The sequence below is a fragment of the Lissotriton helveticus genome, chromosome 5_1 (assembly GCF_964261635.1).
Source record: "Lissotriton helveticus chromosome 5_1, aLisHel1.1, whole genome shotgun sequence".
In the NCBI taxonomy this organism is placed as follows: domain Eukaryota; kingdom Metazoa; phylum Chordata; class Amphibia; order Caudata; family Salamandridae; genus Lissotriton; species Lissotriton helveticus.
Genome location: NC_136065.1, coordinates 1320613063 through 1320757241, shown reverse-complemented (window position 1 = coordinate 1320757241; position 144179 = coordinate 1320613063). Strand labels below are relative to the sequence as shown.

Here is a 144179-nt window from a genome sequence, read left to right as displayed (position 1 = left end):
CGCGCCACTTCCTTTGACGCAGATGAACATTGCAATGTTTTACAGAATCTACAAAAGACCAGAGACAGTCTTGCAAAGGAACATTTGCCCTCCACGTCGGATGATGCGTTGCAGATCCCGGTGACTGGCTGGCTACCCCAAGTTGGCGAACTGGTTCGAGAGAAGATCGATAACAAGAAAGAATTTGGTCCTCCCTATCGAGCTCCGGTTCCCGTCGTTGGAGTAAAGGGCACAAGAACAGTCATTTTACCACCACTTCCTGGTCGTAAGGAAAACAGGTTTATTTCAATTGACAATGTCAAGATACACAGAGTGGCCGATTCTTCTTAGCATGACACCGGCTGTTTCCTGTCCTTCCATTGTGAGAAATTCAGTTATGCCCACTGCTTCTAATATTGAACCTGAAGTGGCCATCGAATTACCTGCTGTTTCCAGTCCGTTATTAAATACTTTACCCGGAACTAACATTGATGAGTTGGACTATACCTACCCCACTGATTTGTCCATGCCTGACCTGCAAGCTCGTTTAGCCACGGAATCCAGATTTTCATTTGACTCTGCTTCCCTTGCCTCGAAGAAACCCTCTCGAATTGCAGTTTATGCTAGCCTGTTTAAAAAACATTTTTTGATACCCCCTTGGACATACATTTGGCTGGTCCTTTTTTCAGTTTACCTTTTTATGTCAATTGGTTTTGTGTTTTATTTTTTTCGAATTATGAATGGACACTATGTCGAGGAGAGAACTTGCATTACTCATTTAAATGGAACTTTGGCCCCACTTTCCTCTTCACATTCTACACACAGATTAAAAAGAGACTTGACTTTGGTTAACATCACAGCATGGCCTGTCCTTGATGGAATCGTGTGGGATGCAGTTCGGTTTCAGATTCATGGCCCAACGGAAGTCGTTAATGTCCCTAATGTACTTAGAGTAAATATGGGGGATGTGGTGAAACAAAACATTCGTTCTGATGACTGGGATGTCAATGCTGTAGAAAGTTTATTTTCTGATTTGCAATACTATGCTGCATTTGATGCTGAGGATTTATATTTAGATTCTGCTAATTATGGTGAATTATTCTGTTACCAACATTATGGCAATCACTTCTTACACAAATCATCATCCAGGAGGGATACTGTTAACTTTACTCAGTGGGAACATTGCCCAGCGCCTCATCAGGGGAGTTCTGAAACATTTCTGAGAAAGTATTCTTACTTCACTGACTTTAATCAGTCCAATCCCGAGTCCTTTTATTTTAGGTTTCGAAAAATGCCAATGTCCAAGGTTAGACTTACCGATACTAAATTGTTGTATTCCAAGTCCTTCCTTGATCAATTAGTTTCTGGAGGCTATGAGTTATGGAAGGATACGATAGACCTTAAATCAGTTTGGGGTTCGAAGGCCTGGCAGGTACAAGGCACTGAGGCTTTGCACCGTGCATGTCTCATCCCGAATCATATGCTGTTTCTGAATGAAACAATTTCCCAGACCACATGCTTTGGATTGGCTACTTCTAAAAAATTAAACGCTCCTTCTTTCCCGGAGTTGGAGGAATATGATGGTTGGAGTAATTTTACTTGGTTGTCCATTAGAGACTTACAGACTCTACTACTTAATTCCTCCTTTAACATTTCCAGTGTGAATCCTAAGGGTTGGCTGCTTTGGCACCGTAGTGCTGATTCTTGCCAGCATAGATTTTTGAATTTAACTGACGGTTTTAAAACTGTTAGATCTGATCCCCGTTTTGACTTAGGTCATACTGTCACCTCGTATTCTGTAGGCAAGTTGTGTCAAAACTGGCTGAAACATTCAACTTTACCTGCGGTTAAGAATCACCTTTCTAAACTAAATGCAGAAGTGGACTTGAATGATTTCATTAAAGGCCCGGCTAGTGGCAGGTCGAAAAGGTGGTTATATGGGGTTTACAATGAAATTTGGAAGCTATCACAGATTGAGGCTGCTACACGCCTTAGGGCTATTGATCAAGCAAATCTTGAGAAAGTGCTTGCAGTTGTTGACAATAGCATTAATGTGCTTTCCTCTAGAATTTATACTTTGGATAATATTGTGTCGTCAGTCTTCGATATTGTACATGATGAAGTGTCAGTATTATACCATGGTCAAAATCAATTACGATCAATCATGCAGTTTGCATGGACCCTTCAAACACTAAAAATGGGTAAAGTTCCCTGGGGGTACATGAACGTTTCTTCTTTATTTGCACCGTTTAATTTGACTGACAAACAACGCTTACTTTCAATGCGTGATGCTTCCTTTTCTATGTTACATATTGAAAGGTTAGAATCTTTACCTTTTTCCGTGGCTGAAGCCACTGCTGCAACGTGGCTTATCCACGGTTTAATAACGCTGCCTTTTGCTTTATATAAGTTTTCAAATTGCATGAAATATGTACCAATAGGTCGTTATGAACCTTTAGGTAGCGGTTTCCTTCATGAAGTCTGGTCACTCCCATACACATACAGATGTTTTAAGGATGACCAGGAAGTTTATCTAACAGGGGAGGAGTGCACTGAGACGCCAGATCATTCTTTAATGTGTAGACACATACAGTTACACGGTTCATGCAACAAGGACCGACCCAATATGGCTTGCGTTTTACAAGGCACGCCAGTTCCTTCTATCATCCCCACGTTTAAATTATTAGAGAATGGTAGTTATTTGATGCTCAATAATGAAAACTGTTGTGGGTTAATTAAAGGTATAGCTTTCATAGTTACAGTAAGTGAGCGGGTTATTTGCTGCAGAAATGTGCTTTATCCTCCCACACGTGAACATAGGGAGTCTTCCATCTGGCCACAGATACCAACCTTGGGAGCAGAATTCAGCGGCATGGCAAGAATAAGGGCTCTTTTGTCCCAGAAAGAGGTGGCCTTGAGCTCGGCCCGTGAAACTTTCGTGCTTCACATTGCAAACACCCGTACAGAGGTTCAGGCTCTTTTGAATACTGATTTGCCTCTGCATTTCGGAGCTATGGTTCGAACTATCTTTAACGCATCCTCCACAAAAGGCCTTGCACATTTTTTTAAAGTTGTTAGCAGTGGTCTCGTGACTTCATTTGAAAAGATTTTTGGAGTCGTCCCTGCTTTCTTCCATTCTATTTTTTCATCCTTGTTTGGAGGGTTCCCGTTTTTACTTGCATTAGCGGCTGGCGCACTAGTGGTTTTTTGTCTTTTTAAATATGGATGTCCTTCCTGTGCAAGACCCCGCGCAACAGCTACTGACGCGGTTTCGCAACCGCATGCTTGAATATTATGGCACACTGCCGCTGGCGACTTTGAGCACGGCATATGGATTATCTTTTCGATTCTCCTACTTCACCTGTGTCCAGCCTGTATTTCACTGCCTGACCTGTGATTTCCATTGGGCCATTGATTTGTGTCTCTGCGGACCGGTTTCTCCTGACGTCGATTTTAATCAGCTGATGAGTCCTATCATTGCTCACGAGTTGGTTTGTTCTGACGAGAGGATTATGGCCTTAGCAGTGGCGCATGGACTAATGGGTCCCTGGGATATATTGTCGGCAGCACAGACTTTCTTGGAACAAAGTTTTCTTGAAAACCCACCGAGCTGTCCTCTGATGGTTATAGAGGATCCGGTGCTAGGAGAACATGTATGTTCCTTTCATCTTTTAAATTGGATGGCTGAACTATTTTCGGATGAGGACAGTGATTTCCTATTAGAGGCTGTTGCTGCTTACTTTTCATATACAGTTTTATCATAGACACTGCCTCGGATTGACGTGCTGATCAATAGCATTTCATTGATTTTATTGACTTATTTGTCAAGAACTTTTTATTTTCTTTGCCTATTGGCTTGAGCCACGTTATATTTTTGGGCTATTTTTTAGCATTACTTTTTAAAGTTTAGTTTTGATTCATTCTCGCTTACTGTTGAGTTCTGCTCTCATGTGATGGCACTTCTGTTATCATATTTAGTCCGTTCTCGGATCATGGGGGGGTGTCATATAGCTCCTGTATATCCTTATATCGTGTTAAGTTAGCATAGGTACATTTGAGGTTTAAACGCCATTTTTCTTTCTTGCAACTTCTGCACACCACACTTAATTGTTGACTTAGCTTTCAACCTAGTAGTTTGCCGTGGTTTATGTGAGAATAATATGTTATTGCTCTGGTATCAGCTTTGCTTAATAAACTATGTCTGCACGAAGAGTGCTGAAGTTTCAGGAACAACACGATATGGAATTGTTATGAGGTCTGATCTCTACGCCTTCATAGTCATAACACAAGTGCAGCCTTTGCCAACTCTGGTTTCAGGCGGGATTGATATTGCTTTGCACGAGGCACATAGAACACACTTGATGCGGTGCACATGCAGAGAGAGCTGGTGTATGCTGATGTGATTCCTTCATGCTAGGACACTAAGGTATGGGCCCGCCCTAAAACAACCCAAAGAGACCTTCTTAGCTAATAATATAATATATGTGTTAGGGAGGGTGAGATATAAGTATTGTTAACTCTTATTCATTACAGCATGTTAACATGCTGTCACCATTCGCTTTTTATGTCTTAGTAACTATGCTGGTAATTTTGCTGCTGATAATAAGTATACTTGTATTATCTAAGATACTGCGCCTGAGAAGACGGTATTAGTAAATAAACATTTCAAATGCACATGTGTCTTCTTTACTCCATGTTCTGGTTTGTAATGATAATATAACGAAAGAGTGTTCATGAGTTCCACGTACCCTGAGGTACAGTAAGTTCATGTTCTGGTTTGTCTAAACATTGGGAGTTTGATATGTCCAATGAGACACTGTAGCTAGCTCGGTAAGGGGTGAGTTGGATACTAAGGTGAGTTTTGGGACACCCTAATTCGCCGAGGTTCCACTCCTCTGTGCACAGTTCTGTGTGAGAACAGAAACCCTGCGACAGCGCATTAAGCAACAGGCCGTTGCAGTAGTCCAAATGGGAAATTACTAGTCATGTCACCACTGTCTTCCTGTGCTCCTCTGGGAGAAAGGGCAAGACTTTGCGTACTGTTTTCAAGACGTAATGGATTGCTGAGGATAGCACATTTGCTTGGGGCCCGAAGGACAGTGTGTCGTCCATCAGTATCCCCAGGTTTTTGACCTTAGCAACTGGGGAGGGAGGGGTGCCCATTTCCTCCGGCCACCATCTTGGGGACCAGAAGTTATCTTTGGCCCCAAACAGGAGAACCTCGGTCCTAGATGAGTTCAGCCTAAGACAATTCCCTGCCATCCAGTTGCTGACTGCACGCATGCAGTCTTTATACCTGTCTGCCGTGCCTTCAGCTCCCCCGGTAACAGTGACACCACAATCTGCGTGTCGTCTGCATATGATGTTAAGTTGAAGCCGAAGGATCCGATAACTGGGGCTAGTGGGGAGACATATACATTAAAAAGAGTCGGACTCAGGGATGAACCCTGAGGGACTCCACAGGGGAGCACAAACGGGTCAGACTCAAAATCTCCTAGGGCCACCACCTGCTTCCTGTTGGAAAGGAAAGCTTGCAAGATCTTAAGCGATTTCCCCTGAACCCCACAGGCCTCCAAGCGGTCCACCAATAACCTGTGGTGGACCGTATCAAAGGCAGCGGACAAATCCAGCAGTATCAAGGGGGCTCTGCCTCCTGCATCCATCACAGATCTTATATCTTCTGCCGATTTAATCAGGGCCGATTCTGTGCTGTGTCCCGCCCGGAATCCATGCTGTGATGGATCCAGATGTTGTCCCGCCACCAGAAAAGCACTCAGCTGAGTGTTCATTATTCCCTCTATGATCTTAGCCGGCAGAGGAAGCCTGGCAATGGGCCGATAGTTGTTCAAATCGGCCAAATCTAAATTGTTTTTTTTTAAGAGGGGCAGGATGGATGCCTGTTTCCAACGGAGAGGGAGCTCCCCACTTTCCAGCATGTTATTAAATAGTGGGGTGAGCCCAGACGCTATCGTGGACGAGGCCGCTTTTGCTATAATAGCTGGGCAAGGGTGACAAGGGGAGCCTGATTTTAGCCTATGTAGCCGTTTCCTAACCTCCTCCTCGTTAATCGGGGAGACCTTTATTAGCCTATTTACTTGCTCGTTGGTTTCTAAATTGCCTGGGTTGTTCTCTGGGGAGTTCATCTTTACCTGGTCATCCAGGGAGTTGAAGATCATCTCCACCTTGTTTTTGAAAAATGTGGCCAAATTCTCACATAATTCCCGACTGGGGGGCACCTCCACTGGTTTGGGGGCTGCCAGCGATGACACAGTTCGGAAAAGTTCTTTTGGGGAATTGCTTGCCTCATTAATGCGCTTCGTGAAAAAAGCACGTTTAGCCTTTACAATCATTTCTTTGTAAACTGCCAGCTCTAGTTTGAGTATCTTTTTATCAGCCTCACAGTAATTAGTTCGCCAGTTTCTTTCCAGTTTTTTGCAGATCACTTTATGATCTCTAATCTTTTCTGAAAACCATGGAGCCGAAGGGCTTGAACAAGTGGAATGGTAGGTTTTAGGTGGTACTAAACGCAGACATGCATTGTCCACCCAGTTGGTATAGGCTGTTGCCGCTACCTCCACATTAACTGGGAGGGGCGACATCGAGGATCTAAGTCGGTCATCGAGGGCCTCACCTTCTATGCTTTTCCACTTCCTAACTGTCCTAGCTGGATTCCTCACCTTACTTGGCCTAGAGGGAGGCACCAAGGTAATATTAAAATACACTGTAGCGTGATCAGACCAGGAGACCAGGCTTATTGCCGTAACAGCCAAGTTAGGATGGTTAGAAAAAACACCATCTAGGGTGTGCCCTGCCTTGTGGGTTGGGCCCATCACCCTTTGCCTTAGCTCGACCCCTTCCAGCAATTCCATGAGTTCCCGGGTATCCGTATCTGATGTGCACTCCAAATAAAAGTTAAAATCGCCTAGAACAGTAAATGTCTTGGCACATACTGCTTCTTCTAACAGATTGCCTAGTGCCGCTAGAAATGGGGCCTTGGCCCCAGGGGGCCTGTAGAGTAGACAGCCTCTGAGGGTTTGGTGATCTGACAAGAAAAAAATTAAAAGCCAATGCTTCTCCCAGATCAGTAGCAGCCGGCTGGAAGCTCCCTCTGACTGAGTTGTGATAGATGATGGCCAATCCACCACCTCTCTTCTGAACAAAGCACCCGTAGTCAGGGGGGGTAGCTTTAACAATGTCTGGGCCTGATGCTGCATCAGTCCATGATTCAGTTATAAACGCTATCTTTACTTTTTGTCCTGTATCAAGTCCGCTAATTCAATGCTATGTTTCACTAAAGATCTAGCGTTTAGCAGCAGACATTTCACCACAGCATGTTCCCCCTTCTCCATCTCTCTGTCTATATTGATGTTCTGCCAAAGAACCTTAGGGAGGACCTTATTGCAAGTCGGGCATTGATGCGGTGTAGTCTGCATGTCCTTACACATTTCCAAGCCTACACAGCCCAATGATCTGTCTTCTCCCCCTAAAGCCCACAGGATCCCTCGGTTATAGGTGTGGCGACTTACTGTGTTCGGAGTGACTCGACCAGGGGTTATGGCACGTGGCGCAGGCCGGCGCGGATGGGCGCAGACGGGCTTGCCTTTGGCGCGCCGCCGCCGGTGCGGTCGCGCCATCCCGACTTTTGTAGACCCGGGAGGAGAAAGACTAGAGCGCTCAGCCTTGGCCCGCTTCAATATGGCGGCCGTCCAGGCAAGCCTCGCGTCGCAGTTCCCACGTCCCAGTCGCCGACCTGTAGAGACCTGGGGGTGCCGAATCTCTAATCAGCCTGCCTTCCCACCAGTGAGTAGCTTTCACAGTTCAAATGTATAACTAAACTGCACAAATATAACGTGACTTCAATTTTAAAAAGTAGCGGTGCTCAGGACTAAGTAAAAACAACTTTGTGACATGTAAAAAATAGCAGTGTGCACTAGCAAGCTCCCGGCTCAAGCCTCAGGAGCAGTCAGGGTGTGTGAGGGGGGTGAGGGTGAGGGTGCGTGAGAGGGTGAGGGTGCGTGAGGGTGTGAGGGTGAGGGGGTGTGAGGGTAAGTGAGGGTGTGTGAGGGGGTGTGAGGGGGTTTGTGAGGGTGAGGGGGTGTGAGGGTGAGGGTGTGAAGGTGAGTGAGGGTGTGTGAGGGGGTTTGAGGGGGTGTGTGAGGGTGAGGGTGTTCGGGGGTGTGAGGGTGAAGGTGTGGGGGATGGTGAGTAATGGAGGTTTGTGAAAGCATGTCAAAAAAGATTGGATGGAATGGGTGTGAAAGTGATGTGACAGTGGGTTGATGAAAGCTCTAAAAGGAGATTTATTGTGGTGAGATAAAAACTTTTAATGTTATTTAATTGTGTCCATGGAATTCATACATGTGATGATGTTTATGAATAAATTCTGATTAACTTATATGAAAACAGAGGTTTCGTGTCTACATTGTTTCATTTCAATATGCTGCCGTTGATGGGGAATTGTATATTAGTATTGGCATTATGTTGTTTATTGTGCAATTGTATCGAGCATGACAGATTTGATCGTACTTCGTTCTTTTCTTCTCTTGAGGTGTTTTGTTTTGGACTAAACTTTATGACTAATAACACATAATCGAACAGTTAATTATAAAGTGTGATTATCACCTGAGACAAGCTCATGTATTGAAAGTTATATTACATATTAATCATGTATGTTATATGTACGCAAACATTATTTTTTACTATCGTCGTTTAAAGTACATTCAATGACTATAGTTCAAATGTGTTAATCTTAAATGTGACGAGTAGAGAGGTGTTGATAACATGAGACGGGTGAACTATTGTGACTTGGCCACATCTGAAAGTGTGAAATTCTCCTCCAGAAGGTAGCACTTACTCAGTGCACTATGGGGCTGTTCTGAGTACTTGCGCCCTGCAGGTCCCAGTGACCACTGCGCACATCCACTGACTGCCATGTGTCACTGTAGCCGCCCAAGCCCCACGTACAGCTCCGTGCAGCCCTCGGCCCACTGACAAGAAACACAGCATGCATGCACCAGAGCCCCCCCCCCCACCCATACCCCCGGCGCACACTATAGGAGGGGAGGGGGCACTTACAGTATCTCGAGGTTCGTTCTGGATCCCTTTGCCTTCCCTTGGGGATTTCTAGGTGCTCGGCACCCCCAAGGTGGCACAAGTGAGGCGCGGGTTCCAGGTTTGCTTCTCCTACGGGCAGTGACGGCTCTAATCACGGGGCCTTCGACGCTCAAGCAACACAGAGGCAGGCACAGGAAATACGTAATGGCAAAAAGAAAAGGGAGGGGGACGGTAGCAAATCTGACAGCCAGGCAGTTGACAAAAGCACAAAAAAACGAGCTTGAGTTATGAGATCGTGGCTCAGCGCACACCAAGTTGTTTCGCTGTGAAATGGATCCAAAAAAATACAAGCAGCACTGAAAGCGATCGCTTTCGCTACCGCGATAGTAAAAAAATAACTATAAAGGCGCATGAGATTTGCGAAGAGGAGTTGCCATTGAGAAGACACGGACAACAGGGAGGGGGACGGGGCAGAGAAGGTGAAAACAACAGGGTGCGCCTTGCTATGAATTTTCACCATGTCTGGGCACAAGCAGGAGAAAACACCAGGGAAGACAGCACAAGAAAGGAGCTACAGTGATTTATGACTGCAGCAAGACCGGCAGCAACAAGAGAGACTCCAGTTACAGACGCAGGCTACAGATGGCACATTGCACTTCAATTAAAGGAAGTGCAAGCAGAGCGGATGGAAACTGTACTTAGGCGCCGCTGCTTCGGGACTACAAGGAAGTAACTCTACCATCAACAGAAAGCACAGAAACAACAGCAGTGGCCCAAGTAAACCAATCACAAGCAGAAGACCAAATTAGAGGAAGTTTCAGCCAACATTCAGGTTACTACAGGTCTCGCTGAGACAGCTCATGCGCTGCATGCGCTGCACAGGCTCGACCTAAAAATGAGCTTTGTACACCTGCGCAGAATGACATTTCACTTGCAAGTTTCCTAATTATGCGGTACAACACTGTTTACATTTAACTTTAATGGTAGGAGGTCACAGTATGATTATTAAGCTTTATAAAGATTAAAAAACGAATTTAATGCACCACATTTTTAATAAAAAAATTCATATAATTTCTTTTTTTAATAAAACCAATTACTTTGATAATTCCACATATGAAAAGCAAGCTTCATTCCTTGCCTATCATATTTAGACACATTCATTCATAAGCCTAAGCACCGAAGCCTAACTTGAAATCTGAAAATTCTGCGCCACTTTTTAAAGGACAGTCATTATTTAACATCAAAACCACGGATGTGCTTATGTAAAAAGGCATTAAGAAAGGAAAAATCACTACTGTCAATCTGTTCTCTGTTATCCAAAATAATGAAACAGATTTTTTTCTAACTTTTTAAAAGCATGCAAGCCTCTATACCAGTTTGACACTGACTTAAAATCCTAGCTGAGTCAGCATCCCTTTCTCTCTGTGGCCTACAGTCAAAAAGACATCTGCTTCTTAGTGACACTTAAAACACAGCTGTTGGAAAGCTTCTTTTTAAGTGTTAAAATGTAAGCATGGTGACAGTCTATTTAAAACTGAGGCATTTCAATGTATCGGTCTATAATGTGTGTTTAGTTCAGCAACAACCAATTTACTTAGATGTTGTGAAATGCCTTTTAATATCTAATACAATGTATCTAAGGAAAATGCTGTAACATTTTATATGTTAAACATAATCATTACAAAATATACAATTTTGTTTTTGAGGCCTATTTTATTACTATTGAATGTGAATTCTAATTTTAACTTTACAATGTGCACACATGAATAGTGCCTTACTCCGTCAATTTAATAGTAACATGTAGATATTTAACATAAGATATATCATTTAATTCTGGATTTTTATTTAATATTTATTAAATGACATTTTGCATACCAGAATGATGACAGCAAAAAAACCACACACAAACACTTTGAGCTCATTCCAGACATAAACAGAAGGGGGTCATACACTCAGAACACATAATACAGCACGCTTAAGGCTAGCCATTCTTACACAAAGAGCGCAATTGCTATTTACTCACACAAGTACCCCCAATGTAAAACCACAAACCACATAGACATTTAAACACACATTTAACCCACAGATCAACACTTAGGACAAAAACAAAGGACAGCCCACAGACTGTACTTAAACCAAACCATTTGTAAATACTAGTTGTAAGTCATATTTACAAGAGCTTCTCAATAGTAGCCCAAAAAGACTGCACAAAAAACAGCCTGTTCCATTTTGAAGAAGCTAAAGTACACCAAATTCACTAGTTTTGGCTGGCAGAATACCAAAAAAAATCGCTCAGCCTATCTCCATTTACAAAAGTGCGCAAAATAGGATCCTTTTACATATTTTATTTCCATGGGGTACTTTGTCACCAAGGAAGAAATACGTTTTTTATACCTAAACTTATTTAGGTATCCCCTCTAGGGGAGCCAGCTAATTCAATTCAAATCACATTATGGTACCTTCAAAAAGCAACACATTCTTTGATGTGTGCTTGAAACAGGCATGCCAAAAATATTGTAAAATATACAATACTATACGCAAAGTAGCACTTACGTAATGTGCCGTTCAAATTTTATAAAAAGTAGAGAAAGGTCTCCTCATTACCTGCCTACACAAATTGCAATTTATATATTTCCATATTCAAAATATTGGCCAATTTCCAAAACAAATCACATGTTGACGACCTTTCCAAAGCACAAATCTCCAAAGCGCAAATCTCTTAAAGCACAAATCTCTAACCTCTCACTGAAATCTCCAAAAAACAAATCTCCAACCTCTCACTGCCAAGTTCTGAATGACCTAACGGTTGTTTTTAGAATACTCATGCCAAAAAGGTTCTCAGTCAGGAGTGGTAAACATGTGGAGGATCAAAATCAGGAAGACCAGAAATATACAGGGCTGCAGAGACAGAGAATCCCCAGAATCTCCGTGCACTAAGTACCTCCTTAGTAGAGTCCTGTCCTGTCCTGTCGTCCTCAGTAGATTCCTGTCTCCTGTCAAGATCACTCCCTTGGATAGCCCCTTCTCTGATGAGGTCCACATTGGAGCGTCATTTGTAGAACATAGTACCCTTCTCAGGGGTCTCACTGATACACCTGCTCCTTCTAAACCAACAAAGAAGAGATTGGCACAGAAGCTGTAATATAAAATACATGTTTTAATAACCTCAGATGAGGGAGATTACGTCGCACAGTACCCTCAGGAACTGTAGGAGGCATTCTAAGGAATACAGAGAACAGAGACCTTATATATGCTTAGGTTACATTTGTCGCCAAGGAAGAAATACGTTTTTTATACCTAAACTTATTTAGGTATCCCCTCTAGGGGAGCCAGCTAATTCAATTCAAATTATATTATGGTACCTTCAAAAAGCAACACATTCTTTGATGTGTGCTTGAAACAGGCATGCCAAAAATATTGCAAAATATACAATACTATACGCAAAGTAGCACTGCTGTTCAAATTTTATAAAAAGTAGAGAAAAGTCTCCTCATTACCTGCCTACACAAATTGCAATTTATATATTTCCATATTCAAAATATTGGCCAATTTCCAAAACAAATCACATGTTGACGACATTTCCAAAGCACAAATTTCCAAAGCGCAAATCTCTTAAAGCACAAATCTCTAACCTCTCACTGAAATCTCCAAAACACAAATCTCCAACCTCTCACTGACAAGTTCTGAATGAACTAACGGTCGTTTTTAGAACACTCATGCCAAAAAGGTTCTCAGTCAGGAGTGGTAAACATGTGGAGGATCAAAATCAGGAAGACCAGAAATATACTGGGCTGCAGAGACAGAGAATCCCCAGAATCTCCGTGCACAGAGTACCTCCTTAGTAGAGTCCTGTCCTGTCCTCCTCAGTAGATTCCTGTCTCCTGTCAAAATCACTCCCTTGGATATCCCCTTCTCTTATGAGGTCCACGTTGGAGCGTCATTTGAAGAACATAGAAACCTTCTCAGGGGTCTCACTAATACACCTGCTCCTTTTAAACCAACAAAGAAGAGATTGGCTCAGAAGCTGTAATATAAAATACATATTTTAATAACCTCAGATGAGGGAGATTACGTCGCACAGTACCCTCAGGAACTGTAGGAGGCATTCTAAGGAATACAGAAAACAGAGACCTTATATATGCTTAGGTTACATTAGTCAGCATACAACCAAAAGGAGGTCCTGGCACATGTAAGCATGCAAAATGACTAATATGGGTATACAAGATTTGCTTGCTCAACAAAGTGGGAGGAGAGTTACTTCTCCTTACATCAGCAAGAATAGCCTGACAGTCCTATACTAGGAGCAGGTGCATTCTACTAGCTAGGCCTCTCTGAGCATGTGCAAGGCTCTGGAAGAGGGAAACAGCACATGGCGAGCACATGGCTACCTAAAATGGCTGCAAAGTACAAAATGGCTTTCATCTCATGCTAACAAATCCCTGCAATCTTCAACATAGGTAGGTGTCTTGCTTCATCATTGGGTCTGCTCCTCGTCGGGTCGGCGCTGCAAAACCCGATCGGGGCCCATGATGGGGCATTTTAGTGTGAAGTTAAACAGGAAGTAGAGTTCCACTCAGAACAATTTCATGAATGTGGCCCCTCTCCTGATTAAAACAAAAGTTGTGCGCACCCCTGCTATAAGGTTACAGGGTACTGCACTGTGAAGTCAGACCAACATGTTTCTTGCCATTAAGTCATATAGACTGCAATTCTTCAGGACCGATGTAAGATCTATCTACACTTTTTGGTGGTGGTCCAAAGTAGAGACAAGTGAGTGACCACCCATACAGCACACTAAAAAGTGGTACCTGCTGATCTAGAACATCAACCTGTAAAAAGAAAGGATCATAAAGTTTAGTGTGTTATTGTAAAACAGCATCTCTTATACTAAAATCATTGATAATACAATACTTCAAAAGTGACATGCATCACACAACATGTCTGCGACCATGCATGTGGCTATTGAATACAATAACAGCAACCGAGAGATCATTGTGTACTGCACACATGTGTGAACTCACCCCATTTGGGTCAAACTATGCGGTAACGTGTTCCGGCAGGTGTGTGACACTGAATAGTGCAGTGTCCTAGAAAATGTAAATGTGTAAATGTTTGTACACTGGAAATCAACACATATAAAGTTTCCAGTAGCTAGGGATCGGGCGGTACAGACCCTTTAAAATCAACAACAACAACAAGCGGCAAAATGGAGTATAGATATGCGTGATGGCTGTGCGCTCTCGCCTAGTTGGTCCATGTAGGTTTCATGCAGTCCGTAAGGACAAGCTGATCTGTCGGTTATTAGGTGGCCCCTCTATAAGACTGTGAGAATGTCCACTTATCCATCGAAATCTCCCCCACTCTTACTTTCTCAGGCATCCTCATATACCGGCCCCCTGGAGCCCTGAATACGTTCTCTCAGTCATTAATAGAATCAGTTATCACCATCGCTAGCAGTGCAGCTAACTTCACCATCCTCAGAGACCTTAATCTCCATTTTGACGACCCGCTGGATCGACACGCAACTGACCTAGCCTTAGATCTTGTGTCCTACCAGCTATCCCAGTAGGTCCCACTAACTACACAGACTAAAGGACATCTTCTCAACCCAAATTTTTCAAATCTTGTGCAACTAAAAGGGACCGATCCTCTCCCCCTTCCATGGTCTGATCACTTCCTAGTCCCCTTTCTCTGGTACCCGCAAAAATGGCTTCCCCCCCTTACACTGTCAATACTCACTAAAATCCGCCCCTGGTCAAAACTCTCTGTAGAAGAATGGACCCTCACCTTAGAGAACACCAAACCCACCCTCAATGATAATCCAAGCACCTTCTACAGGGACTTCGCCACATGGATTGAAAATTCCCTAAACACAGTGCTTCCCAAAAAAACGATCGGGAGAAAACCGGACCCAATAAACATGCATGGTTCACTCCTAAGCTCCGCCTTTTGAAAGAGAACACAAATAAAGTATGCAGGAAAGACTTCGCCCCCAAGAAAAAAGCAGACTATAGGTCAGCTATAGCAATATATAAGGCAAAAATAAAAACTGCCTACTATGAACAAAAACTATCTTGATCAGCTATCTCCTCCGGAGATTTGTTCCTCATCATCAAACAGTTACTCAAACTCCCAGACCCCCCGGCAGCGCCTGATCCTTCGGGACAACATTGCAACAAACTAGCAGATTTTTTCCAGTACAAAATTCAAAACATCCTGAGGCACATCCCTCCCCCAGATATTTTACCCCCACTTCAATTTAGGGACTTAGTACATAATAAGAACAACCCCTGCCTAGAAATGCCCTGCCCTCTCACCCAGGAATCCCTTCTTCCCATTCTGTCCACTGCTAAAAGCGAGTCACCTCTTGAACCCGCGCAACTTAATATTCTCAAGAGAGTACTACCCACTATCATCTCCCCATCACTCTCTTAATTAATACATCCTTAGCAGCCAGATTACTCCCCTCAGAATGGAAAAATGCCATGGTCAAAGCACTTCTAAAAAAAAACACCCAGAGCCAGCGGAACTGGGCAACTATTGTCCCATATCGCTCCTCCCAGGCATCAGCAAGCTGGCGGAAAAACACGTCAACAACCTCTTTATCGGCATTTCTGGAATCCCATGGCCTTCTTTATTCCTCCCAAACTGACTTCGGGCCCCACCAAAGTCCAAATCCTCAACCAGGGAGTGTCCACCGCCATAATACTCCTCGACCTCAGCGTGGGCTTCGACATGGTGAACCACCATATTCTGGTCCACCGCCTCAAGAAGGTGGGAGTGTCAGGAACTGCCTTGGCATGGCTCCAGTCATTCTTAGAAAACAGATACTTTTAAGTATTCGAAGGAGACACCCTATCCAAATCCCTCCCTCTGCAGTTTCGAGTTCCTCAGGGTTCCTCCCTGAGCCCCACCCTTTTTAATGCGTATATGGCCCCGCTGGTGGATATTGCATCCCCCTTCGGGGTCCACATTGTCACATACGCGGATGACACCCAGCTGGTCGTCAAACTAAATCAGGCCAAGCAGTCACCCATTGATCTCCACTCCTGCCTCAAGGAAGTCACCAACTGGATGTGTCTTTCCTATCTGAAGCTCAATAGTGACAAAACTGAACTGATGGTGCTAGGCAACCAGCTGAGTCTAAAATCAAGCACCATGTGGCCAGCTTGCATGGGCCCAGCCCCAATTCCCAAAACCAAAATAAAGAGCTTGGGAATCTGGCTGGACCAAGAACTCTAATTTAATATCAAAGCATGAAAGACCGCTGCAGCGTGTTATGGAATTCTCAGAACGACCCGAAGATACTCCCCAGTCAAGCCAAAAAACTCCTGATTCAGGCCCTGATGCTGTCCAGGTTAGATTTTGGCAACTCCCTCTATGTGGGTACCCCCATCTCAGTTATCGCCAAGCTAGAGGTTGTGCAGAACTTGGCAGCGCAATTACTCACTGGAACGAGCCGCTGCTGCTCAGCCAAAGCCGCTCTCCGATCCCTCCACTGGTTTCCGGTACAGGAGAGAATCCACTTCAAGGCTCTGTGTATTGCCCACAAATCCTTGAAGGGTAATGGTCCACCCCTCATCAAGACCCTAATCAAACCCTATAAGGCCTTGAGAAGTCTTCGCTCGGACGAACTTCATCTGGCAGCTGTCCCTGGAATCAGAAGGTCCAGATCGGGGGGCTGCCTTTTCTCATATAACTCAGCCGAACTCTGGAATTCCCTCCCCCTTGCTCTTAGGAAAGAACCCAACCACCTGGCTTTCCGGAAGCAGCTGAAGACCTGGGTCTTCCTCTGAGCGCACTCCCTGTCCCTTTCGCAGTCCTGTTGCAGAAAAATCCTAACTTTAAAACTTTCGATATCCACAGAAGCTATTTAGGAATCCTAAATTTACGATTCATAACTTCTGTGAATATCGAAATGAGTAAGTGCCTTCTCTGTGAATACTAAAATGAGTAAGTGCCTTCTGTGAATACCAAAATGGTAGTAAGTTTAGGATTTTGTCTTAAGTTAGTTCTGTGAATCGGGTCCAATGATCTCTCCGTTGCTGTTGTGTATTCACTGTGTGATGCATGCCTCTTTTGAAGTATTGTACTATCAACGATTTTAGTATAAGAGATGCTGTTTTAAAATAACACAGTAAACTCTATGATGCTTTCTTTTTACAGGTTGATGTTTTAGATCTACAGGTACTACTTTTTAGGGTGCTGTATGGGTGGTCACTCACTTTTCACTACTTTGGACCACCACCAAAAAGTGTAGATGGATCTCACATCGGTCCTGAAGAATTGCCGTCTATATGACTTAACGGCAAGAAACATGTTGGCCTGACTTCACAGTGCAGTACCCTGTAACCTTATAGCAGGAGTGTGCACAATTTTTGTTTTAACTTGGAGAGGGGCCACATTCATTAAATTGTTCTGAGTGGAACTCTACTTCCTGTTCTAACTTCACACATTTTTTACATCTACACTCACTAGGGCCCTCACGATGTATGTCGTTACAATGCATGCTTTTACCACGCATGCCTTTACAACGCAGGTATTACAACGCAAGTTGTTACAACGACTTGCATTGGGGGGCGCTGGATAGTGGATAGTTTAATTTGCTATTCCAACTCCAGTCCCCGTGGATAGTAGGGAAGGTTTTGGATTGTAAATTAAACTATTCCCTATCCTACAGCGCCCTCCAGCGCAAGTCGTTATAACGACTTGCGTTGTAATACATGCGTTGTAAAGGTACTGTGTGGTAAAAGTTTCGTTGTAAAGGATGTTTCCCGGCCCTCACATGCACTGCACCCAACGTCCAGGAAAAAAGATCTCTGCTAAAAGGCGCTGATTAGGTATTGCAGCGCAGACCCGACGAGGAACAGACCCAATGATGAAGCAAGACACCTAGCTGACTGGGTGGGTGAGGTTCTTTTTCCGAAAGGAGGAAATTTGCTCCTGCCCGAAGTGAGCACAGTATTTCTCCTTACACACAGCTACCTGTACCATCCAGTAGGAAGATCATACCACTTTATTTGATATTATGTGTTGGCATGGGTGCTGGACCTAGTTAAAATAAGCCCTTGGTCCCTCCCTTCTTGTAGACATATGCACAGGTGACCCCCGTGGGACTCATTATTTCAGGTTACCAGGAAGATACCATTGGTTCACCTGACCCACTCCAAGACAGAAGAAATAATATGTTCCTAGGTCTTTGTTGAGGCAACTGGTACCTCCATACTACCAAGATGGATGAGTACCAGGGGCTCAGTTTTGGTGATGAATAGCAACCAATATTCTTAGAACTCCATCATTCCTGGCGACTGATGGCAGTTCAGCTTCTGGCAGTCAGTCTGATGACTGGACTTCACTCTCTACCATGAAACGCGAGTGGCTCAAAATAACTCTCCATGGTGCCATGATGACCGAGTATCTACGGGCTAATATAGCCCCGAATGGCTTGATGGTTCACAATTTCTCACGCCTATTTTTAGAGGATGCTATTTTTGAGAAAGAGTGGTGCCTAGTAGCATGGAACTGCACTAGGGACTGGCTCATCCTCATCATTAATACTGCTAAAAGGATTGCAGACGCCTTGCTGATAAGAATTCAGACAGCAGAAGGGGCAATTAAAGTGGCTGTCTAAACAACTGCGTTTAAGACCAAACTAGCAGAAATTAATGGAGAGATTGAGGATAATAGGTAGTAGCTGACAAAACAGAAAATCTCCAAACTCCTGAAAGACATACAAAGGTTCGACAAGGAGATGGTTTACCCCTATTTGAAGGCAGACTATACCGCACAAGGTGCGAGCTACTCATCTGATGAGAGCTCTAACCCATCAAGAAGAGGTTCCTCATCTAATAGTGACTCCAGCAATGGGAGCTGGAACAGCAAAAACTTGAGATATAACTCATGTCCAATGTATTCAACTTATAACATGTCACCATACCAGGGGCCAATTTTGGCAATACCCAATGTACCATCAGGGGCCTCCGCCCTTCTTCCAACAAGGTAACAAACAACCTTTTTTAGACAGAGGTTGGGACAGAGGAAAAGGGCGCAGAAGAGGTCATCAAAAGAGAGTACAGTGGCAGGAACAACCGACACACTCAGTGGAGACGAGGAGCCAGACAAGAGGGAAGAGAAATTGATCATCAATTTCTCCTCTAGAATTTTGACACCCATAGAAGAGAGTGTATTACAGAAGTAGCTGGGCTTTGTACCCACCCCAAAGACTGACAAATTTCACGACAGCTGTGAGATACAAGGCTTTGTCCACAAAATACACCTAAAAGCCTTTTTTTCAAGAAAAAACGACTATACCAGAGGGAGACACTGGACTACACAAACCTTGCACTTTTACACCCAATAGTGGGATGGTACCACACAAGGGTCTGACCTTTGAGTAGGCTGTGCTGAAAGATCTTAACAGTAAGACCACACCTGCATCTTTCCACATTCTATCCTCAAACAAACTGGCAGCTGCCAGGGCTCTGGCATATGACTCAAAATCACCATTAAGCAGACTGATAAGGGTGAGGCGACAGTCATTATGTCTACTGTTGACCATAATGTGGAGTGCCTACAACAATTGAGCAACCAGAGGTATTACACACCCATAAGAGATGACCCTACTACGCGACTCACCACCATTATTTCCACCATGTTTTTTTCTGCCAAGACTGAAGGTTGGATCACCAGAAAGGAGGCAGATTTCCTCATTACGAAAGATCCTAAGACCCCATACTTTTACACCTTCCCTAAAATTCATAAGGGAGTCACCCCGGTCCTCGGTAGACCTATTGTTTCAGAGATCGGGTCTATCCTCGATCCACTGTTGAGGTTTTGCAACCATTTTCTTCAACCTTTGGTGAGGGACAGACTATCATTTGTGAAAGACACTACTGATGTTCTCAAGTTACTCGAGGGGGTTCAACATTCAGAGGAAGTTAATCTTCTTGTAACACTGGAAGTTGAGCCCCTCTACACCAATATCCCACAGAGAACGACTTTAGAGGTGATAGAGGATGCCCTAAGCCGGATTGAGTGTGCCACCTTTGGGTTGACAGAGAACTTTTTCGAGTATAATAAACAACTCTACTATCAAACACAGGGCACCTCTATGGGCTGCACCTTCGCACAGAGCGTGGCATGTATGTACATGTCATCGTTCGAGGAAAGGGAGATTCAGAATCCTAATAACCCCTACCTGACGAATGTGCTTCTTTGGAAATGATTCATTGATGACATCTTGATTCTATGGAAAGTTGATCGTGTAAGGTGTAAGGAGTTGTGTGAGTTGATCAACACCTTGAACCCCTATTTGAAATTCACGAGTACCATCTCAGAAACCAACATACCTTTCCTAGTCCTATCGGTGAGGATAGAGAGAGTACACTTCACCACTACTCTGTATCGAAAACGGACTGATAGAAACAGCCTGTTGTTATTTAGCAGCCACCACCCAAGACCCTTGAAACAAAACTTTCCTTTCGGAGAGTTCCTCTGTATTACAAGGAACTGCAGCTCGGTGGCGGATTTCCAAAAAGGAGTCCAACACCCTAGCAGCAGATTTACGTAGAAGAGAATAACCCAAACACAACATCTCGCTCTCTTCAAAAAGGGCTAGAAAAAACAACCAAGAAACTCTTCTGGAGAATAGACAAAAAGATCCCTGTGACTCGCTAACATGTGTAACCATCTTTACTCCTAACTCTAATCGGGTGCAAAGTGCCATAAAGAAACACTGGGGCATTGTAAATACTGGTACTCTTAATCTTCCCACTCCCAGTTTTGCTTTCAAACGTACAAGCATTCTGAAGGACATGCTCATACATACCAGACCTAGAATTAAGCAAACTAATGTACAAAGATCCTTCTGGGACCTACCACCAGTTATGGGACACCACCCTTGTGGATCCTGCTCAGTCTGCCCATGCACAAAGGTCACAAAAGAGATAACATTTACTAACAGGTTCAAGTGGAAAATCAAGAGACATACTAAGTGCAGCACTACAACTGTATCTATGTGTTGACCTGTCCGTGTGGACTCCTGTATGTAGGGATGACAACTGGTCTAGTGAGAACCCGGATCACGGAACACCATAGCAATTTTATGTGCCACAAAACAATCATGAAAATGACAACACATTTTGAGCACCACCAGCATTCCCCTGACTCTCTACGCTGGGTCATTCTAGAAGCAAATCCTGGCATGAACAAAAAGATGGGTGTTGAGACTAGGCTCAGATAAGGAGCGATTGAATGAGGACATTCCTTGGGGTTTATTAACTATATGAACAACAATGCCCTGACCCCAGTATAAGTCTGCCTAGTATACTCATCACAGTGGCTGATGTCATCACCAGGTTGGCAGCTAACTTGTGGTTTGGACCAATTTTGATTTGTTTCGATTGTCCTGACATGTCTATTAAATCGATTTTTCCACTGGAACTCCATAGCTAAAATCATCACTATATTGATAAAAAAAACCTGTGTGTGGGCTTCAGTATGAATTATTAGGGCATACTTGACCTGTCAAATATGGCGCCCATAACAACACATATGCAGCTGAACGCTAGAGCGGATTCTTATATTACATATCAACGCTCAGCGTCTCTACCCGAGTTTTCATTGACAGACTGGGTGGATTAAGAGCCAACATCTCGGGCATTGATAAGCTTATAAATACGAGCGTTATATTTTGATCACTAGCTCTAACCTGGCACCCAGTATAGTATTAGGTTAGCGCACCAGTGTTCTCTTCACTGGAGCTGGTGGAACCCGCCCCTTCCTGACACTCACCGGAAGTATAACCACGCCAGATCCAGGCTGGCTAGTACCTCCCTGGACCTGCATTGTGAGGGGTAGTTCTACCAGCACCAGATCGTTGAAGACATGTGAGTACAAGACGCAGGATCCATGCGCGACCATGGCGATGGGATCCTAAATAAACACCTAACTACACACCTCCAGCTTGTGAATGCATGGGGCGTGAATGTGTGAACTGGGCACCCGAGCATGACACATTGGCATTTGGCGGGATACGCTATTACTGACCTAGGCAATCGCTGTAGTGAGATGCACAATGGCTGTCGGATAGGGACAGCTGTAGACCTGCTTTGACCAATAAGTACCTAAGCGCCCATTAGCGACGCTCGCATGCAGTATGACTGATGCGCATGGAGTAATTGACCGCAACCAGGAGGGTTCTGCAGCACCCTCTGTGGCCCGATTAGACATCCTGCCTTTGGTGTGAGAGATAGGGTCAAGGGACGACTGCATTAAACCTACATGGACCGACTAGGCGAGAGCGCACAGTCATCACGCTTATCTATACTCCCTTTCGCCACTTATTGTTTTTGTTTTTAAGGGACTGAACCGCCCAGTCCCTAGCTAATGAAAACTTGCTGACTAATAAGTGTTGATTTCCAGTGTACAAACGTTTACACATATCCATTTTCTAGGACACTGCACTATTCAGTGTCAAACACCTGCCGGAACACGTTGCTGCACAGTTTGACCCAAATGGGGTGAGTTCACACATGTGTGCAGTGCACAATGATCTCTCGGTTGCTTTTGTGTATGCATTGTGTGATGCATGCCACTTTTGAAGTATTGTACTGTCAACGATTTTAGTATAACAGATGCGGTTTTAAAATAACACAGCAAACTGTATGATATTTCTTTTTACCAGTTGATGTTCTATATCCACCAAAAAGTGTAGATAGATCTTACATCGGTCCTGAAGAACTGCCATCTATATGAATTAATGACAAGAAGCATTTTGGCCTGACTTCACAGCGCGGTACTCTGTAACCTTATAGCAGGGGTGCGCACAACTTTTGTTTTAATTAGGAGAGGGGCCACATTCATTAAATTGTTCTGACTGGATCTCTACTTCCTGTTTTAACTTCGCACATTTTTTACATCTAAACTCACTAGGGCCCTCACACGCACCACACCCAAAGGCGAGGAAAAAAGATCTCTGCTAAAAGGCCCCATCATGGGCGCCGATTGAGTATTGTAGCGCCGACCAAACGAGGAACAGACCCAATGATGAAGCAAGACACCTAGCAGATTGGGTGGTGAGGGTCTTTTTCCAAAAGGAGGACACTTTCTCCTGTCTGTAGTGGGCACAGTATTTCTCCTTATACACATCTACCTGTACCATCCAGTAGGCACGTATGCTGGACCTAGTTAAAATAAGCCCTTGGTCCCTCCCTTCTTGTCGACATATTTGAATGTGTGACGTAATGCCGCGGTATTTCTCCCCACAGGGAATCACAATGTGGTTGTTACAACGACCACGTTGTGATTCCGCATACCATTACTCCGCGAGTCGGAAGAACTACTTACAGAGGGGGGGCGCTGGATGTTGAAATAGTAAAATTTACTATACCAACTACAGTCAGTGCGGACACTAGGGAAGGTGTTGGATTTTAAATCCAACACCTTCCCCCCCTCCGCAAGTCGTTGTTACGACTTGCGGAGTAATGGTATGCAGAATAACATCGCGGTTGTTGTAATGACCGCGCCGTGATTCCCTGCGGGGAGAAAAATTCACGGTAAACGTTGTTTACTAATTTCTACTATGCAGACTCCTTTCTTATACAATTAGCTGTGGGTATATGGCTTTTCAAACAGCAGGGCTGCTTTATTATCCCAGCATCTATCTATCCTTTTCAACTATAGTACTTTTATTATGCGTACTTCTGTTTCACATTCTCTCTGCTTCTAAACCAGCGATATTTCACTATATTGCTTTCGCCATACACAGAAATGCTGTAGCTGTTGATACTATTACCAGTTACACAACAAATAGTCAGTCATGTGCACATTTTCAATAACAGATACACAACAGGGAGTCCTGCACACCTGTGCACCTTTCTTACATATACATTATATTAACTTCTTGAACCGTGCGTGCTAAACACTGTAATCTCCTCCGTGCCTAATGACATAACACAGTTTTATTTCTTATGCCTGAATGCCTAGCGCTGCATGTGCTGCTATAGTTTGACGTGCCTTTACCCAGCCACCTCCATCATATGCTGCTCTGAACCCTCTACTGATAGTTGCTGCCTGGCTGTCAAACCCACTGCCCCCAAAATCCGCCTCACGTGTGCTGTTAAAGATCCACTGAATTCAGCACATTGCTTAGGCGAAGTTGAGGATGCACAGATTCAGCAGTTCGGGCTGGACTGTTCCCATGAGGCACAGGGTGAAGACTGATTTGCATATGGCCATGTCTGAACTGGGGTGGCTTGGTGAGCAAAATAACAATGGATTAAACCCAGATCTGTGACTGGGGGTGAATGTTTTGCCATTGTGCAACATTCCGTCCATCATCTTGTGTGTTTTGCTGTTCACCCTATGTGGGAAGGGTATGCCCAGACCTGGGTCCCGTGCTCACTATGCCACTGGAGTCAAGCTATCCTGGCTGAAGACGGCTGATAGCCAGAAACCGGTCCTAGGATGCTTGATTCCGGTCCAGGGAAGACATGGCTTGGCAGTTCGGGCTGGACTGTTCCCATGAGACACAGGGACAAGACTGATTTGCATATGGCCATGTCTGAACTGGGGTGGCATGGTGAGCAAAATAACGATGGATTAAACCCAGATCTGTGACTGGGGGTGAATGTTTTGCCATTGTGCAACATTCTGTCCATCATCTTGTGTGTTTTGCAGATTCAGCCTAAGCATAGACGGCAGCTTAGGTGATGTTGTAGGTGTGCAGATTCAGCACTGTGACACCATCTGCCTATATTATGCTTGAACGCCTTATTAACTGTAGATCTCCTCATGCGATTGACACAATATACTTCTTTCCAAGGCTGTCAGCTACATAAATTCTTTGTGTTCCATTCAGCACCAGACTCACCGTTTTATGGCTGACAAGGTGATAAGTTTCCCCATCAACACACTAGGGTCTTTTAAGCTTAGATATGAATTCACAGAGGGGCCCATCAGGGCTGTTAAGCTCATAGTATATGGTTCACATGTGCTTAAGACCATTAAGCACACATTGAGGGCTTCTGAGAATGGATCTCAGCTTCTTGTCCGCTTTAAATTGGTATGCTATTTTTAGTGAGTATACCATTTTAAGAAAGAGGAGCAGTCTCCAGGCAGCCATTAGGCCCACCTTATACTCCTTGCACAAAATTGCTGCAGTCGCTTCGCAGTCTCCACGCCCATATGCAGGGCCTCTCTCGCTTGCAGAATGAAGTCATCAGGCTGCACACACTGAAGGGGCTGCTCCAAATACAACCGGCTTACTGTCAGGTATGGTGACGGTGCATAGGCCAATCCATGAGGCATAGATTCACCCCGGAGCCTTGATATAGAGCAGTTGGTCTCCGAAGTGATCCATATCTTGGGGCAAGTTCAATGCTGGTCCTCTTCACAGGGTTGTCGCTAAAGCCCCAGAGAGAACTTTCACTGTATTCACAGGCCTGCCATTGGAGGATTCAAGATTGTATGCTGAGGCTACTGGTCGGAGCTGACCTAACCTGCGGCCACCATCTTCAGTGGCTTGGGAGTGGGTGTCTGCACCTAGGTTTGATATATGTTAAGATTTATCATATCACTTGCCAAGAAAATACCCATCATCAAAGTCTCCTTTAGATAGAGGGATATTAATCACACTGTGTGTAAATATGAAGGATTCATGTGTGCTGCTTGGGAAATATGCAACAAGGTATGTGATAATAGAGGATGCACCACCTCAACCTGTATTTTTAATGAGCGAGTATTTCTGTGATTGGGAAACAAATGCTCACTGCAGATTGTGGGCATATTGCTACAAGAGACCCATCTCCACAGCCAATTATATGTGGGAAATGTGCAATACATCCAAAAATTTTCAGACAAGGCAGGTTGTGAAACATCTTCTGCCACATCAATTACACACTGTTAACTACCAGAGCTTAACAGGTGATTGGAACAGAGTACTTGCACATGAGCAAGTATGGTATTGTTTCTGTTAGTATTTCTTTCTGGAAGGGATTTTACCTCAGTTATTAGGTCTGAAATAACCTGACAACTAAGTTTATATGTTCAAAAAAGTGAATCCTGATCTTAAATTTTCTTTCATGTCTCCTCCTTCTTCGTGCAAACCTGCCAGTTTCACTTCCTCTGTGCCATTCCATGCAAAGTAGCTATTGTGAATTGGTATTACGCATTCTGGGACTGCTTATATAGGTTGCCCCGGATTTCATTTGGTGTTAAATTGAACATGCAAATCATCATTCTGTGACTATTCGCAATTTGGGAAACCTTCATACACACAAATAACAAATCGCTATTGAACCTTGTTTACCCTGTATATAAATGGGCTTATAAACTAATTGTTTGATTGTGGATGCGATCCTCTTAATTCAGCAGGTAGCCCTATACCCTCCTTGCTATTTGCAGGCGACACACTGCTTATTTTGAAAACGGCAATAGGTATCCAGAATGTGTTCACAAAATTTGCAAAAGCATATAAAGATAGGGCCCTAGAAATAAACTGCTCCAAAATGAAATGTATGGCTTTTAACCCATACAAATCTACCAAGGGTAAAGTGAGCATAGGCTGCCAACTTTTAGGACAGGTTAAGGTCTTCGATTATTTGGATGTCCCAATAAGTGACAGCTTAGCATGGGCACCCCAAATAGAGAAGAGTGTATTATCTCTTCAGCATGTGGACTGTGCAATAGCAAGGAGGGTACAAGGTTCTGTTTTTTTCCCCATTTCGCCGATCTTAGAATTACATCGAGCAAAAGAGCTAGACGCTGCCCTATATGGGGCTGAAGTGTGGGGGCTTGATTGCCTAAAACAACTAGACCTCGCTGAGAATAAATTTCTAAGGGCGATACTTGACCTCCCATTGAACATGCCCCTATTGCCGCTACGCCTTGACCTGAGTCTTAAACTTATTAGCTATTTTGATAATCTTAAGGTTGTTTTGGGTAAGATTATGGACTAGTAGCACCCAGATTCCACTAAAGGACACAATGGAAGAATTATTAATTCTACAAAAACAATCAGGGCGTCTGGGTTGGTTCAATAAGGTTAAGGATTAGTTCACCAAACTTGGGTTGGGATTTATGTGGGAGGAACCAAAGTCTATTACAAAAAAAATTGTCCCCCTGCTAAAAACATAGGTACTGGGAGTATGTTGATTCACTGTGCACTGACGTTAAGGCACTTGGCACGTTAACCTCCAGCTTCATGAATGTCAAGGCTGTGTTATTTTTCATTCATATATGGATGATTTCGTACCCCCGCAGGCACGTACACTTTATATCCAATTTAGGTATGGAGTACTCTCTTTAAATTTTATGAAAAGTACTTGGGTAAATGCCTCTTTCACATCCCTGTGCCCGTCCTGCCAATCTACCCCAGAGACTCTAGAACACTTCATCTTTTTTTGCCCAGTCTATGCTAATTTTATGAAAACCTGGATTTCCCTGTTTGTCGCTTGCTCTCGTAGTCAAGCACCCCTGATGCCCTTCGTATATTCAGGTCAGAAACTCCAAGATGGCTTATATTTACAATCTCAAGATACCTGCTTTATGCTTGGTGGTTGAGATCAAAAGTGGCAAAAGAATATCCTGTGGAAGTTAATTGAACATGTTAGCAAGCAGGTCTTTAACTTACTATTGGAATACAGCAGTACTGAAAGGTTTACATTGATTCATCTGTGATTTAAGGCAAAACTGGAATTCCCCCTTCTTAACATTTTATGAAATTATGAAGTTTACAATTTTCTTTTAATTGATGTATAGGCACGTGGAAATTGAATTTACTGTAAGTTTATGTGCTTTTATGCCATGATGAATTATTGTATGTCTTGTGATTTTATTGATGTGAATGATGCATGTTATTGATCAAATAAACTATATATAATAATTATATATCACTATTAAGAACACCCTAATAACGGTTCAAGATTTGGAATCTTGTTAATACAGAAAAAGCCGACATCAATATGAATAAGGATACATTCAGGTATAAAAAAGAAATTGCATCTTTATTGACAAATTCGCCCATTATAAACCCTATGTAAACCTGGACTGAGAAATACGTAGTCATGCAGGCTCTGAGACCCAGACTTGAGGTCACTGATTGACAAGTAACAGGTGGGGAGGCACGTAGCTGGTAGACTAATACACATGGCCGGAGGGATACACGTGTTCCCAAAACACCATAAAGTCAGATGCTACATGAAGTTAGGAGCGCATAGCCAATCAGGACACAGTGCACACAGTACATGGAGTAATCATGTGCTCCCCATTCCGGAACATCTGGTCACGTTTCCCGCTGGCTGCATTGGTGCACACAAAGTCGAGGTTCACCTGGATTCCTCATTAAATACATTCATATATGGCTCCAAAGACAGCGATTCACATTCCTTACAAAGAAAGAATTGCCAGAACTGTTTATGAGTCAATGAATTGTATGAAGACCCATATCAGATCAATTGTAAGTTGAGACAGTCCTCAGACTCTACGCCTGTAACTGTTCTCCTGGCTGCGCTGTCTAATTAAACAAACTCTTACTATTTTGCCTAATCCCTCTTGACTCTTGTGTTTTTCTAGATAATTCATGTTAGAACAACATTTTGGCGAGCAACCATGGGAGCTGATTGGTACCTCTAACTCGACTGCATCCAAAGGAAGGAGATCCCTCGGGGTGAGGCCTGTCCTGAAACAGCCGTCACAGAGCATAAGAGTCTACATCAGAACCTTAGTAAAGCATCTGGTGAATGACAAACTAGGGAGAAGTGTAAAATGCCCTGCCACTGACAGAATTCTGTCATATTACCTATTTTACATGTCCTAGCTGAGTAGTCATAAGACAGCCTTGGAGGCGATCCCATGGAAGTCACGTTTTTTCGATAGTCAGCACACTAGAAAAGGTGAATATTTACAAGAATAATTATTGTACAGCTCTTTATGGCTCCCAGTACGCTATTCTTGTTTAAAACTATCCTGATTGGGTAGAGCTGGCACCTCAATCTTATTTTTTTGTCTAAAAGGGTTTCTCCGTGCCACTGGTTTCTTAACACCGTTGTTATCTGAAAGAAGTTAGAGGTATTGTTTGTTTGGACCTCTCAGCATGATACGGGTGGTACGCTTGGTCCCTGGGTGTGATACAGTAAGTACGTAAGTAAAAAGTTTATAAAGCGATTGACTGCCGAGGCATCTTGGTGCCGGGGTTAGTAGAGAAATTAGATGAAAACCAGGAAAGTTCAGGTAATTACTGAGTAGGGAAGAGTCAGGATTTCAATAAGCCCCAGAATTGTGAGAGGACAGGTTGGAACCTAATGTTCAGAGACAGCTTGCTACAAAGCATCTGCCTCACCATCTTGCCTTCTTGATTTTAGGGACGTTAACCAGTGCTTGATTGGCTGATCTCAGTGAGCGTCCAGGGGTGTACCATTGGAATAGTTTGTGATAGTCCTTTGGTCCGCCTCAATACAGTGTTTTATGAACCAGACATAATGCCTTGAATTTATTCCACTCCTTAACTGGGAGCCAGTGGAGATTCCTAATAGCCCTAGATCTATGATTATATTTAGGGATATTCAGCAAGGTTTGGGTTGCGGAGTTCTGTCAATCCCTAGTTAAAGGGCGTTGCAGTAGTCATACGAGATAGAATGAGTGCTACCACACTGTTTTCCTCAACTCCAGCGGGAGAAAAGGTAAAATCTTCTGCAGTATATTTAAAGTGAAATAACAGGTCGAGGTTACCTGGTTGATCTGCCCAGCAAAGCTGAGGATCACAAACAACGCTTAGGTTTCTCATTTTGGCCCCTTGTAACGGACAGACTCATGCCACTGCAGGCCACGATGCAGAGTTCCAGATGGGAGGACCAATGCCAAACTCCATAACCTCCTTCTTCTCAGCATTTAATTTTAGATAGTTATGGTGCATCAATTTCATGATGTGCTCATGACAGCTGTGGAATCTGGCTGATAGCGTATATTCCGTGGATGACATGGAAATTATAATTTGTGTATCGTCGGCGTACGATACAAGTGAGGAACCGTGGTCTTTGACTAGTTTAGCCAAATGAGTCACATGTACGTTGAACAATGTGCGTGACCCTGTGGGACTACCCAGGGAGGTAACATTTGTCTGATTGAAGGTTATCCAAGCCCACACGGTGTTCTCTGCCTGTCAAAAAAGAGGTAAGGCGGACAAGCACGGTGTCCTGAATCCCAATTGCTTCCAGCCATTGTGTAAGTACTGTGTGATTAACCGTGTTAAACGCGGCTGATAGGTCAAGTAGGATAAGGACAGCTAGCACTGCCGCCCCAGTCAATTTGCCATCGGATTTCCTCCGTGGCCATGACTAATGCAGACTCAGTGGAATGGCCAGAGCAAAAGCCATGTTGAGTGCTGTCAATTATATTATTGGAGTCCAGGTAATCGCTACGTTCTGAGTTTATTGCTTTCTCCAGAACCTTAGCAGCCAGAGGCAGGCATGAAATAGGTTGGTAACTTAATACGTCACACAGGTCCAGGAAGGGTTACTTTAGAAAAGGTCTAATGCAAGCTTTCTTCCAAACTAACAGGAAGACTCCTGACCCCATAATAATGTTTAAGAGGGGGGCAAGTAGCAAGCTGATTGATTTGAGATAGCATGGATTATGTTGGCAGACATGGATCTTCCGGGGAGCCTGAATTGATGGTCAGTAGGAGATCATTCACTGAGTCCTCTATTTGGGTGCTCTTTGGACATTTAGGGGAAAAGATTTGGACCTGGGAGATCAGGTGTAACTTGTGCTTGGCCAAGGGGGGCCTGTGGTTCTTGAGGTATTCACTTTTGTCCGCAAACTATTGTTATTATCTTTGATCCGGAGCCAATATTGACACACTATAAGGCTCACTTAGTCCCATGTACCCCTAGTCCCATGTACCTCACAGAGCTTACCCTGATCACTGGATAGCATGTGCTAGGAGCAGGCCAAGGGATTTTTTAAAAAGTCATAATTTCCCTCTGTCTGGACTCCCAGTCTTTCAACCCTCTGTCTGTCGCATCTGACACATAGAGCCCCAGCGGAACGTAGAACACGCACTCCCACTGGTTCAGGTAAACACACATGAGTGACAGGGAAATTTGTGGTGGTTCTAGACAGTGATATAGCTAGCCGGAGTGAGGAAGGGGGCTTCTGTCCCTCGGGATCCAGCGGTGAGTGTAGAGCTACAGAATTTGCTCACATAGCCATGGAAACAACAGAGAGTGTATTGAGTGCAAAGTCCACCTGATAATAACAGCGCATAGCTCAGAGCAAAGGCGGAAATCTAGACAGGATGTGGAAGAAAGACATGAGCTAATTAGGGAGGGAAAATAGAGCCTGCACCCAGGAAGGACAGTGAGAAAACAGAGCAGTGCGCCCCACACCTGAGGAGAGCGGGATTAGTACAGGGCACTGATCGGGGAAGAATGAGAGGTAGAAGTAGATGAGAGGCTTATAGCTGGGATTTGCACCTCAGCATGTTTTCAATGTAAGAGAGGGCTGACCAGGAAAAAGGATACCAAGATAGCCTATTGCTGACCTAACCAAGAAGTAGGAAAAAAAAGAAGGCACCTTTGTGCGCACACATGGGGAGCAGCGACGAAGACGTACACTGCTTCACCCAAATGCACGGGATAGATAGACTGAAGGGCAAGGTAGATAGTGGCCAGAGAAGAAGGCGAGATCTTTTCACAGGCAATCTGCCACCTGTTAGCCTGCTGGGCCTAGGAAAAAGAGCATAATGATAGACCTTGGCCAGAGGAGGGATCCTTTGAACCATAGGAGCGGAAGATTGTATCTGAAATGGAGCAGAAGATCTCACGTTGAACTTCTGCTACATGCCTAAAAAGAAGGGAACACCATGATAGGGAGAAACCAGTAGAGCTACACAAAGTGAGAATGTACCTGCTACTACAGAATGGCACTTCAGGGACCATCTATGTGCCATGGGTTTAGATGGATAAAGAAGTGCTAAGGAAAAAGTTACTGCCATTGATGGATGAAGCAGGAAAATGGATCTCATGTTTTGAAAAGAACACAGTGGAAATCAACCTAGCAGTAGGCCATATCAAAAATCTTCTAAGTAGTCTTATCAGAGAGCAGACTAACATGATGTTCGCCCAAGCTCGCATCCCAGCAATAGAGATCGATGGGCCAGGGCCAGCCACTACAAAATCCTCATCTACAAAACCAAGCCCAGGGAAACCCGAATGCATCTTACATCCAGCTGCAGCGAGGTAAGTCAGCTGCCGCACCACCGCAACAGAGAGGAGGTAGTTGGACAATCACATGGCAACAGCAACCACAGACATGGAACTCGTCCAACAGAGACCAGGGCCACAGCCCCAGCATCGAGAGTAACTGGGGAGGTAATTCCCTCATACAAACTCAGAGCCCAAATGTGCAATAAGATAAACCCCCAGAGTAAATACCACTCATTCACCCATATTTCCATAAAATTAACTGTACAAAAACAAAAGGAAGGACCAATGAGACAACGCTGGGAATACAAACTTGTACTTGCATCTGGGGATTCAGTTCTGCTGAATGTGTTCTTTCAATCAGGTATTCTCACTAAAGATCACCATTAAGGGCACCTTCCGGAACCAAGGCCCCACTCTACTGCTGATACCCCAGGTTGGAGTTGGCTGGTCACACCCCAGGTGGAGGGCAGCCTGACAAGTGTGTGGGGTGGTTCCATGACAAAGTATTTAAAAACAGGCACCCTTGTCCCCGCATCCAAAATCAAATCAAAAGGGGTTCCAGTAACCAAATCGAAAAGCCCCCATTCTCGGGCTTCCGGCCTGGGTCCTAAATTCCTTTATGTCCTGTAGTCCGTAGTCCCAACACCACCCCCAAAAACTAGAAGGCTCCGACCCAATGAAGGCCCCCTTTCAGTTCTAAAACAAAGCTGTCCTCAAGTGATGGAAGCCAGGATTCCTGTGCGCTTGGGATAGTGAAGGCTCCACAACCTCCACAGCACACTCGCAAGAACCAGTAAGTTGCAAGGTGCCTGTATTGTGTCGAATCAGACTGGAAGTTTGCCTGGTTATGAAAAACAGAGGGGAGAGCAAGGTATTTGGTTCACGAAGTGAACTGGGGAATACTCCTACACCCCTGGGTATATCAATAGAAAACAAAATAAGGAGTACCACCCACGTGGAATTGTCAGTTCCTAATGGGGTGCAGGCTGATGCAAAAAGCGGGGGGACTCTCCTTTTGTTAAGAAACCCCTCACTCACCACCTAGTGGTGACATGCTTCATCATCGGGGTCCACCCTAATGACCTAGCGTCATCAGGGTGTGCTACAACACCTGATTACAGTGGAGCTGGTTGTGAGTGAGGATGCGTGAAAGAAAAAAAGTATGTGTGTTAAAAATTGTCCTGGTTTAACTTAGGAAAATAAAGTTTTATTTATAAGCAACTGGACAATGTTAAAATCAAAAGTGCGAGATAAAGTGAGGGTAATTATGAGCCCAAGTATCTCTATGTGTTGTCAGGTCTACATGTTTCAACCATAAAGGTGGAGGTTCACCAGGTTTTCTTCAGGACCGATGTCCAGAGGGTGGGAGGTGTGCGTCCCCTAAAAGGCGCACCCTGTCCTACCTTCTGGGACCACAATACGTGACAAAAATATGTCTGTGGTATGTGCTTAAGCCCGGTTGGGTAAGCGTGAAAAATCAAAATACTCGTATTACGGTATTGGGACGCCTCATAGGGCGGGGAGAGGTTATCCTCGTAGGAAGAACGTATTAGTTCAGTAGCGAGGTCAAAGGCCGTATACCTACTGCGGTCCTCCGCCCCTTAGCCAGACATCCCAGAATTGCGAAGCAGACCCGCTCCGGTCATCATCACTAGGAAAAGTTTGACCAGGGCTCTAGGCCTTGGCCCGGGGCTCCCCATCTTCCTATGATTCCAGCTGAGCTTTCTTTGCTTTCCTTTTGGTTTTTCAAATTCCCAAAGTCTGGTCACCGTGCCATGCCCCTTGAAAATAGCAACTAGCGCATGGCTGTAAGTTAGAAGTCCAAATCCTCAAGCCATGAACAGCAGATCCAAATTCAGTGTAAGATGTGATCCAAGGAAGAGGGGGAGTACGCAAATTCCATCACAGCGCCAGGTGAGAGTGGGATGCAAAATGCGCTTACCCTCATATCAGGCCTAGCAATTAACCATTGCACAACTTACTGTGGGCGAAACTGAGAACGTGGGCAAAACCGGAGAATATTCTAAGGGGTTTGCTGCTATTCTATTCGGATACTTGGTCGCAAGTAAAAATAGGTGATGGAACACGACTGTCGAGAAAAGTTCCCACAACGATCGGACTCAAACAGGGGTGTGTTCTTGCACCACATTTATTTAACCTCTTCATTTCTGATCTTTACGGGAAACTGAATCATTGCAATGCCCATCCACCGAAACTAGGTGTTTTACAGCTCACCCATCTGGCTTACGCAGATGATATAGTACTCTTGAGCCTAACAAAGGTGGGACTAACCAGATTAGTAACGGAACTCTCTGCTTTCCTGTTGCCAAACAAGCGGTCATTAAACATCTAAAAAACCAAAACAATGTTGATTACGAACCGACGTGGATCGCATCTTGATATTAGGTTAAAGGGGAAACCGTTAGAGAAAGTCTCAGCATATAAATACCTTGGTTTCTATATAGACGATAACTCAATTTTAAAGAACAGAGGAAATATTTGACTCAAAGAGCTGGTGCCCTATTATTTGGACTAAGTACTGTGTCAAAAAAAAATTGGAAGGGCCATCACTTAAACCTTTATTAATTGTGATGGCAAACAAAGTTCTCTCAACTCTGACCTATGCAAGTGTGGCAATGCATGGAAAAGACGCGGACTTACTAAACAGCCTGACAACTAAAATTTATAAAAAGGTATTACGATTACCAAATAGCACATTAGCAGCGCAAATGCGACTTGAGTTTGGACTAAAAAACGAAACACCGGGCAGATTATACTCCTTCATTAAGGTGTGGTATCAGATCAAGCAAAAAGCATGCGATAAAAATCAACACCTACCTATGGCAAGAGCTCAAAACCCCAAAAAATTCTAAAGCAACTCAATTCCTCACGCATGCCTTGGAGACAACTTGCTCAAACAACTTATGGGATAAAAATCTGTCATTTGCAGTTCTAAAACAGACTTTAGACAAAGTGGCCAAATTCTACTCACTAGTTTTAGACAAAGAAATTTTCTCCCATCGTTCGCATTCATGGGCTGTGATAAATGGCTATAAGACATTGACACCGGCAATGTACCTGGAAACAACCTACTCTATTTTATTAAGAGAAAGCTGATGTTTTTGAGATTTGGTGTCTTTCCAACACTAGCTGATGATTCTGCCTGGAAACAGCACGCTGCCGTTACATGTCGACTGTGACATACACATAGTCTGTCATTGTTAGATGCTGTCCAAGGAGCGGTCATACTATTTAAAGGAAAGCTTTCGGATCAGGAGACTACGAACATGCAGATCTGCCATTATTGGAAGCTTGGATATAACCGCTCCACGAATACATTGCAAGCTGGTGAAGTTCCTGCAGGCATTTGAAAAATGCATAAAGCAACATGATGACTTTAAATTGATAATGATTTGAATTTCTCCTCTGCCTTAATAATATTTCATTGCGATGTAAAGAACAGTATGAAAATTATTTCGTTTTTTACCTTCTATTTTTACCACAAGCCTTTTATCACTGATTTTTTAATGACAATCTTATAACTTTTTTATACTTGTTGTGTGTCATTTATCAAATTGTTATGGTTTTAATTAACTAAACAATAAAGTTTACATTTCAAATTCAAATGTCAAATTTCCATTGCACCAGGCCTCACATAGACCATCCAGAGAAAGCAGTAAGCCCCGATCTGGAACACCACAAGATGGAATGATCAGGGGTACATGGTGGCCATGAAACAACTTTCTGACCCCCTTCGCCTCATGATAAGTGAGATAGCAGACCATCCAAGATCTAGGGAGGCAGCCAGAAGCCAGCAAAAGGAGCCTAAAGGAACTGCATCATGAACTTTTTGATTGAACTGTTAAATGAGAAAACCAAGTTATTAGATGATCAGTGACACATCCCCTGGATCCATATCCAAGATCTGCAATGTTCAATAACAAGTTATGTATTATTCACCTTTTATGAACCCTCACTTGTGCATGGATCACTTCCATGTCACTTACAATTACACCTACCCAAACACTAGCATTCCACAGGCACCTCAGAGTGCCCTTTTACACAACACACGGTTTCGGCACATGACCACTATGGGCTCTAAGACATCAGCCAGATCGTTTTACGTCTGTTCACTGATACCAGATGCAGTAGGCACAGACAGACTTTTCTTGTCCCAAGAGATGGCCCCCCCAAAAAGCGAAATGCCTTTTCCACTTATAACATAGGACGATTGGTGTAAATGATATAAAAAATACTAAACTTAATCAATATACAACATTTTGGAGCCATCCTCCCTTTCCTACCATTTTGTAAGATTCCACATGCTATAAATCGTTTATAAGTGGAGTGATGAGTGCTGGTCAGCTCTTTGCAAATCTTGTATTTCAAACATTTCCAAACAAAGAAAAGAGTTTAATTTTCCGCAACAAAGCTTCTTCAAATAGGTGTATATCTGGGACTATTTCAGAAATAATGAAAATTAAAATATATATGTCTAGATAGGCCTGATCTGTTAGTGCTTGTATATTCAGATAATATTAAAATTACTGTTCTAGAATTGATGGTGTACTGTCCACGGCAAGATGGTCAGCAACGCTCGCGACAACTATTAATTCATATGAAATTGAACAAGCATTTACGAGAGCTTGCTGACAGCTAATATCGGCATGACTTAAATTTCAAAATGTAAAGTTGTTTGTATGTTACATTATATGCCCCATAAGCTATCCAAGTGCCCGCGGTGCATGACGGAGAATGCAGACATCATAGGTAAGTTTGCTAGCTGCCCAGTGCTGCATGAATATTGGTCGGAAAGTGCTGTTTGTTTATATCAAAGGTTTAATATCGCTGTTGAGCCCAATGTCTACAACATTAAGCTGAGTACTAAACTGAGTGAGCCTCACTGATATACATGCATTGTTTTTATGGATATTGTCAAATCCAGACTGTATTGCCAGAGAGTGAATAAGTCCATTTACACCTTCGATGAGCAATTGGTGGGCCCTTATGTGCCAGGAACTACGAAACTGAATCTGTCATTTTAAGGGTTAACGGTAAAAAGGGCCAAAAAGATTGTCTGAAACATGGGAGCAAATATTTTGGGTGTATACAGTTGCGTAGCTAGAGCTTTTACCGCCCAGGGCGGTCCCTGAGTTTGCCGCCCAGTGACAGCCAGTGCAGGTAAGAGCAGGGGAGGGAGTTGACAGACGATGACGAGGGAAAATACAAACACTTACCTTGCACTCGCCAAAATAGCTCACCTCACCTGCCGCCCCCCAAAAAGTGACACCTGGGACGGACTGCCCCCTAGCTCCGCCACGAATATACATAAGTAGTCTGTTATTGGTTTATATTATTACCAGTTGTCATCAAGTTGCGTGCCTTATGGGATTTATAGATTATGAAAATTAATGTAATGAATGTATTCACAAAAAAGAGTTATTACCCCAATCACCAATTAAAGTGTGACTAGTTGACACCTAATATCTTTATCAAGGGCGGCCACCAAAATCTTGCCTTTTTCTACTATTCATTGCTCTCACACCAATGTATGTGTGCTAGACCCATAAATTCTATTCTCAAAGCCATTGGAACTACCAATAGAGCATGCCTTGTGAACGTGTCCACCTCAATGGAAAATCCCTATGCCGCATGCAAATACGTTCCTTCCTTCTTCCCCACCACCCTAATAAACTTGATTTCAACACTCCTAATACTCGTCATAACCTTGCGTACGTCTTCATCTTCCGGTAAATCTGATTATCATCCATTTTCCAAAAAAAGGAGTCACTGAACTCATCACATACTCTTTACCTTCTCCTCATACAAACCCATGACATATTAAATCAACAGTAATTTCAACAGATAATATGCACAGCTCGTAGAACTTTGAACTGACATGCAGCTACCTTGCTTTGTCACTTTAGCAGCAACTCTCCTAGTAATCACTGCGATTAATGGCCATTGGTCTGTGTGTGGTCTGCCATTCCCCACAGAGTAGACCTAAAATATGCACACCTGACTAGCATGCTAAAGCATCACTCATTAATAGAGTTTGGGACCTCTGTGCCCCTCAAAGCTCTATGTACACATACTTCTGCTTTCCAATTGCTGCTATGCATAACAAATAGTTTTCTTACCTGTCGGTGTAGTTTTGCAGCTTGAAGATCTTTCTGGATTCACTATGCTGTGCATTATTCCGCGGTCTTGTGGTTGGGTCCGGATTCGTAGTCTTTTCTTTGTTTTTTTTTTTCTTCGTAGCCCAGGTGGGCGTCGGCGTCACACCTCCTGGGTGTATTTCCGGTGACGTCGGCATGTTTCCTGCGGAAGCTCCCACTCTTGGGCGCCATCTTCGGGTTCTTTTTTTCCGTGTTTTTTTTGTTCGTTTCCGAAGTAATGGCAATGTTCTATTTAGGTGATATTTTACCGCTTTACACTCTTAAAGTAATTTTTCCTTTAACCACCTCTTCTCTCTCCAGCCTCATCTTTCTGGCGGAGGTGGGTGGGTTCGCTAGTGAATCCAGAAAGATCTTCAAGCTGCAAAACTACACCGACAGGTAAGAAAACTATTCGTTTTGCAGCGTGAATCTTTCTGGATTCACTATGCTGTGCATAGATTTTGTAGCGGTTTCTCATCTCTGTGGCGGCTGGGTGGAAGATGAGCGTTGGTTATTGAATATGTGCTGGAGCACCTTTTGTCCGACTTGTGCTTCCTTGTTCATCTGTATGTCCACACAGTAGTGCTTCGTGAACGTGTGCACCGAAGCCCATGTTGCCGCCAGGCATATGTCCTCTATGGGTGTGTTAGCCAGGAAGGCTATTGTAGCACCCTTTTTCCGAGTGGAGTGGGCACGTGTCCCCTCTGCTAGCTCTTGTCCTGCACGTTTGTGGCAGAGTTGAATTGTCTGTGCGATCCACCGTGCAATAGTCTTTTTGGTTACTGCCTTTCCCATGAAACTGTTTGCGAATGACACGAAGAACTGTTTCGATTTCCTGTGTCCCTTCGTCCTCTCAATGTAGTGCATGACTGCCCTTCTGGCGTCCAGGGTGTGCAGAGCCCGCTCTGCACTAGTTGTTGGTTTTTGGAAAAAACTCGGTATCTGTATAGACTGGTTCATGTGGAATTTGGATACCACCTTCGGCATGAAGTGTGGGTCAGTCCTCATCACAACCCTATCATTGTGTATTTGTATGTAGGGTTCTTGTAGGGTCAGCGCCTGAAGCTCGCTTACTCTGCATAAGGACGTTATTGCAACCAGGAAAGCGGTTTTCATAGTTCGCATCTTTAGGGAGGCCTTGTGAAGTGGTTCAAAGGGTTCCTTCATGAGTTCCGTTAGAACTATGTTTAAGTTCCATGCAGGTGGCGGCACCCGCTTGGGTGGTGCGATCCTTTTCGCCCCTTCTAGGAATCTCTTCACCACCTGTGATGTGAAGAAGCTCCTGCACGTTTCTCCCCTTGTGTAGGCGACTATCGCTGCCAAGTGAACTCTTAACGAGGATGAGCTAAGGTTCTTTTCCAGCAAGTGTGTCAGGTACTTTAGCACTGTGGAATCCTTCTTCATTTTATTGTGAAGTCTTTCTTTCCTGCACCACATTGTGAATCTTTTCCATTTCGCAACGTAGCACTTCCGAGTGCTGGGCCTTCGTGCCTCCCGAAGGACCCTCAGGGTGCTTTCAGGTAATTTCAAATGTGCAAACTCTATGTCCTCAGGAGCCACGCTACTAGGCTCAGGCTCTCTGGCTCTGGGTGTAGCACCTCTCCGTTCTGCATGGAGAGTAGGTCTTTCCTCCTGCCGAATCTGTGGGGTGCACACTGTGTCATCTCCATGATCTGCGAGAACCATGTTTGTCTGGCCCACTGTGGCGCGACCAGTATCAGGGTCATGTTGCTCGCTCTGCATTTGCTCAGCACCCTGTGCATCAGTGGTATCAGGGGAAAAGGCGTAAGCAAATGTCCCGGACCAATCTATCCATAGGGCATTCCCCAGTGACCCCTCCTCGGGCTGTCTGGATGCGAAGTTTTGGCATTTTGCATTCCAGCGTGTGGCAAACAGGTCCACTGATGGTGTTCCCCATCTGTCGAACAGCCATCTTGTCTCCTGAGCATTGAGCTCCCACTCGTGGGATGCCGATGTCTGTCTGCTGAGCCAATCTGCCTGTATGTTGTCCTTCCCTGGTAGGTGTATGGCTAGCAGGTCTATTTTCAGAGGGATGGCCCATCTCCATATCTCCTGCGCCAGCGTTGAGAGCGGGGCTGACTGTGTGCCTCCCTGCTTGTTGATGTAGAACATCGCGGTGGTGTTGTCTGTCTGTAGCAGCACCTTGTGTTCGTACAGCCTTGTTTGGAAGGCTTTCATTGCAAGGAAGTGTTAGAAAGGCAACCCCGGGGGCGGCAGAAGATGTCTGACTGACCACCCCTAGGTCCACCCCTCCGTCGAGAAGTAGCCGAGCGTTATCGAGAGGCCTCCTGGGTGAGGGCCCTCTCCTAGGATCGTACAGCAGAGTAACCACAACACTACAAACGGACACCACACCAGAGGTTAAGTTCTTAGGCTTTATCAAGAATAAAGGTTGCGGGGTCTCCGCGGTATATACAGGCAGATCGAGGGATCTGTAGAGTCTCCTAAAAGGGACAGGGTAGCGGGACAGTCTCGGTATGGTTACAGGAAGGGATACCCTGCGCACAACTCTCAATCCTCGAGCCGGGGGTTCCTAGAGGTCAAGCCGCGGCAGCGCCAGCAGGCTCTCAAGATGGTTCAGCTGCGGCAGCGCCAGCAGGCTCTCAAGATGGTTCAGCCGCGGCAGCGCCAGCAGGCTCTCAAGATGGTTCAGCAAAGGTGGGCCGCGGCAGCGCCAGCAGGCTCTCGAGATGGTTCAGCAAGGGTGGGCCGCGGCAGCGCCAGCAGGCTCTCAAGATGGTTCAGCAAAGGTGGGCCGCGGCAGCGCCAGCAGGCTCTCAAGATGGTTCAGCAAAGGTGGGCTGCGGCAGCGCCAGCAGGCTCTCAAGATGGTTCAGCAAAGGTGGGCCGCGGCAGCGCCAGCAGGCTCTCAAGATGGTTCAGCAAAGGTGGGCCACGGCAGCGCCAGCAGGCTCTCAAGATGGTTCAGCAAAGGTGGGCCGCGGCAGCGCCAGCAGGCTCTCAAGATGGTTCAGCAAAGGTGGGCCGCGGCAGCGCCAGCAGGCTCTCTTCAGGTTACAGGCAAGGAGTTCTTCTGGTGTCGGCCGTGACAGCGTCAGCAGGGCTTCCAGTCCAGGATACAACTGCCGTCCTACTCCGGGGCTGGCCCAGATATAGGACTGGAGTCCTTTGATGTCCGGACCCGCGCGCCTGGGGGCCAGAGGGGCCGGGAAGATGGTGTCCAGACACCCAGCAGGGGGGTGGAGCCAGCATCCAGGGATGCCGGGGGCGATCGATACCAGGCGTCCGGGGACGGCTGGAGGCCCATCGAAACTCCCCTTCCTCCGGGATCTGTCGAGTGGCCACTCGACCACCTGGGTAGATCTGGGCGCCTCGATGTCGGGGCCTCGCTGGGGCCTGGGCCGGGGCCGAGGCCACGTGTTCGTGACGTGGTGGTCCCAAGATGGAGTCGGGCGAGGCCTCGTGCTCAGGACGTGATGGCCCAGGATGGAGTCAGGCCGGTGTGGGGGCCCGTGGTGGTAACCGGACCGGTAGTGTTGGGGTGTGCAGGATCGGGCGGACGAGGCCGCCTGGGCTCTGTGGAGGGCCGATGTGTCCGAGGCCCGCCACGCGGGAGGGGTAGGACCATGCCACGAGGCTGGGTCCAACACGCGTCCCCCCCATCTGAAGGCAGGGGAGAGTCACCCATCTTCTTGGGGATTCTCCTCGCCGAGGCGGAAGAATCGGGACAGGCCGTCGGCATTGGCGTGGTCGTTGCCGGGGCGATGCTCCACAGTGAAGTCCATCCCTTGGAGGGAGATTGACCATCGCAACAGTTTCGGGTTTTCTCTCCGCATCTGCATCAACCACCGTAGAGGCCGGTGGTCGGTCTGGACCCGGAAGTGGGTGCCGAAGAGGTAGGGCCGGAGCTTCTTTAGGGCCCACACGACGGCGAAGGCTTCCCTCTCGATAGTGCTCCATCGCTGTTCTCTGGCCAGCAGCCGCCGGCTGATGAAGGCAACGGGGAGGTCGGCCCCTTCAGGGTTCACTTGGGAGAGGACTGCCCCAATGCCGTGCTCCGAGGCGTCGGTTTGGACCACAAACTCCCGGCTGTAGTCGGGGGCTTGTAGCACAGGGGCGGTGCACATAGCGGTCTTTAGGGTGTCGAAGGCTACCTGGCATTCGGGGGTCCAGTGCACCCTTGGTGGTAGTTTCTTTGAGGTCAGTTCTGTGAGGGGCCCCACAATGCTCCCATAGTTTTTGATGAAGCTCCGATAGTATCCAGTGAGCCCCAAGAAGGCTCGGACGGCGGTCTGGGTGATCGGGGGCTCCCAGGCCCGGATAGCGTCAATCTTTGGCTGGAGGGGAGCCACCTAGCCGCTCCCTACTTGGTGTCCCAGATACGTCACGGACCCTTGTCCTATCTGGCACTTGCTGGCCTTTATGGTCAGTCCGGCCCGACGGAGGGCCGTCAGGACCTCCCGGAGGTGGGTCAGGTGCGCATCCCAGTGGAGGCTGTACACCGCAATGTCGTCTAGGTAGGCGGTGCTGAACTCTTCTAGCCCGGCCAGCACTCTATTCATGAGTCTCTGGAAGGTGGCCGGGGCGTTTTTCATGCCGAAGGGCATCACCTTGAAATGGTAGTGGCCATCAGGGGTCGAGAAGGCTGATCGCTCTTGCGCTCCAGGTGTAAGGCCGATCTGCCAATACCCGGCCGTGAGATCGAAGGTGCTGAGATACTTCGCAGCCCCCAGGCGATCGATCAGTTCATCCGCCCGGGGGATGGGATGGGCGTCGGTCCTGGTGACGGCATTCAGCCCCCGGTAGTCAACACAGAACCGGAGCTCCGGGGGCGTGCCGGGGGCGGCGGCTTTAGGGACCAGGACAACTGGGCTGGCCCACGGACTGTCGGAGGGTTCGACTACCCCCAGCGCTAGCATCTTGGCCACCTCGGACTGGATGCAGGCCCGCACTCGGTCGGGCACTCGGAAAGCTCGGTGTCTTACAGGCGGGCTGGCTCCGGTGTCTACATCGTGGACACACCACCGAGTGACTCCAGGGGTGAGGGAAAACAGATCTGCAAACTGCCCCAGCAGCTGCCGGCAGTCATGGTGCTGTTCGGGGGTCAGGGTGGAGGAGAGCATGACCCCTTCGATGGAGCCGTCCTTCTCGGTGGTGCTCAGGAGATCTGGCAAAGGGTCGGAGTCGTCTTCAGCTCCATCATCGGTCGCTAACAGCAGACTTAGTTCAGTGCGGGCAAAGTGCGGCTTGAGCCGGTTAGCGTGTAGAACCCGGAGGGGGTTCCTGGGGGACTCCATGTCCACCAAGTAAGTGACGGGGCTCTTGCGCTCCACCACCTTGAAGGGCCCCGTCCATTGGTCCTGGAGGGCGCAAGGTTCAACCGGGGACATGACCCAGACCTGCTGGCCCGGCTCGAATTCGATGGACGAGGCGTTCCGGTCATACCAGCATTTCATCTCCTCCTGACTAGCCTCCAGGTTGGCTTCGGCCAGTTCCCGGAACTTCCGAGTTTGGTTGCGGAGGGTCAGGAGGTACTGGTAGACATCTGGTGGAGCACCTCGGACAGCCGTCTCCCAGCCTTCTTTGACCAGGCTGAGGGGGCCTCGGACCGTGTGCCCATACAATAGTTCGAAGGGGCTGAACCCCAGGGACTTCTGGGGTACTTCGCAATACGCAAACAGGAGGCAAGGCAGCAGAACATCCCATTTGCGTCGTAGTGGCTCTTCTAGGCCCTTGATCATCCCCTTCAGTGTTTGGTTAAACCGCTCCACAAGTCCATTCCCTTGGGGGTGATACGGGGTGGTGAACTTATATGTGACCCCGCACTGTTGCCACAGGGATCGCATTTACTTGGAGATAAAGTTTGTGCCCCGATCACTCACGACTTCTCGGGGGAAGCCGACTCTGGAGAAGATCCCCATTAGGGCTCGACCTACTACTGGGGCCGTGATGGTTCGGAGGGGGATGGCTTCCGGATAGCGGGTGGCATGGTCCACCAGAACGAGGATGAAGCGGTGCCCTTGAGAGGTGCGGGGGTCCAGGGGCCCCACGATGTCTATCCCCACTCGCTTGAAGGGGGTGGTGACCACGGGAAAAGGCTGGAGCGGGGCTTTGACTTTCCCCCCGCTCTTCCCGCTGGCTTGACAGGTCGGGCAGGTTCTGCAGTGATTATGCACATCGTTGCGCATTTTCAGGCAGTAGAAATGAGTCACCAGGCGGCTGTAAGTTTTGTCCTGCCCCAGGTGCCCGGCGAGGGGCACATCATGTGCTAAGTTCAAGAGGAAGTCTCTAAATCGGAGGGGAACGACCAGCACCCGGCTGGCCCCTAGTTCGGCAATCTTCTGATCACTGTAGAGAAGGTCGTTGTCCCAGTAGACCCAGTGGGACCCCGCCGGGTCTCCAGCGGCTTGAGTGGCGGCTTGTCGTCGAATTCCCTCGAGGGAGGGGCAGGTGCTCTGTTCTTGTCGGAATTGTTCGCGGGTGGGGCCACCTTCTTGGCGCCACTGAGCCAGTTCTGGAAGGTGGCCGAGCTCGGTTATTTCTTCATGGCTGGGCCCCTGGGGGCCGGGTTCAGGGTCGGCGTCCTCGGGGACGGCGGGCGGTGAAGGTGCGGGCCACTCCGGCTCCTCGATAGGGTCTTCCTCCATTGGGGGGGAGGCCCGGGCGGACGTGGAGCGGGTGGTCGCACAGACCCACTCGGGAAGGCCTAGCATCCCCAGATGCTCTCTCCGCTCTACGCCGGCCCAGAGGGAACTTTCCAGGTCGTTCCCGAGGAGGCAGTCCACGGGGGAATCGTCTCGGACAGTCACTTTCAGCATGCCCGACACCCCTCCCCACTCGAAGGGGATGCGGGCCATCTGGCACAAACTCTCAGAGTTGTCCGCCGACCGTACTGGGCACAAGACGTTGGGAAGAATTTGTTCGGAGGTCACCAAGTGACAGCGGACAGCCGTCACGCTGGCTCCAGTGTCCCGGAGGGCTTCGGCCCGGCGTCCATTGATGGTGATCCATTGGCGGTATTTCTGGGTGTTACCTGGGATCGGGTCTCGGGGAACATGTCTCGATCACCCAGGCATGCTAAGATCATGGCGGCGGGCTCCCACTCGGCCTGCTCGGTGTCGTCGCCTTCTTCTTCGCCTCCCTCTGCACTCAGGGCGGTGGCCGCGATCTGGCGGCCCGGGGGACCGGTGGTGCCGGGTCGCTGGTTCATCGGGCAGAGAGGGTCGTTCGCATAATGGCCCTGCCGCTGGCATCTGTGGCATGTAACATTCGGGCGGGGTCCGGGTCTTGCTGGGGGGCCCCCCCTCCAACCCAGGGATGGCGACGGGGAGGTAGGGGATGACCCCGTGGGGGTGTCTCGGCCCCGGCTCTGGCCTCCTCAGCCGCCTCGTGGTCGGTGGATCCCCGGGGATCCCCGGCCGTAGTCTCCCATCGGACTCCGGGGAACTCGGGTGCTCACCCATCTATCTGCCTCAACAGCGAGTTTTCGTGGCTCTGTCAATTTGCTGTCGAGGAGGTGCTGTCGGAGTTCGATGAAGCAGTTATTGGAAAGATGTTCCCATAGGATGAGATCGACCAACTGCTGGTAGGTGGTGACCTGGCAGCCTCTGATCCACCCTTCGAAGGCTCTGCTGTAAAAGTTCACGTACTCCACCCAAGTGGTACCGGGGATTTTTTTACAGTCTCGGAATCGCTGCCGGTACATTTCGGGGGTGAGTCCGTAGCGAGTGAGCAGGGCGGTCTTCATGTGTTCGTACGAGGTCATCTCGGCGTCGGGGAGCTCTAGCAGGGCGTCTCTCCCCTCGTTGATGAACTTTCCCCATAAACCGGCGCCCCAGTCTTTGAGGGGTACTCGATGGGCGGTCATGGTGACCTCGTAGGCTTTGAACCACTGTTGGATGTCGTCGTTCTTATAGTATTCTTTGACGACCTCCTTGGGTATGTGCACCTTCGTGTCCACCGGCGGGGGTGAGGTCTTGCCCCCGGCGGTGCCGGTTTCGGTTGTCTTGGCCTTGATTTCCAGTTCTTTGAGGCCGCGCTCATGCTCGAGCACGAGTTTCTTTTCTTCGAGGTCTCGTTGTCTTCGCCTTTCCTCTAGGTCTCCTTCCAGCCGTAGTTGCTCGAGGGCTAATTTCCTTTCTGCCAGCTGTATCTCTCCTTCTTGTCGGAGTCTGGCGAGCTCCAACTCGTGGAGCCGGTTCCTCTCTCGTTCTCGGGCATCTCCGTGGGGGAGGCCCGTGTCTAGGTTGACGGGTCTTTCCCCTGCTGGGTTCGCGTCGGTCTCCGGGCGTCCGTTCGGGCCCGGGTTGTCTTCATTCTGGGGTGGCGCGTTATCGGCGTCCGCCCAGGCTTGCAGAGCTGATTTAAAGTCCTCTTTGGTGTTGAGGCCCGTGGTAGCGATGCCTAGGTCTTTGCAGAATTGTTTTAATTCCTTGTGGCTGTAATCTTCCATCTTTTCTTTCTGGAATTCCGCCGTCGGTCTGGTTTCCTGAGTAGTCATGGTCGCGGTGTGTTTTTCTCGGTAGTGAGTGGATTACTCTGTATGATCTGCGTGTGCTCGGATCCCGTCGCCTGCCACCAATGTTAGAAAGGCGACCCCGGGGGCGGCAGAAGATGTCTGACTGACCACCCCTAGGTCCACCCCTCCGTCGAGAAGTAGCCGAGCGTTATCGAGAGGCCTCCTGGGTGAGGGCCCTCTTCTAGGATCGTACAGCAGAGTAACCACAACACTACAAACGGACACCACACCAGAGGTTAAGTTCTTAGGCTTTATCAAGAATAAAGGTTGCGGGGTCTCCGCGGTATATACAGGCAGATCGAGGGATCTGTAGAGTCTCGTAAAAGGGACAGGGTAGCGGGACAGTCTCGGTATGGTTACAGGAAGGGATACCCTGCGCACAACTCTCAATCCTCGAGCCGGGGGTTCCTAGAGGTCAAGCCGCGGCAGCGCCACCAGGCTCTCAAGATGGTTCAGCCGCGGCAGCGCCAGCAGGCTCTCAAGATGGTTCAGCAAAGGTGGGCCGCGGCAGCGCCAGCAGGCTCTCAAGATGGTTCAGCAAAGGTGGGCCGCGGCAGCGCCAGCAGGCTCTCAAGATGGTTCAGCAAAGGTGGGCCGCGGCAGCGCCAGCAGGCTCTCAAGATGGTTCAGCAAAGGTGGGCCGCGGCAGCGCCAGCAGGCTCTCAGGGTCTCTTCAGGTTACAGGCAAGGAGTTCTTCTGGTGTCGGCCGTGACAGCGTCAGCAGGGCTTCCAGTCCAGGATACAACTGCCGTCCTACTCCGGGGCTGGCCCAGATATAGGACTGGAGTCCTTTGATGTCCGGACCCTCGCGCCTGGGGGCCAGAGGGGCCGGGAAGATGGTGTCCAGACACCCAGCAGGGGGGTGGAGCCAGCACCCAGGGATGCCGGGGGCGATAGATACCAGGCGTCCGGGGACGGCTGGAGGCCCATCGAAACTCCCCTTCCTCCGGGATCTGTCGAGTGGCCACTCGACCACCTGGGTAGATCTGGGCGCCTCGATGTCGGGGCCTCGCTGGGGCCTGGGCCGGGGCCGAGGCCACGTGTTCGTGACGTGGTGGTCCCAAGATGGAGTCGGGCGAGGCCTCGTGCTCAGGACGTGATGGCCCAGGATGGAGTCAGGCCGGTGTGGAGGCCCGTGGTGGTAACCGGACCGGTAGTGTTGGGGCATGCAGGATCGGGCGGACGAGGCCGCCCGGGCTCTGTGGAGGGCCGATGTCGTCCGGGGCCCGCCACGCGGGAGGGGTAGGACCACGCCACGAGGCCGGGTCCAACAGGAAGATTGTCTTTAATTCTAGGAAATTGATGTGCTTTGTCGCATCTGTTTGCGTCCACAGTCCCCTCACGTTGAGCTCCTCCATGTGAGCGCCCCATCCCTTCAGGGATGCGTCTGTGGTGATGGTCACTGTAGGCGTTGGGGATGTTAGAGGCTTTCCCCTTGTTATGTTCTCCATGGTCCACCATGTCATCTCCTTCTGCACTGCGTGCGTCACAACCACTAGATCCTCCCAACTGCCTGTAGCTTGTGACCATTGCTCCTGTAGCCATTCTTGAATGGGTCTCATGTGGAGACATACATTGGGTACCAGGTGGATGCATGATGCCATCATCCCCATGATCTTGCTCGCAGTCCTCACTGTCCGAGCTTGTCCCTTCCGGTAGAGGCCAGTTTCCTTCACCAGCGCCCTCGCCCTCTTCTCGCTGGGGAACACCTTGCCCTGTAAGGTGTTGATCTGTGCTCCCAGGAAGATCTTCACTTGTTCCGGCTCCATTGATGATTTCTTCCAATGGATGGAGAATCCCAGGCTTATGAGCGTGCTCGTCACTGTATGCGCGTGCTGCTTGCATTTCTGGTATGAATTTGCTTTCACCAGCCAGTCGTCCAGGTAAGGGTATACGTGTATTCCCTGCCTTCGTAGGTGCGCTGCGACTGCAGCGAGGCACTTTGTGAAGACCCTTGGTGCTGATTTTAGCCCGAAGGCTAGTGTCGTGAACTGGTAGTGGCTTTCTCCGATGGTGAACCTGAGCATATGCTTGTGCTTTCTGTTCATTGGGATGTGCAGGTAGGCGTCTTTGAGGTCTATTGTGACCATGAATTCCCCGATCTGCAACTGTGGGAGCACTTCTTGCAGGGAGGTCATTTAGAATTTTTGTGTTCTTCTGAATTTTTTCAGGAACCTTAGGTCCAGAATGGGTCTCATTGTCTCATCTACCTTTGGCACCAGGAAGTACGTTGAGTATATTCCTGTGTTTCTTTCCTTGAAGGGTACTCGTTCTATGGCCTGCTTCCGCAGGAGTTCCTTTGCCTCTTCCTGAAGACACTCTAGCTGTTTGCTTGCTAGTTGTTTTCTCTTTGGTTTTCTGCTTACTGGCCTCCCCTCCAATTCTATGCAGTAACCGAATTGGATGATGTTGAGGATCCATTTGTCTGATGTGATTTTTCTCCACTCCTGGAGGTAAAATCTTAACCTTCCTCCCACTGGTGTTATGTGGTCGCAGATGTCTAGCTTGTCTTGATCCCTCTGTGTGTGTTGCCCCCTGGGATCTTTTCTGTGGGAGGGCGCACGGAGTTTTTTGAAGTCACTTAGAGGTGGGCTGCTGTCCCCCTCTTCTATTCTGGCCACGTCCATTTCCTCTCCCTCGAAAGGACTGGCTCTTTGTTGGTATTGCCAGGACTGCTTCTGCTGACCCTGCTAGGACTGCGAGTCTGTCTGGTGCGTTTGTTGGAAAGCCTGGTGTGACGTACCTGGCTGATTTCCACCTCTCCCGCCAGGCCTCCATGACGGGGTGCCCCTTTTGTTGCCTCTGAACTGCAATGCTCCCATGGACCTTGCTGTTTCGTTATCCTTCTTCAGTTGGCTGAGCTTCTCATCAACTGTTGTTCCGAAAAGCGTGTCGCCATTGAACGTTGTGTTCAGAATGCTGTGTTGCACCTCTGGTTTGAAGCCAGAGATCCTTAGCCATGCGTGTCTCCTTTTGGTGACACCCATCACCATGAGCTTGCTGGCGGTGTCAGCTCCATCCAGGGCCGTCTTAAGGCAAGAATTTGCCGCGTTCTTCCCTTCTTCAACCAGTTTTTTGGCCTTCTGCCTGGCATCCTGGGGCAGGTCCTTCACCAAGTGCCCCAGCTCCTCCATGATCTGGTACATGTGTCTGTTTATCAGGGCGTTTGAGTTAGCCATGCGCCAGTGGATCGCGGCATTCCGTTCGATCCTTCTGCCCACCAGATCCATCCTTACTCTCCTTATCCGGAGGTGGTCCCGAGGTAGTGGGTACGTTAGCCCTCTTCCTTGCTGTGGCCGTGATAATGGAGTCTGCGGAGACCATCCCCTGAATGTAGGGTGGGTCCTTTGAGGAATGTTTGTATTTTTTTTCTCTGTTCTGGGAGTTACTGCCTTGCATGTTGCGGGCTCCCTGAATGCTTCCTTCCCCTGGGCCAAGACGCTGTCGAGCATTGGCAGGTACTGGCTCCTTTTTGTGTTGGGAGCAATGTCTCCAGAAGGAAGTCTGCTTTCTGCTTCTCTTCATCGAGCTTCAGCTTGAATGCCGCTGCGGCGGACCTTATCACCGAATTGTAGGCCCCGATGTCGTCCGGCAGCGAGGGCCTCGAGGGATACGTGTCGACCGCCTCCTCGGGGCTGTCGGTCTCGACGTCCATGTAATCCACCTCCTGTAGGTCAGAGGGGGCCGACTCTGCGTCCGTCCTGCTGTCCTCTTCCTCCCCATAGTTGTAGCTATCGTAGGGATTCTCGTACTCTTCCTGGTCGTCGACCACCTCGACGTCCGGGTCTTGGTCTTGTTCTTCGGTGACCTCGTCTTCCTCCTCGACCACCTCCACCACCGGTGGTTTGGTCTTGTGAGGGATCGTGAAAGCTTTCATCTTTGCGTCAAATTCTTTCTTTCGCTGCACGATATTTTCCATTTCGGCTTCAAGGCGCCTTCTCTTTTTCTCCATCTCGGCCGCGTGTTCCGCGTCGGATGGTTTGGCCGCTCTTTTCGGCGGCTGGCTCGGCGTCGTGCCTTTCGGTGCCGAAGTTTGACGTCGAACCGCATTTTGGGTCTCTTGTCGGCGTCGGTAGTTTAGGGTCCTTGTCCCTCGGCGTCGATCGATCCTTTTCGGGGACAATTTTCGACGACTTCTGCTGTTCAACAGCTCTCGGCGCCGGGGACTCCTTCTCAGAGGATCCGCTGGGCCTGTGAGTACTCGCGGACGCCTGGTGCTTCGGCGTCGGCGCTTTCGAGGCCTTGGCCTCGTTTTTTCGAGACTCAGAGTCTCTCGGGTTCTTGGGGGCCGGAGAGTCTCCTACCTTATCAGAAGTCTTCGTGTAATCGGTCTCTACGACCGTGTAGCTGTCGTCTTCGGCGGCAGCGTTGTCCTCTTCCTCGGAAGACATCCCCAGGTCGTAGAGGGACGGAGTCGGGGCCTTCCCCTGCAGGGTGGCATGCGCTACCCTCTGTCTCTCTCTCACACGAAGGGTCTTCGGGGTGAAGGCGGAGCAGGCGTTGCAGTCCTCGCTTTCGTGATTCACCGGTAGACAAAGGTTGCATACCGGGTGCTGGTCCTTCTGCGCGTACTTGTGGTGGCAGTTACGGCAGAATTTGAACGGCGTGTTGTCCATCATCGAGCGCTCAGGGCCTCCCTGGTCGCGTGTTCGTCGACAGTCGTCGAGGATCTCGATGAATATGCCTCCTCCTTTGCTGACTCCTCGTCGATGAAGTCCCCTGGAGTCTTCAGATGACCTTTCTTGGTGATTTCTGTCTTTTCTTCTCTTCTTTGTCCAAAAATGCCTGGAGCCCAACGGGAACGATCCGGACCCGACCGCGGAAAAAAAGAATCTGAAGATGGCGCCCAAGAGTGGGAGCTTCCGCAGGAAGCATGCCGACGTCACCGGAAATACACCCAGGAGGTGTGACGCCGACGCCCACCTGGGCTACGAAAAAAAACACAAAAAAAACAAAGAAAAGACTACGAATCCGGACCCAACCACAAGACCGCGGAATAATGCACAGCATAGTGAATCCAGAAAGATTCACGCTGCAAAACTACTGCTCTCAAAACACATACGCTAACACTCTTCATTCCACGCAAATCTTGCATTCTTTTTCATAAGCTCCCCAAAGAAAGGGTACTACGAGGTAACTGGGGAACAAATTTGGTATGACTTTCAGCTATTCCCAGAAAATAACGTAATGTTTCTGTGGATTGGGAGCCTCTCCTATGTCCTTCACCTAAATGTCGCTCGGTGTTATTGCTTCTCAGGAAAAAGGGTGACTTGGACAATCTACCACTCGTACTTTTGCCATTCAGAGTCATTCATTTTTCTTTCAAGATCATCCAAAAACTGTGCAATCTCTCATCTTGAAACATTCTGTTCTTGACATACACTAATACATTATGTTGAAAACATGTGACTCCTTATCCTCATGTAAATAGGGTATCTGTCATTTATTTGAAAATGGTCAAAGCTAGGTTAGATAACATGGTATTCTTCTGAACCAGTAGGATCCTTTCAGAGTGATAAAATATATCAGGTGACATTAATCGTTATGCAAGACACTTTTGTGGTACTCAAATACCATATCTAAGGTGGGATTCATCCCTGTTTCCTCAAGTAACAAAACATCCCTGATATGTTTAGCATTAAATGTTGGTACTAAGGTCATGGAGGTCAGCACACATCCAGAGTGTTCAGTTGGTTTTATTTGGCCGAACCACTGGCTCTATCCATTTCAAACTTTTTATCTTTTGTGTTATATCTTCCTTTACATAAATTCTCCTTGAACTCATTCCTCAAGCACTCTAAGCACTAAATGGCCACTTGGGCGAGCATACATGTTAAGCATTATCTTGTGGACTTCAAGTTCTACTAAACTATCAGTGCAAACAATTCAGGAAATAACTCCAGGCAATCTGTTTATTTGAGGCCTCACTTTTGACTATTTCCAATACTTTCATAGCATAGACTTATATCATCATCTAGTGCATAGGCATCAGTTTTGGTCTGAACACACATTCTTGAGCACCACTGTTGATAGTTTCACCTAGAGTCTACAGTGGAGACACTAATAATGAGCCTTTTACATCTAAGGTGGTCTCTATTTAAACTGCAACAAACTGCAGTCTGTTTGCAAACGCATGCTAGGTAATAGAAGTTATCTACCAAGAAAGATACACACATACATGATTTTTTAAAACGTCACCTGGCATTTTATTGGCACAGCTCATTGTGTTTTTATATAAAAGGCAACATACAAACGGTGAAGGCTGTACAGTGTGTGTGTGCACTTCACCGGTTATCAGTGCATGAAGATGGAGATATATATTAATTCATTGCTGGGTGATATAGAGTGGATCATGTATACAACATAAAACACGTCATTAAATTACTGTAAATGTAGGGGTCTATGCACATGACTAGACTGTCCAGACCACCCCCAAATGATTTAAAGCTGCAAGGATGTGATGTAATTCTTTATCCACAACGGATTGGTGCATCAGCACTCACAATAATCTCAGTCACCTGCACCCCAATATATTCCCCCTTTACATCTTGAACATTTATTGTGTCATCCTCGAAGATAGTTCTCATTTTTCCTGTCCAGGGTATGTCAGCAGTGTAGCGGGTTCCTGTGACAAAGTATTCCACAGAGTACTTAGGCCTAGCTTCAAGTTTGGCATTAATACCGTCAGTCCTTGATTCCATCCGCCTACCTGCGGTACCCACAGTGAAAGTGGTGGTGACAGAAGAGGAAACAGACATGTCTCCAAGACCTGGGATGCCTGCACTTATCTCAACGGTAACTCCTATCTCAATGGAAGATTCAAAGCTCCAGCTAGATTCTGTTTCAATAGTAAAGGACAACTGCCTTTCAGCATAAACAGGTGGGCTACCTTCGGGAGCAGCACAGTTCTGCACTTTGGTTCGGGCACTCAATTGTAAAGGCTCCGTTCTCAATATTTTCATATCATTGAAGTTATATTTAATATCATAAAGGACTACTTTTTTGGTGGGCTTCCTATTATGAACAAAAACGTACTTGCTCTTCAGCACGTATGCTGGGATATCCATGTCCCCGTGACTTTTAATACCAGACATAGCATTGAGGGTTTGACCTTCTGGATTTATTGGAGATGCTTTCCAGATGCTGACATCATCCCTTGCCCCACTTCCTCCATCATTCCAAACCCAGGTCCACTGTCCCGGTGTTACATACTCTGCTTTAACACAGCGGAAGTCCTCGGCGGAAGGTGCTGCATAGTTCCCTGTAGCTGCGTAGCCAAGGGCTACATAACTGGGTGGACAAACAGGACGCCAAATGGCACCATCCCTATTAGCTCCCGAGCCCCTATCTGTCCAAACCTGGACAAAGGAGGTAGGCTTCACCAGAGTCCCTGCCTTAATCTCCTTTGCAAATACTCCAGATGGCTTATAGTAATTATCAACGGCGATGTGGCCCAGGCTGCAGCAGTGGTCAGCTTTCCAGAAGGAGACATCTCGATCTGCTCCACTCCCTAAAATACAAGAGAAATACACATGAGTCCAACGCTCATACATCCATACTCATGCTGCAAACATGTCCTTTATATAAGTCCTGGCTGTTTTAAGAAGCTTCTCTTCCATATTTTAAAGCTTCCAAACCTTTTAATTACCATTAAAGATCACATAATTCCTCCTTCATTGTGTAATGTTGCCAGTATGTCAACAAGGATTGTAAGCAATAGGAACTCACAATAGGGGTACGACTTGTGAACCTCAAATTTAGGAGTTGATCTTTAAAAGACTTTTTTTTTAAATGAAATGGTAAATAAGGGTCAAGGGGTAAGGGGTAAGAAACACTCAGAGTGTGCATACTTAGTAGACCATAACTGTCAAATAAAGTTGCTCATTATTTGTGTCAAACCACAAGTTTGTAAAAGCCTCACTTGACACATTTCTCTTCATTCCACCTTTGGACCTGTGTTTTTTGTTTTCCCTTTTTCTAAACAGTGAATTATCCTCTCTTGGTGGAAGCACACTTGCAGATGGCCTAGAGGCCCGCAGCATATCTCCTAATTTAAATTTCACATATTTAGAATAAAGTAATGCATTAACAACCCTCATTCATACTTAATACATGAGATCCTTGCCCAACTTGTCTGCACACCCCTCCATAGCTCCTCTAAAGGGAGCTTGCATTCTCGTCCCAGGATATAAAAATATGCAATACTATTCTCATCAGACTATCTTACTGATGAGTTAGAATTATTTCTTTTCCATCTAATGTTTGCATAATTCTCAATTTGTTTACTTGCCTTCAGCCTTTTTGTTTTTCATTCTCTTTAATCTTTCAAGAAGGGCTCTCTTCTTGGGATGAGAAGGCTCTTTGAAATATGTGTTTACAAACATTCATCCTTGGGTTAGTGAGAATTTTATATTTTGCTCTGATGTGCCTTTCCTGCTCTACAGCCCAACGAGCAGTTCATGCCCCAGACGGGAGCCATTTGTAAATAGAGACTGTCTCGCAGTGCAGCTAGAAGTGGCCTAGGCAGCAAGCGTTGTCAAATCAAAATAATGGTAGCACCAACTCCAGGAGGCTTGTGTGGGCTAAAGCAGATCCATAAACTTACATTAGAATTGGACTTAGTTATCCCTTCATCTAAGCTGCAGATGAAATGAAAATGGTCCAAAGTACTGAACCACAACAGTATAAATAAATTGAATGTAGTGGGAGGGTGTGCCCCCCTCTGAAGGTGTTGGTTACAAGATGGCAGAAGTTGAAAGTAAAGATTTTCTCTGATCCGCCCCCCTTACCAGGTAACAAAGTGTACGGGATAAAGATTAAAACGTCTACCAAGTCTTTACGTTATTAGACCTAAATAAGATATATTTACGTTATGTATTCTGTCTTAGAACTGCAGATCGATGATCCTCATGGCTTGTTTCCTTTCCGCTTGATACAACCTAACTGACGTCTTAGAGAACCTATGGGATCAAGGTACTTGGCCTTCATGTATACCCTGTTTAGTGAATGGGCTGGTAAGAAATAGGACAAAATATGACCATTTCGACCCCGAAATAACATGTGGCCTCTCAGTATAATACGCAGAATAGCAATAGGTCGATCTATAGGGCTTTGTTGTTTTTCTGTTTTCGTTGGCTGTGGCCACTAGGAATTAACTCCAACACTTATATATTGTCCCATAGGATATCTGGTTCCCCTCTATTTGAGCTTCAAAATCCTTACTTCCGAGTTCAACGGTAAGATAAAATTGCACTAGTTAAGCTAATAATATGATACATAGGGTTCTGACGTCCGTCCCCCCCCCCCCCCGGGCCCCGTCCTCCTTGTCCCCTATGCTGATAACTACTATTATTTTAGCATATATATAGCTGATACTAATAGGGTTTCCTAGCACCAGTCCCTGTTCTTATTCATTTTCTTTTTCTAAAACAGTGACCGGTATCTATTCTGAATTTTTTCGTGGATGATCGTGATGAATTAGGATTGTAAATATTGTATATATATATATATGTGTATATGTAAATATTATAGTATGTAAATCTTCTTAACGGTACCATTTGTCCAAATTATTAACCATCTGGCATCAAAAACAGATTATGACTATGTTAAATAGCCATCAGATTACGTATTAATCATATATGAAAAAGAGCACTTTTTAAATTTCTGTTTTTTCTCCTATTACTCCAACTAATCCTGTGAATCAAAAATTCATTATTTTCCAGGATTGTACATTGCGATTGAGAAATTCATGTTTGTTTGATAATGTTTTTAAACAATATTTGCTTTTGATATGATATCAAATATGTGTATATCAGATATATTTATATGATAAAATTGTATACGTTGATATAATTTATTGTTCATTTAGCTCTTTTTTCGTGTTGCTTATACGTATTAATTGAAAATTGATTTGTCTAAGATTCATTTTTGCCAGATTGTTGTTTTTTGTCTTGCCTGGGTATTTTACCTTGCCTTCAACTGTATTACCCTGACCCTGGACATTTATCCAATTCAGGGGGTCCCTGTTTTATTCGAAAATACAAGATGGCAGATCCCACTGAAATTCACAAAGGCAACTTATCTTGGAAGATTTGCTTTATGGAGACAAGCTGGAGAGTTAGAAGATATGCGTATTGAATATGTGGAGTGGACTAACTTGGGACCTTGGGAAAGTGGGAAGGTATGCACTCATAAAGATATTTAACATCAGTAAACAGTCTTCCAAAGAACTGTATTTCTTTGGCACGTCTACTTATTGAAATTAGACACTTAGATGAAGCGCGTGAGCAGGAATAAACAGCCCCCGTCATCACAGATAAAATATGAGCACACTGTATAAAAGAGCTTCAATGGTCACAAAAGAAGAGACCATCAGCTTCATTAATGTCTGCTGTGAGACAAATACTGCATCAAAATTTTAAAACAAACACAACACGCTGATACCTATACTTATTCATATAGGATAGACTGCTTGACTAGATGCTACTTACAGGGTGCAGTTTTATGCGAATAATAGGCTCACTGATTGAATCAAAGGGCAAAACCTCTGGTCAGACTGATGCCTCTAAAAGGACTGGGCACACATTATTGCATGTGTCAACATTTTCTAACATGTGACTGGCTCTTCACTAACCATAGGAGCCAATCAGGGTCAGCAGAACTTAAGAAAATTACCAACGTCCCTATATGCCAGCTCTCAACTGCTGTAGTTAATCTGTGCAATGACCAAGGATTTATAGTGACCTTAAACATCTGCAAGCTTACCTCTATCATCCCAGATGTTGTCCATTTCTTGTGTCTGATAAAGAACCAGAGCAATGTCTGCAGAGTCGCCTTAGATTTCAGGATGTGGGGAGTATCCGACGGTCTGTTATAGTTGCTAACGGATAAGAAGGACTCAGAAGTCAAACCTTTAAATGGAAAACAGACGATGCAGGTTAATTTTTAATCGTTCAACTTTGTCCCCAAAATGCTGACAGTTACAGAACATTCCTCATTTGCCTAGAATAGGCAAGATGTTATTGTGCGGGCCAACTTTGAAGCAAAGGAAAGACACTGAAGTCATCATGGGAAGAATACTACTTTATCACCCACAAACTTTGTAAGTGCTATACCAGTTCTGAATGGCTGGTGGGCTGACTAGAACTGTCCCTGTTGGTGAATAAAACCTGGTCTCGACTGGCAGGAATATAGGACTACTTTTACTTTGCAGAAGCGCTGTGGATTGGGGAGATGTCTGCTTAACAGGGCTGGACTGGGAACCAAAAGCAACTCTGGTAAGTATGATCAAATCATCCTAGGCTGCACAAAGCAAGCAAACGAATATAGAGTTCTAAGTACCATTCTACAAAAATGGCATAGAAAGAATATCAGCAAAAGGAATATCCAGAATGTTAGTAAATAGAGCTGAATATAGGTTGACTATTCTTTAAAAACACAAACTATTAGAGTTTTTTCATTTCAAAGCAAGCAACATAAGGTACACAATCAAGGTTAATAATACTCTGCCAGGAGTTCACATGTACTGTCAATATTCATGGCCATTACCAGTCCCATTCTCCACTACTGTTCTCCTTTACATAGAAGACTCATTTTCATTAGGCCTTGTCGGCTGTCCCATCACCTGGTTCACAGTCCAAAGTCCATGGCTCCCAAAGTACAAATCCAGGAAGCTACCCCAATATTGACAACATTACCTCTGGGTCTTTTTAGATTTGGTATATTTTACTCCACATATATGTATCTTCCCCCATCCCCGTCCAAGTCTAATTCTCTAAAATTGGAGCTGTATCACTGACAAGGACAGGAGCAGCTCTCTCAAAACCCACTGACCCGAACACAACAACACAGTACCCAAGAGCCATCAAGAGTTTCAATAATTGGATTGCTCCTGTGTTGACTCCCTGCCCCAACCCCAACACAGCAATACAACATGATCTAGATCCCGATCCCAGGCTAGTTGTTACACGGAGTAAGGAACTCAGACTGATGAAAATCCACAACATACAACTGAAGCACAAATGGATAATGAGCCAGGATAATGTAGACAGGAGCATGTTCCGATGTGCTATGAGATGCCAACCAACAAATAAGGACCACAAAATGCACCGCTCTGGCATATCGCATCAATGCCATCACCAACAAAAGCAATAATATCTTTGCTGTGGTGAATATTTTCATCTCACCAGTGGCCTCTTCCATCTCGATTACATTCTTGCAGGACCTCTGCAACAATATTCCTCAATTCTTTAGCAACAAAATCACTGCCATTTTCTGCAACTTCATCCCACAACTGGATACAACACACCTGGCTAAATGCCTCCTGATCCTATGAAGAAAACCTGTGCTAACCACATTGCCCATTATCACCCCAGAAGAAACTGCTGTCACCATGAAGTCCAGCAACTCAGGGGCCCAGTCAGACTGCTACCCTCACCTCACCTACTACTACAGAGAACTGAAACCAATTGGCACCAGGATAACGGTCATTCTGAATGCCTTCACCTCTTCTGCAACCTTCCCAGATGCTTGGAGATTTGCAGCTGTACTCCCATTGCTGTAAAAAAAAGTCCCTCAGAGGACCCTTCAACGTACACCAACAATAGACTGATCTTACTTCAACCATTTCTGGCTAAGATCTTAGAGAAAATCGTCAATAGACACATCACCGAATATCTCAGTGGCCACTAACACCTCAATACCACTCAGTCTGGTTTCAGACCTAAACACAGCATGGACATTGCCCTCATCACTGCCAGGGTAACATCCACATGACTCTGGCTAGAGGAGACATAGAAGCCCTCCTCTTTCTGGACCTCACTGTCTCCCACCCCAAACTCATCCAACGCCTACACGGCAACGTAATCGAAGGACACGCACTCTGATGGATCTGCTCCTTCCTGACAGGAAAGAGCCAGTCAATCAGCCTGGCACCGCACACCTCAGACACTAGCGACCTCTTCTATACGGTTCCGCAAGGATCCTACATAATCCAGACCCTCTTCAACACATACATGATCCCTCTAGTCAGCATCATCCACTCTCACAAAATTAAGTCCCTGCCTACACCAATGACACACAACTCATTATCTCCCTCCCAGACAAGACACCCAGTACCCAGATCAAGTTCAATGCCTGCATAAGTGCTACACACATGAGCCTCCTCAGTACTTTAATTCCACAAATAGTTGAAGATCTGTGTTTTTTAAGGAGCCCCACTAGCCATAACTTTGCCAAGACTCGCATATGTTCAGCACCAGGATGCCCTACCAGGCGATAGTGTGCTCTGCACAACTGTATACCATAACATAAGATACCATGACAATATGAATATATCTAAGGTATGTAGATGTGAAGTAAAGATTAGCAAATATTTATGTACCCATTTATTCTTATTTTCATAGAGGTCGATATTCTGACATACAAACCTCCAACTTCAAAGAAAGTTTTGAAAATGTGCAGCTGCTCAAAGCATGATACAACACACATTTTTTAACACAATGGTAAAAAAGCATTTTACAACAATTTTAGAGAGAAACTAAGTGACCAACTCCAAAGGAAGAGAGTAAAATATGAATATTCCTTTAAGGAATTTCTGAGCATGACAAGAACATGTTTCCTCTCCTCCATTTGACATGCAGCTTGTAAGTGGGAAACTGCATGTCTTTTCAGCATGACCCTACTCATTACTTTAAATGACGAGTCCAGCAGCGATATGGGACGGTAATTATAGGCCTCAGATTTTGAGCCTTTTTTGAAAAGGGGGATAATTAATAATTGACCCCATGTTGGCGGAAACTGGCCTACAACAGCTGCATTAAAAATCTTTACTAAAATCGGTGCCCATAGATCCTTTTCGCTTTTATATAGGTCAATGGGCACACCATCAATGCCTGGGGCCTTGCCCCCTTTACTATCTGATAGTCCTTTGTGAACTTCTTCTATGTTTATCATTAGTGGTAATATGTGCCAGATGGAATCAGATAATTGATTAATATCAGTCCTATCAGGGTTAAAAATTGATGTATAGTGTTCGATCCAGGCATCGCTATTTACATGTGAAGTAAGTTCTGGTTGGCTATCATCCTTTAAAAAAGGACAGTTGACCGGCTCCCAGAATAATTTACTGTTATTAGTAGCTGCCGCTAGACTAAAATTGGCCCATGCCTCGTTTTGCAGTTCTTTTTTGCGGGCCCCAATGATATGTTTATAGTGGTGAACAGACATAATATTGAATAAAAAATATAGAATAAACATAATATCGAGTAAAAAATAATATCGAATGGATAGAATATAGAAAGTCAAAATAATAGAAAGTCAAAATATCGAAGTAAGTAATGTCGATTTTTGAACGATAGAAAGACAAAATATCTAAGTATATAATATAGATATTAAAATATATCGAATTTTTGATAATATCTAATTTTTTAAAGTGATTTTTAATGTTATTTAATTTTTGCGTAATCTAATTCTGTAGCGGGTTGTGGGTTTATAGGGGAATAGGGTGGGAAGTAATTTAATAGTAATTAATTAAAAAAGTTAATTTATTTATTGGTATTTATTTTGAATTAATTGTTAATTAATTTTTAATTGGTAATTAATTTTTATTTGGTAATTCATGTTTAATTGGTAATGTATTTTTATTAATGTATTAATTGTTAATTATGTTAATTTGAATTAATTTATTTTCCGTAGCGGGTTGGGGGTTTATAGGGGAATAGGGTGGGAAGTAATTTAATTGTAATTAATTAAAAATGTTAATTTATTTACCGGTATATATTTTGAATTAATTGCTAATTAATTTTTAATTCACAACTAATTAATTTTTAATTGGTTAATAATTTTAATTAATTTATTAATTGATAATTATGTTAATTTAATTAATTTATTTTCCGTAGCGGGTTGTAGGTTTATGGGGGAGTAGGGTGGGAAGTAATTTAATTGTAATAAATTCAAAAAATTATTTATTTATCTGTATTTATTTTGAATTAATTGCTAATTAATTTTTAATTCACAATTAATTAATTTTTTATTGGTTAATAATTTTTTATTAATTGATAATGATGTTAATTTAATTAATTTATTTTTTGTAGCGGGTTGTGGGTTTATAGGGGAATAGGGTGGGAAGTAATTTAATTGTAATTAATTAAATATGTTAATACATTTATTGGTATTGAGTTTGAATTGTTAATTAATTAGTAATTAATTAAATTTTTAATTGGTTATTTAATATTATTAATTGATTATTTCATAATTAAGTTAATTTTAGTAATTTATTTTGTGTTGTGGGTTTTTAGGGGAATAGGGGGGAGTAATTTAATTGCAATAAAGTAAATCATTTTTATTTATTATTTGGTATTTGATTTTTATGTATTAATTAATTGGGAATTATTTGTATTAACAGGTAATTAATTTTAATTATTAATATTAATTTGTATTCGTAATTGATTAATTATTATATAATATTAAATTGGTACTTTTTTTAAATTAATATTTTCTTGGTATTGATATTTAATTAATTTGTATTAATATATTTAATCTTTACTTTCCCTACTGTTGCACTCTTTGGAGTGGGAATAGTAATTTTTACCCCCCCCCCGCTACAAACACTTTCTCTACTGTTGCACTCTTTGGAGTGGGAATAGTAATTTTTACCCCTACGCTATCCAACGCTTTCCCTACTGTTGCACTCTCTGGAGTGGGAATAGTAATTTTTCCCCCTACGCCTGTGGTTCCCAAACTGTGCGCCGCGGCACCCCGGTGCGCCGTAATCAGGAGCCAGGGCCGCCGCGACCACAATGTGGAAACCTGAAGCCTCTTTTTTCTGCAGCCAAACACATCACCAGCATTATGTTTAGTGTAAAAATGGAGCACGTTAGAAATCAGACATAAAACATAAGCCAAGTCAAGGCCTTCCTCTCGCTGAGAGAAAGCCTTGACTTGGCTTATGTTTTATCTCTGATTTCTAAAGTGCTCCGTTTTTACATTAAACATAATGCTGGGGAGAGGAATGCCCGCGTAGCTAGGGGGGTGCGGTGGGGGCGGACCGACCCAGGCGGCACTATTGTGGGGGGCGGCGGCGGCTGTGCTGCATTGGGGGCCCGTGGCAGCATTGCACACGTGAATGAAGTGCAAGCGCACCTCTGTGCAGAATTCACGAAAGCGCTACCAATGACGGCCCTTCGGTAAAATGGAATGTCTGCTGCTGAATAAGTTCAAAGTAGGTTATTGCGAAGAATGCATCTTTTATTCATTAAAAATGCGAGAGTAAATATTTCTGAGGTGTTAAAATTGGAAAATTTATGTGCACACAGTGTTCATCAGAATAGTGGGAGCCTGCAAGGATTTGCATTTAAGATAAGGCATGTCTGTTAAAGATCTTTCCAGATGTCATAAAAGGGTTGAGCACTCAGTATTTTTATATATATTTTTTTCTACGTGGTGCTGGAATGATATTCAGAGCGGCGGTGCTACACTCACTGAACTCATACGGATTCTGAAAATGTTTCAAAATTAACAGGTGTCCCGCCAGGCCCAATCAGATGAAGGGTCCTAAAAGGGTGGGTCTTTTTGTCTCAGAGTTTTATATAGCTCGAACTTGACCGAAGGTATCAGCGCGATTTACGGAGCACCAGTTGCGTTTCATATAGACAGATTATTTTGGGCACGGGGAGATTAAGTGATTTGCCCAGAATCACAGGATGTTAAACTTCCCCGCTGAGACTCGAACCTGGTTCTGTAGTCGGAGGTGTATTTAGGTATCCCACTGAGTCAGACTCCCTTTAGCTTTCAGGCCTCAGTCCACACTTTGAACTGCAGGCAGAGCTTGGGGTGGTCAAAGGCAAAGTAGGCCAGTACCACTTGCTTCTGTGGATCTCACTGGGATTGCATCCCAATTATTTAAGGAAGACAACAGGAAGTACTCCCGAGGTCAGGCTTACATCCCACCCCACCCGCCCACCGGTAAAAAAATGGTGGGGAGTCACGGCCAACTGCCAATTAGGTCAAGGGAGCCACGGGTCAAAAAAGTTTGGGGACCACTGCCCTACGCTATCCAACGCTTTCCCTACTGTTGCACTCTAGGGAATAGATATTTTGACTAACTATATTTAACAACGATATTTTTGATTCGATATTTTTGTACTTACCTGTTTGGAGATAGGCATTCGATATTTTTGCATTCCATATTTTATCCTCGATATTGTGTTAATTCTATATATGTTACATCAATATTGCTTCAGTGATCCGTTTATAGTTGAGACGTAAATCTCTAATGTGCTCCTTGTTGCGAGGTTTAATTCCTAGTGCTATCTTCAGGTTGTGTACGGCCTGGGTACAGCTCTTGTTAAACCATCCTGTGTGTGTCTGTTTCCTGGCTTTGTGCTTCTTAGTAAGGAGTCCTTCTATAAATGCATTAATCTTAAGGAAGTTGAAGATCAGGGAACATGAGTCCGCCACTTCGCTTAAACAGTGATCTATTTCTTGTTTACAATGCGTGATAACTTCCTTTTGTATTTTATTTGGATCAACAGCTGCCCACTTTAACCTCATGCCGTTTGATTTTATGGGGACAATATCAGAAATACAATTTGACGCATTTAATTGTCTATTCCCCCAGCTTAACAGGGCTAAAGAAATGCTGTTGTGGTCACTGACCACCTGTTCCGTAATCCATAAGTTTTTATAATCACTATTGCATGATAACAGGATGCATCTATAGTTGTAGATGCACCCCTACCAGTGAAAGTTGGACATATAATAGTATTCTTATTCCTGGTGCAGCTTAAAAGTTCTAGATCATATTTAGATAACATGGAGTTTAACGCTGTACCATATTCACCATGGGGGAAGTGCAGAAAATCTACATTTTCGTCTGAGGTATAGCTCTTTGTGAAACCACAAGTTTTAGTGTGGGCAAGTGGACACATTTGAACATTGAAATCTCCCAACCAGAGGATAGTCACTGGTTTGTTTGGCACTGCCAATGTCCTACCTATTTCCTTTTCTATATAATAAATAGCACCACCTCTATTATTACTAAAATTATTATTGTAAAAATTAACAAGGATTCTCATTAACTGGCAATTGGGGTCTATAGTTATGCAACTAATGATTTTACATTTGACTAATTTATTGGAAACAAGTATAAAAGACCACCCTTTGCCCTGCCTGAGGTAGAATCAACCGCTTTGATCCAGTTTGTGGTATAACCCTCAACAAAGACTCAGTCTTTATGCCAGGTCTCCTGTAAACAAATTACATCATACTTTGATGCAATAAGATCTTTCCAAAATGGTGCGTTTAATTTGCTGTTAAGACCTATGTTCCATGTCATAAATGTGTAACCTTCATAGTCATTAACTGCATAGCCTTCATGATGGTTGACTGTGTTAAACATGTCAATTGGATGTGCAATAATTGGGCCCTCATTATATATAGATACTGATATTACAGCCCTAGGTGAAATCTGATTTTCTGCTGACCCACCTGTATTTGATGATGGAAAGATATTTCCAGAGGTTGCAACAAAATTAGATTTGAATATGTTGCTGTCTTGGGAACCACTAGAAGACATTTTTGGCAGACTATCCTTACCTACTCCTTCATAGCCTATTGTGGGCCTACTCCCAGTTGGATCTAATGTTAATAGTGTTCCCCCCCTTTGACATAAGTCAGTCATTGTCCTCCATGGAACTCTACTACGGCAGCATCGCCCTCTGCGGTCTCCCCCTAACCACAACTGCACCCCTAACAGCTTCACTTAACGCGGCAGCGAGACTCATCACTGGATCAAAAAAACTCACATATCTCTCCTGACTTTAAATCCCTGAATTGGCTGCCTTTTGAAGCCAGAATACATCTGAAAATTGCCTGCTTGACGCACAAAGCTATACACCTGAACTCACCCGGCTACCTCACTCAGAAGCTGACAATTTCCGGCGGCTCCAGAACCACCAGAAGTACAAACAATCTTCTGCTGAAGCCTCGAAGATTCCGGAAGGAAAGAACTTACAAATGCTCCTTCTCAGGAATGGCGCCCAGGATCTGGAACTCACTCCCTCCTGAAACCAGGCTCATCCCCTCCACTTTTCTTTTCAAGAAGGAAGTTAAAGCTATCCTCATGGCTAAATACACTTGAACTACTACTTCTGATCTTCTAAGACTGTGCGTCGATCTGTATTACTTATTTGATCCCGTGCACATGTGTTTTACTTGTATTAAATCGACCCTACCAGATTGCTCATGCTCCCTCCTATTTGTACTACTTGCATTGACGACCTACATTCCTAACTATGCTCCCTCATGTACCCACCCTACCCCTTACCCCCTTGCCTATGTAAAGCGCTCTGTTATCTGCAAAGATCTTGTTCGCGCTATATAAAACTTTCAAAATAAATAAATAAAATAAATAAACTCAATAGCTGAAATCTCTTAAATATGAGAATACTTGGGTGTAAAAGTGGCAGTGGTGGAAAGAGTGTCTGATACTTAGTTTTAGGGTTGCATATGGTACCACCTTGGTCAGAATTCGCCATGAGGTGTCTATAAAAATATCCTAGTGGCAAGAGGGTCATATTATATTCCCATTGGGATGGTGGAGGGGCATTTGCTAAGGTGTACCTAGCCCAGATTGGAGATTTGAAATTGATAATAATACAGTCTCCCTCAAATTTGTTCTTGTGGGGACCAATCCATCCCACCAGTTGCGTTAGCAATATCTGATTTGCACCCGTCAGCGGGAAGCCACATTTCTCAGACAATCAATGTATTGTTTTATTTTTGAGCGCTGCATGATTTTCCCGAGGTTCTTTCCCTAATTTAGGCACGTTCACCAATACCGCCACATAAGGCCCGCACTCAGGAGGTAGATTAATGAATGGGGGTACTATATTAGTATTAGCGGGAGTGATATTTGTGTTACCCAATTAATGTAAAACTGGTACAGGGGGATTTCCATTCTCCACCTCTATTACTTCCCTTTGATCCTTTTCACATTGATTTATAACAGAGTGCTTATCTTGTAACTGTTGGGGATTTTCTCTTGGTTCTTTCATGTGGGTTTGGTTCCCATTATGTAGCCTCCGGTTGTGTTGTTTATTTGTACTGATTATGGGTATGTTATCACCGCTGTCGATGTTCAATTTGAGACCCTCTCCGTTTGTACACACCCCCACATTGCCTTTCTCTATTTTGGCATACATTTTCTCAAAACACCCACTAAGTTTATGCACCTCTTTGGCTATATTATCTATTCTATCGTGCAGCGGCCTTAGCAATACTATCAACTTGTCAAAAATGGCTTCTATGTTCATGGTTATAGAAACAACATTAGAATCCAGGTCTTTGTTTGTAGTTGCTATGATGCCATGGGTAGGATATTTTTTCTCTCTCGTAAAGAGAGTACCTATGGTCTTTGGCAGCGGTGTGGGAGATACAATGGGTGAAGTAGCCGATATAGATAGTGTGGGTGTTTTTGAAATACCCGAGTGGTCTTCTATAATATCGTTTACATCATCAGCGTGACTAATTACATCTTCATATAAGGGGTGACCCTATATTGGTTACATCTTCTATGTTCGCCAAATTGAAATCTTCCCAAGATTTGTCTCCAAACACTACATTTGAGCCCATAAACAATCGTCTCTCTGTACGATCGATTTCCTCTGAAAAAACACTTACTGCTTTAACTAAATGTGTCCAAAGTATTACATGTATTATCCATCAAGTTCTTGTTTCCCCGTTTTCTTGCCATTTTTAGATTTCACCAGTTAATATATCACGGATCAGGACGAAAGTTACAAGCGGGTATCTTATACAAAAAAGATATTCAGGTATTGAGGAAAAATATATCTTCAAGCAGTTCAAAACAATACCTTCCAGCAGTTGTATCAGCCTGTTAAAAACATTAGAGGGGTGGCCCAGCCCAGCCTCCTTCAGCCTGACTGCCACAGACGGCCCGCCCTTTGCCCGTGCTTAGCCCAGCACCTGCCCGCACGCGTCCCGCGTTCTTGTAGAGCCTCCAGGCGTGGCGGGAGCGTCAGAGGTGCGCCGGTCCCCGGGGCAGCTGGGAGATGTAGTCCCCGGCGGGAAAGATGGAGTTTAGCACGGCCGTTGCCCTCACGGCAGGGGTGATGCTGGGGGAGACGCTGTGAATGCGGCCGTTGCCCTCACGGCCTCCTTGTCACTGCCGCCCGTTCTGCCTCTGCCCTCAGAGCACGCTCGGCGCTCCGCGTTCTTGTAGCGCCTCCAGGCACGGTGGGAGCGTCAGAGGTGCGCCGGTCCCCGGGGCAGCAGGGAGATGTAGTCCCCGGCGGAAAGATGGAGTTTAGCGCGCCCATTGCCCTCACGGCGGGGGTGACGCTGGGGGAGATGCTGCGAATGCGGCTGTTGCCCTCACAGCCTCCTTGTCACTGCCGCCCGTTCTGCCTCTGCCCTCAGAGCACGCTCGGCGCTCCGCTTTCTTGTAGCGCCTCCAGGCGCGGTGGGAGTGTCAGTGGTGCAACGGTCCCCGGGGCAGCTGGGAGATGTAGTCCCCGGCGGGGAAGATGGAGTTTAGCGCGGCCGTTACCCTCACGACGGGGGTGGCGCTGGGGGAGACGCTGTGAATGCAGCCGTTGCCCTCACGGCCTCCTTGTCACTGCTGCCCGTTCTGCCTCTGCCCTCAGAGCACGCTCGGCGCTCCCCGTTCTTTAGTGCCTCTAAGGCGCGGCACGAGCGTCAGAGGTGCGCCGGTCCTCGGGGCAGCTGGGAGATGTAGTCCCCGGCGGGAAAGATGGAGTTTAGCGCGGCCGTTGCCCTCACGGCGGGGGTGACGCTGGGGAAGACACTGAATGCGGCCATTGCCATCACGGCCTCCTTGTCACTGACGCCCGTTCTGCCTCTGCCTAACCCATGAAAGAAGTTTAAGGCAATCCTAATGTTAACCTAGAGGAGGGATAGGCCTTGCAGTAGTGAGAAATTAATTTAGCAGTCTTTCACTACCAGGACATGTAAACGTTAAATGTGAATGTCCTACCTTTTAAATACACTGCAAACTGCCCATGGGGCTGCCTAGGGCCTACCATACAAGTGACGTATATGTAATAAAAGGGAAGGTTTGGGCCTGGCAAGTAGGTTAGTTTGCCAGGTCGAAATTGCAGTTTAAAACTACACACACACACATTCTGAAATGCCAGGCCTGAGCCATGTGTCAAGGGCTTTGAGTTGGTGGCCCAATCAGTGCTGCAGACCCAGTAGTAGCATTTAATTTGCAGGCCCTGGGCACATATAGTGCACTTTACTAGGGACGTATAAGTAAATACACCAATTGTGGATAAACCAATGTTGCCATGTTTAGAGTACAGAGAATATTCACTTTAGCTCTCAATCCAGAGCCAACTGACTCAACGCACACAAACCTGCGATTATCGCGTATTTTCGAACAAGCTTGAAAAGTTTTGAATTGCAAAAGTCGAAATGAACTTTAATCTCCATGATGAAATCCTTAGCTTTAACATAGGTATTATGGCATTCATTGTTTAAAAGTACTGTGTTTTTTAGTTTTATCAAAAAGTTTATATAAATGTTGGGATAGATACTACGCCATAAGTTTATATAAATTTGAGGATAGATACTACGCCATATGTTGTCTAAAATCAGAGTTATTTTTAGATTTGTGGATTTCTTTCAGCACGGTTGTAACTTTGCATGGTTTTAAGCAATCAGGCAAATAAATAATAAATATATTTAATATTTATTAGCACTGGTTAGCAGTGATAAAGCACCCAAAATCCTAAAGCCAGCAAAAATGTAGTAAGAAAAACTGGAGTTCAGGAGGCAAAAAGTCTGGGGAAACTACGTCAGGGATTCCGGTCTAACAATTCAAAATAGCAAATCCTCATGAAATAGCATGTATGTCCCCCATTCAATAAAATAAATATTTTTTCAAGGAGGTAAGAGTTCCAGTGGTGCCCATTTAATTTTCTAGGTGAGGAGCCAAGGTCACAGTTGCATATAACGAAAGTGTTCTGACTCTGGAAGTATATATTCCTTGCTAAATTATTCTAATGTTTTGATAGTGTCATAGTCAAAAAGATCTCTAAGGGTTTGCCCCCGCTCTCCAACCACCTCTGATAGGGGACCATGGTCAGTCCTGAAGTGAACTCTGAGCTGCCCCAGAGGAGAGGGAAGGGGGATGGAAAGGAAGTAAGAAACCTTTTAACAGCAATTCTACCCCCAGACCGCCAGCATTGCCCTCGAGACTAGGGATTTCTAGAGTGTTTTGGTATGCTGAACCTTCAGTTGCCAGGGCACCTCCCGGAGGGGCCAAACGTCCATAGTGTGGTTTATATATCCCTTACTAGCCCCCACTGTGTCCAATGCATCAGGTAGTGAAGGTGAGCTACCACATAGTAATGAGCCAGGTCAGAGATCCCCAATTCCCCCCGCAGGCTCAGTAAATATTGCTCTAACATGCCGGTCTTTTCTGCCTGCCCAAACATATGAATTACACATTGACTGGAGGTCCCCAATGTAGTCGTTAGGTATGCGGAGGGCCAGTGTTTGAAAGATGTAAAGAATTTTAGGTAGGAAGGACATTTTATAAGTGGTAATGAAAGTGTCTTGAATTTCTAGCTGGTAAGTTACGTTTTTAACCCTCTTTTTACTTGCTGGAGGTTAATTTCTTTTGTCTTGCATAGTGTGGGGGTGAAGGTTCAACAGAGATAGTTCAATCAATCAATCAGTAATCTTATAGAGCGCAACTACTCACCTGTGGGGGTCTCAAGATGCCGAGTGTGTGGGGGGGGGCTGCAGTTTAGTTGGAGAGCCAGGTCTTGAGGTCTTACCTGAATTTCTGCAGCGATGGTGATTGCCTGAAGTGCAGAGTCAGGGGGTTCCAGGTCTTTTCAGTGAGGTAGGAGAAGAATCATCCTCTAGTCATGGTTTTGCGGATCTGAGGGATGGTGGCCAGGGCCCGTTGGGCAGAGCGGAGTGGAGCTGTCTGGTGGGAGTGTAGAAGGAGTGGCGGTGGTTGAGGTAAGTAGGTCTGGGATTGTAGAGGGTTTTGTAGGCATGCGTGAGAAGCTTGAACGTGATTTTAAGTTGACAGGTAGCCAGTGAAGGTCTCTCAGACAGCCGGTGATATAGTTGCGGCGTGGGAGGATCAGGATGCATCTGGCAGAGGCATTCTGGATGATCTGCAGTTTTTGAAGGAGTTTGCGGGTGGTGCCAGAGTACAGAGCTTTGCCGTAGTCAAACCTGCTGCTTACGAGTGTATGAGTGACCGATTTCTTGGACTCTGTGGGGCTCCACTTGAAGATCTTACGAAGGAGGTGGAGCATGTGGAAGCAGGAGGACAAAACGGCACTGATTTGGCAGGTGATTGAATGTGAGGAGTCCATGATGATGGGATGTTTCAAGTGTGGTCCATGAATGTAGGGGGCATTCGAACACTGCGGGCCACCAAGAGTCATTCCAGGTGGAGGGGCACACAATGAGGATTTCAGTCTTGTCTGAGTTAAGCTTGAGGCATCTGTCCTTCATCCAGGTGGTGACTGCCTTCATCTCGTTGTGACAGTTGCTCTTGGCGGCTGTGGGTTTGTCTGTGAGGGAGAGAATCATCTGGGTGTCGTTGGCGTAGGAGATGATGTTGATTCTGTGGCTTCTGAAGATGGCTGCAAGTGGGGCCATGTAAATGTTGAAAAGGGTGGGACTCTGGGAGGATCCCAGGGGCACTCTGCAGCTGATCTCTGTGGGTTCTGAGTTGAACGGTTGAAATCTAACTCTCTCCCTTCTGCCGGTGAGGAAAGAGTGTATCCATTCCAGGGGTTTGTCGCGGATGCTGGAGTTGTGGAGCCTTGCGAAGAGGGTGTGGTGGGAGACAGTGTAGAAGGCAGCTGAGCGGTCCAGGAGGATGAGTGTAGCAATCTCGCCTTGGTCAAGGAGTGCGTGAATGTCATCTGTAGCAGCGAGGAGTGCGGTCTCGGTGCTGTGGTTGCTTCTGAAGCCCGATTCGAAGAGGTCCAGGATGTTATTTGTTTCGATGACTTGGAACTGAGAAAGAGAGCAGGGAGATGGGTCCAGAAGTTCTTGATGTCTGTCAGTTCTAGAGAAGATTTCTTCAGCTGGGGCTGATCTCTGCATGCTTCCAGTCATCCGGGAAGATTGTGGACTTGATGGAACAGTTGATGATGTGGCAGAGTTCAGGTGCTATGGAGATGCCGGTTTTATTGAAGATATGGTGAGGGCAGGGATCTGAGGGGGATCCAGAGTGGATGCTCTTTATGATTCTGAGGGTGTCATCAGAGGTGAGGGTAGTCCAGTTGGTCACGGTCTGCTTAGGTCTGGAGCCATTGGATGCAATGGCTTTGGGTGGTGGAGTCTTGGATTGTGAAGCTGCAATAGATCTCCTTTATCTTGCAGTGGGAAAAGGTGGTGAGGTTGTCACATAGGTCTTGAGCCAGGGGGATGTCTGATATCTGAGCTGGATTTAGCAATTCTTTATTTATTTTGAAAGTTTTATATAGCGCGAACAAGATCTTTGCAGATATCAGAGCGCTTTACATAGAAAGGGGGAACATGAGGGAGCATAGTCAAACAGGTACGTCAGTAATGCTAATAGTACAAATACGTGGGAGCATAGAAAATCACGCAAGTCGATAATACAAGTAAAACAAATAAGCAAAGGGGTCGAGCAAGTAGTGCATGTCGGTGCAGAGTCTTAAAAGAGTCCAAAATAAAGTGTATTTAGCCATGAGGATAGCTTTTACTTCTTTCTTAAACAGTGTAGTGGAGGAGATGTCTTTGCTGTTGTGTGCATTGGCTTTGAAGCATTTCTCAATGGCTGCTTTGTTGTTTCGATGAGGCGGTGGTATGCGGTGAAGAGAGGATTTGAAAGCTGCGTGGTCTGCCGTGATCTTGTTGCTCCTCCATCTTTTCTCGAGTCTTCTGCAGGTGTGCCTGGACTCTTGCATGGTGAAGGAGAACTAGTTGACTTTATTGGAGGTCTGCTTGCCTGAGGTTTTCCTGAGTTGGGCCAGAGTGTTGGTGCAGTCAGAGATCCAGGGGTGGATGTTACGTGCTGAGGTGTTGGCATCCGTGGATGTCTGTGTTGCGGTTTTGCTGAGAGGTGTGGTGAGCTGGTCTTCAGTGACCTTGTTCCAGCTTCTGGAAGGAATGTGGTGGGTTTGGTGAAGGAGAAGTGGACGCAGTGGTGGTCGGTCCAGTGTGGCTCGGTGGTGTGGCTGACGGACATGTTACTTGCGGAGATGATGGGGTAGTTGAGCGTGTGTCCTGCTTAGTGGGTTGGTGTTGTGACCAGTTAATGTGGCCAACTGCCCATGTGAATGTAGCTAACTGCTGTAGTTGCTTGACTACTGCTTTGGGCATTGGGATACTTGGAATTTCTATTTTAAAAATAGTAGTTAAGTCCAGAGACCGTCCGATAAGTATCTAGGTCTCCATGATATCAGGGCGAGACCCCTGGGGGAGTGTGATAAAAAAAAGATGTAATCTGCAAACATAGCCAGTTTAATTTCCTGGGTGCCAAATTTAATGTCTGTAATATTGGGTTTGGCTCCTATGCTCTAGGTTCCAGGGTCAAGGCAAGGAGAAGGGGAGACAGCGGGCACCCCTGCCTCATACCTTGAATAATTATCACTGACTCTAGATGGAGCCCTTTAACATGTATCCTGGCCATGGGTTCCCGGTACGCTGCCAGACATCAGTTGGTGAAGCCTTTCCCTGGGCCTATCATTCTCAATCTGCCCAGTCTACCCTGTTGTATGCTTGTTCCGAGTCCAGGGTGACCAAGAGTGACAACCTAGTCCCAGTTGACCTAATATCCAGAAAGTGTAAGACCTTTTAGGTATTGTCCAGCACCTGACAGTCGAGAAAAAAGGCCAACTTGTCATGATGAACCAGTTTGCTCATCAGCACCTGCAAATGCATCGCTGTGAAAAATTTTACATCGACTTTGATCCCCATTCCTCAGATTCTTTATCTGGCTTAACGATCAAAGAGATGGTAGACTCCATCATAGAGGGGGTCAACTGGCCCTTGCTGATCATTTCTTGTTAGGCCTTGTGTGGCAGAGGGAGAAGTGAAGCCCTAAAGCATCTGCAGAAGATGTCTGTTAAGCCATCCGGACTTGGAACCCTTGAAGGGTGCATTTTGCATATTGCTAGGCGGAACTTATACGTTGAGATAGGTTTTTTCAGGCTTTCCCTATCTGCCTGCTTTCAGTTTGGATAGTGTGAGTCCTGCTGGATGAGTGTCTCAGCTCTGTGGATCAGTAGGCTCTGTCAAGGAAAGTTGTGAGCAATACTCGTGAAAACATCTAGCCTTTCCCGCATCATGGATAGATACTCATGGATTTAACTCCGGGGATTAGGTTTTGGGCCTGGTGCATTTTGAGGAGGTTAGCAAAAAGTTATCCAAATTTATTGTCCCCGTACAATCTCATTATTAACTTGCACTAGAAGATGTGCCATTCTATCAAATCAAATTGCAATGCCCTAATCTGGCCTTGAACTATAAGAATTTTTCTCCAGGTTTTGACAATGGGTGTCCTTATTGAGTCTGTTCCAGCATTGAGCTCATCAGTAAGTTTTATTATCAGTGCCGTGAGTAGTTTGCTTAAGCAGACCCCTTCAGAAAAACATGATACCGGTATTTTCAAATAGGATACTCTTGTTCCTTTTTATCTCTTTAACTGTTCCTAAAGACAGGTTGTAAAGTCTCTGAAACATGAGGAACCAAGAAAGGTGTACTCTCATAGGATACAGCTCTAGAAAGGGTGGCTTGGTCGCATAAGGTCCAATCTCTGCATGATTTCTAACTTTATGCAAAATACAGCATACCAGATTTGACTTAAACACACACTTCGCTTGTCCTTTCAACATGTCTTGGTTTCATTTATGCATTACCACACCACAACACATAAAACACTATTTTCCAATTTACAGCAGTAGCCTTCTATATTAGAAGAGCAGAAAATGTGAATGTTTCTACTCCACTAGCATGGTGCCATCAACTGCTTCATTTTAATTCAGTTATGCTTATAGAAAGTCAGCACTTTAGAGCTCTGTGCTAAAACTATGCAACAGAAGTAAAATGATATAGTAGGTCTGCTGAGATCTATCAACAAACTCCATCAGATGTGTTACCAAATGCAGCAACAAAGTTCCAAAGTTCGCCTTGATAGTGTGCCCATTTCTACATCCACTTAAGCCACCCACCCAAAAATCACTGCGGATTATGGTATGTGACCAGCATTGTGCTGGAAACTAAAGAGGAAGCAGTCATTGGATCATGTCTGGCCAGGTGGTACTTTCTCGCTTCTACCATATGTCTCAGACTAGTTTACATTAATATACAAATACTGTTTTCACTTTTCCTGCAGGAACATATCCCTTTTTGTCCTTCTCAAATGTTGAATCTGCACCCCACTGTTCAAATGAGGAAAGCCCTTAAAAAAGGGGATCCTGCCACGTCTAAATTCCAGTTGACTAGTTACAAATGTTATCTACTGGATGCAGTTTCAGTATTTGGGTTTTAGACATTCTCTCTACAGCTGCTTAGAGATAGCCCGTTGGGTTTTTGCCCAGCTTTGATCAGTTAAGAGTCTTGATCGGCGACTGTAGGGTTTAGCTATTATTTATATTTAACAGAATATTTCTAAAACTTTTCAGCCAAATTCATATACGTATAGGTTTAAGTCCAAAACACAATATAGTGCCATAAAGATTCCGTTTTGCACCCTAGGCCTGCAGTGAAGATTTATTTACCACGAAATGTAGCTGGAAGTGTAGAAACCAGTTGAAGAATCTTACTGGCAACAAAGCCGATTTTTGTCGTGGAAACACAGCATTTCAAATTGTGCAAAAGGCCACTTTATTGGGAGTAAACTATGCTAATCCACAGAACCCTACGACTGAGCTGCACAAGCTAACATCATCCTAACATTTTGCTCCTGATTTGTCCCTCTCACATAACAGTTTTCCACCCCGTCATATCCATCACCTGTTCCCCCGAACAATTCTGACTTGTAACATCCCTTTTGATTTAACTTTCTCATGTGCTCTCTTTTCCATTGCCTGCCAATTTATCAATAGTCGAGCCTGGAATCTCCTGGACTAAACTCTCACTTTTGTTTTCGTTTCTTCCTCGCTCTTTTCCTCCTTCCTCTGTCACCCTTTTGCTTACTTCACGATCTCTCCATTCTTTGAGCCATCTCTACAACCAGACAATCCCTCTCCAGAGGTGTTCTTTGTGTCTCCCCCACACCTACTTCTTTCCTGCCATCCATTCCCCTGTCTTCTCCATCAGTTTTTAAGGTGCAATCTGCAGCTGCTGAGCAGCGACAAATGTATTCCATCATGAGAAAAAAAAAACGGGAAACAATCTCACATCGTCAGATAACCCTTTCGCCTTTAAAAACTGACATTTCTCCGTTAATCTTCTGAGCGCTCTGTCTATTGCAGATGCTTTCATTGCCTCTCTCTACACTCTGCGAGATCACAGCTGTATCCAACACTTTTCTGTACCAATCCACCTCTCGTTTGGAAAACAGCAACCCTTCTTGATCATTTTAATCACCTCCATCCGTGTAGACTGAACCAAATCTTTCTCACCAAGGTGCAAGGTACACCTCCCATGGACACTTTGCTTGATAATCGCACCACTGTCCCTTCCAATACACATCATACCTCCTACACTTAATGCATTAGTGAATATTTCATTCGTCCAAGTCACCGGGTCAGTCTGGAGCCGCAGTGAGAAGCTGTGGGACTGTTCCAAGAACCTTAACCATATCTGTAATGTGATGAGTTTTTGTTTCACCATTCATGGCAAAGTCTAGCTGTCTGTAGAACACTCTGCCGGGGCTATCACTTCTGCACAAAAAACCCAGGTGTCTGAGCACCTGCTGCATTTTCCGCAGTTCACACTTGTCTTTCCCAATCACCTCCTGCAACATCCTACTCAATAGCCTCAACTTGCCATCGGGTAATCTTAACACCATTACAACTGAGTCTGGTTCAATCTCTAACAATTTCAAAAAGGTCATGGGCCCTAGCTCTTCTCCGCAGGCAATAGTATGCCAAACTGGCCAGCCACCCATTCCACTGTTTCCATTAACCTCCCACAATCACCCCGTGCAACCGCTCTGCCCGCCATGAAGATGTTGTGTAAATAGTGCGTCGGAGTCAAAATACAGGGGCCGTGCCAGCTTCTGTCTTGACCCTCACACAGACCGGTACATTCAGCCTGGTTTTTGTAACAGAAGAAATGGGGAGAGGTTTTTAGAAACTTCTCCTCAGGTTGAGTAAAAGGTATTAAAGACGGCAATTTTGGGCACTGAATCAGAAGCTTCCCCATGGGTGGACGCATCGTCACAGGGCATCTAAGTTTGTTCCCGATCAAGACTTCTGGCTGACCGTCAAGGGCTTCTCCTTTGAGCTGGCCAGAATGATGAGTGAATCTCGCTTGGTGACGTGCTCTCTTTATTTACTTTAAGTACATATTTCTTGAGTTTCTTTGCTCCATGTTCATACGAGTCCTTGCTTTGTGCATATGCTATCTGTATTTGACTCCTTTTGGTTGATATTTGGGAATCTGCATTAACCAATACATTTTGCTTTCTTTTTAAAAGGGTTGAACTAACAAATGTATGTGTTTCATTTTAAATAAATACACGTAAATCTTTCTCCTCGCCTCATCTTGAGAGTGCTGAGTTCCATCTCTACGTGTGTCATTGGAAGTTTGAAGTTTAAAAGTTCTTGATAGAGCGCACTGCGACCAAGCGGCTTCCTGGCACTGGAGTTTAGACTGAGAAACACAGACATTGGCTGGGATGATATCAGCAGGAGTACGCTTGGGAGAACAGGAAAGTCTTGAGCGCCTTGCGAAATTGAGAGTAGACTGGAATAGATCTAATGTGCAGCGGGAGGCTGTTCCAAAAGCGAGGGGCTAAATCGGAGAATCTTGTGCCTCCAGTTTTGGATCTGCGGAATCGAGGGACATTGAGGTGAGCCTGATTGGAAGACCGGAGGGTGCGGCTGGGGGTTCTGCAGTACATTTGCCTCATCTTGAGAGTGCTGAGTTTAATTGTGTCTTATTGTTTTCAAATGAGTAGCAATACAATCACACAGAACTTGCCTGTCTTTCTTCAGCACTGGGAGGCAAAACAATGAATTCCACCATTGAAGGCTCCAGAAAAGGGAATATCATCCTGCCACTAACCACCTCCTTTTACATCTTGTCAGCAACCACTTGATTTTTTTCTTTACACATATTCTTGGCACATATCGTAAAGGTTGCAGTCCAAGTAACAATATTCACTGATACCTTGGGTCATTTGGCCTGTACTCTCGCTTTGGAACCCTCCTTTCACTTAGTCTCTCTGTGCAATAGTTTGACTATGTCAATGTATTCATTTACCCAAATATCTTTTTGGGTACTCAACAAAAGATGCCTTTCTAATGTCTCAGTACCACCAAGTATGGAAGCTCCTGCACTCCTTCATGCTTCACCTATTTTTGTACCTACCTTGCTTGTCCTTCCGAAGCTGTCAACGATTGCTCCGTTACTCTTTGGAGGCCAGGAAGCTCACTTCCCTTGTACTTGTATTTGCCTCTCGGTCCCTCAAAGTTGCATTATTCCATTCACCCCTGCTTGATACTCAGACCCATGGCTGCTTCCCTCCATCTGCACACCCTGCTATGTGGTCCTCTGTTTCTGGGAAACGGCCACTACACCGTGGCCGTGTCCACGCACACCATAACAACGCATGCATTACAACGCATGCATGGTTACAACGAGAAGTCTTTACCACGCATACCTTTACTACAAAAAACGTAGTAAAGTCATGTGTGCTAAAGTAAAACCAAAAAAAAAGTGTGGGTTGAAGAAGAAATAAACGCACCTGATTCTGAAAAAGATGTGAAGGCAATCGGTGTCAATAGAGGAAACGGAAAAAAAACTTCCGCTTCCTCTTAATGACGTACAACGTCATCACGGAAAAACAAGGAGAGGAGAGGTAAGGAGGAGATAAATTAATAATGTACTTTTTTAGGGTGAAAATCCTTTAACATGCAAATACCATTTACATGCATACTTTTACAACGAAAATCGTTGTAAAAGTATGCGTGTAAAAGGTATTTTCGTGGTAAAGGATGTGTGGTGATGGCATTCGCGTTGTAACGCATGATTGGCAAAGGGGCATGCGTTACAACAGAATGTGTTGTAAAATCATACAACCTTTGTCATGGGTCTCTCTCCAGGAACCACAGGTCTCCCCAAGCTTCCAATCAATTTCCCACCACAATCACATTCCATTTCCTACTCTACTCTAGTCTCCAGCTATTTGATCTCCTAGGCCATTTACATCTTTCTGGCCTCACAGCTTCCATCCTTCCAAATGAGCGTTGTGTCTTTTCTATCTGCCAAATATGTCTTTCTGACTAAGTGACTCCATAAAGCCCCCTTTCTCACCTGGCATTTGTTAGGTCAAGCCTAGGCAGCGCTCATGCTCTGTCTGCAAGACCGGTTGTCTTCAGTAAAGGACTTAGCTCCCGCCTGCTGCTTGACACTACAGGCAAAACTGAGAGGAACGCACATTGTACACTACATGTACCACGATGCAAAGGAGCAAACCTTTCTGGGATATAATGTAGCGTCTGGTCACACCTGTTCCCTGCCCAAACTGATTTTCGTGACCTCCTCTATTTATCACACATTCCTAATGTTCCCTTTTGTTAAAGCTGCATTCTAGCCCATTGACTACACTTCATATGGCCCGAGCCAGAGAGTATGGCCCGTGCCACAGAGTACGGCCCGAGCCGGAGAATACGGCCCGGGTGCGGAGAGGATGGCTCAGGTGTGGAGATTCCAGCCTGACTGTGGCCGTAAAAATATGACTCGCAAATAATCTCTGTGAATACCAAAAGTTGTAAAATTAGACTTTTGTCTCAGATTACCTTTGTGAATTGGCTCCAGAATCTTTCCTTTATATTGTTTAAACTTGAACTTAGCAGAGTTTCCACATTCCTTTGTATTACTCAGCTCGCTCTATTGAAACTGTCATGGAATTCAGGGAGAAAGATACGTGCGTGTGTACTTTGTCATGAGTCACTAGACCAAAGTATCACGACAGGTTAAGATTCTTTCAATAAAATACACTTTTTGCGCTGGTTATTTCCTTTATGGTGGAGGATTCAGGACCAAATTGGTAGCTGGAATCTGGTCGCTGTGGGGCACCAGGTTTACAAGAGGTTGAGCATTCATTTTGTGTGGGAACACCAGGTCCAGTTTTACCAGGAGTTGATCTGTGAATGCTGTCCAGAGGTTGAGTAAAAATGTTTTGGAGCAAATCAGTGATTTACTGGAAGATATTGACACAAGAGACCAATTGGTCCAGAGTTGCTCATCTAAAAAATACAAGAGCTGTTTCTTAGCTGCAGAGAACCATCTTGGCGTAAAGTAGTGGGCAAAAGGCATTGAACGTGCTATTGTTTCAAACAAATGATTTGCTAGTGATACACCTAATCTCACCTCAGTTAATTTGTTACAGGATACTGAGTCCATCAATGCAGTCTCTTTTAAAGAAAGGTCTACCAAGCCTTTTTAGAACAAGAATAGCATTGCATATCTCAGGTGTGGCCCCCGATCACACCTGCGCAATAGTCCTACATGCCCTACAATTTGGAGAAGGTGTATTAAATGTTGCAAAATAGGACATTTTAAAAGTGTATGTGGTGGAAAGAACGTGATTCAAGTGAGCAATGTTCATGAAGATGAGGATTGTGTGCATGATTGTAATCTGAGGTCAACAATATGATACTTACTGTGGAAGTAGATTCTTATGCTACTAGAAAAGTTAAAGGTCCATTTAGTGAAAGTCAGGATTGGCAATTTAACACTGACCATGATGGCAGATTCTAGTACACATGTTACCATCATTTTGGATGTCTTATATACACAGCATTGGTGAAATGAAACACCTCTACAACCTACTGATATTCTTCCCAAAGCATATGGGGACCAAGAAATTGACATGCTGGATTCCTTTTTTGAAGGTGATCTGTTTTGGTAGGCATGTAAGAACTAAGCTGTGAAACGTAAAAATATAGTAGTATGGCAAGATCTAGCAAAGATGGGCTTACAACTGGTTCCTGGGTCAGACAATCTGGTACAGCTGAATAACATATGTAGCTCTTATTAATGATGAACATAATGATGGTTTAGACACAATTTTAGAATGTTATCCTGAGATTTTCAACACAAAAGTGGAAATAATAACAAGTTCAAACATTAAATTAAGCTCAAATAATCCGCCATCCCAGTGGAACACAAAGTTAGACATATCCTACTTAGTGTGAGAGATGACCATAAGAATTTGCTGAGCAAATTAGTGGAAGAAGGGGTAATTGTCTCTACAGATTTTTCAAAGTGGATTAGCCCCATTGTAATATTCTGGAAAAAGGTGGAAGATATTTGCCTATGGGATGAAATATAGTCTTTGACTGCCATTTACTCCCCAAAATACAAGACCTCCTAGCCCTGTGGTTCCCAAAGTGTGCGCCGCGGCGCCCTGGTGCGCCGTGATTAGAAGCCAGGGGCGCCGCAGCGCGGCGCAGGATGTGGGTCGTGGAAAATGCAGCCGCAATTCCTCCCCCTCCTTTGTGCTGCCAGGTCAATCTGCATCTCAATTAGTGATTGATGGAGAAAGCCTTTAATTCTCATACGTGGCAGACATTGCCACAGGGCACGCATCTCCCAGTGTTTCCTTCTCGCTCCTATCTGGACTGTTTCTCTGAGCCCGGTGCAGCAGCCTGTCCTGTTTCTCTGAGCCCCTATGTAGCTGACTGTCCTGCTTCTGGGTCCCTGTGGAGCAGCCTGTTTTCTGTACTCCGGTGGAGCAGCCTGTCCTTTTCTGTGGGCCCGATTGCGCTGCCTGTCCTGTTTCTCTGCCCCCAGTGCAGTTCTTTCTGTGAGTCCAGTAAAGCTGCCTGTCCTGTTTCTGTGAGCCCGGTTAAGCTGACTGTCGGATTCTCTGTGAATGAGTCCAGTGCATGTCTTCCTGTCTTGTCAATCTGTGAGTCTCTGAGGCTACTGTTGCCCTATTTTTCTGCAAGGAGAGCCTGTCCTGTCTGAATGCGCCGAGTCCACAGTAGGCAGAATGTCCCACTGCCATGTACCCACTTGCACTCTACCTATGGAGAGCATTGGGTGGGTGGGTGCAGGGTTATGTGACTGGTGGAGAGCGGTGGGTGGGTGGTGCAGGGTCAGGGGCCTGGTGGAGAGCATTGGGTGGGGGGGGTGCAGGGTTGGGGTCCTGGTGGAAAGTGTTGGGTGGGTGGGTGCAGGGTCAGCAGGCTGGTGGAGAGCGTTGGGTGGGTGGGTAGAGGGTCAGGGGCCTCGTGGAGACAGTTGGGTGGGTGGGTGCAGGGTCAAGGGCCTGGTGGAGAGCGTTGGGTGGGTGGGTGCAGGGTCAGGGGCCTGGTGGAGACCGTTGGGTGGGTGCAGCGTCAGGGGCCTGGTGGAGAGGGTTGGGTGGGTGGGTGCAGGGTCAGGGGCCTGGTGGAGAGCTTTGGGTGGGTGCAGGGTTAGGGGCCTGATGGAGACTGTTGGGTGGGTGGCTGCAGGGTCAGGTGGCTGGGGTCAGGGGCCTGGTGGAGAGCGTTGGGTGGGTACAGGGTCAGAGGCCTGGTGGAGAGCGTTGGGTGGGTGGGTGGGTGTGGGGTCAGGGGCCTGGTGGAGAGCGTTGGGTGGGTAGGTGCAGGATGAGGGGCCTGGTGGAGAGCGTTGGGTGAGTACAGGATCAGAGGCCTGGTGGAGAGCGTTGGGTGGGTGCAGGGTGAGGGGCCTGGTGGAGAGCGTTGGGTGGGTACAGGATCAGAGGCCTGGTGGAGAGCGTTGGGTGGGTACAGGGTCAGAGGCCTGGTGGAGAGCGTTGGGCGGGTGGTTGCGGGGTCAGGGGCCTGGTGGAGAGCATTGGGTGGGTGCAGGGCCAGGGGCCTGGTGGAGAGCGTTGGGTGGGTGCAGGTTCAGGGGCCTGGTGGAGAGAGTTGGGTGGGTGGGTACAGAGGGTAGAAGGGTGCAAGGCAGAGGGGAGAAGGGTGCAAGGGAGAGGGGAGAAGGATGCAAGGCAGAGGGGAGAAGGGTGCAAGGCAGAGGGGAGAAGGGTGCAAGGCAGAGGGAAGAAGGGTGCAAGGTTGAGGTGAAGTAGGGTACAAGGGGAAGGGGTAGAAGGGTGCAAGGTGGAGGGGGAGATGGGTGCAAGGCAGAGAGGAGAAGGGTGCAAGGCAGAGGGGAGTATGGTGCAAGGCAGAGGAGAGAAGGGTGCAAGGCTGAGGTGAAGTAGGGTACAAGGGGAAGGGGTAGATGGGTGCAAGGTGGAGGGGGAGATGGGTGCAAGGCAGAGAGGAGAAGGGTGCAAGGCAGAGGGGAGAAGGGTGCAAGGCAGAGGGGAGAAGGGTGCAAGGCAGAGGGGAGAAGGGTGCAAGGCAGAGGGGAGAAGGGTGCAAGGCAGAGGGGAGAAGGGTGCAAGGCAGAGGGGAGAAGGGTGCAAGGCAGAGGGGAGAAGGGTGCAAGGCAGAGGAGAGAAGGGTGCAAGGCAGAGAGGAGAAGGGTGCAAGGCAGAGGGGATAAGGTGCAAGGCAGAGGGGAAAATGGTGCAAGGCAGAGGGGAAAATGGTGCAAGGCAGAGGGGAGAAGGGTGCAAGGCAGAGGGGAGAAGGGTGCAAGGCAGAGGGGAGAAGGGTGCAAGGCAGAGAGCAGAAGGGTGCAAGGCAGAGAGCAGAAGGGTGCAAGGCAGAGAGCAGAAGGGTGCAAGGCAGAGGGGAGTAGGGTGCAAGGCAGAGGGGAGTAGGGTGCAGGGCAGAGGAGAGAAGGGTGCAAGGCTGAGGTGAAGTAGGGTATAAGGGGAAGGGGTAGAAGGGTGCAAGGTGGAGTGGGAGATGGGTGCAAGGCAGAGAGGAGAAGGGTGCAAGGCAGAGGGGAGAAGGGTGCAAGGCAGAGGGGAGAAGGGTGCAAGGCAGAGGGGAGAAGGGTGCAAGGCAGAGGGGAGTAGGGTGCAAGGCAGAGGGGAGTAGGGTGCAAGGCAGGGGGGAGAAGGGTGCAAGGCAGGGGGGAGAAGGGTGCAAGGCAGGGGGGAGATGGGTGCAAGGCAGAGGAGAGATGGGTGCAAGGCAGAGGAGAGATGGGTGCAAGGCAGAGAGGAAAAGGGTGCAAGGCAGAGGGGAGAAGGGTGCAAGGCAGAGGGGAGAAGGGTGCAAGGCAGAGGGGAGAAGGGTGCAAGGCAGAGGGGAGAAGGGTGCAAGGCAGAGGGGAGAAGGGTGCAAGACAGAGGGGAGAAGGGTGCAAGGCAGAGAGGAGAAGGGTGCAAGGCAGAGAGGAGAAGGGTGCAAGGCAGAGGGGAGTAGGGTGCAAGGCAGAGGAGAGAAGGGTGCAAGGCAGAGGAGAGAAGGGTGCAAGGCTGAGGTGAAGTAGGGTACAAGGGGAAGGGGTAGAAGGGTGCAAGGTGGAGGTGGAGATGGGTGCAAGGCAGAGAGGAGAAGGGTGCAAGGCAGAGGGGAGAAGGGTGCAAGGCAGAGGGGAGAAGGGTGCAAGGCAGAGAGGAGAAGGGTGCAAGGCAGAGGGGAGTAGGGTGCAAGGCAGAGGAGAGAAGGGTCCATGGCTGAGGTGAAGTAGGGTACAAGGGGAAGGGTTAGAAGAGTGCAAGGTGGAGGACGAGAAGGGTGTAAGGCAGAGGGGGAAAGGGTGCAAGGGCGATGGTGATGAAGTTAAAAATTTGCCCCCCCCGAAAACATTTCTGCGGATGCCCATGATCAGAGCCCACCTCACGTAAACTTCTTGTAACGCCTGAGAGCTCCTTGAGCCTTTCTCTAGCCTGGTTCCTTTTAGTGGGAGTGCTTTAAGCTACTCTATGATGGTGTTGTATGCATTGAGATGTACTTTATAAGATCTTTGTGATTGCAAATAAGGTTTTATGACATTGATGGCTACTCTCTGAATCCTTCTTCACGTCTAGGCTTGATTCTTCATGTTGACCAGTGGTTCCCAAAGGGTGCGCCGCGGCACCCCGGTGAGCGGGTAAAAAAATGGTGGGGAGCCACGACCAACTGCCAATTAGGTCAAGGGAGCCACGGGTCACAAAAGTTTGGGAACCACTGTCCTAGCCAATATCGAAGCTGCTGAAATTGTCAGTCTTTTAGACTTAAGTTCGGCCTATCACCAAATTCCTTTGGCCCCAGATGATCCCACCACCTTTGTGACACAGTTTAAGCAGTGGCGTAGGTAGTCATATTCCCGGGACAGTCCATGACTTTCCCACCCTGGAGCAGGTAAGAGCGGGGCCGAGTATGGACGTTCGGCAAATGACTTGCTCTCGGGGAATGTAGGGGGATTTGCCGATCAACAAGTGACTTGTTATGGGGGGGGAGGGGTCGGATGACAAAATTTGTTCTGGCGGGGGAGTTGGACTTGGTCATCTCCATGGCCCCAAAAAAGATTGCCACTCAGGGCAGAATGCAACCCCCCTTCCCAACCTCCCCAGTTACACAACAGCGTTTGGGGCACATACATTTCTGAGATTACCGGTTAGTTTGGCAAGCGTATTCCAGAAACTTATGAACACAAGGCTGGCAGTTATATAGTGGTGTTTAAGTCTACCAGGATGATATTTGGATATTTTCTAAATCAGTGATTGGACACAAAACAATCTTAAAGAAGGTTTCGGATATTTTTAAAGAGGTTAGAAACATGATGAAACATGATACATGTCAACTCCTTTCTAGTAATCTTGATTACTTGCGTCAGTGTCGCACCTTGGGGCATTAAACACAAATATTTTCTTATAGAATCCATTTCTGAGGTCACACCACCTAAAGACAAGGATGCCTTAAGATCATTTCTAGATATGAGTGAGTATTGCTTTAGATGTATCTCTGGTTATGCCTAAGTAGTTCAACCACCATCAAATCTTTTAAAAAATTGAATGACATTTCAATGAGATACCATCACCAATAAAGCTTTCACAAAAAAAGTCAAGCAGTTGACTGTTAATTCACCTGCTCTTTCACATTTTTCATCTATTCAGAAGTGTCCTATCACGTTGGATGCTAGCCAGTACGGCTTGGATGTGGTTTTATCCAAATAGATTTCTCGTAAAGAAAATCTCATTGCTTTTGCATCAGTAAGTTTGAAACAGCATGTGAGGAGACCCGAAAGAGAATACTAACCTCTACGCTCTCCCTTTGGGGTATTTTTATAGACCGAATGGGGATGAAATACATAGGAACTCTGACAATTTATTCCCTCTTCATACTTTTACTAGATTCCAAGACTTATATCCCTTGGAAGCGGTTGATTGACTGTATCCAGTAACAGCCCAAGGAGAAGGAATAGTGGTTGCACCAATAGAAAGAGACAAAAGAGACAAATGTCCCATTAGTCACTGTACCATGGATATATGTCTCGGTGCCGGAAAAGGAAGATATGGTAGAAGGGGTCCTGGCGAAACAAAAACTTTCACTGATCTCGGGTGGAGAAGCAGTGCTTTCAGGAGCAAATATATGCACAAGTGATACTATGTTAGATGGTCCTCTTTTAGCTAGAAGTGACTGCAATTCCCCAAGTTTAAAATTAATTTCATGGAATATATGAGGAAAAATGTTAGCGACCCAGAGTGGTGTAGCTACATTGAAACAAGTGACATCTGTCTCCTGCAGGAAACTTGGGCGCTAAATACCCCGCATAGAGTGGGATATAGAACATACAATGTTGATGCAGTACCCTCTGCTAGAGGCAGGCCCTCGGGGGGCGTTTAATATGGGTAAAAGTAACGTTTGAGATCCAAATAACAATATCAAACATTGACTCAATGGATATTCTTGGATTAAGATTAATCACGAAAGAAGGTAGTGTGTTACATTTATTTAATGTTTATAACAGACCATGCCGTTTATCCAAAGAGTCAGTAATACTGGAAAAGTTGGACTCCTTCTTAAACTGTATGGAGGAGAAACCAAGCATAATATTAGGTGGTGATTTGAACAGCAATTACGATTCAATTATAGGTCTTGGTGATATTTTTGATGAGGAGATAGGGCTAAAAATATTCCTTTATTACATAATATTGGTTCGGCCCAATGTACTGTATTAGCAGTCCAAATTATGAGGTTGACAGCTGCATATGGATTGAGAGCGTGTAATGGCCGACTTCCATCAGACACATTAAAGGCCCCAACCTTTATAAGGAATAATTCCCAAAGTAAAATTGATCATGTCATGGTTTCCCTTGATATTTGGCCTTATGTAATTGATCCAGAGATCATGCCCAGGATTGAGAGTGACCATCGTCCACTCCAATTGCTATTTTTCCCCAGTCTGTTGCTCAGTGTAACCACAAAAAATGAAGTACCCAATTTAGTAAATATAACCAATGTTATACTAGTTAGTAATAATCGTCGTTCACTAAAATGGGCCCATATATTGGAGCATGGAGAAGTGTTAGCAGAAATTTATAGATTACTAGCTGACACGTTTACCAGATATTTAAGTATACCACCAGAGGCTAGTACTTTTGTCGACCTACATATTGGGTTTATGAAATCATTAATATCATTGGTAACTAAAATGCCCCTCCCAAAAAATCAAAATATAAATATTATATGAAGTAGGAAACCCTGGTACGGCAAGGATTGCCGTAATGGCATGGCTAGACTCCTGGAAGCAATAAAAAGTAAGTCTCCTGAGGAGATCAAGGAGGCCAGAACAGAATACAAGAAGAGACAAGAGAAGGCAAGAACTAATTGGGATGAGAAAAGTTGGTCCGATTTACTTACGCCAGCCATGATTAAGGACCAAGTGGGGTTTTGGAGATTGGTGGGGAATGGGAATCACACAGGAAGAGTGGTTAAGGACGTGTTTCTTGATGAAATTACTTGGGTCGAACATTTCTCACAGTTACACAGGGCTCCTGAACACATTGGGGTATTGGAAAAGGATAAATTTTGGTCCCGCACCAGTGTAACTAAATTAGAGCTTGAAATGGAAGAAACAGTGCTAGCAAATAATGCAGTTAAAAATGGAAAGGCACCAGGATTGGATAAAATCCCGGGTGATTTATACAAGCATGAAATAACCGTCTGGGCGCCTTATACCACTTCCTTGTGCAATGCTTTTTCAGCAGGTGCAGATTTTCCCGATAGCTGGAGGGGTGCGGAAATCGTTCTAATTTTTAAAAAGGGCAATAGGAATGAGACAGCTAACTATCGCCCCAATTTTTTTAATGGACATTTTACAAAAAATGTATGCAAGGCATATTTTAACACGTTTGAATATATGGATGGAGGAAAGTTCTGTACTGACTAAGTTCCAATCTGGCTTTAGGCCCAGAATAAGTACTATTGATAAAGTTTTCAGATTTTGTTGTTTATGTTGGAAATATGTTCACATAAGGAAAGGGCATCTTTATGTTGCATTTGTAGACCTCAGGGCTGCCTTTGACCTCGTCTCACGTGATCTTTTATGGGAGTCTTTATATTCTCAAGGGCTTCCGTTCTGTCTTCTCCAACAGGTTGCATGAAAATAATTATGCTAGAGTAAGATGGGGGCCGAATGGCGAACTAACAAAAGCCATCCCAATTAAGCGAGGAGTCCGCCAAGGATGTGTGCTGGCTCCCACATTATTTTCAATGTTTGTCAATGACATCCCATCTTAATCAGAGGGCTGCAATAATGATTCACCAAAATTGAATGGAGAAAGGGTACCAGCCCTTTTATTCGCAGGCGATACTATATTGATTTCTCAAACACCGAGAGGTCTGTAATCCCTTTTAAACTCATTTCAAACATATTGCATCAGGAAAGGCATAGAGATTAACACTTATAAGACTAAATATATGGCCATAAACCCCCACAAAACGTTTAGGGGGAATCTGTTTGTAAATGACCAAAAACTAGAATCTGTGCAGAATTTTACTCACTTGGGAGTTTCATTAGAATCAAAACTGTTGTGGAAAACCCAAGTAGAAAAAAGTAAAATGATACTTACACAGAATACTCTGCCTATTGTAAAAAAACACGGGGCGAGCCTTAGCAAGGCAGTTTCCCCGGAACTTGAAGTTTTTAAGTTCAAGGCCCAGTCAGCAGTGTTATGTGGGGCAGAATTATGGGGGCCAATGTGTAGGAATGTTTTCATGAATAGTGAAAACAAATTTTATAGGACTCTCTTGAAGTTGCCAAAAAGTACACCATTAATACCCTTAATGCTAGATTTAAACATGATGCGCACAGATCACTATGCCATCTTGAGACCATTATCACTATAGGTTAGACTCTGGTGTACATCAGAGCTAGTAGATTACAGAAATGGACTCCAAGAAATAATGAGACTAGATTCGAATAATTCAAATATCTGGTTAAAACACGTGCGCACATGGTTAAATAGAATTGGGTCACCACAGTTTTGGGAAGATCCTTTCAGCCTGACGCAAAACTCGAAAAAACTGCTGAAAACGACCTTTTGGGTATATATGGTTCATAGCTTGTCAAATGACCAAGTAGGTGGAACCTTGATATGCAATTTTCTTGTTTAAGGATATTCCTTGTTTTGAACAATTTTTAGACGAGGTTCAACCACCCCTGGCCAAAACCTTATATATGAAATACAGGTATGGAATGTTGAAAACTAAAACGACCATAGCCAGGTGGACAAGCACTTGTAAAACAAAGACTAGTGAGCTATGTACTTTGTGCCAAAGGAATACAAAAGAAGATGAGTCGCACATCCTCTTTTTTTGCCCAGCTTATGAGGCGGCTAGAAAAAGATGGATCAAGCCTCATACAAGGAAGCGAACAGGATTATTAAGACTGACACTAGGCAGTTGATTGTTTTTGGTGTTAGTAGATTTTTATTTGCAATAAGCTTTGTACGCAATAAGTTGGGCCTGAACCTAATAAATGGAACTGTGATGTCAACTCTTTTTTGTAGTTGAACTTAATGCTGCTGCTATTTTGTGCTCATTAACCTGCCTATATATATTCACATTTTTTAAAGCTATTAGCAATTTTGAAACTGGTGAGAATAACTTAAGCAATATTTCTATGTACTTTTTTATAAAATTGAGGCCTTTTTTACTAATTTATAAAGATTTTATTGTACTGATTTATTAACTGTATCCATGCTATCTCTAAAATCATGTATTCTTCTATGCAGACTCTGTACTATGTAATGATTGTTTTTATGCATCTTTTATGGCTCTATTGTGCCGAAATAAAGATTATAAATGAAATAAAATGACTACAGCATGATAGAAAGGGAAGCCCTTCCTGTTCCTGGGTTGTAGAAAAATGTAAGACCCTCTAATGGGGGATCAATTTTGAGGGCTTTACCAATCATAAACCTCTTTTACATCTACTCAATAGCAATTAAACTGGCAAGGCCTCAGAAAGGCTAGTGAGTCCTTTATCCAAATTGCAGGAATTTAACATTACCATTAAGTGCATTTCAAGAGGACGGAATATCAGAGCGTATTGCCTATCAAGGTTGCCTATTTAAACACAATCTCAGGATGAAGCATTTGATGATGTGGAGTGTGTGGTAACCATGGCAGAAGATATGATAGAAACAAAAATGCAATATAGAGTATGGTTAGCTCTCATGGAGAAAGATGAGGTGTTGCTGGCAGCCATGGATTAAGTAAGAAAGGGTTGGCCCAAGGATAGATCTTTACCCATGCCTCTCTAATCATATGCCCTGGTGGCCAAAGAGCGGTCCATTGTTGAAGGCATTCTGATGCGTGCGGATGTTTTTATACCACAGTATCTCTTTGTGACAAGCTTATCAAAGCTTCTCCTGAAGGTCATATAGGAGAGGCTGGAACTTATAGAAAATTAAAATAACGTTTTTGAGGACTTTAATAGACAGTCAGGTATCTAAATGGATGAACAACTGCAGCACTTGTCTTTCCTCCGACAAACATAGGAAGACAAGTCAGACTCCTTTGCATGTTGGACAAATACCAGTTGATGCCTGGTGTAGGGTGACTTTAGATTTCGTAGGATCTTTTGAATTCTCACCAGTTGACAGAAAATAACTCATTGTATTAGGTGATTACTATTCTAAATATGGTCATTTTAAGTTTACTTCGGCACCCTCTACAACGGTGGTCAGAAAAATGTTAAGTAACATTTTTTATTTGAGGGCAAAACCAAACAATGGCACACACTTCATGTCTGCACAAATGAAAGATTTGATTTTGTCTCATCACAGAAAACATCTAAGAATAGCACTTTTTTATGACATTTTCCAATGCTCTTGTAGAAAGGATAAACAAGTTCTTGAAAGAAGGGATTCAGACGGCCTTGTCTACAAAAACTCCAGTAGAAGTGCTTTTGAAACTAAAACTGTGTTCATACCTTATCTCACCTTATAGAACCACAGGAATTTCTCTATTTACCCTGTTATGAAAAAAAGACCCCAGGTCCAAAATATTTCTAGGACTGATTGTTGTGACTGTGAAGATAAAACGAGACTGGTAGCCACTACATTACATTAACAGTCTCCATAGAAGAGGTATTATGATAACACACATGATGTTAGTTATCAGGGGGCATATTAGCAACAAATTGCGAGAATTATCGCAAAATGAGCTTCGCGCATTTTTTTTATCGCCGCCGATTATTATTATTATCGCAGAGATAATGTCCTATTAGCAATGTTTATCTCTAAATATCCGGCGAAAGCGGCTCAATACATGAATTTCGCTGGAAATCCAGCGATATTCAGGCATTATTGCTAATGGGGACTTAACCTGTATATCCAATGGGAGGTGGACATTCAGGTTAAGTCATCGTTCTGTCGATATTCGCTCTTAGCACAAATTTTTTAAGCGCTTTGCCTGCCTTGCTAATAGGCGATAGCTGTGTTAGCGACTGCTTTCAGTCGCTAACAGGTTGGGTATGCCCACTTTGCATGTCATTAGCGATAAATATAGCTGACATACACAGCAGGCCCCAAACCTGTAGCTATCGCCTATAAGCTGTCGCTAACTGCTGTTAGCGACAGCTTGCTAATAGGGCGATAAAAATATCGCCGCTTTAGCGGAAAAAAGTCCCGCTAACGCAGCAATATCACCTTGCCCCCAGGACTTTAATATTGAATACTAGGTAATGATCCAAAGCCCAGTTAAAGTTTAAAAAAAGGAACTTCTTCCCAAAGAATTATGCAATACAAAAATGTACAAGATAATGAATTACTTTATAACTCACATTACTTTATAGCAAACTCAACCAGTGATGTATCAAGGCCTCCTCTTGTTGAGAGGAGTGCTAGATCAGGTATGCTTAATGAAGAGTCCTCATTTTCTTGTACCTCTAACTTCCACACAGCTTTGAAAACGATACATTCTAATGAGTCACAAGGGATTCTTGTGGAATGCGTACCAGGTCTTGAGCATGCAATGCAAAATGAGATAAACTCTAAAACCAGAAGTTCTCTCAAAGTTTCAATGCCTGTTAAATATAAAGACTTTGTTCTTCACTAGGTATGTTGATGTGTACCTAGTTTTTGTTCTTTATTAAGCGGGAGTAAATGTAATTATGGGTACGTATGTATATTAGTCCTACGTTCATTTCCTGTCGTAATTGTCAACTTACAAGCAGGCAATAGAATTGTTATTACTTAACATGTATTGAATTGTTTATGCTTAATCTATTGGCCCACGGTCATCCATTCACCCTGTGATACCAAAGGCTTCTGTCAGGCAGCTGGTGCTGGAAGTCACGGGATGAGGGTGATACGGATGTGGGTTTGTGCATCTTACTAAATAAACCAGATTCGAAAAACACATTTTGGTGCCCACTTGCTTCTTCACAGGCCCACAACCAATACTAAGGGGTTAACTAAATTTGAAGCGTTCCTCGAGCTTCGCAGGAGCAATCACTGCCATCTGACAACATCGCCACATTGTGATCCACCATGGCCCCCGCTTCCCATTTGCCACCTGCTTAAAGTAAGTGGGAAATGGAAATGTAAAAGAGCCTTTTATTGGCCAGAAAAAGGGATATGTCTGTGGATATTGAACCAGTAATACTGGGACCACATGTTGTTCCACCTTTCAGGCCGAACAAGTCATTATGCCCAAAGTTTGGAGAAAGATACTGGACAGAATGGGTAATTCCGGCCCCAATATCTCCTTGTGCAAACTCTTGGTATCTCGCAATGGAGGCCTGTGACAACAAAAATCATGTGCTATACAAAATTTTAGATTAGTTCATTTCTTTTTAAACAAAAATGAATACCTCCAGGCTGGACAGGATCATTCTCTATTCTCCAAAGACTCACATCTGCAGCAGCGCCTGATCCTCTGTCGTTCCAGATAGGAAAAAGGAAACCAGTTTGAACCAGATCTGACCGGATACACCTATGAAACATTGAAAGTTGGAGTTACAATTCTGCATGGTTTTTCTAAAGGAATTTTTCACATTCATAGGACCCAAAAAATAATTTCAACCAATAAACATATCCAGAGAAAAGAGAGAATAAATAATAAGTTAAATTCACATACAATAGTGGACAAACAGGGTAATTCAACCCAGTAAAGGAATGTTTTACCGACAGAACTATGCATCCCAACCAGCAACCATTGCACGAATCAGGTGCAACATCAAAGCATTCATTTCTGCAAGCTTATAATTCAATAACACAATATAAGCATGATGGAGCAAGGTGGAGAAACAACATTTTGTGTACCCTTGTGAAATCATACTTCCATAATCATAATTTGAACTAACTGAGTGACGTATGAAATTAACCAATTTAGAATAAAAGTTGCACCTACACAGACACACGTGGGGAACTAATTATGCTTATGCTGCAATCATAATTAACTAATCTTGTGATTTTGTCATGTCCTAAAGTGATGAGCAGCTTTAAGATAACGGAATGCAGCATAAATGTGTTTTTTGTCTACGTATTTTGTGGCACAACGCAAGAATAAGTGAGTATATTATGCTTAAGTGTGGCTATTTAAAATTCTTAAATTAACGTTCATTTGTGTTTGTTTCTATGATAGTTCCCATTTTTTACTTATGAGGCCTAAAAGAAAATGGAGTCACTCGATTATTGTGGCCAAAAGAAGTACGCATGCAAGGGCAAAATCCGAGTCCGAATGCGAGCTGCTTGTGCCTGGAGTGACTGAGGTTCAAGGACAATGTGGCCTGGAAGTATAGATGGCTTCCAAAATGATGAGCACAATTGTTCAGAACGTGAAAATATTCAGCAAAGTTGCGAGTGGAGAACAGGACTAGGCCGGACTTGGGCCAAAACAATGGACCCATTAGAAACTTGCAGACAGAAGGAAAAATAATATTATGATGACGAGATGATGCTCATCCACCCCCAAATGGTCCAATCAGAACTCGAATTTAGGCTGAAAGTAACACTTTTAGATAGATAGAGCTCGTGAAAAAGGTATAAAAAGTGCAGATTTTAATGAAGAAAAAAACTTCTTTTCGATTTCTACAAGAGATGCTGCCGGAATGCTGATTTCCTGAGATGTAAGACTCTATATTTTTTCTATTTCCTTTGACACTTTAGTTGAGGGTTTAGTTAGGGAAGTTAGGAGAATAAATTAATATTTGGGAACTATCTGTCTTTTGCTAATACTTGCATTATAAAATAAAATGAAAATATCTATTTCTGATTTTTCTTAAAATAAAATGAATTTAACTGTTTTGAATTAAAATCCTTATTCTCAAAAATGTTGTTTTTGAAATAAAGAAATAAAGTGAATAAACTTTGGACATGCTGAATTTGCTCTTAATAAAAATTAGATAAATGAAGAATTAAGCTGGTCTTGAGTTTTCCTATGCCTAATTTTTTTACTCGCAGATCCATTGATCTCAGTGGTGGTGTGTCTAAATAAAATGTTGCGATTAAATTAAAACCATGGTAAACTTATCTAGACTGCAGGTGTAAATAGTATAAATATTCAGTTTTAGTTTAGATACTCCACTATGATACAGCAGCTTTTCCTCTGAATTTCACCGATCCATGAAGTAGGGTGGAAATGTTTTATGAGTGACTCACAGTGTTATGGGCCCCACTGACGAGTAGATGTTTGAGATTGTACTTCGGGGAAAGGTGACATGGTATTTGAAATTATTTCCGGAGAAGCGCTGCATCAAGCACACCTCACCAGACCATTGCCTTCTTCATTGATAGCTAAGTTCGTTTTGGATGAGGCGGGCTGACGGATCTCAATTTGACTGCAATGTTAACCTTATACTTGCGGAGCCTGAGAAGGAGATTTGGGGGCTATAGGTACCTATTGCATATGGCAGTGATAGCAATTAGACATGCTCCTTTCAGTAGCTGCCTCCTCTTTGCATGGTCCAAGCCAATACTCCGGCCCATTTTGAATCAGAATCTCCGGGATATTAGGCAGAAAAAAGCTGCATTCCTGGAAGTACAAAGGTGCAAAAATCCAAAGCCCGCAAAGGAGTAAACAGAGAAAGTCAAAGCCAACCTCAGCCCAAAAAAATGAAAAGCTAAAAACGCCATGAACTACGCTCCCTTACTCTTGGTATAGCTAAGTATTAAGCATCCTTCGCCCTAGAGATGTGTCCTAGAATAATGAAGTTCCATCACTGGCTAGATGTCAAGTGAAAGTGCAGTTACTTCCTGGCAAACTTGAGGCACTCTTTAATCATAAATCCGTGATACATAGGATCCAATGTAATGCTTGGCATTTGGCCAGTTTTTCCACCAGGGCGATAGAGTAAATTACTCCATCGCCTTGACTGCGATGCCTCCCACCAAATTTACAAATGTCAGCTGGCCCAGTGGACATTTCTAGCATTGGCAGAAAGCACTGTCATGGCAGTTCCTATAATGCATTGTTAATTTGAGGGACTGCTCCTTCAACATTACACATCCCTATGGGAACCAAACAATGTTTTTTTTGCTTAAACAAAAGAGGATTTTCTCTTTGAAAATTAAAAACAATGCCCACCTCGCCATAGGAGTTTTCTCCCAAGGTGAAGGAGACATTGAGCATTTTGTAGTGCCCTTTTTCCAGCTTTTTGTGCAATCATACAGCCAAACCTCCGATGGCCCTTACTCCGTCGGGCCATCAGAGGAGTTTGACCATGGCAGAGGTATTCTGTGTGGTCAACAAATCTATATTCTTACCAATTCTAAATTGGGCGGGAGGACATTAATGGTTAGGGAGGGAGCACTTCCTTGCTGTTATTAAAGAGTTCCCTCTCTGCCAACATGTAAATAGGGTCCTAAAGCTAAGAAACATTGAAAACGTTTGTCTCAGGTCAAACTTTGAAGATTACAAAATAATATTTAAAAGTATGCAACACTACATTGTTTCAGCTGGTGAACAACCATCCTCCTTCTGAAAACGTGTATTCTTAACACTGAGTTATTTAAAACTCAGATATGTGATGCCAAAGAAAATTGACAGTATAGTTTGTTGAAGTCTCAGAAATAAAACCTGTGCTTTTCCAAAATATTCTACTTTGAACTGCATTATTTTCTCCGCAAGTGAGTGCAATCTGTATGTACATATATAGTTTTAGGAATACAACATGAGTTAATGGTGATTAATTATGATATAAATCCACAAAGAGACCCGTCAGCTTAACTTCAATAGTGTTGTTTCAAAGGGTGAATTTTTTCATTTTCATTTTAAGTGGTTTATATGTCGCACCTAGAATTTCGGATTCAATTAGCATTAATATATCAAGACATATTCTTGCTATATATGTGTATTAATCTTTCAGCATATGTAGAAAGATCTTCATCAGTTCATTCAAGATGATTTTCACTGAAATGTAAGTTTAGGCAATACACAGATACTGTAGTATCTGCGTTCAATTGTAAAATACCGATATAAATTCCATTTGTTCTCTTAAAATGTGGAAGACTGGTGCCATAGGGGTGGTACAAGCCTGACGAACAGCACACTAGAACGCGAGTTTATGCTTGGAGGCGATTCAAGCATCTATGATCTGACACAAAACCAGATGCTGAAGTATTTTACTTCAGGTACAGTTGTTTATGTAGTTCTTTTCTTTCCCTTCCTCAACCACATACTAAATTAGAGAAACAACACATCATTGAGTAAGGTTAGGCTAGACAGAGGGTAGGACCAATCCTGATGAAAGCTGTGAGCCTAGATAAGGCAAGGAGCAAAAGGGCAGAAACATATCTTCTATAGACAAAAAGGAGGTCTATTTACCAAATTGCCATGCATGTAGTGCAGCAGGCAAATAATCTGTGCTACGCTACGTGAGAAGAAGAGGGCAGGAGAGTGCCATATTTACAGAAATATGGCACGCTCCACCCCTCTCCAGATTGACGGTGCTGAAATTAGCTGCCTCTTGCCACACACACACCTTTGCACCATAGTGCAAGGGTGTCTGCGTGAGTCTAGCATAGGTTTTGTACTGGAAGGATAGCCTTCCACTTCAAAATACTATGCTCAGACTAACTTTAAACTTTTCCCCACTTTATATGTGTGCTGTACAGTGCAGCACCTATACAGAGGAGAAATAAAGTATTTCTCTTTCTTAGACCCTAAAATAAATTTGTGCTATTTTCTGATGCTAAACCCCATCTACTTTTTTGTGAATGCCTATGCACCACCCATGGTACGCCCCCTTGGCTCTATGTGATGTGAAGCAGCACCATGCACTGCTTTGTGTTACTTTCAAGTGATTTTCCAGCACTAAAAACGTTTAGCCCTGGAAGGTAAATAGCTAAAAATGATTTTGCACAGACACAGCATAACATCTTAGTAATAGACCCCAAGGTTTGTATTGTACAGGCACTTCAGTATACTGTTTTCATTTATTCTTTAGGGAGGCTAATGAATAAAGGGCTCCCTCACACATTTTTAATCTGCATAGATCTCAATCAGCACACCAGTTGCAATAGCATTTAATCTCTAGAACCCCCATGAAGAACTCTATGAGAGACCTCTCCTTGGTGACCTCTTTGAAACTACAGTGAGGGAGGGCCTTAGGGTAAAACATGCAACTTAGATGGGTGAGGACCACCTTCCTTGCTGAGGAAGGACCTCCAGTATAGAGCATTAGGTCGGGGAAAAGACTCCTTTTACTTCTTACCCTCTCTTATTATATAAGTGAATCTGGTACATCTTGTGTGTGTGTCATGGTATCTATGTGACCGATGTGGTCTTTGGGAGGATATATCAGTGATACCTACAAATATCTTGTGGTATCTGGCTATGGCTCATGCTCCAGGTTCTATGACTGTGCTCATGTTCTGGGTTCCATGTTTTAATGTATTGACGGCTGAAGCTGACGAGGAAAAGATTGGTTGTTGGAGGCTGAATTGCATTCATTTGAATATAATCCACTTTCTCTCACAACTTCAAGGAAGACTTGATCCCTTATTCCCGGAATAACACACCACAAATTGGCGATGAAGGGAGAACTCTTTAGTTCTTTTGGACTCCAACTCCAGCAGTTTCTATTTTTCATACTAATCGTTGGACTATATGATTAACTTCTAGAAGAAAGGTATGCTGTGCCTTCCATCACAATCTTCTCTATTGTGAAGTGATTTATTTTTCCTTGTATTTCCTATTACTTTGCAATATACTCTGTGGGGTCGAGTGAATATTTTTTGCTTGCCTGAGATTTACTCTCATCACAAAGAGGAGTAATTATATGTTGACTCTGATATTCTTCTTCCTTCCCATGGATTATATTTTTGGGGGATTTAAAAAAAAATAATGAAAAGGAAAAAGTTTACAGTTGTACACTGGTGATGGCAATCATGTGCATCCAAACTTATCTGTTTCATGAGCTCCACTCATGCTTCGGTGCTCGCCTACCTTGCCACGAGCATCTTCCTTTTGAGTATAACTACATGCACTGCTTCTGATGCACCCAAGTTCATATGTCTTGTGCTCTCAGGCTCGGGTTTCTTCATTCGGATGCTCTGCTCCCAGCGTCTAATGATAAAGGGTACACATTCTCTTCTTGTCTGCATTCTGGTTAACATGTGGAATGCTGGAATTTTTGGCTCTCCACTAGGGTTTTGTCAGGAGCGGCTCCCACATTAGACTGGAGAAGTGTAGCCCCACTGCCAAAAATGCCCCCAAAAAAACCCAAGAGATGAGAAATAACATGGTAATTATATTAATTTATTACCATTTTATTTTTCACCGATCCGAGTCCAAACTGAGTGTCAGGTCGTGGGTGGCCATTACCGCAGCAGGGAGGAGTAGTGGGCTGTGCACTTAGGTTTAAAGTGCACTACAAGTATTGCAAAGTGTATGGACTTTTAACACATACTTGCGATCTGGGCATTGTACCGCGTGTTTTCTGGACCTTAATAACGGCTTTTAAGTTTCGTTATTACTCATTAAGTATCAACTTATTTCCACCTGTATGAGTTCTAACAAGAAGCGACTAGGATTGATCGAGCTGTTGTCCACGTAAACATCGTCTAAATTGAGAATCTTTATTCTATCAAAGAGAAAGGAGGCATTACTCCCCTACTCAGACGATAAGCTTTTTATACAAGATATCTTGGGAAGACAGTCAATATTTTCCTGATGAAGGCGGCCATATACTAGGTGTCCGTCGAAACGCGTCGAAACTAAGGGAATAGAACAACATGCATTGATTTAGGAGTATTCTGACTGCTGCTGAATATACCTTTGTCGTACCTCCCTTTATAGCCTTAGGAAATGGATTGGATGAATTCATGTATTTAATTTATTCCTTTTGATGTATTTTTTGTGTTCCCAAGTTTTATATATTTTTAATCTGTTTCTTTTTAATCGTTTTTAATGTATAAATAAACTGTGCATACTGAACTGATCGTTTTTACATAATTTTGTTACTTATGCATTGCACTTGGTTTTTATGTCTGAATATTTGTTGTTTATTCTGTTTAGATTGGTTGATGTCTCTACATTTAATGTGGGGCCAAAGGGAATTTCTATTTGACATAAAGTCTATTGTTGGTACCCTATCCCTTTGGTATTGGGTCCCTCTCTCTTTTATTAGAGATTCACTTGAGAGGTATACTTTGGTGTGCGATCCCGAAGATCTGATGGATCAGAATAAGAGGGCTTAACTGCTCTAGGACAATTAGCATCCACTTGCAATCCTGGAACTAATACTGAAAAACGCATTAGGTACCAGTTTATATTACGTTTACTAATGGCAACGAGAGGGAAGAGCTGTGGCAGAAAGGGGATCTAAAGCTTAGTGAAGTATTAGTTATTGCATTGCATGTTTGTTCACAGACTAACATTTAGTAACACCTTAACAAAGCCTCTTTTCCTGCCAGCACCTTAAATTAAAAAAATATTATACATAACACTACAACTATATAAAATCAATGGTAAGTAAAGTAAATCGTTTATTGTGATGATTATTTAAAATCTTACAATATTACACATCTCAGACAAAAACTAAAAACTGTATTCTTGAATAAAAACACAAAATGTTATTTGTAAATACTTAGGTATCTAAAATAGTCATGACATCTAGATGACTTTTAACTATCATTAAAAACTTTACAAAAATAGCATTTAAAATGATGTCGTTTGAGTTCATGCAATTAATCAAGGCCTGTCTACATGTCCTTATGCCGCGTGCTTTGAAGGGAAACTTTAGTAATGATTTCCTCTCCTGTAGAAGCTTAGGGCAGGTACAGAGAAGATGAAGCATATCTTCCTCACCATAGTTACACAGTCTACATTTCATTTGAGTTTTCGGTCTCTCCCATGGGGGGAGGTGAGATAGGCCTGGCATAATTCCAAATCTGGCTTTAAGGAGAACCTGTTTGTTTTTTTCTGTCCATGGTGTTACCAGGTATTGTTGGATTTCCTTCTTTTTGTATCCATTAATTACCATCCATGCGTGTTTTCTTTTGGTGAGGATAGCTTTATCGTTTAAGATGGATAGATGATTTGCAGTTTTGTTAATTATTTTCTTGAACGATGACTTATTTATATTGTTTTCCCATATTGGCATGATTGCAAAATCCTTTATTGCTTCCCTAAGGTAGATCCACGCAGTAGAATTTGTGTCCTTATTTATTTCTCTCCATAAGAGTTGCGATATTTCATTTTGATGGTCATTTTTTATTTTATTCCATACTTTTATAAAGTGGCCTTGCCTTGCATATTGCTGGTTGGTCAGTCCGAACTCTAGCCTTACTTGGGCGGGGGACGCATTTGCTGGTAAATGGAATATTGCTCGGTAGGCTCTGGTTATGATCTTATTCAGAGAATCACTATCCTTGCCCTTTATTGCTTCACTGCCATAAGTTATGGTCGGTAGGAGTTTTGCGGCAATTACATTCAGCAGGGGACCATAGGTGAGGCTGGGAAGTGACTTTTGCACAATTCTGAATACTGCAGTTAGTTAGTTCGCTTTTCTTTGAATCTCAGTTTTTTGCAGTTGATAGGTACCATTCGCATCAAATAGCACACCCAGGTATTTATATACCTCTACTTGCTCCAGCTCCATTGTATCCATAATCCATTTACTTTTATATCTTCTCTTGTTGTTTTTGGCCACTACCATAATCTTTGTTTTGGTCTTGTTTATGACCATCCCGTTCTCTTTTGAGTATGTTTGAGTCCGCATGATTAGACGTTGTAGTCCCACTTTGGTATGGCTCAATAGTATGACGTCATCTGCATACATCAAATTCGTGAGACGTTTATCAGCCAGTTTCTCCTCATCCAGTATTCCCGTTAGGTCTGCAAGAAACAAATTAAAGAGTAGGGGGGCTAAAACACAGCCTTGTTTCAGGCCTTCCTTTGCTGGAATCTCCTTTGATAGTGTTTGTCCGCCCCCCCCATCCTCACACTTACCCATGTCTCTGTATATAAAAGTCGAATCAGATGAGGAGGGGGAGTGGAATATTCATTTTTTCCAATTTATTCCACAGAATGTCTCTTTTAACACAGTCAAATGCTGATTTAAAATCTATAAAACATAGGTACAGGGGTTGTTTGAGTCCGATTGATTTATCCATTAGTAATGCCAGAACCATTATATTAGTTGTTGTTCCTAGGCCTTGAATAAAACCTGTTTGGTTTAAGGGCAATTTCTTTGTTTCTCTCACCCATTCAGATAGTTTTGTTAACAAAATTCTTGCAAATAGCTTCGCATCCGTATCTTGAAGAGTAATCAGTCTGTAATTTTCTGCAAGAGCCCAGTCTCCCTTTTTAAAAATTGGAGTTATTAAAGATCCTCGCCATGACTTAGGGACAGTTCCAGTTCTAATAACTTCTTTGTATAGTTTCTCTAGTGTGGTCGCCCATAGTTCTGGGTTTTCTTTAAAGAGAGCAAACGGTATCCCATTTGGTCCGGGAGCGCTGTTTTTCTGTTTTTTTATAAGTTTAGTTATCTCTTCTATTTCTATAACTATTGGCGGGTCGAAGTTCTTATCATTAAAGGGAGATTTATCTTTTTTACACCCCTGTCCCTTTTCAAGGGTTCTTGACTGTGAAGTGTCCTAATTTAAATGTCTCCTCAAAAAGATCTCCCATTCCTGCTCCGTTAGTGGTGATGAGATTACCTGCTTGTTGGGTCTAGCAAGGCTATTGATCATCTTCCAGAAGTCTCTAGTATTCTTTTGCTTGCTAGCGTGGAATACTTTTGCCCAAGTTGCTTGTTTTGCCAGATTTTTCTCACCCCATATTAGTTTCTTCAGATTTTGGTTTAATGACTTTAATTTTCCCAGATTTTCCAGTTTTATTCCTGGTTTCTTTAGTAGCCTGGCAATCCTGTTTCGTTCTTTCTTCAATGTCCTTATTGTATATGGCAGATTTAAGTGGTTTTCATTATCCCTGGATGGGGCTCTATATTTTTGGCTCTTCTTGATATTTATTTTGGTTTGTGGTATGGTCAGCTTCCCCGTGAAGTTTTCCCATTGATCTATCACTGATTTTGCTGCTGTGTCCTTAAGGCAAGCTTCCAAAATCCTTTCCACTTCATCATTCATTATTTCTTTGTTTTCCACATTCCAAAACAATTTTTTGTAATTTGTTGTGCCAATATGCCCATGAGCCGATTGGTACTCCTTATTTCTATTTAGTCTGATGTTCATTATAATTATTTGTTGAGCATGATCACTTTCGTTTACTTTCCTTAGTTGGTACGAGATAATATTGTGGAACATATGCAACGAAGTCATGGTGTAATCGATCCTCGAGAATCCATTATGCCCAAAATAACTGTTTAGTGGTGGAATGTCTGGTTTTTTTCTACCGTTAAGTATTCGGAGTCCCATTGCTTCAATGTCCATTACTAGTTTCTTTCCCTTTCTGTTCTCATCAGTATTATTGTTTATCCCTAGATCTTGCTCAGGGATTAGCCATTGATGGTTTTGGGATTGTATTATATCGTCTCTTGTGTGGGATGACATAAGGTTTAAATTAAAATCCCCAGTAATAAGGAAATCTGCTAGGGGATCCTCTATCGTTATATTGATAAGGGCATTGCTCAGGGTTCTACAGGTTTCCTCCCTGCTCCGATTTGTAGGCAGAATATATACCGTAATTAAATATAATGTTTTAGGGATTTGGTTAGTTTTCCTATAGGTCACTTTAACTATCAAGATATTAGTACCGTCTACTATCACTTGTTCATGCTGTGCCTGTAGTGTGTTGGAAATAAATATTGCTTGTCCACCACTGGCTCGTCCGAACCTTCGCTCTTTTTTTGCGTGCTCATAATAGCCAGCGTATCCATGTAGCATAAATGGGTGAGTTTCCCAGGTTTCTTGTAATACTATAATTTGGGGATTTTCACCTATGGACTCGATCTGAGCATTTAAGATCTTAGTTCTCAGTCCGTTTATGTTCCATGAGCATACTCTTATTATTCCACTTTCATTGCTTTTGTCTCCTATTTGTGATAAGGTACCATATCATTGTTTCTGATGACTGTGGAGTTCCATAGTTACCCATTTTTCATTTATTTCTAAATTTCTATTTTTGGTGTTTTGTGGAATGGTAGATATATTTTTTGTCGGGGACCTACCAAGTGCATTTTTTAGAACTGAAATAGTCTGTATTTCTACCTTTTTGTGATTTGGTGTTGTTTCCTCTCCAATGAATGGAGTGGGGTAAACCTCTGGTAGTTTTTTGGTAAGTAATATGCCCCAGGATTTAAATGTGGTTTGTTCATTCATAATCTGTTCGGTTATTGTTGGCGACATTAATGTTATTAGCGTTGAGGTTTGAGTATTATGTTTCCCCTCCAAAAATTCGACGGAGATGATATCCTTACTGACGATATTGCTCAGTGCCGGTAGTGATTTGAAAAGTCTAAGTAAGTTCCCCCTGTTAAGTATATCTTGCCTACCTCTAGATTGAAATTGAGGAGTGAATATAATTTTTTCACTATTAATAGGGCTTTGTACAGTGGGGAAATTTTTTCTCTCAGGTTGCTTGGGTATATAGGTAATTGACTTTTTTCCTTCCCAGCTTTTAATCTGTAAATGGTCCCATTCGGATGTATTTGTGGGACCATTTGCAGCCTTTGGCCCGATCTAAATCTTTTTTTTCCTCAGAAATGCCATGTATTTGGTGAGGAGGTATTGGTTGAATTGTAATAGTTGGACTGCTTCTGTTTATTTTGTCTATATTACAATTACTAGATGCTCTTTCTTCTTTTTTTAGAATTGCATCCAGATTTGTTATCTGTCGCAGGTTATCTAGGGAATCATTACCCATTTGTCCTTCTTTTACTCCGTTGTCGTTTCTGTTCTGCATTTGAGTTTCATTTACTATGTGGCATATTGGTTGTATTAGGTCCTTTGTTGATTTTTTTTCAAAAATTGGAAAGTAGTTTTTTCTATCTTTCACTGTATCTTCAGTTATTGGTGATATCGGATTATTGTCTGTTTTTAATGTAGGATTTAATTTTCGTTTATCTTTTTTTCTTGATTTACGAAGTTTTTTCTTTTGACGTTTTGTCATGGTTGTGAATCCGTCTGAGTCAGTATGATTATCACTTTGATCCTCGTGGTTGACTACAGATGTAACTTCGTTCCCCGATAGCTCCATGATTTGGCGGGCCGGTAAACTAATTATTTTATCTGGGAGTTTTGATGATTCTTTTGATTCTTTTGATTCTGTCCCTTTAAAGTTATAAAAGCCATTCCCAGTTGTGTTTAATTCCTCTTGCTTCGTAGGGGTATTATTCTTCGTAACTTCGTCCTGTTTGATTTTGATGTTTTTTTTAGTGTCTTCTATTATGCTGGTTAAAACTGCCGGTAATACTGCTAGTTTGTCCATAATAGGTACATAGATACAATCAGAGGTCGTTCTTTCATTTTCTTTTTGAGCCCTGATTATCAAGTCATTTAGTTGGGCAAGTTTGTTGTTGATTCCCGCCACATTATTTGCCATCATTTTAAGAAGATCAATTTGTATGTCCATTTTGTTTGATTGGTAATGGAGTGCCTCTAGGGTTAAGGACGATGTTTGGTAAAAGATATCCCAGGTTATTGCTGCTTCTTTATGTTTTTTTTCCATTTCTGGGGTGTGAGCCTTTTCCGACTTCGTTTTTTTTTTCCCCGGATTTGGTTTGTTCTGCCATTTTTTTATGAGTAGGAATTGCAGCAATAGATGAGGCCAAATCAATGTTTTCCTGCGGTTCTTTAAAGTGATCCCCAAAAATATTGGATTCTTTTAGTGATGGTTCAGTATGTATATCAGGCTTGTTAATATGTTTATGTTCTACCCCATGTTGATTTAGGTGGGTTTCCCCTTGTTCAGAGGGCATACACAAGTGTTTGTAGATTTTAACATTAACTTCAATTGGGCAACTTAGGGCATTCTGTTCTGTTCCGTCTTCATAACCATATTGGCTAGTTTCCAGTGCTTGTAATTGTGATTTGCTTAGATTTACAATTCCCATTCTTTCAGTCTCTGACTTTATGTTGCAGTTTTGTATCTCTATTGAGGGTTCTTGCTGTGTTGTCCAATGGTAGTGGTCTAAAATTGGTGTGTCTAAGTTTACAAGGTGTTTTTTATCGCAATTTAGCTCTGTTTGTTCCAATTGGTTACTGGTTTGTAGCGTGTCATGTGATTCACTGCACATAGGTTTCATGGGTGACTGTAGGTTGTCTTTTATTACTTCCAATTTCATTGACATAAAAGCTACTGTTGGATCCTTCGCAAATTGGAATTTATCTGGAATTTTACCAGCCCTCTCAAACATCCGCGCAATGGGGGATATAAGAGATTGGGTTAGCCCCGGTGCGTTGGTTTTTACCTTTTTAGGTTTTGCCTGGCAAAAGCTGCGCTCTGCGCAGCTTTTTCGCGCAGGCGAAAACCTAATGAGTATAGTAGGGGAGGCAGGAACGGCCCCCGTCTTCCATTGGCTAGCTCCATAAATGGAGGCTAGCCATTGGAAGACGGGCCTGTCCGTCAATGCCGGACCAGATTCGGGGGCGTTCGCGAGAATTTTTGGCTTTGGCTACGTCACGCTACGTCAGCCAAAAGCCGGGAACGCCCCCGAATCTGGTCCGGCATTGCCGGCACCCGCCTTCCTGCTCGGGGCCGGGGAGTTTCGTGAAAAACACCCAGAGCGCTTCATATCGCTTTTCTGCCCTAGAGAGTGCTCACCTCGCTTTTTTGTAATTAAATTGTCCCCTGGCAGGCGCCCAGGGACCTTGCCGCTATTGTTTATTTTCACCTCGAGGGAGCCCACCCCTCAGTGAATTCACTCCCCGCCTGCAGTAGCTGAGACGGGCCGCCGCGCTGCCCGTGACGACCCGGAAGCTGAGGGGGCGACCCGGAAGTCCCGCTCCCCCAGCGCGGACAAGGAGAAGCAGCTGCACCCACCGGCAGGGCTCCATGGTGGAAGAGGAGCCCCGCCGCCGCCCGTGAGAGCACCCGGCCCCAAGAAGCGGGACCGGGTGAGGAAGAGCTGCAGCGTCCAAGTACCGGTGAGTGCGGCCGCAGAGAAGGGAGGGGTGCCGGGACACGTCCATTACCCGGAACTCGCTACATGGACGCGCGGACCGGATGCATCTTCTGACCTTCTGACTCAGGTGAGAGCCATTCCGTCCACCTGATGCTGACCGCAGTAGCCCCTTATTATCTCTCTCTGACCTCATTCTTATTTTCCCTCCCAGGTCGCCTCGAATAGTTCTGGACGCACCCGTCCAGTACAGTACTCCCACCTTTGGCACGGGGTGCCCTGGTCGTTTACTGTACTTTTTACCACGTGGCCGACTTTGTATCCAGTAGTCGCCACCACGGTAAGACCCCTTGCCACTGTCAGTCATCACGCCGCTCGCACTCTCGTCCTCTGATAATCACCCCGTACTTTTTTTCTTTTCTTTAGTCTTCCGAAGAGCACCTGGACATCCACAGAGCGCAGCAGGTGAAACGTGCATCATTTTACATTCCTTCCGACTAGCGGTTCTTCCATGATTTCCTCCCCCCCCCCGCCCTCCTCTGTGACTTGTAAAGCTTTGTGGGGTTCTTCTTGTGTTATTGACACACGATATTAATATTCTCTTTCTATTTAGAGTCGACTAAGGTCTCTCCCAGAGACTGTTTTTAGACCATGCACTACTTGAGCTTCTTACATGTCACTATATGACACTATATTACCTTCTCCTACCACTCTCCAGTGTCACCTGCGTAACTGCCTTTATTCATTCTCCAGTGCATTTGTGTGCTTAATACACGTATCATTACGAACTCTCGTCCTTTTCATTTACGTGACCCCCTTCTATTTGCCTGTAACTACGCTTGGGCTCGGGCTTGCAGTGTGTGTGGGGGCTTGCAGTGTGTTGGGGGGCTTGCAGTGTGTGTGGGGGCTTGCAGTGTGTTGGGGGGGGCTCGCAGTGTGTGGGGGGCTTGGTGTGTTGGGGGGCTCGCAGTGTGTGGGGGGCTTGCAGTGTGTGGGGGGGCTTGCAGTGTGTGTGGCGGCTTGCATTGTGTTGGGGGGCTTGCAGTGTGTTGGGGGCTTGCAGTGTGTGGGGGGCTTGCAGTGTGTGGGGGGCTTGCAGTGTGTGGGGGGCTCGCAGTGTGTTGGGGGCTCGCAGTGTGTTGGGGGCTTGCAGTGTGTGGGGGGGCTCGCAGTGTGTGTGGGGGCTCGCAGTGTGTTGGGGGGCTTGCAGTGTGTTGGGGGGCTTGCAGTGTGTGGGGGGGCTTGCAGTGTGTGGGGGGGCTTGCAGTGTGTGGGGGGCTCGCAGTGTGTGTGGGGGGCTCGCAGTGTGTGGGGGGCTCGCAGTGTGTGGGGGGGCTCGCAGTGTGTGGGGGGCTCGCAGTGTGTAGGGAGGCTCTGTGGGTGTGTGGGGGGGCTTTGTATGGCTGTGTGTGTGGGGGGCTCTGTGTGGGTGTGTGTGTGGGGGGCTCTGTGTGGGTGTGTGTTGGGGGGGGCTCTCTGTGGGTGTTTGTGGGTGTCATTTGCGAGAGATAAAGCTAGTGGCATTGTAAATGACAATGCCATTTATTTATGTTAAAAAAAACATAAATAAAAATATTGTCAAGAGCAATGCCAATAGCTCAAACTTTAACAGGCAAAACCATTGCATTGTAAATGCTTGTTTGATACTGAAGATTGCTGCATTCTTTTTGTACGTTTTGTTGCTGTACCTATAGTCCTTTCCTTTCCTGATCTCTTATTGTTAGTATTGTTAGTTATTATATCGCTGTTTTTTTGTTTATGATTGTTTATGATTGTCTTTAGGATTAACAAACTCAATCTAGAATTCACCCTCCTCAGCCTGTAGCGCAATCCTCACAATCCGCGCGCCCTCCCAAGCCTGTCTGCTCCCTCTTTCTCTGCCGTGTAGTACGACTCCCTAGAGGAATACAACACCCATCGAGCCTGGTGCAGCTGCCGTCAGGAAGGAGGCGTGATGAAGATTGCGTGACGATGTTGATGACGATGGGTGGCGAGTGGCAATGAGTGCAATTATATTTATAGGTTCAATTTTATATTAATGGGTGACTTTTCAGGAGTGTCCCAGAATATGCCGGTAAGAGTTTTTTTTTTTTTGGTATTATAGTAGTAGCATTAGTATTTTAAATGGGCTTATCCTTCCAGCTCATCACCCGGTAGTACCGCTTCTGTTCTTGATTCTTCTCCTCCTTATGCCTCTACTCTAAAATCAATGGCTTACTACCTTAGTATCTTTTCTTTCGTTCGCCACACCTCTACTTCTGCCGTGTGCTATTCACTCCCCCACCTCCACCTCCCAACTTAGGGGTCCATTAGGATGACGGGCGGACTTTGTCCGCCCGTCATCCTACCGGTATATAGGACCACCCGCCATAAGGGCGGGTGTCCCGTGCTACATATTATGATGCGCCCGCCACAGTGGCGGGCGCTTCCCGCATTTGTAGCATTGCGACGGACGGTGCTGAAAGCACCGCCCGCCGCAATGCTAAACATGCACATTGTGCATTTCATGCACAACATGACAGGCACCGCGAGGTGCCTGTCATGTTGTGCATTCAAATGCAGGGGGGCACCATAGGTTCCCCAGATGTGCACCCCCCACCCCCACGGAGTCCCTTGGGGTCCGCAACGGGCCCCCGCAGGGGGACTCCGCATGCCTTTCCGTGGCGGCATTGCCGCCACGGAAAGGCATTCACAAATGCCTATCCTAATATGGCTGTCGGTGTCTAATAGACACCGCCACCATATAAACCCTTTTCCGCCCCAAAAGCGGCGGGCGGTCTTTCCGTCCGCCGCGGCCTCACATGCCATCATAATATGGCGGGGGGTGTTTTGAGTCAGGATGGCGGGCGGATTGCCCCCGCCAGGCCGGCGGTGGCTACCGCCTGCCTGGCGGGGGCAATCCGCCCGCCATCCTATTGGACCCCTTAGCCTTTACCACTCCAAATAGGAGCTGAGTCACTACCACTCTTTGAACGTTTCACACCTTGCACCCACTGGTGGTTTTCCTTTGGGTCCCTTAATTCCAGTTTGACTTACATCACTATATTGCATCTTTCACTGCCCTGAGAAAGCCCTTGTCCGATTGACCACTTAAGGTAGAAACACGACGGCTGTTCATTCCAACTACAATATTACAATACTCAGGAACAACCAGGATGTAATTAATTAAATACTTTCTAAACACAACTCAAGCCAACTGTTTTCTTCAATACCTCAGAACCTCTGAGGGAGTGTCAAAACATTCTTTTATTACTTGCATTATTTAAGGAGGAGCACACGCTGAATCCCTCGCCACAACTACGAGGTAGCAACAGGTCTGGTTGGACTTCTGGGCAGTATGTGTATTTAAACCCTTGTCAGTTGACCTGACACTTCTTTTGTCTGTCAGCAGGAAGCTGCTATTTCACCCTTTTGGGGAAACAGAGTTTTCCTGTACAGCGCACTTGTGTAGAGCACCTGCTCTGCTTGGCGAGGTCGCTCTCCAGCTGCATTTTCCGAGCCGCATACAAATTTTTTCCCAACTACCTTGGTAAACGCAGTCGGAGCGCTTTTCTGCAAAAACCCTTCATCTCATCACTATGAGTCCTAGCTCATGGAGCGCTTATATTGGCATTTATAACATGCAGTTGGGGTCTTACTTCGACACATGCAAAGCGCATGGATCACTTGTATGGGCATGTGTGACACGCACTTGGAGTGCTTATATTGGCATATAAAACATGTGCTTGAAGCGATTACTCTGGCATAGGCACCCACAGGCATGGAGTGCTTGTATGGTGTTTAAGCATATGAACACACATACATGTAGCACTTTCCATTGTTGTTTTTTATTTAAAATATACAAACATATCATATATTCTGTGTATCTCTCTGAAACTGAGTAAGCATGAGTGACTGAGCGAAAAGTACTGCACTGTTTCCATGGTCCTGAGAGATCAGGGTTGTCATGCTTGATAGGGGAGAGGGGTTGGCCTAACGGCTAAGGCGCTCGACCTCGGACCTGGGGATCTGGGTTCGAGTCTCGGTTAAACGCCAATAACCCCCTGTGATTCTGGGCAAATCACTTAATCTCCCCGTGCCTAAAAAAATGAAAGTTTGTCCTCATGTAACGTAACTGGTGCTATGTAAAGCGCTCTGATAACTGATTCGGTTCGGTTCTAGTTCGCGCTATATAAAACTCCAAAAAAAAAAAAAACATACACATGGAACGCATCTAAACTCCCTTATTTTTTGGCATGAACAGCGCAGGAAGCGCTAGCACTATGCCTAAAAGCATGTTACTTTTTGATTTGCAAATGCACAGAAAGAGCAGGACCTAGGAAGGACAGCACTAACGTGAAGCCTAAAGTGAGTCATTCCTTTTGAATTCCTGAAGTATGAGATAACATATCATGCCAAGGTTATTATCCTCATATTTCTCTCTCACTGTTTGGAAGTGTGTGTGTACATTGGCAAAGTATATTATCATACCATGAATGTATTTTTATCATTATAGAATCCTTCATCCTGGGTGGTTTCAAGACCCATTGCCCTGATTGCTGCAGCCTGTACCCAAAAGCCCATTAGACGCACATACACGTGTCCCTCTTTTTCAGGTAGCTATCAGGGACCAGGGGTGGGTGGGATTAGAGAAGGTTACTACATGCTTCTATAGTTTCTGACCCTGTTCTTCCATATTTAAGTTGCAGCCACGTACTTGTTGGAAGATACTACTTACAAAACCTCCAAGACCTTGTACGTCCTGCCCCAGTTTTCTTTCTTGTCCACTTGATACACATATGCAAGTAAGAGGAAAGCGACACTGGAGTTTTTTCATATCATCTCTTTGAGGCCACAACGCGGGCTCAAGGTAAGGCTTGGGGTGGTCTGACAGGATATACGTCAAAAGAAATTTGAACAAGATGTTGTTAATGCTGTTAGTACTAAGTCTAACCAATTGTATAAGAACAAGAATCTTCAAATAATCAATGGGGCATTTTTCAGATGTGGCAATATAGTGTTGGGAAAATAGCAAGGATTGCCTTGCCATCAAGTGTGAGTGCAATGTTTGTGGGAAGAAGAGATATTAAACACCTACACACATGGCAGGTATACTTTGGTACATCTAGTTATGGAAGCAATCTACCATCCTTATACTTTCCTAGTGCTTCTAATCATTTACATCTGTTACTGTCTAATGGTTGTTACAGCACACCTATTTTATACTAGAAGGACGAATGTTCAATAAATGTTTATTGAAAACGTCCACATCATATATTCTGTGTATCTCTCTGAAAACTGAGTAAGCATGAGTGACTGAGCGAAAAGTACTGCACTGTTTCCATGGTCCTGAGAGATCAGGGTTGTCATGCTCGATAGTTGCTAAGAACTATTCTCTGCTTGGTAAGAAGAGTTTCTAGTGGCACTGTAAGCTAGCTGGTATACAGGCTAACATACCCGTTAGGGGTGCTTAGAATCAGTCTGGCACCAATCCTACAGTGTATGTTGTCTAAACGCACAGATCCTATATAGTTTTTATAGTAACTACACGACAATGCTCTACAGTGATTATACATTTTGATCTCCAGTAGACTCCTCAACTGCTGGAAGCTAAAATCCACAGGCCCTGACAAAATCATTACTTGAAGGCTGGCGGTTATGGTTTTGGGTTGTAGACTTTGTAGGGAAACTGTATACTGTCCCTTCCTGGTACAACCCATTTAGCCTGTAATGACAAGGAACCCTTACTTTCACAAGTCCAAGATGACTTAATAAGCATATGTGAGCTATGGTGGTATCCCAATAAGAGGCCAATGTTTTTTTTTCGAAAGGCATAATGATATGCTAACATGCATTACAGGCAGTTGTAGACCTTTCTGCTACATTTCTTATTTTACCTCCTGTTGCATAGCTTCACTTTCCTTTTACAGAGAAGAGTACTTCAGTTTTTTATGTGTCTAATTTTGATTTCAAAAAAGGATTTCAAGCATAGAAGATACCTATGAACTAACCTCTGGGTTTTTAGCAAGACACAGAAGGTCATCCTGTAAGCAACAAGAGTGACATGTCCAAAAGAAAGGCAAGGACATGATCCCTTACCCTCAAATCAAACAAAAAGATTACTTTGTGGCCAAACCCCCATACTCTCAGCTCAGGAAGATGAATTACAGCCCTAAAACAGCTTTAATTACCAACTCAATTCCACCCAGTTTCGGTTGTACTACTGAATACTGACACCAACAATAGTGTGGTACAAGAATATCAAAGGTAAATGCATATTAGAGAAGTATATATTTACCATTCCAAATTCCACATCTATGTACCTTGAAAAAACATGTGCCGCAAAGGTACATATTTGTTGATTTAGATATAGAAAATCTAGGTTTACTTACCTGTCAATAGGTTATTTTCGATATTCTGTCCTCAATATTGTGTCCCATCGACACTGTGCATCGATATTGAGTGGACACAGTCTTGGTTTTTTATGTAAAACTATTTTTATTTTGAAACAATACGCAACCAAAGACAGTGAAAATCGTCGGCATAAGCTTATAAAAGACATGTTATATACATTTCAGGACATTCACTTTTTGACTTGTGATATACAAATAAATGTAACATTCTTACTTTAACAAACCACTCCCCAAATTGCAAGGACTCAACACAGAGTATGTTCTCTCTGTTGTATCTTCGGGTAGGCAGGTATTCCTAACCGGCAGACAGAGCATCCCTCTACTCTCGTTCCATCTCCCCCAGGTCTTTGTCCATTTGTCTGGGCACCCTTTACTATTGTAGACCATCCTCTCACAAACTCTAATTTTAGTCTCAGTTCCACCACTTTACAAGATGAGCTAGTTACCTGAATTGCTAGGTTTCCATGATCCATTGTGCTCTTGTCCCACATCAAGCCTGAATACTGGAGGCCAGCACATTGGTTTCACCCTTCATATCGACTTACCTGTAGCCATTGGCGTTAGGCAGTTGGTGGTAGCTTCCAACTGCTACGTTCCCCAAGCAAGCGTATCCAGAGGGTGGTATCATCTGATAAATGGTGACATCTTTTGCTGCTCCACTCCCTGTATCTTTCCATATAACGCTGAAAAAGCAATAGCAATAATGTGAAAATGGTTTGCAAACTTTTTTTAGTAAAAGGAAATTAGTCGAACTTGCTAATAGCGTGTGAGCAGAAAGCTTTTTAGAAGTTGATCTTACAGATAAGACACAAGTTTGTGATATAGAATTTCAGTTCCAATTTTTTTATCAATTTGTTTAAAGCAAATTTTACACTATCCAAGTAGAGACTGCTCAGTGGCAGGGGCTTCATGTTTTTGTTGTAAATACCTTTATTGCATTGTGACATTAATACAAGGAAACAAGCAAGCCTCAGTGTGGAATTATTTTGTGTGGTCTTTTTACTGTTTTAATGTTTAAAGTGTTGCACAAATACTTTACACACAACCTCTAAGTGAAGTTTGACTGCTCTTTGCCAAGCTACCAGAGGGGGAGCACAGGTTAATTAGGGTTTGGCTGCCATCTACCCTGAGACTAGGACTGTGTTTGTTGCTTGGTTAGGGCTTACACCCCAGGCATAAGGCACAGGGTCAGACTGATTTGCATATAGCCATGTCTGAACTGGGGTGTCTGAGTGAACTAAAGAATGGTGATGGATTAAACCCAGATCAGTTGACTGGGGGTGAGTGTTTGATTTATACAAACGCTCCGTCCATCATCCCCTTTTGTATCGCTTTGTTCGCCCTAAGTGTGGCAGGGTATGCTCAGACGTGAGTCCCTTGTTCACTTGGCCACTGGATTCAAGAGAGCCTGGCTGATGAGGATTATGAATCCGAAACCGGTCCCAGGATGCTTGTTTCCGGTCCAGGGAAGACATGGCTTGGCAGTTCAGGCTGCACTGTTCCCATAAGGCACAGGGTGAGACTGATTTGCATATAGCCATGTCTGAACTGGGGTGGCTGAGTGAACTAAAGAATGGTGATGGATTAAACCCAGATCAGTTGACTGGGGGTGAGTGTTTGATTTATACAAACGCTCCGTCCATCATCCCCTTTTGTATCGCTTTGTTCGCCCTAAGTGTGGCAGGGTATGCTCAGACGTGAGTCCCGTGTTCACTTGGCCACTGGATTCAAGAGAGCCTGGCTGATGAGGATTATGAATCCGAAACCGGTCCCAGGATGCTTGTTTCCGGTCCAGGGAAGACATGGCTTGGCAGTTCAGGCTGGACTGTTCCCATAAGGCACAGGGTCAGACTGATTTGCATATAGCCATGTCTGAACTGGGGTGGCTGAGTGAACTAAAGAATGGTGATGGATTAAACCCAGATCAGTTGACTGGGGGTGAGTGTTTGATTTATACAAACGCTCCGTCCATCATCCCCTTTTGTATCGCTTTGTTCGCCCTAAGTGTGGCAGGGTATGCTCAGACGTGAGTCCCTTGTTCACTTGGCCACTGGATTCAAGAGAGCCTGGCTGATGAGGATTATGAATCCGAAACCGGTCCCAGGATGCTTGTTTCCGGTCCAGGGAAGACATGGCTTGGCAGTTCAGGCTGGACTGTTCCCATAAGGCACAGGGTCAGACTGATTTGCATATAGCCATGTCTGAACTGGGGTGGCTGAGTGAACTAAAGAATGGTGATGGATTAAACCCAGATCAGTTGACTGGGGGTGAGTGTTTGATTTATACAAACGCTCCGTCCATCATCCCCTTTTGTATCGCTTTGTTCGCCCTAAGTGTGGCAGGGTATGCTCAGACGTGAGTCCCTTGTTCACTTGGCCACTGGATACAAGAGAGCCTGGCTGATGAGGATTATGAATCCGAAACCGGTCCCAGGATGCTTGTTTCCGGTCCAGGGAAGACATGGCTTGGCAGTTCAGGCTGGACTGTTCCCATAAGGCACAGGGTCAGACTGATTTGCATATAGCCATGTCTGAACTGGGGTGTCTGAGTGAACTAAAGAATGGTGATGGATTAAACCCAGATCAGTTGACTGGGGGTGAGTGTTTGATTTATACAAACGCTCCGTCCATCATCCCCTTTTGTATCGCTTTGTTCGCCCTAAGTGTGGCAGGGTATGCTCAGACGTGAGTCCCGTGTTCACTTGGCCACTGGATTCAAGAGAGCCTGGCTGATGAGGATTATGAATCCGAAACCGGTCCCAGGATGCTTGTTTCCGGTCCAGGGAAGACATGGCTTGGCAGTTCAGGCTGGACTGTTCCCATAAGGCACAGGGTCAGACTGATTTGCATATAGCCATGTCTGAACTGGGGTGGCTGAGTGAACTAAAGAATGGTGATGGATTAAACCCAGATCAGTTGACTGGGGGTGAGTGTTTGATTTATACAAACGCTCCGTCCATCATCCCCTTTTGTATCGCTTTGTTCGCCCTAAGTGTGGCAGGGTATGCTCAGACGTGAGTCCCTTGTTCACTTGGCCACTGGATTCAAGAGAGCCTGGCTGATGAGGATTATGAATCCGAAACCGGTCCCAGGATGCTTGTTTCCGGTCCAGGGAAGACATGGCTTGGCAGTTCAGGCTGGACTGTTCCCATAAGGCACAGGGTCAGACTGATTTGCATATAGCCATGTCTGAACTGGGGTGGCTGAGTGAACTAAAGAATGGTGATGGATTAAACCCAGATCAGTTGACTGGGGGTGAGTGTTTGATTTATACAAACGCTCCGTCCATCATCCCCTTTTGTATCGCTTTGTTCGCCCTAAGTGTGGCAGGGTATGCTCAGACGTGAGTCCCTTGTTCACTTGGCCACTGGATACAAGAGAGCCTGGCTGATGAGGATTATGAATCCGAAACCGGTCCCAGGATGCTTGTTTCCGGTCCAGGGAAGACATGGCTTGGCAGTTCAGGCTGGACTGTTCCCATAAGGCACAGGGTCAGACTGATTTGCATATAGCCATGTCTGAACTGGGGTGGCTGAGTGAACTAAAGAATGGTGATGGATTAAACCCAGATCAGTTGACTGGGGGTGAGTGTTTGATTTATACAAACGCTCCGTCCATCATCCCCTTTTGTATCGCTTTGTTCGCCCTAAGTGTGGCAGGGTATGCTCAGACGTGAGTCCCTTGTTCACTTGGCCACTGGATTCAAGAGAGCCTGGCTGATGAGGATTATGAATCCGAAACCGGTCCCAGGATGCTTGTTTCCGGTCCAGGGAAGACATGGCTTGGCAGTTCAGGCTGGACTGTTCCCATAAGGCACAGGGTCAGACTGATTTGCATATAGCCATGTCTGAACTGGGGTGGCTGAGTGAACTAAAGAATGGTGATGGATTAAACCCAGATCAGTTGACTGGGGGTGAGTGTTTGATTTATACAAACGCTCCGTCCATCATCCCCTTTTGTATCGCTTTGTTTGCCCTAAGTGTGGCAGGGTATGCTCAGACGTGAGTCCCTTGTTCACTTGGCCACTGGATTCAAGAGAGCCTGGCTGATGAGGATTATGAATCCGAAACCGGTGCCAGGATGCTTGTTTCCGGTCCAGGGAAGACATGGCTTGGCAGTTCAGGCTGGACTGTTCCCATAAGGCACAGGGTCAGACTGATTTGCATATAGCCATGTCTGAACTGGGGTGGCTGAGTGAACTAAAGAATGGTGATGGATTAAACCCAGATCAGTTGACTGGGGGTGAGTGTTTGATTTATACAAACGCTCCGTCCATCATCCCCTTTTGTATCGCTTTGTTCGCCCTAAGTGTGGCAGGGTATGCTCAGACGCGAGTCCCTTGTTCACTTGGCCACTGGATTCAAGAGAGCCTGGCTGATGAGGATTATGAATCCGAAACCGGTCCCAGGATGCTTGTTTCCGTTCCAGGGAAGACATGGCTTGGCAGTTCAGGCTGGACTGTTCCCATAAGGCACAGGGTCAGACTGATTTGCATATAGCCATGTCTGAACTGGGGTGGCTGAGTGAACTAAAGAATGGTGATGGATTAAACCCAGATCAGTTGACTGGGGGTGAGTGTTTGATTTATACAAACGCTCCGTCCATCATCCCCTTTTGTATCGCTTACACCCCAGTCAACCAACAACCCAATTTCTAACACCACTTGTTGAAAGATGGAGTATGGCATGTTTCCATGATGAAAATGATCTGCAGAGTCCACAAGTCCACCCTCAAGGTCGCCACCCACGCAGATGACACCCTCAACACCGCCGAACACCTGCACTTCCGGATCCACACCGACCCCAACACCACCCTCAGAGGAACACTCATCTACAGACCACCCGGACCCCAAACTCAATCCAGCGACTCCAACGCCGACCTCGCCAGCACCCACGCATCCACCTCCACGGACTACATCCTCCTCGGGGTCCTGAACTTCCACCTCGAGAACAACAACGACGCCAACTCCACCACCCTGATCGACAACCTCGCCAGCCTCGGCCTCAGACAACTCCTCACCGCACCCACCCACGCCGCTGGCCACACACTGGACCCCATCTTCTCCACAGGCACCCACGTCGCCTTCAACCACACCACCAAACTCCACTGGACCGACCACCGCTGCATCCATTTCACCTTCAACAAACCAACCACGCACCACCACACCCAACAGCTGCCTCGCCGCTGCTGGCGCAAAGTCACCGAAGACCAGCTGATCACCACCCTCGCCCAGAACCCACCCACCAACCCCACCATCCCAGACGCCGCAGCCCGCAACCTCAGACAGTGGATCGACGACTGCGCCAACACCCTCGCCCCACTCAAGAAACCCTCCAACAACCACGCCAGCAAGAGAGCCACCTGGTTCACCGACAAGCTGCAGACCTCCAAACGTGCCTGCCGGAAACTGGAGAAGATATGGCTCCACAAATGCACTCCAGGCAACCACGCAGCCCACAAGGACGCCACTCGCAGACATCACCACCTCATCCTCCTTCAAAGACCCTCTGGATAACAACGCAAACTACAGCAAAGAGCTCTTCAGCATCGTAAAGGAACACTCCAACCCCAGCGCCAACGACATACCGCCCTCACAAGAACTGTGCAACTCACTAGCCATCTTCTTCCACTGCAAGATCGATGACATCCATGACAGCTTCAACACCATGACCCCACCAACTACGCCAGACCCCACCTCCCCTGTGAACACCACCAGCGCCAACCGCCTGACCTACTGGTCCAACGTCAATGACGATGAGACACGCAAGGTCATGAACTCCATCCACTCAGGATCCCCGTCAGACCCATGCCCACACCACGTATTCAACAAAGCAGACGCTGACATCGCACCCCAACTAAGGAAGGTCATCAACATCTCCTTCGAAACAGCGACATTCCCAGAAAGCTGGAAACACGCTTAAATCAACACCCTCCTCAAGAAGCCCAAGGTGGACCCCAAGAACTTCCGGCCCATCTCCCTGCTCCCGTTCCTGGTGTAGGTCACCGAGAAAATCGTCAACATGCAACTGGCCCGCCACCTGGAAGACAACAATATCTTTGACCCGTCCCAGTCGGGTTCAGACGAAACCAGAGCACTGAGACAGCCCTCATCGCCGCCACAGATAACATCAGGCGCCAACTAGACAATGGCGAAACATTAGCCCTCATCTTCCTGGACAAAGAACAGCCATCTCGGACAAGACGGAAGTACTCATTCTCAGACCTACCGCCTCAGCCTAGGACGACTCCTGGTGGCCGACCACACTGGGAACAGCACCGACACCCACCGACCATCAACGCAACCTATGATTCATCCTCAACTCCTCCCTCTCCATGTCTAAACAGGTCAACGCCGTCTCCTCCTCCTGCTACAACACCCTCCGTATGCTTCGCAAGATCTACAAGTGGATCCCGACCGAAACAAGAAGAACGGTGACACAGGCCCTCGTCAGCAGCAGACTGGACTACGGCAACGCACTCTACGCAGCCAAACACCTACAACGACTACAACGCATCCAAAACGCCTCCGCCCGACTGATCGTCAACGTCCCCCGGCGCAGCCACATCACCCCCCACCTGAGAGACCTACACTGGCTCCCCGTCGACAAGAGGATCACCTTTAAGCTCCTCACCCACGCACACAAAGCACCCCACAGCGCCGGACCAGACTACCTAAACAGCAGACTCAGCTTCTACACCCCCACCCGCCAGCTCCGCTCCGCCAGCCTCACCCTTGCCGCTTTTCCCCGCATCCAACAAACAACCTCCAGCGGCAGATCCTTCTCCTATCTCGCCGCCAAGACCTGGAACACCCTCAAAACCCACCTACGGCAGACCCAAGACCTACTCACCTTCAGAAGACTGCTCAAGACCTGTCTCTTTGAGCACTAGCGGCACCCCCTCCCCTCAGCGCCTTGAGACCCTGACGGGTAAGTAGCGCGCTTTACAAGTACCCTGATTGACTGATTGAAAGATAAGAAAACTGGCAATTGGAGAAAGAAGGGATGAAAATGTGGGATTAGACACATTGAGAGAATGGCGTTGGAAGAAAGAGCCATGAGGCAGGTTAAAGACAAGCAGTCTTGGTATTCAGCAACCATGGCTTTCGTAAAGCAGCATCTGCGGATGGCGCTTTGGAACCTCACTTATTTCTGGTTTCACAACTTAAGTGCGGGTGCAAAGTTGACAACATCTTTACTTTTTAGGGACCAAAGATCACCGCATGTAAAGTCAAATTTTTGGTGCTCTGAAGGAAAAAAGGGGTAATACCTGAATCTGTAAGGTGGTCTGACCATCCCATTCCCAACATCCTTCACTATGACGGCAGCGTTTGGAGGAGGCGAATGGTTGTTCACGGCAGTGTCACCGACTGGGTAGAAATCTAGAACGTGGTAAAAACAGGAGGGACATGGTTAGCAGAAGCAAAAATTACTATACTGAGTTTAAGCTCAGAACGAGGTATGGTAAAACTATGGCTATATAAGCATTGTGCTTGTAAAATGATGTGAGAGCTTGTGAAGACCATTCTCTGAATAAAGAACGAACATCACAGATCTTCAAAAAACACGAGGATACTTCTCTTTAGAAAATGTTACAGCATTTAATGAATCTTGAGACCTGTTTTATATCTCACCTCTTAGTTGTATCTGTCTATTTATATTGTGAGCATTTATATTTACTGTTTTTATGCCTTTGCTCAAACCTGTATCTGGGACATTTGGTCCATGTTAGTTGTGACATGTATATTGGGCCGCACTGGAGCCACACAAATCGATGGATACAAATATAAATTGTTGCACATAATTGAATTTCCATAGATTCAGATAAAATAACCTTTAGTCTTCCACCCACCCTGTGATCCTAGCGATTGGCTGGGACTATTTGGAGAGTCTTTCTTGGAGGCAGGAGCATGCTGTTGCGGAGAGCCGTGAAGAGAGGACGATTGTAATAAAGCAAGCTCTAACTAAAACAGAAGGTGGTCTGCGGTCTACAACACACAGATAAGCGTTTAGTAGTAAGACGCTGTCATTTCCCTAGGGCAAGTGAGTCAGCGGCCTGAGTGCCCTGCCCTCGTCATCCCGTGGGTGGCCTGCCCATCTGCAAGTGGCAACACTGACTGAACTAAGGGTCGCGGCCATCTTCAACATATCATATTTATTAAATTATGAAACTCCTCTTGGGCTCGGGGCAGGCTTAGCGACGAAGTCTCACAGCCGCAACACAGTTAAACGCTGTGACTCACTCAGGAGACGAAAACAACGAGCGGCAGCTGCACCGAGTCCAGTAGTAAGGTAAATTAAAAAATACATCAATATCATCAATGCGCATGTAACGTGCGCAGCAGATGCTTGTAGAGCCGGCCCTGATAAGTAAGTGCAGGTGCTTAGCACTGGCACAAATTACGCACTGCTGATTTGTATTGTACAATCCATTTTTTTGCAGTTAAATGGGTGACACATTTCCAATAAGATTGTACCTAAATGGACGAATTGGATATTATCTGATGTTGCCAGTTTCGTTGATCTCTAATTAAAGGGAGTAATTGATGCACTTCATGTACAACTGGGGGGGAAATTTGGGGGAATAAGCGCTTTGGATGATTGGGCTAGAGAAAGTTGAGTTTTTACTTTGGAAAGAAGCCAATTTTCCAGCCGGTTGCCAGCGTTTATTCACTTTGGAGGGGATATCAATGCTTCCATGTAAACAGTTTTCTGCCCACTTGAGTCTCGGCTGTAAGTATAGTAAGTATAAATATATATAGTTAAACTGGATCTTTCTTACCTGCTTGAAAGGCCACTGGTCTCCAAATGGACACGTCATCGTTTGCCCCACTATCTTTGTCATTCCAGATCGCCTCAAATTGAGTGGTGTAGGCATAGATCAGTTTATCTGCATCATAAAGACAAAAAAGGAATCTATCAGAAAGAGATTGCATAAATAGATTCCATCCACCAATCCACACATACCCTCAAGGGTTCAAGATAGTGTTAACAAAAGACTGCAAAGTGTCAGGTTATGCTGTCCGGAGTGGCTGTCCGCCACTTTCAGTGGACAGTCAGGAAATGAGAAAGAGAGAATTCAATGACAATGTAAACCAACCTTCCCAGCAGGGTTCTACATTTGTGTATTTTGTTTCTCCAGATCCGTCATGTGAGTGCCAATGTGTAAGAACCTGGGTACCAGGCAAAGCAGGGAAGATCTAAGAATATTGTGGACCGAACCCCTCGCCTTGCTATGCTATTCCTCTAGCCATATTCTTAAAGTGGACGTGGTGCATTAAAGCAAAATATGTAACAATTGAGAACAATTGTGCTCCTTTGCCAGCTGGTTTCTCCCCCAATGAAACATCGATCTTATCTTTTTATTGGGTGCTATTTAAATCGAACTGTAAAAAGTTCCTGTCTGTTTGCATTTTTAAACACCTGTTCTCAACTTTTTACCAACTATTGGTGTTTTACTGTATGTCTGATTTTACTTATTTTATTTGATCCCCTGCAGCAATAATATGGATAATTTTGTATCTCGAGGTTTTCCACCCTCTGAGTTGTGGTTTTTAACAATTGCAAATTATGTTATTATTGTATATAGTGTATTCGATGTGATTTACTGGTGTCATCATTGATAAGATTTTCGATTTTTAAACTTTGATGAAATGAACATTTTTTACATCCTTCTGAATATAGTAATTTCATAGATTAACTCTTCTGATGAAATTTGTACTTTGTGCTGTACTTGCTTTTTTGACAAAATTGTCAAAATAAAGCTTTTGACAAAAGTTTAGCACCCATCAAAAGGAGGCATTAATGTGGTCCATCAAGGAGAAATACTTTAATTTCCCAGAGTTTTTTTGCTCGTTCTCTGTGTGGTGAATTCTGAGGCACAAATAGAAGGAGCAAAACACCACCATGGCGCATGAGTGTCTGAGTTGGTGCACTGCTGCGGTTTCAGCACCAGCGCTAGGGAGAGCGCAGGGGAGGACCGTATTCTTGTAAATACAGCACATCCCTGCTCTTTTTGAATGACGCAGCTCGGTGCAGCAAAATTGCTTGCTGGCTGCGGCTGCCTCTACTTACTGTTACTCGTTCACAGTAAGTTTGCCTTTGACCCTGTACAGCGCTCCGATTAATTTAGGTTCAGTTTGTGCTATATATACACCACATACATACATAGATACATCTTACCTGAGCTAGATGCTGAGTGAGTGAAAAGGATGCAGAGGAACATCAGGGGCAGCACAGAGGAGCCTCCCATCCTGGCCAACGGGTTACTCTGAAGATATGTCTAGAAAAGAAGGAATGGATTTAAAGAGGAGTTTTAAAGAACAAAAGGAACTGAAAAGGGTATCTGATTCATGAATGCAAATTGAGGCATTTTTTAATGTATCGGCTTTTGACTGCTAAAATGTTATTTACTATGTAGTAAGCCCATTTGAGGTATCTGTAAAGTTAACTGACTGCTAAAGCGGGTTAAGAAATGGATTATAGGAAGCTATTAGGCTGGGGCATGCTGGAAGCGCTCCTGCCAAACTGCAATTCTAATCCACATCATGTATCAATGGTTTACAACCGTACTAGTGGTTCCAAAACATTGAAAAGGCACCGAGGGGGGCAACTGATTCACAAAAGGGGTCCTCTTTGAGCCATTTCCTGATGTGAATTGGGTTAGACATTTCAGAGGGTGCAGGAAGTGGACATACTTTCTTTAAGAAAGAAAAGCAGCTCTGTTTAAGAAAACTGGACTGGTTAAATAAAAAAAGGTTTCTATATTTAAAAGCAATCGCAGGCATGGTGCTCTGTTGAACCTTGCAGGACACCAGCACTGTGATTGTGACCAATTAGAATGAGTTGCAGTTTGCGACCTCTCTAATTAATATTAATTATGTGAGCCAGATTGCGAACCACTCCAATTCCTTGTGTTTACAAACTGACCTATTAGTACATAGGTTGGTGCACAAAATGAGTTTGTAGTCACAAAATGCAGAGTCCCAGATTTCTAAATGCTGCCAGTGTGAGTACTAGACAATGTTGGTGGCAGCTCGTATGGTAAACAAGCACGGAAGCACCCCAACAATTCACTCATATAGATGGAGATCTCCTTTGAAAGAGAAGGATTTATTGAATAAATGCGCCTAGTTTTGATAGCTAGGAAAAGCTTGCGCATTAAATACATGACATTTGTGAAGCGTGTTAAAAGGGTGATTGGTGCCAATTATGTTTTGCAGCTTGTCCTCTCTGGCTATTGACAACGACATTAGGCAACATGAAATTAGATAAAACAGTTTCAGGAAGAGGGTGTAAAAAGAGCAGAAAAACGTGAGAAAGAACCAAAATGATAACTTATTGTGATTGTCCGGCGACTCTCAAATGTAGATTAGCAAGAATGTTTTTTTTTTAAATGCAAAGCTGTTTTGAGTCGATACAGTTCATGGAGTGTCTTTTAAACAGTGGAATGTGAATTCAATCTCAGTCAAGATTAACCGTCGACAACATGAGCAAAAAACACAAACGTAAAAGGCACAAATGCAGTCCAAGTATCAGTCCTCAATCTTGTCTTCTTGCTTTATTCCAAGGTTCTTATACGTCCATATTATAACCTTCCTAACATTTGTAGTTCAAGCCACACCCATGCCGGGGTATGTGCTGTTTATGTTTTTCGCTCAGGTTGTCGACTGTTAATCTCTATATTACATGTTGACCCAGGTCTTCATATTTACAGCGCAGGGTGGTCGCTGTGCGATAGCCTTTGAACATATGTGCACATTGGAATATTTAAAGTGCAGAAACGTGTGCACTACTCTGCGCGGACTTCCGCTACTGCCTCTCCTTGCCAAGTTTACTTCAATCTCAGTCAACTTTAGCAGGGTTATTATCGGGTCCACAGACTAACGATCATTAATTGGGATTCAGAATCCTGAGGCACGTGACTGCTTTTTCCTCTCAAAAATCACATTAAGAGATTCCATTTTCATATGGTGATGGTCGGGCGTCTTTCCAATTTTTTCAGTTTCATTGTACATCAGAAATCCAAAATGTTTCTACCTGGCTGAAAAGCCATGTCCATGTCTATGAGCTGGAGAAAAGTTGTGACTGCTACCCTCGGTTATTTCAATGTATGCAGCCCTTTCTGAGCCTCTGTTGCCAGAGTCAGCACCAATTATAAGCCATGAACCCCGCAGGGGGAGAAGGGGGGGGGGGGGCACTCGGCCAGGAGGCCTATAGCCCTGACCCTCCTGTGACACTCACCGGGTCAGGATGACGTGCCCGGCCCTTCCCAGCATACCCCTGCAAATGGTACGTCGTCGCGCTGGACTCCCAGACAAGCCTTCAGAGTCCGGCGGACAAACCACGTAGCACACGATCGCGACAGAGCGAAGGAACCAGTGGCTCCCCCTCCTCCCTAGTACAAGATGCATGGCCCCTGACTCGAAAACCGTTAGCCCCAATAAACACACATCCCTCCTGTCCTGTGTTCCCCCTACTAGGCCCAAAGCGGCCATTGAAAGGGGGGGCAGGGCAGTAGACTAACCTCGTGGTAACTTTAACAGCGGTCGGCTCAACGGCGTGGGGGTAGTAGGCAAAGAGGGCGCCTAGAGGGCGGCGGGGAGAGGTATATGTACCTCATCCCCGCCACCCCTCCCCGGAAGTGACGCGGCACACCTGGACCCCTCAGGGTCCCAACCACTAGGAGACTGCCTCCTGTGGCACTAAGTAGGCCGCCCTTTTAGTGGGTCTCCTTCGTCGACCCCGGGCAGCCTGCATTTTGTTGCTCATCTATTGGCATCACTGAACGGCAAAGTCTAAAGCAAACACATACTGTCAGAGTCGTGGATACATTTGCCCCCACCGTCCCTGTATTTGGCAAATGCCATTGCAAATTGGAAAAGAGTAGCATTTGGTTTGTAGTTCTAACCTTGTTTCTCCACACTAGCATATTCATTTTCACTTGATACTTACATGGTTTCTTGTGATAACCCCGTGTGCGTTTCTAAAAATTAAGTATCATTTATACCTGTTAGGAATTCTCCATTCAGCCAAAATAAGATGGATTGTGGGTGTGAGAATGAACATGGAGCAGCATGGCCCATCAGGGTTTCCAAAGCAGTGGGCGTGGATGATGGCCTGTTTGAAGAACCCGGAAGAGAATCCTGATGTCCGAACCTTTAAAGGACCGTAAATATTTGTTCAGCTTTTAATTATGAATGTGCTGTTGTGTAATTATTATCCAAACACACAAGGGTGCGAGCACAAAGGAAACGTTCTTAACTTTAACATTGTTTGGTTAACCTCACAGAAACGTGCACCGACCGGCCTATTCTCACGGGATTTAAGACAGGTAATCGTCTTCAAGAATGTGGTCTTTGAAATAAAGAATAGTGGTCATGGACTGTGTTTAACTTCCCATTCAGGGCATGAAATTACTAGGCACATTGGCTCTTTTTCTTGCAGCAAGAGGTATCGGCTCTAACTGCTCCATGCGCAGTGCTTAGGGTTCCTCTTGCGTAGGACAGACGACAGGGCATTATTTTTATGTGACTAACTCTTCCAGAAAAATATAATCCGAACTCTACGACCAGTTTTAGACCTGATAGATAAGCAAATGCAAGGGCTGTTAAATAAACACTAAATAAACAAGGACAGCTGCGTGAAGCTGAAATAAGCACTTCATCAACAAGAACAGCAGAGTGAACTTTTCTTCTGTTCAGAGAACCAGTCATGCAGCTGTATATCCCACCATGTCAAGGGTTTTCAAGCGATTTATCAAGGTAGAAAACAGGAGGATAATATTGGTAATAGAGCTGCACAAGATATCACAGGGAGTCAGAGGATAATAGAGAGGAAAGTTGTGCACAAGGTGGCAAAAAAAGTCAAGACTTAGAAAGGAAAACCCCTCAATTCAGCATGCACAATAACTAACATCCAGAACGTTCAAGACATAGAGAAGCAATATTATAAGTAAAGGGAATACGTGATAAAGAACTCAGAAGCTCAACAAGGTGCAACATAAGCTCAATACGTTCCTCACCCACAATTGTTGTTATATATACTGACTACAAAAATACCCACATTTAAGATAAATTTGCAAAGTTACATTCTGTGGAGCAGATAACTTTTGTAATCTTATAAAAGCAAATAAAAGGATATGAAAGCTACACAGTGGTCAATAAACACCAGCTAAACTGTCAGTTATGCCCACGAATCTCAGTGATCAAAAAGGGAACTTGCAAGACAGTAACAGCAAGGATGCAACACTATATACACTGCAGCCACTATTAAAGGGCTAGAGAGAGATACTGTTTTTTAGGAAAGAAGGCAATTATAAGCTGGGCCATTGGAATTACGCAATTCTGCAGACTGCGGAGTCTCTCACAAAATTATGGATTTGCCACATAAATCACCATCTATTGCATAATTTGCAGATTTTAACTGAAAAAATTGTTTCTAGCTCAAACGGATTGTAGAACGCCCCTTGTCGACCCACTTTGTTTCTCCATTTTTAGTTTGATATTTTATACGTTTTAGCAGACTTCGTTTTAGCGCTATTATTTTTACATGGTTTATTTCTGAGACAACGCTGTACATGCTGATTGTTTTTAGACAGCCTTCCCTATGACATAATCTGTACACTTTGCTCGGGGACAGCTTCTAACATCCAGACACATCATCGCATCAGAGCTGTACCTCTTACACAATTGTTTTATTATGTAAATAGTGGACTGTCTCTTTACAGGTCAGAGGGGTACTCCAGCCCAGGTGGTCCAGGAACGAAGGTTGTGTTCAACATGTAGCTCAGCTAATGGTGATCTTTCATCAGGGAAGGATTCTAAATCCTACTTTCCGGCCAGGTCATCCTAATATGGTGTTCCAGGCTAACCTTAAAGATCAGGCAGAGGGTACACTTGCTATGCTATCTGAGTTGGGGTAGTGATAGGTATATATTCACTGAAAAAAACATAGGTTTTACAGATGTTATAGTTAAGAATTAGCATTTAAAAAACTTTTGAAATTCAGTAACAAACTTTAGGTTTCAGGGACGTTATAGTTAGTTGGACATTTGACTCATATAAAACCAGATACATTTTCCCTTTATAGTTTGTTGAGCTAGCTATAACTCGCGCGCACGCAATGCACTGCTGATGACGTCACATATTACATCACTCATGACATGGTCAGTGACATCACTGATGACATCTCAAATGACATCACTGATGACATCATCCAGTGAATGTGTGTTTCTGTAAAGTTTAAATATTTGTATATGTATCTATGCCAAGGTGTATTTGAAGAATACGTGTATTTACAAGTGTCTGAAGGGATTTTTTAGTAGGTGCGTGACTGACTGTAAGATTGAACGTGTCTTACTGAATGCTTGGATTAGTGACTAAACTGTGTAAAATTCTGTATTAGTCTCTCAGTTGGCTGCATGGGTTGGTGAGTAGCTACATGAGTGTCTATATGGGTTATTGATTTGTTGTCTGAGTATCTGCGTGGGTGCCTGAGTGTCTTTGAGGGTGGGTGGGGGTAGTGTGACTCTGTGCATAGATGTCTGAGTGGGTGATTCACTGGTTGTATGGATTCAAAAGTGTATCTGGGAAGGGCTGTATGGGTGAGTTACTGTGTGTATGGGTGTGTTGGTGAGTGAATGAATGTCTCAGTTGTATATGTGTGGGTAACTACATATGTTTTAAGGCTGTATATGTGAGTGTTGGAGTATATAAATGACTATACGTGAGAGTAAGTTATTTAAAGACTGGGTGTATAAATGAGTGTCTGCTTGTATCCGTGATTGTATAAGACAGTAAGTATGTGCTAGTATCTACATAAATAAGTGATGTGGTGTGTGTATAAATAACTGAATTGGTGTGTATAACTTTATACATGAGTAAATGGGTATGTGATTGATTCTTTGCATGACTGACTAGGTGTGTGAGTAACTATGGATGAGTGGTGGAGTGTGACTGAATGTATAGGTGTATGAGTGCATATTATAGTACTGTATTGATGAGTTACTGCATGTATAAGTGACTGGATGTGTGTGCAGACCTAGGAAATTGTGGGTGGTATGTAGTATATGGCAATGTTGTGTGTATGGTTTCAAAAATAGTAGTCTGTATTTTAGAGTGGGTATATCAAAGTTTATATTAGGGCATCAGTATTTGCATCAGATTATCACATGGATGATGTCATGAGTGATGTCATTTGAGATGTCATCAGTGATGTCACTGACTATGTCATGAGTGATATAATATGTGACGTCATTGGCAGTGCATTGCGGGCGCGCAAGTTATAGTTAGCTCAACTAACTATAACGGGCACATTTCTCTGGTTTTATATGAGTCAAATGTCCAACTAACTATAACGTCCCTGAAACCCATGTTTTTTTAGTGAATTTCAAAGTTTTTTTTAATGCTAATTCCTAACTATAACGTCTGTAAAACCTGTTTTTTTCAGTGAATTCCGAAAAGTTTATTATTTATTTTTATTTTCAACAAAGAACATTCGGTGCTAGTCATACAACCCCATTTCATCAGCATTTTGTTACATGCGTGTATTCAGATATTGCATGTCTGGAACTAATTGGCGCCATTTACAGTGCTACAGAGAAACAAGTCATATTTATTGAGTGGACTATATGCTAAGTACACAGTTCCCCCTCATTCTCATTAGTTTAGTCACTAACATCAGAGATTGTTTCTTCTTATGGGGGCTTGCAGATATTGCCACAGTAAGCGTTCCATTTTCCCCAAATGCGGGCCCATTTTTGGGGGGCAGCCCCTATGGATGTACACAGCTCTTTCAGTCACCATTGATGTGTCCATATCTTGGCACCATTTGTGCAGAGTCGGGGTCTGCCTGGATCCTAGTTAATCGGTACATTCCTTTTGGCCAGAGCCAGACCAAGGGTTACCCAGTCTTGATCCAAAAGACTGCGGTCTGTTGGCTCCCAGATATTAAGCAGGCAGCATTTTGGTTCTGGGTGAACTGCTATCCCTGTGACATGATGGTCATAATTGATGCCCAATATGACTTGATGTCTGGGCACTCCCAGATAATGTGTAGAAACGTACTGGGGAGGCCACACTGCCTCAAACAAAGTGGGGTGTCAGTGGTTCCCAGCTTATTTAATAAGGTGCATGTGTAGTATGTTCTGTGTAGGATCTTCAGTTGCAATAGACTAAGTCTCAAATGGATTGCTACCTCCCTTGGTGATGCTAGCGCCTCCTGCCAGTCCGCCTCATCCATGGGTCCTAGGTCCGTCTCCTACCGTTCCTTAAGGACTATCGTGGGATCTGGCTGATTGTATACTAGTTTCAGATACACCAAAGATATTGCTTTTTTATGCAGGTGGTCAGTGAGAAGTCTATCCTCTAGTGGAGAGGCTTCTGGTAGTGTCGTGTCATGTGGCAATGCAGTCAGCGTTGCGTGTTTCACCTGTAGATATCTAAAACTTTCCGTGGATGCTAGGCCATATGTGCTTTGTAGTTGGTCAAAGGGAATGATATCCCCTTTTTTCCAAAGATCCCAATATTCGTTTTCCCAATTAGATCCCATTGACGGAAACCTTTCATATTGCTCAGTTTGCCCAGCCTGTGTGTGTCCCATTTAGGTGTTGCCTGCGTGAGCACCCCTTCCCAACCCAGTGCTCGCTGTGCTTCAAAGCAGATTTTGCTCGTGTGGGCCGTTGGGCCTTTAAGCGTGGGCCGATGTTTCGTATTGTACGATGTCCCCGTGATACCTTCCTGGTCAAGTAGATGCCTGTCCATGCGAAATGCTGTCTCCTCTTGTGGCACGTGTAACCATTGATTTATGACCATAAGCTGAGCAGCCCAGTAGTTGTGTTTAATATTGGGAAGGGAAATGCCTCCGTCGTACCACCCCCTCATTAGCTTTTGCATAGCTATCCGACTAGTTTTGCCATCCCATTATAGTTTGGTCACTTCAGTATTAATCACTGTAAAGTATGTGGGTGCGACAGGGAATGGTGTATTTTGGAGGGCGTATAAAAATCGGGGGTGCGCCATCATTTTAAAAAGGGCTGCCTGTCCAAGTAGAGTTAACGGTAATGAGCGCCAGTGTTTGACGTAATTTTGGAGTTTTCCAAGCGGTGCTGTGAGGTTTTCTGTTATAAAGCTGTGATGTACATGGGTGATATAAATACCAAGGTATTTGAATCCCTCAGTCGCAATGTGGATGTTGCAGTGTCTTGGGAGCTTCGGCACGGGACCATGTAGCACGTATAGGAGGGATTTCATCCAATTAATCGTGTAGCCCGAGGCACTCCCATAGGCCGCACAGATATCAGGTAGGCAATTTATAGATCGCCCCAGGGAGGACAAATAGAGAAGGATATTGTCTGCGTATAGTGAGATACGATCTTCCCACCCCATTGCCCACCGCAGCCCCGAATGACCAGGTCCTGTCAGATCCATGCCGCCAGGGGTTCCAGCACCATCGCGAAAAGCAACGGCGACCAGGGACAGACTGTGTCGTCCCTCCTTCCAACGGGAATTCTGTCCAGATTCAACCATATACTACAACCTGTGCCAAAATTGCGGGCTAAATCCCATGTGCCGAAGTACTGCAAAAAGGAATGGCCATTCCACCAAGTCAAATGCCATGCGGGCATCTAATGATAATATCACGGCGTCTTCTACAATCGTGTCTTTACGTGCCATTACACCATTTAATCTGCGCAGGTTGAGTGCTGTATTTCGGTTAGGCATGAAACCCGGTTGATCCAGGTGTATTAAGACCGGGAGGTAAGCCTGGAGTCGTGTAGCTAGTGCTTTAGCCAATATTTTCGCCTCAGTGTTTATGAGGGAGATCGTTCTGTAAGAGCCACATTCCTCCGGGGGTTTTCCCGGTTTATGGATTGCTACTATGGTAGCCAGGCACTGATCCCTTGGCAATGTCCCCGTTTGGAGACTATGTGTAAACATTTGGTGCATGTGTGACATGAACTGTATTGCTGTCTTTTTATAAAGTTCCACTGGTAGTCCGTTGGGCCCAGTGCCTTCCCCGAGTGCAAGGCTCTCACTGCTCGCAGGAGTTCCTCACTCATAAGGTCAGCTTCTAGCTGCAGGACGTCCTATGGCGTAAGTACTGGCATTTAAACATGCCGGAAGTGCGACGCCAGCGTCTCAACTATTTCCTGTGGATCCGTTTTTAGTTTACCCGTCTGAGTCTTAATCTCCGCTACCCACTTACCTGCCCGTTCCTTTTTATCAAGCCATGGCAGTAATATTCCAGCCTTATTTCCCGGGAAACATCCTTTTGTACGCGGTCATTACACTGCGTACCATTACTACGCATGCGCTGTAATAACGCGTAACCATTTCTACGCATGTTATTACAACACATGCGTTGTAAAGCAAACCCCATCATTGTGAAACGCCTCAGTTTCCTCACAACGATGTGCAACGATGACCGCCTCTCTGAAGACGCAGGAAGGAGAACAGAGGACAGGAGGAGAGAGAGGTAAGAGGGGCTATTTTTAAGGGTTTAGGGTAGGGGGAGGATTAAGGTAGTGTTGTGTTTGATGAGTAGTGTTTTGGGGTTTAGGGTAGTGTCAGGGGGTCGTGTAGGGGAGTGTTTGGGTGTAGGGACAGGATTGGGGGTAGGGGGACCGTCGTGCTGTAGTGTTTTAGGGTTTAGTGTAGTTTTGTGGTGTTTGTGTAGTGTAGGGTAGTGTTTTAGGTTTAAGGGTTGTGTTGGAGTGTTGTGTAGGGTAGTGTTGTAGTGAAGGGTAGTGTTTGAGAGTAGGGACAGGACTGGGGTAGGGGCAGGGTCGTGCTGGGGGTAGTGATTTAGGGTTTAGGGTAGTGTAGTGATTTTTTAGTAGTGTAGGGTAGTGCAGTGTTTGGGTAGTTTCTTAGAGTTTGTTTTGTGTAGGGTAGTGTATTTGTTTTTAGTATTTAGTGTAGTGTTGTGGTAAATGTCTGTTTTTATTAATATGAAAGTTTTAGAGTAATGTGTGGTGTCGGGGGTTGTGATAGGTAGTGAATGAGTGTAGGGAGCGGAGTGGTGGAAAGCGTAGGTTTGTGCAGGGGTAGTGATTTAGGGATAAGGGTAGGGTAGTGGTGTTTCAGTAGTGTAGGGTAGTGTAGTGCTTGAGTGTTTTGGTAGTGTTTTTAAATTTAAGATGTGTAAGGTAGTGTATTTCAAATTATTAGTTAAAGTAGTGTTGTCTTTTAAACATTTAAAAAATGTGCTTAAATGTCATTTTTTAATATGACACGTTATTCCGCTTACCATTTTTATAACTAGGCACGTTTTTACTTCGTAACCATTAACATATTCAATGTAATGGTATGCGAAGTAAAAACTTGCTTAGTAACTGTTATTGCTAAGTAATAACCACGAAGTAATGGCATGTGTAGTAATGGCATGCAAAGTAACGTGTCATGTTCTTATCTCCCATCTCGTGTATAGGGTTTTGAGTGTTTGCATTTTTAGCTTTTGCTTCCTCCCATGCGTATGGTTGATATGCTTGTTGGGCTAGTTGTCGAAAGTTTTTTAAATGTTAATTTCATATTTTAATATTTATAAAAACAATATATTTTCTATTTTTTGTGTGTAATATTTTGGAACTCTATTATCCTTTTTTTTAACTTTAAAAATGATGTAATGTTTTATAGCTTCAAAAAAATCTGTATATGTTTTTTTTTAGAAAACTGGAGTCCCGTACCGGTAGTGTACCAAGCTCCATCCTCACGCGAATCCTATCCGCCATATTGCTAAACTCGTAAATGATGCGCATTTCATATCTGATGGGTTCGAGGCACTGCGTCCCACATAACATCATATACGTATGAGGTTGCGTCAGCTGCTACTTTGGTATGCGACGGGTACACAGTACCAAGCCACGCGTTACGTCATGTACGTATGGGGTCCGCCCACTGCACGTTGCGTATGCGACGAGTGCACGCTGCCAGGCCCTGTGTTAGGTCATAGACGTATGGTGTCGCGCCGGGTACGCGATTCCCAAAATTATTTTTATGTCTCAAAACTATATCAAAATAAGTTTAAAGTGTATATATGGGCACAAGCAATAAAATAAAATATTTTAAACATTTATATATTTATAACTGTAATAAATGTATATTATGCTAAATATATTTTCTCAAAATCGCGTCGAGTGCGGCCTCCTTGCGTGCTCGATGCGCGTTTGCCATGAGATCTTAAAAAAAAGCATTTGATTGGTTCATAACATTTCCCATTGTAACAGTTGGAGGACCCCACCCATTTTAGTCATTCTCTCTACAGCGTTTGATAAGAAAAACCTCTTCTGCTTAGAGAACTTTTTTGAAAAGTTTTTTGCTGTGTACACATATCTTATACAACACACAACATGCAACGATCTCCTCATCGTGCTTCAACACCCTGCGTATGCTTCGCAAGATCTTCCGCTGGATCCCGACTGAGACCAGGAAGACTGTCACCCAGGCACTCGTCACCAGCCGACTGGACTACGGAAACGCCCTCTACGCCGGAACCACAGCCAAGCTACAGAAAAGACTCCAGCGCATCCAGAACGCCTCCGCCCGACTCATCCTGGATGTCCCCCGACGCAGCCACATCTCCAGCCACCTGAGGAACCTGCACTGGCTCCCCGTCGACAAGAGGATCACGTCTAGGCTCCTCACCCACGCACACAAGTCTCTCCACGACCTGGGCCCCAAGTACCTCAACGACCGCCTAACCTTCTACACGCCCACCCGCCAGCTACGGTCCACCAGCCTCGCCCTCGCAGCCGTACCACGCATCCGAAGAGCCACCGCCGGAGGAAGATCCTTCTCTTACCTGGCTGCCAAGACTTGGAACTCCCTCCCCATCCACCTTCGGCTGACCCAGGACCATCTCGCCTTCAAGAAACAACTCAAGACCTGGCTGTTCGAGCAGTAGCATACCCCTCCCCCCAAGCGCCTTGAGACCCTCCCGGGTGAGTAGTGCGCTATACAAATGGCATGATTGATTGATTGATTGATAGATTATCTATGGTGGCACAGCTAATGTGAGTGGAAATGGAACACGCTCTAACTTGTTACAAGAAATTATGCATATCATCTGTATTAATCAGCCCATTAGGTGTTTAACAGTCTAATTCAAAAAGCATACGAGTCTCGAGTTGCCTCAGAAGATTCTCCTTATTGCCACCTCTTCTAAACTTGGGGATAGCATCAACAACGTGGTACTTGAGGCAGTTTAAGTCGTTGTTGTGTATGCTCTTAAAGTCACTGGCACTTTCCTCATTGGCCTTCACCACTATAAAGATGTCATCAATATATTGTAGCCAGTGCATGACATGTCAATTGTATATGTCTTGATGGACCTTTCTCAGGACCTGTTCCTCCAACGTCCCGTCATGCAGGCATGCGTAGCTGGGGGAGATCAGGCCCCCATAGCTACGCCTCTTGATTGCTTATACATTTCTCTGCAAACATAAAATAGTTATTGTATAGACACCATGAGATAAGGTCAAGCAACATTTTGTTGTGATTATAACAGTTCAGGGGTCTTGTGTCAAGAAAATGCTTGACTGCATTAAGGCCGGTCCGGTGTTCATTACTTGTGTATAAGGATTCAATGTCTAATGTGATGAGCATTAGATCATCTTCCCATTCTATACTACCAAGTTGGATTAAAAAATCCCCTGCATCTTTTACGTAGCCCTTTAACTATGTGTTCTAAAAAGAAATCCACATATTGTGCAATGTTCCCCCATACTATTGATCGCAGAAATAATGGGTCTGCCTGGTATGTGTGTGATGTTCTTGTGGACTTTCAGGATAAAGTGTATATTTGGGACAACTGGATATTCAATGTACATATATTTGTATTCATCAGTTGATATCAGTCCCTCCCTTTTCCACTGTTGCAGATCGTTTTTGAGGATTTCCTTTGTTTTGTTATATTCCTTAATGCTACTTTTCTTGTAGCACTCTTCATTGTTAAGTTGTCTCTTGGCTTCTTGCACATATTCCTTTTTGGGCCATAACACAATGTTCCCGCCATTATCTGATTTATTTATAATTACTTCACGATTGTCTTTCAATTTCTTAACTCCTTCCATGCTCATGACGGCCCCCGGCCATCATGAGTCGTGGTGGGCGTGTGCTCCCAACGGCCGGGGGCCGCCTGAATCCCGCCCACTTATTAGAATGCCCACACAGCGCATCGGTTTGGTGGGTTGATGAGGTCCTCTTGTGTCCTGAGGACCTCATGACACAGGTGGACTTCATCCCTCAAGTAGCAGTGGCCAAGAGGCCCGTTTGCAGAGTGGCCTCTGAACACCTCTCTGCAATCCAGCTCTCTGGCGCATATTGGAGGTACCTGGTGGGCTAGTTGGCCCCCAGGGACCCTCAGTATTCAAGGGGAATTAATTCCCCAGCTAACAACGCACCAGGGGGCAGAGTGGTGGAGAAAGGGGGTGTGGCTTTTGTCTACCTCTCTGCAATCCCACTGCGTGGGGCTTACTGGAGGTAAGTGGTAGGCTAATTGGCCCCTAAAGGACCCCCAGCAGCAAGGGGGACTTCAATCCCCATCCAAGAGTGTGCAAGGGAGCGCGTTTGTAGAGTGGTGGGCAAAGAGGGCGTGACCTGGTACGAGTATAACCTTTGATACACCCACTCTAAAATACAGAGTACCATTTTCGAAACCATCGACACACCAACACCAGTTACTACATACTCACTGATTCCTAGGTCTACACACACATACACTCATTCACCCATACAGTCACTCATATATGCAGTCACTCATCAGCACAAATAATAGTCCCAATACTAGTTATAATTAGTAATTGTTTCCAGTGCTCTCTGCTAGTTAAAGCATGTTTACATCTTCCCAATAGGCCGAATGATGTATTCGAAACTTTGGCTTCCAAAATATCAAATATGAATTTGGTCATTGAGAAGGCAATCTGGGTCGTAGTAGGTTCAGCATGGAAAATAATAGCCACTGTTGTAAGAGTTCTTCCAGAAATAGATATTTGACTGGCAACAAAAGTTTTAATTCTGGTGTCATGTTTTTTTCCATTTGCTCTATTACGTTGTAGCAATAAAATCAGATATTTTCCATATCTTTCTATGTGTAATGTAGATAACATCTCTGATTTACAATGAGCACATTTCATATCATGATTTGCTGCTTTTACTAATTAGCTAAAAGCTACAGATTTGCAGTCTGATATTGTTAAGTAATATGAATCGTTCTGTGTTGACTTCAGTGCTTGAAGTTAATGAACACTGTTCACATTTATGATCCCCTTTGTAACTTAGCCCAAATACGTTTTAAATCTGTATTCCTTCATCTTCTGAAACTCCAAGCCTAACCATTAGAAATTCTTGTTCATCTTGTTGTATATTAAGACTGAAGGTCACAGAACTAGTACATATATCCAAGAGTTGGCGAGTACCACAAGCAGTATGGATATTATTTCTGTCAGTTGTCAATTGCTGAAATACATAAGGTAGTGCAGAACATAATATTTTTCATGATTTCCCATGATTTCATGATGAAGATCTTGTAGATAAAATATAACATTAGAATCACATTAGCATAACAGTCGATACCTGAACTATTTTCCAATTGGTATCCCACAACGTACTCAACACTTTCCATTTTTTGTTTCTTTACACCTTTTCCTTTCTCTTCAATTTAACATATTTTAATTTCGAACACACAACACGTTTCTCATAAATCGGATATTCTCCTAAATTTGGTGTATAGAGTCTTCTTAAACAATTATATTCTCTTACACAATTTACATCAGGTCTAATCTTGTTGTCATCGAAATCAATCAAATACAAACCAGACAATGTTCTTTCTCGAGATAATGAAACATATGCCATTCCCTCTTTGAACACAGTACTTCCAATATTTACCAAGCGGTGTCTATACTTAAACCATGAGATTTATGAATAGTTACTGCATATGCTAAAGACAAAGGAAACTGTTTCCTGCGAAACTATAAGTCTTTTATGATAAAAAAACATTAACAGCACAACGCCCAATCTGTTTTACCTCTGTAATCTAAGCCAGCAGTTTTGAATACAGACTTTTCTAAAGAGTGCAATTTAGTCTGTAGTTTCTCTGAAAGAAGAATAGTCACTCCCTGGTGCTCTATTTTATCAATAGCTTCAATGTGCACTATTTCTTGTTTTTCCAATTTCAGAAGCTCTTGATTAACTGTACAACACTCTTGCAGTGTAGGCATTAGGCAAACTATAAACTTCTTTTCTCCAATATTCTTGCACATTACTTCAGCTGCTGCTGTGTTTTCAGTTATAAACAAGTTTCATAGTAGCTGACTTTCTTAAGCTTGTTTACCATGTTTTGTTAGGACACCAATTCTTATATTTCCATAATCTTCATCACTTGTTTGTCGCATATTCTTTGTAAATTCTTTATATTCAAAATATAACCACATGTTCACATTTCCAATACTTCTCAAACATATCCTAGTGTCTTCATGCACAAGTGTTTTAAAAACTGGTTGTCCTTTTACAGGAATTACTTGTAGAAGATCTCCAAATACAATTAAATGTTTTCCTCCAAACAGAACATCGTAATCTGTTTTTTAAAACCTCTTGCATTCTCAAGTGTACACAGGCAAGCATTAAGTTTGAGCCCATGCTCACCTCATCAATGATTAAAAGTTTCATTTTCTTCAGCACTCTTGACACTTCATAACAAGCATCTCCAGACAACTTCTGATATTCTAATTTATTATCATGTTCAACTGGTAGCATAACTAATCTATGTCAAGTAATTCCTTTAATATTGTGTGTTGCTAATCCAGTCAGTAAACACTCAAAGGGCAGTCCAGCGAACCTGAACCATGGACAACAAACAATTTGTTCAAGAGAAACAGCACTATAAAATTAATACACTCAGCAAACAAGAACTTGCTGAGTTTACTAAATAAAGAAAATTTAATTGAAAACCAGGGATGGAAAAGGGGAAGGGGAAAAAAGAAGTAAGGGAAAGAGAAAAAGAAGGTTACACAAGAAGCCTTAAAAACATACAAATTTGTGAAAAATTCATCAATTTTTGTTTATGTTGTTCCTTTTTGTGTAACATGTATTGTTGTTTGTAGCCACTTGTCTGGTTTTGGAATTTGTTGTTTTGTATACCAGCACCTTGTCTTGAGCATCTCTGTCTTTTTCTCTTTTATACTAAAAATAATAAATTTAGATGAATTTTGGACAAATTTTCTCTTTCCCTTACTTCTTTTTTCCCCTTCCCCTTTTCCATCCCTGGTTTTCAATTACATTTTCTTTATTTAGTAAACTCAGCAAGTTCTTGTTTGCTGAGTGAATTAATTTTATAGTGCTGTTTCTCTTGAACCAATTGTTTGTTGCATTGGCTAATCCAGTCAGAGCAGTTACAACACAAGATACACGTGAATCTGTAGTTTTTTTGTCGATAACTGGTAAAAACTTTAATTAAAAAACTTTTACCTGTTCCAGCTTGACCACTGATGTACATAAGAATAGGTTTAAATGATGAACATAGACATTCTTTTTTTCATGCAACAAACCATGTTGTATCTGTTCTGTCACTTCTAGATATATTTCTTTCTGTTCCATATTTAGTTGTTCTTCTAAGTTTTCCAACATAGTATTCTCCTGCTGTGCTTGTTGCATTGCAATTTCTACTTCATTCATGGCTATTGCTGCTTCATTTTCGATTATTGGTTGTCCCAGTGGATCTTGACTAGATGGGCCAGTACTTTGACTACCTTGAGAACTGTTGTTAGCTATTTCAGCTGCAATTGTATTTTCTTGTTCAATTTCATCATTTTCCATTTGTAAATATGTAGGGAAAATTGTACATGCAATTCTATCTTTACATGCATTAAAAGAATCTTCATAGCAGTCGAAATGTCCAAGTAATTCAGTTTCGCTATGCCATGGTTTGAACAGTTGCAGAAACGCTAAATATAGAAATTATCTCTTATCTGGAGTTTTCTGTGGTTAATTAAATTTCCTTTGGCATGTTTTACTAAACAACTATCACATCCAATTACTGCATATTTTCCTTGTCGTTTTTCAGGTGGAAGATTTTTTTAAAGCTTTAATGTTGAAGTATTTCATACAGACATAGCTCTTCCAGATGTTGACTCCTTTTGGGATAGTATGTATCCAACATTAGTTTTAAGAATTTCTGTACTTTCTGGTTCATTCAGTGCTAAGTATTCAATGTTTTCTAATGTTTTCAACACTCCATTTTGTTTGCAGGCAAGACCTTGTTTTTGTAATGCTATTACTTTGAAATTAATAACAGACTCAATGCATGCTGCTTCCTGTGTGGGATCTGCCTCTGTCCCTTGAGAACTAGTCACTGAAATCGATATGGAGGAAACTCTATACTCTATGGAAGTGCACACCCAATGGCCCCTAGGGTTTCATCATAGTGATTAGTCAAGATAAACATAGATTCAACACAGGATATATGACGAGAAACATATAGGTAATTCAATTTCTCACTTGTATTCAAAGTTACTCTTAATCAAAACAAAACATATCGATGCAGTGTTGGACTTGGCCCTTTTTGGCTAAAGTTTCCTAAACCTTTTGCCTTCCGCCTAGTCCTTTTTTCTGACATGGTTGTGCCAACTTAGATGCTTTGGGCACTTTGCCACTGCTGATCAGTGTCAAAGTGCAAGTGCTCCCTGTGTAAAGTGTAATGGTAATTGGTTGTCCATGATTGGTATGTGTGCCTTACTAGTAAAGTCCCTAGTAAAGTGCACTATGTGTGCCAGGGCTGGTAATACAAAGGCTACTAGTGGGCCTGCAGCACTAATTGTGCCACCCACGCAAATAGCCTTAAAGAGAGAACCTAGGCCTGACACTGCAGTGCCTTGCGCAGTTTGTTAAATTGCCTTGTTGACCTGACAAGTGCACCCACTTGCCAGGCCTTACCCTTCCCTTTTTAGGCACATCAGACATCCCAGGGTGCAGTGTCTGTGAAAGGTAGGACATGTACTGAGGTTTGTACCATGTCCTTACAGTGAAATACTTTCCATTTCGTTTTTCACTGTTGCAAGGCCATCTTGCCCTTACGACAGAATGGAGAAGACTGCGTAATATGTTTCCATCCTATCTTCCCATCTGCTTAAGATGGAGAGGTGAAGTTTAGTGTGCCTGAACTCACTATATAATAGCACATCTTTTTGTGCTGTTGGTTTTTGCATTGTGTGTTTAGAAACCGCGCTTTTAGAAGTGGATGGTTTCTTTGTTCTAACAATTCTGTGTGTCTTTGCCTGGTTGTGGACTGACTGTCTGGATTTGAATGTGATAGGATCTGGGAAATTCTTGACACAGGGGAGGAGGTGAGACAGCAACGGGCTGACCTGCATCTGGAGTGTAGGGGGAGGAGTAGCCCCTGGAGGTTGTCATGATTCTGCCACGTCAGTTTCCTGGTGCACTTTGTCTGGCATCTGTTTACTGTTTTCTATTGTTTTTGCCAATGCTTGCCGTGCCTTTGCCACTTGTCCATGCCAATGCTTGTTGCAGACTATGCTGTTATCAAGGTCTATTGTCCCTTCTCAGCTCCAGTCGTTTACCTGTGAGCTGGAATCTGGAAGCTAATAGGAGCCACATCCTGTTCTGGAAGCTTGTTCCTGAGCCCTTTAAATAGGGGCCACACCCTGTTCTCATTGCTGGTTATTGAGAACCCTGAGCTTGAGTAGCAGCTGTTCCTGTTCTCCGGTTGCTGAAAGAAGATTCCGGTTGCAGCAAGAAGACTTCTGTTTTCTTTCCCAGGTTGTAGATCCTCTCTCAGCTACAATCAGGTAGGATCGTTCCTTTCTTAATCAACAGCATCGTGAAAGGAACTACGTGCTGATTTTGTTATTTTGCATTTTGAAAGAAAGTTGCAAGCATCTTTTGAGCATTTACATGGTTGGTCATTTTTGCACTGTTGTACATCGTGCTGAAGTGCTCGTTACTCATTTACATTTTGGAAATTTTTGGCACTGTTTTACATGTTTGGTGAGTTTGGCATTTTTGTACATTGCTCTGAAGTGCTCTTTGGTTGATTACATGTTTGGTGCTTTTGGCAACTTGGCACATCACGGTGAAGCGCTCTTTGGACATTTACATATTGATGACTCTGGCATGTGGGTCACATCGCGCTGAAGTGCTTTTGGGGGCATTTGCATACCTGATGACTTTGGCATTGTGTCACATCCTGCTGAAGCGCTTCATGGACATTTGCATATTTTGAACTCTGATACATAGCGCTGAAGCTCTCCTTGGGCATTTGAATATTAATCTGCCTCGTTGGCATATATGATGTGTTGTATATTGCAAAAAGGTTTTTGGAAGTACCACTGTGCTATTTAACAGTGGTGTTAAAGCACACCATTACGGAAACATTGTGTCTAAAAGCCAAGGGGCTCTTTACATGAGTGTGTGATTCGTTATGAAACATGGTTGTTTAGCCATAACATTGTATCCTTGAGAATTATAGGAACAGAAATTGTCAGTGAAGCCTGAGAAGACGTACACAACGACTGTTCTATGCATAACCTGCTTTTCTTTTACAGGTATGTTGCCATTGCTTAACCCATGTTAAATATAGTCAAAGAGTTTACGAAGCATGAAAGGAAAGTTAATCAAGGACAACGTCTCATTCCTCCCCGCAGTACCCATCCTAATTCCCTTCCCCCTGTCTAGCCACTTTGATATTTAGTGCAGTTAAGCTGGAGTCAAGGCTGCTGCAAGGTGGGCTTCTTGAGGGTACTGCTCCTGAGGAACCCAACAGAATTTTACCAGTTCTGACAGAGGTGAAGAGGCCTGGGTTGCTGCCATAAAACAATGGCTCCATCTCCTGCTGAGTGATTGAGGATCCAGACTCCCACTATCAAAGGAAGGAGGTGTCACTGGCAGGGAGACACCCAGAAATATCACTGGCAGGGAGACACCCAGAACTGGTTTGGGCAGGCGTAAGTGCCTCCCTGAACACAAATAATTTAAAGACATTTAGGGGTATAACTATGAGAGCTGTAACCCCTGGACTTTGGACTGATCAAGACTGAAAAGGATTGAAACTACTTTGCGGTCAAGAGGAACCTCTGCCAAAGGAAGAAGAGCTGAAGAGACTGAAGAGAAGAACTGACCCTTGCTGTGTGTTCTGGGGCTGGCTTGCAGTTTGCTGAATTAACTAAGGAGAGGCTAAGGGACTTTGCTGCGTGTTGTGTCTCCCTGCTTGAGAGGACTTTGCTGTGTGCTGTGTCCCGAAGTAACATGTCTCCAAGGGCCTAGGAGAGCTGGCTCCCTGTTGTGAAAACTTAGGATCATAAAAGTTTCCAAGTGTGTCTCAGTGACACTGTGTGCATGTGCTTTTTGCAGCCAAAGACCTTTGTAAGAACTGCCCCGTGATTGTGTGCACCCGGAGTCCAAGGGAGTGTCAGCGAAGCTGTGTGTGTGTGCTTCGTGTAGCCTGAGACCTTCGTGGGGATTGCCCCGTGATCGTGCACACCCAGAGTCCAAGTGAGTCTCAGCGACACTGTGTGTGTGTGCTTCTTGCAGCCTGAGACCTTTGTGAGGATTGCCCTGTGATCGTGTGCACCCGAGCTCAAGTGAGTCTCAGCGACGTTGTGTGCATGTGCCCTGTTGCAGCTCGGGACCTTCATGAGAAATTGCCCCGTGACTGTTTGTCCCGGAGCAGTTTTGTTCTCTGCTTCGATCAACAGCGTGACCGGAAGTGCTGCGATCGTCATTGCCATCAGCCCGGAACGGCATTCCCAGAGGAGCGGTGAGAATTCACAGCCGCCGGCCCAAGGCTGCCTTTGCTAAAGAGAGATCTCGAACCATCACCCGTGGGGGTCTGAGTTCCACTGCCCAAGATCAACGAAGTAGTATCAGGGGTCCAAGCGCGATGAGAGGAGAGTGAGATTGTACTCCCCAGGTAACGCTCAGCGAGCGTGCGTGTGGGTTCCCTGCCTG

At 44.6% G+C, this 144179-nt stretch overlaps 1 pseudogene; it reads right to left on the bottom strand.

The window, feature by feature from the left end:
* Nucleotides 1–53366: 53366 nt before the first annotated feature.
* Nucleotides 53367–123475, bottom strand: LOC144753602 (uncharacterized; annotated as a pseudogene).
* Between the last annotated feature and the right edge of the window lie 20704 nt (nt 123476–144179).